This window comes from Cherax quadricarinatus, chromosome 95 (genome assembly GCF_038502225.1).
Source record: "Cherax quadricarinatus isolate ZL_2023a chromosome 95, ASM3850222v1, whole genome shotgun sequence".
Classification (NCBI taxonomy): domain Eukaryota; kingdom Metazoa; phylum Arthropoda; class Malacostraca; order Decapoda; family Parastacidae; genus Cherax; species Cherax quadricarinatus.
The window spans coordinates 232,746-376,924 of record NC_091386.1 but is presented as its reverse complement, the minus strand read 5'-3'; the positions used below and the strand labels follow the sequence as shown (position 1 = coordinate 376,924).

The window sequence follows — 144,179 nt, the reverse complement described above, 5'->3', positions numbered from 1 at the left end:
GTAGGTATCCTGCTATACCGGAGCTCAGGTGAGGATGTAGGTATCCTGCTATACCGGAGCTCAGGGGAGGATGTAGGTATCCTGCTATACCGGAGCTCAGGTGAGGATGTAGGTATCCTGCTATACCGGAGCTCAGGGGAGGATGTAGGTATCCTGCTATACCGGAGCTCAGGGGAGGATGTAGGTATCCTGCTATACCGGAACTCAGGTGAGGATGTAGGTATCCTGCTATACCGGAACTCAAGTGAGGATGTAGGTATCCTGCTATACAGGAGCTCAGGTGAGGATGTAGGTATCCTGTTATACCGGAGCTCAAGGGAGGATGTAGGTATCCTGCTATACCGGAGCTCAGGTGAGGATGTAGGTATCCTGCTATACCGGAGCTCAGGTGAGGATGTAGGTATCCTGCTATACCGGAGCTCAGGGGAGGATGTAGGTATCCTGCTATACCGGAGCTCAGGTGAGGATGTAGGTATCCTGCTATACCGGAGCTCAGGGGAGGATGTAGGTATCCTGCTATACCGGAGCTCAGGGGAGGATGTAGGTATCCTGCTATACCGGAGCTCAGGGGAGGATGTAGGTATCCTGCTATACCGGAGCTCAGGGGAGGATGTAGGTATCCTGCTATACCGGAGCTCAGGGGAGGATGTAGGTATCCTGCTATACCGGAGCTCAGGGGAGGATGTAGGTATCCTGCTATACCGGAGCTCAGGGGAGGATGTAGGTATCCTGCTATACCGGAGCTCAGGGGAGGATGTAGGTATCCTGCTATACCGGAGCTCAGGGGAGGATGTAAGTATCCTGCTATACCGGAGCTCAGGTGAGGATGTAGGTATCCTGCTATACCAGAGCTCAGGTGAGGATGTAGGTATCCTGCTATACCAGAGCTCAGGTGAGGATGTAGGTATCCTGCTATACCAGAGCTCAGGTGAGGATGTAGGTATCCTGCTATACCAGAGCTCAGGTGAGGATGTAGGTATCCTGCTATACCGGAACTCAAGTGAGGATGTAGGTATCCTGCTATACCGGAGCTCAGGTGAGGATGTACATAAAGTACACTAGCCAGGCGGCACAATCAAAACTTTAAATTTGCTAAGGTAACTCCTGTTCCTTCTGCTTTCTTCTTCTCGTTGGGGTTTTTCTTGGTCACTCACAACTTACTTTGTTTCCAAAGTTGCTTCCCAATGTGCGGGAAAAATATTGCCCAAAGCTGTGTGATGAAAAGAAAGAGAACACGAGTTTCCTTTGCAAATAGAAACAGGAACATAAAGTTACGAGTTAGATCAGGTGGACCACTTACTTAAGCTCCAGGAAAGCGAAATACCTTACCTAGGATAACCCTTACCCGAGTTTAGTAACCGGTCTCCTTTTAAAGCCGTTAAAATAACAACGATAATATGAAACTATGATTCTCCTCCGTTGAATTGCTCAGCAGGCGGAATAAGATGAGGACAAGCGTCCCATTAAAAACTAGGAAAATATATTATGATCATCCAGGGAAAATGAAACATCAGCACACCTCCAGGGCTGGTGTAAGTTGTCAGTGGCCCTTAAAACTCCCAACAAGTCATCACCGGTGGTGTTCGTGGACTTGCGAGGTGCTTACTCATGGAGGGAGGTGTCTCTGTGCCATTGCTTAATCTTATGATCCACCTGATCGAACTTGGGAATTTTATGTTCTCTTTTCCCTTTCCAGAAAAAAACTTTCCTTTCCCTTGAATTCCCGCCCATATTTGTACAACATATATTTCCCGGACTCCCCTGACTTGCACCTGCGCCTTCTTGCTGGCTTTAAAGCACATTGGCGACATTTCATTTCACAGTTATTAGCCAACTACCTTCTACTTTGATCGAAGTTTGTTTTCCGGACACTGGAAGGTGGAGCCCGATACGGCGTACGCTACCAGTGGCCCTATAAACCCAAACAAAATCGACGGTAATTTATCCGGCGTAAGCTGTCAATGGTCCTTATAAACCACAACAAAGAAGACTAATTTGCTTTGGGTCGTTTTTAATATTTGTGTAAATGACAAGATAAATAAAAGCTGTTATTCCCACATAATAAAGCTGGACCTCAATATTGTATGCTGGAGCCAAGTAAAATATCTACCCAACTATCTGGACCCAGATGTCTTCCCGAGCTCTAAATATTGTCTATTGTGTGTAGATATCTATTGTATTGTATTATTATTATTATAATCAAGGGGGAAGCGCTAAACCCGGAGGGTTATACAGCGCCTGGGGGGGGATGTGGAAGGCATTCAGGCTTAATTCAGGGAACTGGAGCACAGATCCAATTCCCTAAATCAAGAGCCCCTGACCAACATCAAGGAACCTTCCTTGAGGGGTATTGTATTGTAAATATTGTCTATTGTGGCTACTAGGTAAATACTGAATTATTAAAACTGAATTTAATACAATATTTCTCTTTCCAGACATCAGTGAACAATAGGATCTACCTTCCATAGAGGTTCTGTGATGCTGGTGAGGGGCTCTTGATCTTGGGAATTGGATCTGTGTTCCAGTTCCCTGAATTGGTCCTGAATGCCTTCCACCCCCCCCATGTGCTGTATAATCCTATGGGTTTAGCGCTCCTCATGTTTATAATAATGATAATACCCTTGAGTCTTCCCATGGCTGGCTTGATGATGCATAAATTATAATTTTAATTTTCAGAACCAAAAATACATTACATTGAGAGTATTATGAAATAAATCAAAATATAATTGGATGAAAATATTGATCATCATCTTCAAAAATGGAATATTTATTTGACAACTGATATTATCTGGTTGAATTCATGGACAATTATTATTATTATAATCAAGGGGGAAGCGCTAAACCCGGAGGATTATACAGCGCCTGGGGGGGGATGTGGAAGGCATTCAGGCTTAATTTGGGGAACCGGAGCACAGATCCAATTCCCTAAATCAAGAGCCCCTCACCAACAATGAGACTTTTGGGAAAAATTTCTTATATCATCTATAATATTTACTCTTAATCATCAATCACTGAATTACTGTATATTAATTATGTGATGTTCAGAGACTTTAATTATATTTGCGTTATTTATATAATATAAAAACCATACTTAGTTTACATATGGTTTATGTTATATTTTATTCCATTAAAAAAAGTTTTGCAAAAAATATAATTTATTATAGGGTGCCAATGAGCTTTTCTTCATATTTTATAGATTTATATAATTATTCCCCTCAAGGAAGGTTCCTTGATGTTATTGAGGGGCTCTTGATTTAGGGAATTGGATCTGTGCTCCAGTTCCCCGAATTAAGCCTGAATGCCTTCCACATCCCCCCCCCAGGCGCTGTATAATCCTCCGGGTTTAGCGCTTCCCCCTTGATTATAATAATAATAATATATAATTATTATCTTACTGTTTCAGAACTGTAAGAACTTCTGAGTGAAACAACTAAAATGGTGTCTGTGAGTACATGTTTATATCTTGAATTTTTGTTCAAGTGTATAAGGTAATACATTCTTTATTGAGGAAAATCTACAATCACAGTAGACAGTAATAAATATAAATTTGTTTTAAGTCATACAACAGTGCTGTATTAAAGTATTTATATTTATCATAGAATAGCTCATTATTCAGTGTAATTTATTTAAATTTATCATAGAATAACTCATTATTCAGTCAAGGTCTTTTGTGTACTATACATAGTAGAATTTGTGTAACTAACTATTGATTAGCTTTAACTAAACACTGATTATAATTATTTAGTAGCCAGTTGTGTTTTTAGTAAGGCTGGTGATTGCATTATATGGGATTAATGTTTATAATATTAATACAGTATATACTGTTTATCTTGCTACTTTTACTTAAACTTAGGTCTCACTACACATGCATGTACATGCATATATATATATATATATATATATATATATATATATATATATATATATATATATATATATATATATATATATATATATATATATATATATATATATACACTCATCTGGGTTTTCTTCTATTTTCTTAATAGTTCTTGTTCTTCTTTACTGCCTTTCATCTCCATGGGGAAGTGGAAAAGAATTCTTCCCCCACAAGTCATGCGTGTCATAAAGGGTGACTAAAATGCTGGGCACAAGGGCTGGAGTATACCTGGAGAGAGTTTCGGAGGTCAACGCCCCCGCGGCTAGGTCTATGATCAGGCCTTATGGTGGATCAGGGCCTGATCAACCAGGCTGTTACTGCTGGCCGCATGTAATCCAACATACGAACAACAGCCCGGCTAGTAACCCCTTCTGTAAAAATTACTAAATTTAAAAAGAAAAACTTTTGTTTTTCTTTTAAGGTCACCCTGCCAAGGTGGGATGCAGCCGGTGTGTTGAAGGAAAGAAGTACGTATACACAATACCTTAAGCTTAGCCTAGCAGATGACCAACCAGTAACTGATTTCATTAATAGTATGAAGAACTCTCTACTCATACCCACTATAACTCGACCAACAAGACTGAGACGAGTGCAACCATAATTGACCACATATGGACAAATATACTAGCTCCTTTCAAATCAGGGATAATCACAGACAACACTACTGACCACTACCCTGCCTTCCTCCTAACAAACATGGAATATAGGAAAGAATATAGAAAAGATCTCTTTTTGACTCCATGATAAGGCATCAATGATTAACTTTACTGCAGCTCTGAGCTCAATCGACTGGCCTTTGTAAAAATTCAATGCACATAAAAGGGCCCAAAATCTGGAACTCTCTGCCGGAAATCTCCAGAGCCACTGTCTCAGCCAGCATCTTCAAAATTGCCATTAAAAAACACCTTCTCTCCCTAACATATCCCAACATCAGTTAAATATGTGAAGACTATATATCTATATTCTTACTGTCACAAACATATGGAAAACAATGTTGTAATCGTATTCTAAGTGCATCTGTAGTCCTAACAACCATTACAACAGTGAATATGTTCATATTATATTAATATGCTAGAATCCTTGTTACCTGTAATTATTATCAAACCTGTAATTCTCAGAGCAGTTAAACTCGAGAAAAGTCATATATATCATGTACTAATAAGATGTTCAGTTCTCTTGTATTCATTGTAACTCTAAATTTATTTTCACAATCATGTAAGAGACTGTATATAAAAACACTCGAGTTAGTCATTACCTTATTAATCTTCAGATGGTCTTAAGTTTACCAGAAATGCTGTGCATATTAAGGGGCTTTCTGCATGCACACCTAATTGTTATTCACCTTTGTACAAACACTGTATCATGCGGGCTCCGATAGTAGTAAAACTCTCAAAACTCTTCAAAGGTATATCAAGGGATGCTGAAATAAAGAATATTAATCTTATGAGTCAGGTTTAACCCTTAAACGGTCCAAACAGATCGACGTTCAAATTCGTAGTGCTCCAACAGTAGATCTACTTTTTTTACATATTTTCAAATTTAACAAAAAAAAAAAGTAGATAAAAGTTTTTTACACGTTTTCAAATGTAAAACAAAAAAGAAGATCTACATTTTTTTACATACTTTCAGATGTTGAAAAAACGTATATATACGTTTGGACCATTTAAGGGTTAATATTCTTATATTTATTTTTTTATAAAATATTCAACATTGTTAATTACTCTTTAACAGTTTATACCAAGTTTAAGTTGCGGTCCATGCTTGTATTGCAATGGAATGTCACAGGACGCCCCTGAGAAGTTCCTTCGTTGTGATATATGCAGACGGTGTGCACACATATCATGTCTTAAGTCTGGCTCACCAGAGGGAGCTCTCCTAGGAGACAACTTCTTCAATTTTACATGTTGTGTGTGTCAACAAAGCAGCCAGGATACCACCGTTCGAGCCAAATTAACTACGTAAGTTTTTCTTTAATGTTACTTTGTTTTAGTGCGCTGGCCACCTTCCTCCAAGGTACGGTGATCTACAGAAAAAACATGTTCAGCGTCACTCGTTCAATAATAGCCTTGTAAAGTAAAAGGACACAAGTGCAACTAATGTGACATTTTATTGTGGCAACGTTTTGCTCTCCAGGAGCTTTATCAAGCTTGATAAAGCTCCTGGAGAGCGAAACGTTGCCACAATAAAATGTCACATTAGTTGCACATGTGTCCTTTTACTTTACATATTGTCGGTAATTCTACCAACTTTATTACAATAATAGCCTTGCCAGAAGTATATAGATACAATTAAGTAAGTTTATTCAGGTACAAGTACACCTAAATAGTTACATAAATTATCATACATAGCATCATATGTGTAGATTACCTAGGATAACCCAGAAACGTCAAAGTGATTTATTTCCATTGGGGTCATCAAGTGGCTTTCTGAACTACGCTCCTACACATCCTTCAGAGTTCAGGTGCTGTGCTGACTGCCTACACAACTCTAGTGAACCTATTACCTTTAAGTAATGCCTTTGTAAATGATACTTATTTTAGAAATAAATTAGTTTGGCACTTTTATAAATTATGGACATTAACATGAGATCATGAACATAATATACAGTGGGCCCCCGGTTAACGATATTTTTTCATTTCAGAAGTATGTTCAGGTGCCAGTACTGACCGAATTTGTTCCCATAAGGAATATTGTGAAGTAGATTAGTCCATTTCAGACCCCCAAACATACACGTACAAACGCACTTACATAATTCGTTGCATTCGGAGGTGATCGTTATGCAGGGGTCCACTGTAATATAATATAGTAAATCCTTGACTTAACAGACTAATAGGGAAGTGCTGATAATGGCAGCAATTGTTGATAGAGTTCATTATTATTATTATACATACAAAAAGTTTATGGGTTATTGTTGTTTAAGAATCATTATGTTACCTGCAGGCCTCAGATGCTGCTGCTGGTGATGTATAACTTGCACAAGACAGAAGCTCACACCACTCGTCATGGATTTTTTCATTGGAAAATCCATGTTTACAATTTTATCAGCAATCACTGGAAGGACATATTTGGACCAGAAAGGTATGAGTTATATTTTTTTATAGATGGAATTCACATATTTTTATATAAATTTATTTATACACTACATGTACTGTATATACAGACTAATTTTTTACCTCATTAGCCATAGCCATTTATTGTAAAATTTATTTTATACATTGTGTGTGTGTGGGGGTGGGGGAAGGGAATGCATGAGGCAGTGGGGTAGAATGCAAGGAAATACAACACCTATTAAAATAAAAACTGTAAATCAAAGGTGTTTGGGGGATGTCTATCAGTAAAAACCTTGGCTGATCAAAGTATGAGAATTAAGAAGCCAGTGAATTTGGGTATTTGTTGCCACAAAAATGTGTAGTAAAAAATAAAAAAATTTTATTTACAAATTCACAGTTACTTGCAAACAAAAGGCACTGCATTAACTTTTTTATTATAGTCGTAAAAAGAGGAAAAAAGTGCTGCAAGCTTCACTGAGTTCGCAGTTGTCGCATCATGGCCAGTACTTCATTAGTGGTTATGAGACTCTTCGAGATGGAGGCTGGTACAAGCTAGAAAGTGTCCTTCCTCCTGCCCAGATCTTACAACAACAGATGACCCAGAAACGTGGAGGCAGAAAAAGATTGAAAGATGAGTCTTCTAAGGTGAGGAAATGTGGATTAAGACCATACTTATAACTTTAAAACTAATACTCAAAGTGAAGTGTGAGCGATGTAACTTTTATGAAACTGGTTTGATGGACTTTTACGAAACTGGTTTGATGGACTTTTGTGAAACTGGTTTGATGGACTTTTACGAAACTGGTTTGATGGACTTTTATGAAACTGGTTAGACGGACTTTTATGAAACTGGTTAGACGGACTTTTATGAAACCAGTTAGACAGACTTTTGTGAAACTGGTTAGACGGACTTTTATGAAACCAGTTAGACAGACTTTTGTGAAACTGGTTAGGTGGACTTTTATGAAACTGGTTTGACAGACTTGAGTCCTGGAGGTAGGAAGTAGGTACAGTGGCCTCGCTCTAAAGATGGGTTGAGGATCTTACAGTTTGGTGGGTCATGTGAACCATGATATTAACAAACTTCTGGCAAGAGTGATCAAATGAATAATAGTGAATGTATTTCTTTTTTTTTTTTTCATCCTACCTTGGTGGGAGGTGGCTGGTGCATTAAAAATCCACAATTAAACATAAATCTTTAAAATGTAGTTTCAATCTGTTGTGGACTTAAGTGTTGTTTCACGAAGAGAAATAGGGAAGCAGATTTTTTTTGTAGTTTAATATCCTTATATGCACCCCATACCCATCCTGTGGGTGGTAGTCAAAAGATTACAGTGGTACATAATGGGTCCAGGGACTGGGGCCACAAAGGTTTGATAGTTGAACAAGTTACAGTGGTAATGAAGTATTTACACATTTATATCTGGTCACAATCATAATGAGTTATTTATGGGGAGTCAGGGAGACGATTGTGCATGCTTGCTGTAACGTCTACAATTGTTTCTCTCTCTTGAGGTATGGATAAGTAGAGGTGTTAACAGTAAGGATTACTGAAGGCCAGAAATATTGTACCTTATTGGCCCTTCAAGGGAAGTGCCTTGATGCCATTGGAAGGCTCATGATTCAAGGAATTTGAGTTGTCCTCCTCTTTATGGAATTAAACCTTACATTCCATTCTCCTACAAATTTAGTGGTTCACTATGAGTAAAATAATAACGTACTTTGCTCTGACAAATGGTGAGGAAATTTTGTTATTTTTCTAGTTATAATACATACGTTCATGTCATTAAGATGAAATCGGTAAATTTCTCAATGTGTATATATTTTGGTTTCCTAATGAAATATAAAATTTTGAAGCACTTAAAAGATGACATTATTATTTTATCCCTTTATTTCTTCGTAAGTTACTCTGAATTAATGTCATATGGTAGAGATAACTACACTAGTTATTGAAGTTAAAATTTTTATTATATCCATACATTAACTAGTTTTTTTTTTTTTAACAAGTTGGCCGTCTCCCACCGAGGCAGGGTGACCCAAAAAGAAAATACTTTCATCATCATTCAACACTTTCACCTCACTCACACCTAATCACTGTTTTTGCAGAGGTGCTCAGAATACAACAGTTTAGAAGTATATACATATAAAAATACGCAACATATCCCTCCAAACTGCCAATATCCCAAACCCCTCCTTTAAAGTGCAGGCATTGTACTTCCCATTTCCAGGACTCAAGTCCAGTTATATAAAATAACCGGTTTCCTTGAATCCCTTCACTAAATATTACCCTGCTCACACTCCAACAGCTCGTCAGTCCCAAATACCATTCATCTCCATTCACTCCTATCGCCCACAAAACCTCCTTTACCCCCTCCCTACAACCTTTTTGAGGACGACCCCTACCCCGCCTTCCTTCCCCTACAAATTTATACGCTCACCATGTCATTCTACTTTGATCCATTCCCTCTAAATGACCAAACCACCTCAACAACGACTCTTCAGCCCTCTGATTAATACTTTTATTAACTCCACACCTTAACTACATTAACTAGTAGTACAGTAATAATATTCACAACTAATGCAAAATTTGGAGAGGAAATTTTAGATGGTGTTTTGGTTTGTTCTGGAGCAGTACCAAGTGACATGACCTGACAGTAGGTCAGGATGGATCAAAATGTCATCTAAAGGTGTTCCAGTAGACACTCAATGGATTACTAAAGGAAAGTGAGTGGCCAGTTATTGTGATCGTGGGGGATAGAGATGAGGTGGTGTGTGAAGGTAATAATGAACAATTGTGTAAACAACAGACTTATCCATTGTTTCCCAACCATATGACCCAGCATATAAGGTCCTTTTTTTCTTCTTTCAACAAACCGGCTGTATCCCACTGAGGCAAGGTGGCCCAAAAAGAAAAACAAAAGTTTCTCATTTTAACTTTAGTAATACAGGAGAAAGTGTTACTAGCCCCTTGCTCCCAGCATTTTAGTCGCCTCTTACGACACGCATGACTTACAGAGGAAGAATTCTGTTCTACTTCCATATGGAGTATATAAGGTTCTGTTTCCTAAATTCATTAAATTGAAGGTTTACTATAATTCTGAGACACTTTTAGCAGGAAAAGCTGTTATTGTATGATGTTATACACACACTGTCAGTTCCTGATCAGCCGGGCTGTGGCTCGTACGTTGGTTTGCGTGCAGCCAGCAGCAACAGCCTGGTTGATCAGGGGCTGATCCACCAGGAGGCCTGGTCACAGACCGGGCCGCGGGGGCGTTGACCCCCGAAACTCTCTCCAGGTAAACACCAGGTAAACTGCATCTTTATTATTGTTGACTAGTTTTTTTTTTTTTAACCCGTAAACAGTCCAAGCAGATCTACGTTCACATGTGTAGCGCTACAAAAGTAAATCTACGTTTTTTTACATATTTTCAAATATAACAAAAAAAAAAAAATAGATCAAATTTTTTTTACTAATTTTCAAATGTAAAAAAGCAAAAAGAAGATCTACTTTTTTTACATACTTTCAAATGTTGAAAAAACGTATATATACGTTTGGACCGTTTACGGGTTAACACTGTTCATCTCCCACCAAGGTAGGGTGACTTAGAAGTTCACTCCCAAATATCTGAACACACTTATTTCCATCATATTCTCTCCCTCTGATCTGATACTATCTGTACACAAATAACCTGCACATAGGAGAGAGAAGCTTAAAGTGATATTTTTGGTCCAACTCTCCCTATCTTCTACTACCATTATTACTTCTACTGCTACTTGCACTCCAGCCTTACCACTACTACTTTTCTTCCTCTCTTGGTCCCGTCCCTGTTCCCCTCACCTGTATATGCTGGCTCCCTCACTCTTGTGCGTTTGTTAGTGTGACTGTAAATGGTCCAAGTTGGACTGAAACGTCGTCGTAAGCTTTTCTCTCTTATCGGCGAGTTATTTATGTATTGTTCCAGTCATGGTATTGTGCCTTTTGTTTTTGATATTATCTACCTACATCATCTAAAAGTTTTCTCCCTAATTTGTGGATTAGTTGCAAATTGTGTCAGCTACAGTATTGTGACTTTTAGTCTTTATGTTACTAATGTATTTTAGGTCTTTCAGGATATACATCACATTAAGGAGGAACTAGTGGAAGAATCAATAAGTTCTGCTGATGTCTCATTTGACAGCCATGATGATTCTTCCCGAGGCTCGTGGTTCACCGAGAGAGAGCTTCTCAAGCCTCACACTTGCCCACCTCAAGCACTCTTTGATAGTGATGAAGAAGAGGAACTGGAAGAAACAAAGTACAGTTTTCCACAGGTAGGTCTTAGGTCTTTGTTTGTGCCACCCAAAGAACAGTATCTGTGATGTTACTGTGAGCAGGTGTGGTGCAACCTGATTACACTGTTTATTGTGTAACCCAAAATCCATGGTGCATCAGCAGTGAAAACTTTTCCCTGACATATTAAAAAATTACGCTGAATTTGGACTAGGCAGAGGTCAACCTCAAGGGTTACACTACTGCACTGTAAGTACCTTTAATGATAGGTTAGATAAATATTGGATTGGGAAAGGTTGGGTGTGAGCAGAACCACCATGGACCAGTTCTGTGTCAGTGCTCTATCCTTATGTTCTAATAGTTGGGTTACCTGGAGGTTATTCGGGGGATCAACGCCCCCGCGGCCTGGTCCATGACCAGGCCTCCCAATGGATCAGGGCCTGATCAACTAGGCTGTTACTGCTGGCTGCACGCAGTCCAACGTATGAGCCACAGCCCAGCTGATCCTGCACTGACTTTAGGTATCTGTCCAGCTCTCTCTTGAAGGCAGCCAGGGGTTTATTGGCTATTTCCCTAATGCTTGATGGGAGGCTGTTGAACAGTCTTGGGCCCCGGACACTTATGGTGTTTTCCCTTAGTGTACCAATGGCGCCCCTACTTTTAATTGGGGGCATTTTGCATCACCTGCCCAGTCTTTTACTTTCATAGGGAGTGATTTATGTGTGCAGGTTTGGGACCATTCCTTCCAGGATTTTCCAAGTGTAGATTATGATACATCTCTCCCTCCTGCATTCCAACGAGTACAAGTCAAGTGCTTCTAAGTGTTCCCAGTAGTTAAGGTGCTTAACAGAACTTATACGTGCAGCAAAGGATCTCTGTACACTCTCTAGATCTGCGATTTCACCTGCTTTGAATGGGGATGTTAATGTACAGCAGTATTCCAGCTTAGAGAGAACAAGTGATTTGAAAAGGATCATCATTGGCTTGGCATCTCTCGTTTTGAACGTTCTCATTATCCATCCTATCATTTTCTTTGCACGTGCGATCGTGGCACTGTTGTGATCCTTGAAAGTGAGATCCTCAGACATTACTACTCCCAGGTCCCTAACATTATTTTTCCGCTCTATTGTATGGCCAGAGTCTGTAGTATACTCTGTTCTAGTTATTATCTCCTCCAGTTTTCCATAACGGAGTAGTTGCAATTTGTCCTCATTGAACATCATATTGTTTACCGTTGCCCACTGGAAAACTTTGTTTATATCTTCTTGGAGGATAACCGCATCCTCAGCAGATGACAGCCTCATGCAGATCCTAGTATGAGTGTGAGTAGATTTTGCCTAGCACGAGCCAGTAGGCCTACTGCAGTGCTTTATTGTTGTGTTTTAACATTTGGGTGCAAGACCTACCTACCTAGCATTAGTCAACAGTTCCTCTTGTTGTTATGTTCACACATTCTAAACTACTGTTAGTAAGGCAGTCAAGTCCGGCAGGCTGGACTTGATTCCTGGAGATGGGAAGTACAGTGCCGGCACTCTGAAGGAGGGCTGTTAATGTTGCAGTTTTATAACTGTAGTGTAAGCACGCCTCTGGCAAGACAGTGATGGAGTGAATAATGAAAGTTTTTCTTTTTTGGCTACCCTGCCTTGGTGGGAAACGGCTGAATTGTTAATAAAAAAAAAATGATTTAAATACAAAACATGTACAGTTTACTTTCTGTAATCTTTTATCAGGTAAATATCAAGAAAGAAGTAACAATGCAAGAAGGTCATTTGGAATATGGAAATGAAGGGTGGCAAGAAATTGAAGTGAAAGAGGAAGAATGTGACACAGAGTTCATTGATGTGGATGGAGGTGAAGTTACAACAGAGGTGCATCTACTAGACGACTCACCAGCGTGTACTAAGGTTTCACTCTTCACTAAGACTAGTCCACCTCCTACCACACTAGTGGATCTTCCTCCTGTATTGAGACAGGAAACTAAAGAAAAGTAAGCAAAATACTTTTCACTTTTCTTCAAGTTATGTGTAAGCTTCTCTGTTCTTTTCTGCTTAATTTATTCCTCTTTATCATCTCATTTTTTGTGCCTTTCCCAACATTTCTCATTTTATATTATTGCTTTTAAGCCCAAGAGTGCATTCTGACTATTTAAATGGGCACAAAACATAAAATAATTTGTATGTTGTACATTCTAGTTACAACAAAAATTTTCTTTGGTTGTATATACAAAGAAAATTTAAAAATTTAGTATGGCTTTGCCAAGTGTTTATTTCAAATGTAAAAAAAAAAAAAATACAGTGGACCCCCAGTTTACGATATTATTTCAGTCCAGAAGTATGTTCAGGTGCCATTACTGAACGAATTTGTTCCCATAAGGAATATTGTGAATTAGATTAGTCCATTTCAGACCCCCAAACATACACGTACAAATGCACTTACATAAATACACTTACATAATTGGTCGCATTGGGAGCTGATCGTAAACCAGGGGTCCACTGTATAGTATAGTGAAGAAAATGACTTCCTAGCAATTGCTACACAATTTTTGGAAACAACTAACTATACTTTCATTACTGTCATTTTACATGTCCAGAGAATATATTTCATAGCTCTGTATGACCAACACAGGTTCAATGCTTTATACAGTGGAACCTCAAAAATCGAACTTAATCCGTTCCAGGAGTTAGTTCTAAATTCGAAAAGTCTGAAATTCGAAGCAATATTTCCCATAAGAAATAATGGAAATACAATTAATCTGTTCCAGAAACCCAAAAATATTCACACAAAAAATACATTTTATAGAGATTAATTACAGTTTTACATACAACAAATACTATAGTTTTTAATTATGTATGGTAATACATATAAAATAACATTTTTAGTTACCTCTATTGAAGATTGGTGATGGCATCTGGAAGATAGGGAGGAGGAGAGAGGGAGTTGGGGTTAGTGTTTGGAAGGAGAATCCCCCTGCATGAAGACTTGAGGTAAAGCTCTCTCTGGGGTTACTTCCCTTCTCTGTCTTTTAATGCCACTAGGACCAGCTTGAGAGTCACTGGACCCCTGTCTCACAAAATAACTGTCCACAGTCCTCTGTTTCTGGCACCTCTTTAACATTTCCCTAAAATGGGACATGGTTCTGTCACTGAACTTGTTGCAAAGATGGCTTGTTTCAACTTGCTCAGGGTGGTACTTCTGCACAAACATTTGGACATCATTCCACTTGGCACAAATCTCCTTAATCTTTGAAGAAGGCACCTCATCCACTCCCTATATTAACACCTTTCGCAACATCAGCTTCCTTGATTTGTTCTTTCTTTGACAGGATAGAACCGATGGTTGACTTGTTTTTCTCATACATCCTGGCAAGCTCAACAAGTCTCACACCACTCTCATACTTCTGTATTATTTCCTTCTTCACATCTATGGTGTTTCTCACTTTCTTTACCACAGGGATACCACTAGCAAGTTTCTTTGGGCCCATGGCAGCTTATTTCACAGTCCCACAAGCACTAAACACAATGAAATAATCGTAAAATGCGTGAATGAGATCGCAGGTTAGTGTTCACTCAAGCATAAACAAAGCTAGACTGCTCACGGCGCCTGCACGGGGACACAGACAGAGCGGGCCGGCAGACAGGTCCCATACCCAGCGGTCCAAAAATAGGGGCACGTTCGATAATAGGGACACAGTTTGTCTGAAAAAATGGCCCTATTTTCGAAATGATCGATATGTGATACATTCAATTTTTGAGGTTCCACTGTATATAGTACTAATTATTAATTTATTAATGTATACTGTCTGAGAGGTGTATTAAAACCTTGGTAGAGTAACTAATTAGCTCTCACATGCACAGTGTCCGTGCATTAAGTGGATATGAGGAACGACAGTTGTTGCGACAGTTGGATCGTCTTCAAGAATCTGGTTCTTTACCTCCCCATCTGCATCGTTTTCGTCGCAAACTGGCTGTCAGGTGAGGTGTTGCCTGTAGGATGGTTATGGAGTATAAAATATTATGAAACTGAGGTGAGGTGGGGAAAACCCAGTGCTACTTGCAAGTGACATCTTGGCAATGGCTCATAAAATTTTGGTTTCATTATAGTCCACGATTATGTATTGTTTGAGTGTAGTTTCATTCTTTGCATCTCTGAGTCTTGTGTTGCTTAATGTCTATATTTTCTGTATCCCTGGAAAGAGCATTTAGTGCACAAGTTACTGACATTTATTGAGGTCTCCAACAAGTATGGCTTCCTGCAAACAATGTAAGGTAAACCACGGAACAGGTGAGGATTGACCCCATGGCAATAGAGTTGTAAAACTCCAGGCCAGTGCATATCCACAGGGCCAGATGGCTACAATAAGATTCATCCAACTAGGTATATTTCTATACATCATAGGGAGGTAAGCATGGGTCAAGTGGCTTACACACTGGCCCGGAGTTTTAGGACTTGCTTACCATGGGTTCAATCCCCAGCTGTTTCGTGGTTTGTTTGTAATTGTGTTATTACGATTTCGTGAGTCAGTAACGTGAGTTAAGGAAACAACTTACTTTCTGTATTGTAATATGGTGATATACTTCTTTCTTCTTTCGACAAACTGGCCGTATCCCACCGAGGCAGGGTGGCTCAAAAGGAAAAACAAAAGTTTAATGGTGATACAAATAGCGAAAAATGTTGGTTGTAACTATCCAATTGGAATGAAGTAATAATCTATATCCATAGTAAAAAGAAAACCAGTTGCCACTGCTAGGTGACATTGGGCATATTGTTATAATATCAGACCTCTTATAGCCTGCATATTATTGCTTGCTTGTTCTAGTTGGGATTTTTGCAAGATTACTTCTATACTTGACACTTCGATTATGGTGAAGATGTCTCAAAATATTATAATATTACACTAATGGCGGACAAAATTGTAGGCATGGAGAATATATAGAGAACTTTCACTGCACGTACTGTATAAGTACCATAAATCACCTAAATTACTGGGAATGATTGAAGTCCCTTGACCTGTACTCCTTGGAATGCAGGCAAGTAAGACACTTGATAATATATATTTGGAAAATTCTAGAGGGACTAGTCCCAAATCTACATCAGTCCCTAAGAAAGCAAACAACTCTACAGGAGATGCAGTGTCCCTCCAATGAAAAACAGGGTCTCTATGAGTATGCTAAGAAACAACGTAATAAGTGTCAAGGGCCCAAGACTGTTCAACTGTCTCCCAGCATACATAAGGCAGATTACCAATAGGCCCCTGTCTGTCTTCAAGAGGGTGTTGGACAGGCACTTAAAGTCAGTACCTGACCAGCCGGGCTGTGATTTGTATGTCGGTTTGTGTGTGGCCAGCAGTAACAGCATGGTTGATCAGGCTCTCATCCAACACAAGGTCTGGTCATGGGCTGGGCCACAGGGACGTTGACCCTTGGAACACCCTCCAGGGATACTCCAGGTACAGCTATTGTAAGTTGACAAAAAATATACTGATAATAAATTTTTTCTCTGTCATTCATTTCCCTCCAGTCAGACCACAGTTATACTACTTCACAACTGATGTCTCAAGATCTGCACTGCAAATGGAGAAAAAAATATACTGGGCAAAGTTTGTACCTTATCACTTAATCATGTTATCCTGTTCTGTGCTTATATATGTACTGTATATGATATAGCATTTCTTGTACAGTACAGTTTGGAGGGATATGTTGTGTATCTTTATACGTACATATATGCTTCTAAGTTGTTGTATTCTGAGCACTTCTGCAAAAACAGTGATTATGTGTGAGTGAGGTGAAAGTGTTGAATGATGATGAAAGTGTTTTCTTTTTGGGGATTTTCTTTCTTTTTTTTGGGTCACTCTGCCTCGGTGGGAGACTGCCGACTTGTTAAAAAAAAAAAAAAAAAAAGCTCACTTATTAATTTAAGTCTGAATGATGTACCTCTTACTTATTCTACAGAAAATCGAAGTTGGAACATGGCCTTCCACTTTTTAATCTAGACTCGGAAATCAATTTTTGGCGTAGTTTTGGCAGACTTAGGAGCTATCGTGAACGTCTTCAGTGCAAAATGACGCAAAACATGAGTGACTCGACTGCCAGAGTTCTAGACAGATTTCAGGTTAGTATTTCTTGTAAGGTTACCAAACCATGGAACGAGTGGGGATTGAACCCATGGTGAGTGAATTCTTAAACTCTAGTCACTGTGTAAGCCACTCTGATTCCTGTATTTTTTGTTTATTACCCTTATATTTTTGTGGATTTCTTCAGTAGTAAGTTATGTATGAACTTGACTTTTTCAAATATCTGCTAAAGTCATCTTTGCAGTTTATGTAGTTCTTGTGTCTCTTAATGATGGCCTACAGTTCTTCTTGGATTTTTGTCATAAATACTGCAAATTCCTGGAAAGATGTAAAATAGGTGAAAAGTGATACTGGCATTGTGTAAACTTATTGGCAAACAGAGCTTAATTTGTGACTTAATTTTTGACACTGCAGTATGTCCCTGTAGATGTATGATGATGTCAAAGGCTGAACTTTGAGAGATGGGAGAACTTTTACACAAATAACCTGCACATAAGAGAAAGAAACTTATGTTTTGGTCTGACTTGAAGCATTAACTAGTCACAATCTGACACACAAGGCAAGGGAGCCAGTATATGTACGAGAGGATGACAGGGACGGAAGAAAGAGGAGGAAGTAAAAAATAAAATGAAGTGGAGATGGTAGTGGTAGAAGTAGTGCTGGTAGTAGAAGAAGTAGTAGTAGTAGTAGTAGTAGTAGTAGGTAGGGAAGTAGTGATAGTGGCACAACAGATTTGCACATGGCAGTGCCTATTGAAAAGTCTCTTATAATGATAGACTATGCTTGTTTTTTTTATAGCATTTTTGTTTGTTTGTTTGATTTTTCAGGTCATGTTAAATTTCCATGCAGAGTACCTTGCTACCATTGTTGCCATAAATATACTGTACTCAGTCACACATGGTTAAAGTTTAGTGCTGGGAAACTGTAGAATGTGTAAGATTTTCTTCTAGATAATCAAAAATATAAAGAAAGGTGAGGGGAGGTGTATGTTCATTCTTTGTATAGATGCTTCTTGATATACATACTAGGTGTGCACTGGTCAAGAGCATCGCAGACAAGAGGAGACATCCAGCTTCTTGATCAAGCTTGTCGGTGCTCCGGCTGGATCGCTGCCTCTTATTTACAGCCCCTACACTCTCAGGTCAGGTCAAGCTTCATATTTGTCACTAGTATAATCCTGTGTATGATGACACTCATGATCCAATCCCCAAGAAGTGTTTGTTTGGTTTACTTGGTTATGAGTCACTGTATGTACAGGAAGGTTACAGCTTACAAACATTCCTGCTGTTTTAATATGTTGACAAGTTGTTTTACTAAAGAATGTTTTCTTTGCAGGAATCTTAAGCCGTACATAATGCGAGATTATGAGTCTGTTCCACTCAAGCTCCAGCTTCTGCAAGAGATTATCTCACATCCCCACCGTGATGAAGCAGGATGGTGTCTGCCTCCCAGACATCCAATAGATTACTGCTATGTGACACCCAAGCATATTCCAGCCATGAACCAGCTAGCAAGGCATTTCTTCTGGCCAGGAATTGATTGTATGTGTTTCCAGTATAAATTAGTGCAAGTGCTACTGCACTGTCTTAATTCATTCTGTTATGAATTAGGTTAACATTTAAAGAACAAAGAGGCACAATAATGTGACTGGAAAAATACACAAATAACCCAACTTGGACCTTTAACTAGTCATACATACATAATAGCGACCATTGGTGCCCACAAACAGGTTTTGGCATGAGGCCAATTTGAAAGATCAGCTGTGAGAATAATAATTATATAGAGAGGCTGTAGAGAAGAGGTTTTCAAATTGTGTTCCACAGAACCTTAGGGTTTCGTGTAAGCACAAATTTTATATTTTATATTAATAAAATAATTGACTGAAATCTTTTATTTTTGCTGCACTGTTAGATTTTTATAATACAGTGGTTCATACTTTGTGCATGCATATATACATGCAGTTTTGTGGACACAAATACCCCCTCTAGTGGGTGCCCATGGAAGTGAGGTTCCTGAAGTTAGGTAAAAGTAATTGAGAAATATAAAATTCAACATCAAAATATTATGAGCATGACATATGTTGGTGTCCGATTAAGAGTTGACTGGGCTGGGAGATGAGAATTATCAACAGGCTTACACTACGCACTACAACTCAAAATACAGCAATAACAAATTTTTCGAGTTTACAATTTTTAAGGTCTCTCAGCATTACATTTCTCTTTTTTTTTTTTTATTTTGAGATGCTTCAAAAAGTTTAATTTTTCTGGCAGTTTGCCTGGAACTTCAATTCCAACCTTAATAGGGTCCCATGTATGTTGAGAATGTTTTAGGCATGAAGCAAGCTCAGTAGGTTGAGTGGGTTGCATCCTGGGAGAGCAGGAGGATTCCAACATAAATAAGCCACATTGCCTGGCTTCATCAGGTTATCTTGCATTAATAATCCTTAGAAAGTTTTCCAACTCATGAAAAATAAAATTGTTAACACTGTTGTTTATCTATTCCAGTGTCAGAAGTGCTACAATACCCAGATCATACATGCGTTGTCCTCTACCGAAACTTAGTAGTGGGATTTGGTGTGCTTGTTCCTGACACAGGTTTTAACATTGCATATCTCTCGTTCTTGTTGGTGCACCCAGAGTGGCGACGTGCTGGCATTGCTACATTTGTTCTCTACCACTTGATTCAAGTAAGTTGATCATTAAGATAAGATTTATCCATTGTTTTAACTGAGAGGATAATCCACCCAGAAAAACCCAAGAAGGTCAGTGCATCACAGAGGACTGTGTGTCTTATTTCCATTGTGGTCTTTAATCTTGTGCCCCAGACTGTGACCCACACCAGTCAACTAACACACTGATACCTACTTACTGCTAGGTGAACTGGGACAGGAGTAAGGAAACATGCCCAACATTTCCACCCAGGCTGGGGACTGAATAACGGGCACTCAGTGAGTGTGAGGCATAGTCACTAACCAGTATATAGTACATACATAGGTTTCCTCATTCATAAACTACTAGGAACGCCTGCAAGTCTTGAACATGTACTCATTGGAGCGGAGGAGAGAGAGGTACATGATAATATATACGTGGAAGGTACTCGAGGGCTTGGTCCCAAATCTGCACACTGCCATAACAACATACTGGAGTGAGAGATATGGGAGGAAGTGTATAATAAACCCAGTGAGGAGCAGGGGTGCGGTGGGGACAATAAGGGAACACTGTATCAACATCCGGAGTCCCAGACTTTTCAACATCTTACCAGAAGATATCAGAAACACTGCTGGAACAAGTGTTGAAGCCTTCAAGAGGAAACTAGACAAGTATCTTCACCAGGTGCCAGATCAACCAGGCTGTGATGGATATGTGGGGCAGCGGGCCTCCAGCAATAACAGCCTGGTTGACCAGGCAAGCACCAGATGAGCCTGGCCCATGGCCAGGCTCAGAGAGTAGATATACTCTCGAAATTCTTCAAAGGTATATAAAGGTATATCACTTGAACTCAGCATCCAATTTTTTTCTGCCACATGGCTCTTTCCTCACCAAGGTAAGTTGACTCAAAGAAGGAAACACGTTTAGTATCACCCACTGAACAGCTGTCTTACCAGAAGTGCACAGACATCGCACTTAATAAAAATAATAATAATCTTTATTTCTTCATGTACATGTACAGTATATACAGGCCTAGCTGACATCAATGACATACTATGTGGAAAGCCCTTGTTATACAGAGCATCATGGGCAAGTTAGGTCAGTTTTTGTCCCAGGATGTAACCAGCATGACCCTTCAAACCATAACCACCCCACCTACCTCTCAGAATTGTTACCAGAACCAGACACATCAATCATATGAGGCTGATCAGGAAGTCAATTCAAATAATCATGTATCACACGCCTGTATCCTGACCTTGTGCCGAGCAGTGGGACCACAAGGTAGCACATTGATTTCACCACTACTTTGATACTGTAAAGTAAAAGGACACAAGTGCAACTAATGTGACACTTATTGTGGCAACGTTTCGCTCTCCAGGAGCTTTATCAAGCCGTTACAAACAATACATGGACACAGAGGGTATATAAAGGCTCAGAGTGAGGTGCAATACTAGTGAGGTAACATTTCGATGTTCACTAGTGGTAGTAGTAGTAGTACTACTTTGTACTAGAATGAATACCATTTCTATCTGTGTTTTCTTCATACACTTCATCTGCATCATATCTTGTGCTGAAAGCTCCACATGGGTTTAGTGCTGAACATGAATTATTATTATTATGCACTGTATAAATTTTAGCATATCTTAATCATTTATTGATGCTCAGTACTTAGAGTAGTTTTTTCTCTTTGGACAGACATGCATGGGTAAAGACGTGACCCTTCATGTTTCAGCAACAAATCCAGCACTGATCTTGTACCAGCGCTTTGGCTTCAAAGTGGAAGAATTTCTCTTTGGCTTCTATGACAAGTACCTGCCAGAGGACAGCCCAGAGTGTAAACATGCCATGTTTCTCCGTCTTAGTAGATAACTTCCCCCGAAGATAATTATATTTACTGTACTTAAAAGCTAAATAAAGAACTTTTGCTGATAGTATATATATATATATTTTCAACAGTACTGTTTCTTCATAAAATATGTGTGTGTGTGAGATGAAGGTATGCATAAAAAACTTTGATATTTTCCCTAATTCATAAGTATGATAAAATTAAAAACAAGGAAAATTTAAACATTGAAAAAGCAGTTGCAAGTTGTATCCTGGTAATCTCTCTATACAGCTCAGCAGCACTGGGTCATCCTGCATGAAATGGTGTACTGTTGAGTAGTGTGAAGATAGACAAGTTACAGGCAATACAGTGGACCCCCGGATAACGATATTATTTCAATCCAGAAGTCTGTTTGGGTGCCATTATAGACCGAATTTGTTCCCATAAGAGATATTGTGAATTAGATTAGTCCGTTTCAGACCCCCAAAAATACACCTACAAAAGCACTTACGAAAATACACTTACATAACGATATTATTTCAATCCAGAAGTCTGTTTGGGTGCCATTATAGACCGAATTTGTTCCCATAAGAGATATTGTGAATTAGATTAGTCCGTTTCAGACCCCCAAAAATACACCTTCAAAAGCACTTACAAAAATACACTTACATAATTGGTCGAGTTGGGAGCTGATCGTTATGTGGGGGTCCACTGTATAACTAACCACTACTTTACATTCCTTATATATCAAAACCAACACTTGAAACTACAGTCAACTTGCTTATAAAGCTCCTCTATATGGTGCAGTTTTTTGTAAATAAAAGTGAAAAACTACATCCAAAGTTGAATACCACATGGAAAGGCCTTAAGTAAGTTTATTCAGGTATACACAGATACAGTTACATAGATTGTCATACGTAGCAGCATATGTGTAGAGAACCTGGGATAACACAAAAAAGTCAGACACAGTGACAGTATGTTACTCAATTTTCGATTCACTTTTTTACATTTACAAAAAATTGCACTGTAATACAGGAGATTTGTAAGTAGGCGGCTATAATGAAATGTCATTCAGGCTTCATGATGAGATTTGTGTGAATAACTTGATCACTGCACTCAGCAACATTGACTGGCAGAGAGATTGTAACTGTTGCCAAGATGAGAATATGATAATGGTATACAATACTGACAAGTCTTTACATCTCTGCTTCTGCTGCCACTGTATTCCACTGAGGAAGTCTGCTGTGTAGGCAAAATGTTTTGGAATAAAGATACCTAACTGTTGCACATATTAACTCTTGTCTCCGTGTGTTACTAGAAACAATCAAGGTCTCTACGGTAGGGGTTTATGAGGGACTCTTCACTAAAGAACTTGGATCGGTTTTTTATTTTCTTGGATTGAACCTGTTTGCTACATTCCCCAGGTGCTGTGTGCCCTCTGTGGCAGGGGTGGGCAAAATACAGCCCGTGTGCCATATTCGGCCTGCCAAGGAATTTTATCTAGCCCAGTCCTCTCAAGGGAGGTTTCTTGATTCCAATGAGAGGCTCTTCATCTAAGGGATTGGATCTGTGCTCCCCTTCCTTGGATCGAACCTGAATGCATTTCTCTCAGGCGCTGTATGACTCCTGTTGGTTTAGCGATCTACCCATGAATGTAGTGACTAATAATAATGTTTGATAATAATAATAATATTATTATATTATTATTATTTGGCCTGCCACTGTGTATAGGAATTTAGGAAGTCAATGATGTCTCCAATAAAAAAAAAATTGGATGATCCTATAATAACTGAGACCTGATTTTAGGACCAATACATTCCTTTGGTTGGCCCTCTGTTAATATTCATGTTCAAAGAGTATTAATAACCTTAATTTTTAAAAGGGCAGAGCAGTAAGCCAGTGGAAGGCATCAGCCAAGTGACCAAAAGCTCCAGTACAATACAGCTTATTTTTTTTCTGCAGTATACAAATTGTAAAGTAAAAGGACACAAGTGCAACTAATGTGACATTTTATTGTGGCAACGTTTCGCTCTCCAGGAGCTTTATCAAGCCATTACAAACAATGCATGGACACAGAGGGTATATAAAGGCTCAGAGTGAGGTGTAATACTAGTGAGGTACCATTTCGATGTTCATTAGTGGTAGTAGTAGTAGTAGTGACAAAAGTTGTAGTAGTAGTAGTAATACAATATGGTAGAGCAATTAATTCGTACATGAGTAAAAGGATATAAAAGCTATTACTTGGGTAACATAAAAATAGGTTGGACAAATATAGACTGGAAAGAGGCAGCTTGTTACAGTGTTCACTCTCTGTGCTTTGTGTAGTATAACAGGAGAGAGTATGTGATGGCAGGGTTTACTGTTTTCAGGAGGATTCTTGCTAAGACTTCGGAGATGGTGAAGCTGCCGTTGTTTTGTTTAATTGTATTTGATGGTATAAACCTTGGTAATAAATACCGACAAGTTGGTTTAGAAAGACACGTAAGCAAACACTATAACATATTTATTAGAAAACGTTTCGGTCCTGGGACCTTGATCACTTCAAGGTCCCAGGACCGAAACGTTTTCTAATAAATATGTTATAGTGTTTGCTTACGTGTCTTTCTAAACCAATTGTATTTGAAACAGCGATCAGTGCTGATTCGAGGCACTTGAGTCTGCGGAAATTAGTTTCTTTGATCACTAATTGGGCATCTCTGAATTTCATGAGATGATTGGTGGAATTTCGTTGTACACAGGCGTTGTTCAAGTTATTGTTCCTACATGCGTAAATGTGTTCATTGAGGCGGGTGTCGAGGTTTCTTGCTGTTTCACCTACATAAATCTTGTCACAGCCTCCACAGGGTATAGTGTAAACTCCTGCATTGACTGGTTCATGGTGCTTTGATTTTGTCCTGGTTAGATCCTTTATAGAAGTGCTAGAAGCGATGGCGACTCTGGTGTTAGCTTGTGAAAGTGCTTTAGAAACGTTCAGTGCAACCTGGCTGTTGGGAAGAATTATAACTTTGTTGGGCGTGGTGTTGGTGCGTGGAGAATTAATAATCTGAAGAGCTCTTTTCTTGCAGTCTTTGATGAAAAAGGAAGGAAAATGTAACTCAGTGAAGGTTTGGTGAATGTATGTACATTCCTCGTCAAGAAACTCAGGATTACAAATTCGGTATGCTCTTAGGAAAAACCCGATGATGATGCCTCTTTTGGTCTTGGTATCTTGACTGGAATAGGAGTGTGTGAGATCATTTTTATTGGTAGGTTTCCGATAAACTTGAAATCTTAGGTTGTTGTCTACTTTGTGAATGAGGACGTCGAGGAAAGGTAGCTTGTCATTGGACTCTTCTTCTAGTGTAAACTGGATCGCCGGTTCAACTGCGTTGAGCCTTGCTTGAAGATTCCGTACATCAAAACGTTTGGGAGTTATTACGAGGACGTCGTCCATGTAACGTAACCGAGTGACGCTTGAAGGGATGATGTTTGCGAAGTGTTCAGACTCTAGGTGTTCCATGTATAAGTTGGCTAGGACGGCACTGATGGGGGACCCCATTCCCATGCCGTAGGTTTGTTTGTAGAGTTTGTTATTGAAAGAAAAACAGTTGAAATTAACACAGAGTTCAATCAAGTCAACAAAATCTCCGGGAGGTAGAGGAAGATTAAAGTCCTGATTGACTTTACGTCGTATAACCTCGATGGCTTTTGTGGTAGTTACTCTGTGTCCATATATTGTTTGTATCGGCTTGACAAAGCTCCTGGAGAGCGAAACGTTGCCACAATAAAATGTCACATTAGTTGCACTTGTGTCCTTTTACTTTACATACTGTCGGTAATTCTACCAACATTATTACAGTATACAAATTGTAGTTTACATGTAATAAAATGCTGTTAAGCACAAAAGAAAGTCACTACCATAGTGTGCATTTCAAGCAGGTCATCATATGCTTAGGACCCACATCAGGAAACACTTGTCCTGTTTCCTGGCAAATATTACCTAATCTAACCTCTGTTAAATCTCAGGTAATGGGAGTACATGTCAGCACCACCTATGATCCAGAGGTTGTACCTCATGTGCCCACCTCATAGCTTGGCTCCTTGTGGGTTTAGCTCTTAGGTTTGACTGTAATAATAATAAAAACCTGGCTATTCATTTTATTTTATCTTTCTTGCTTTGGTGTCTTGTTTATTTGTGACCCAGAAGGTGAAGGGTCACCTGAGATTATTATTATAATAATCAAAACTAAGTTCTAAACCCACTAGGGTCAGCGGTTGGGTCACCCGAGAGGTGTATATAACATTGTGGTTATATACACCTCTTATTGTATATAACCTTGCAGTTTTATACACTGGATGTGTTTTTTACTGTGTATATACACTGAGAGTTTTACTTTAATCTCTGTCTTAGGGATGAAAGTATTCTTAACTAAGGTGAACAAGTTACGTACAGCTTTAATTAATAACCCTCGGATAGTTGACAGACTTCAAAAGTAATTAAGCAACAGACCTTCACCTACTGTCACCCACCTGACAACTGTAAGTATGTATGTAGTGTTTTGATCTTGAATAAGACGTGTAATGCCTAGATATCTTTATTGTGATCGACATTCAATACCGTTCTTAATTTAGCACAGAGATGAACCAGAGAGTGGAAGACAATGAAATCAGACCCTCAGTAAGTTTATTTAGGTACAATTGTCATAAATAGTGTAAATTACCCAGGATAACCCAAAAAATTCAAAGTAACTTATTACCATTGGGGTCCTTGATAGGTGTCAAGGACCCCTCAGTAGTCTGGATCAGGTTAATTCCTGCTACGAGAAGCAGAACAGCCAGTCACAGGAAGTGACTGGCTGTTCTTCTGGTTTTAAATAGTTTCCATCACTGCCAACTCTGGAATGATGTCTACTGCAGCTTCTGTGTCTACTGCTGCTGCTGTGGCTGCTGCTGCTGCTGCTGTGGCTGCTGCTGCTGTGGCTGCTGCTGTGGCTGCTGCTGCTGTGGCTGCTGCTGCTGTGGCTGCTGTGGCTGCTGCTGCTGCTGTGGCTGCTGCTGCTGTGGCTGCTGCTGCTGCTGCTGTGGCTGCTGCTGCTGTTGTGGCTGCTGCTGCTGCTGTGGCTGCTGCTGCTGCTGCTGTGGATGCTGCTGCTGATGTTATATCTGCTGTGGCTGCTGCTGCTGATGTTATATCTGCTGTGGCTGCTGCTGATGTTGTATCTGCTGTGGCTGCTGCTGCTGTGGCTGCTGCTGCTGTGGCTGCTGCTGCTGTGGATGCTGCTGCTGATGTTATATCTGCTGTGGCTGCTGCTGATGTTGTATCTGCTGTGGCTGCTGCTGCTTCTGTGGCTGCTGCTGCTGTGGCTGCTGCTGCTGTGGCTGCTGCTGCTGTGGCTCTGCTGCTGTGGCTGCTGTTGCTGTGGCTGCTGCTGCTGCTTCTGTGGCTGCTGCTGCTGCTGTGGCTGCTGCTGCTGTTGTGGCTGCTGTGGCTGCTGCTGCTGTTGTGGCTGCTGTGGCTGCTGCTGCTTCTGTGGCTGCTGCTGCTACTGTGGCTGCTGCTGTGGCTGCTGCTGCTTCTGTGGCTGCTGCTGCTACTGTGGCTGCTGCTGTGGCTGCTGCTGCTGTGGCTGCTGCTGCTGCTGTGGCTGCTGCTGATGTAGCTGCTGCTGTGGCTGCTGCTGCTGTAGCTGCTGCTGCTTCTGTGGCTGCTGCTGCTTCTGTGGCTGCTGCTGCTGCTGCTGTGGCTGCTGCTATGGCTGCTGTGTCTACTGCTGTGGCTGCTGCTGCTGCTGTGGCTGCTGCTGTGTCTACTACTGTGGCTGCTGCTGTGGCTGCTGATGCTGTGTCTACTGCTGCTGCTGTGTCTACTGCTGCTGCTGTGTCTACTGCTGTGGCTGCTGATGCTGTGTCTGCTGCTGCTGCGGCTGCTGATGCTGTGTCTACTGCTGCTGCTGTGGCTACTGATGCTGTGTCTACTGCTGTGGCTGCTGATGCTGTGTCTACTGCTGCTGCTGTGGCTGCTGATGCTGTGTCTACTGCTGCTGCTGTGGCTGCTGCTGTGTCTGCTGATGCTGTGTCTACTGCTGCTGCTGTGGCTGCTGCTGTGTCTGCTGCTGCTGTGTCCGCTGCTGCTGCTGCTGTGTCCGCTGCTGCTGCTGCTGCTGCTGTGTCCGCTGCTGCTGCTGTGTCCGCTGCTGCTGCTGTGTCTGCTGCTGTGTCTGCTGCTGTGTCCGCTGCTGCTGTGTCTGCTGTTGTGTCCGCTGCTGCTGTGACTGCTGCTGTGTCTGCTGCTGTGTCTGCTGCTGTGTCTGCTGCTGTGTCTGCTGCTGTCTGCTGCTGTGTCTGCTGCTGCTGCTGCTGCTGCTGCTGCTGCTGCTCCTGCTGCTGCTGCTGCTGCTGCTGCTGCTGCTGCTGCTGCTGCTCCTGCTGCTGCTGCTGCTGCTGCTGCTGCTGCTGCTGCTGCTGCACCTGCTGCTGCTGCTGCTCCTGCTGCTGCTGCTGCTGCTGCTGCTGCTGATGCTCCTGCTGCTGCTCCTGCTGCTGCTGCTGCTGCTGCTGCTGCTGCTGCTGCTGCTGCTGCTGCTGCTGCTGCTGCTGCTGCTGCTGCTGCAGCACTGGCCCATGCTAGTCAGGTCACACTCGTGTATCTACATATCTTACCTCCAAAACTACACAACGTTTTAGCTTCAATAACCTAACAACAATTATGAAAAACCTGTAAACTAAAACTAATGACCTAAAACATTGTTTTAAAGAATAATAAAACACGTATCCCACTTGCCGTGACCAGGATTCGAACCTGGGTTATTGCGGCCACAACGCAATGTACTAACCACTATACGATCACGGCCACTCTGGGCCTTCTGTATTACCTCCATAAGGCTTATTTTCAATGTATTCTGGTTGTAATTATTGTCAATATCGATGGACTAATTACATTAATTTTTTTTTACTGTTGTTATCAACCTTAGTAATAGATACCGATAAGTTATTTTGGGAAAACTCATAAGCCAAGACTAGGACGTTAAGGTTCTGGGACCAGGAGCTATGAATCAACCCCTGCAACCACAATTATGTGAGTACAGAAGTGGTGTGGCACAGCGCTCGTATAAAATATATTAAAACCCTGTCGATTATAACGTCCTTCTGTATTTATCAGATCTAAACCTCAGAAGACAAACAATTATGAAGGAGTGAACAAATTATTTCAAAATAACATTAAAAATCTGATGCGACGAGGATGGGATTCGAACCCACGCAGGGAGACCCTATTGGATTAGCAGTCCAACGCCTTAACCACTCGGCCACCTCGTCCCCCTCACCACTTGTCATAGTTACCCTTCCAACCTTGTCTTCTATCATGACCCTCAGGTCCCTTGATGCTGGTGAGGGGCTCTTGATCTAGGGACCCTCAGAGGTTGTTTGATGCTGGTGAGGGGCTCTTGATATAGGGACCCTCAGAGGTTGTTTGAAGCTGGTGAGGGGTTCTTGATCTAGGGACCCTAAGAGGTTGTTTGATGCTGGTGAGGGGCTCTTGATCTAGGGACCCTCAGAGGTTGTTTGATGCTGGTGAGGGGCTCTTGATCTAGGGATCCTCAGAGGTTGCTTGGTGCTGGTGAGGGGCTCTTGATCTAGGGACCCTCAAAGGTTGCTTGATGCTGGTGAGGGGTTCTTGATCTAGGGACCCTAAGAGGTTGTTTGATGCTGGTGAGGGGCTCTTGATCTAGGGACCCTCAGAGGTTGTTTGATGCTGGTGAGGGGCTCTTGATATAGGGACCCTCAGAGGTTGCTTGGTGCTGGTGAGGGGCTCTTGATCTAGGGACCCTCAAAGGTTGCTTGATGCTGGTGAGGGGTTCTTGATCTAGGGACCCTAAGAGGTTGTTTGATGCTGGTGAGGGGCTCTTGATCTAGGGACCCTCAGAGGTTGTTTGATGCTGGTGAGGGGCTCTTGATCTAGGGACCCTCAGAGGTTGTTTGAAGCTGGTGAGGGGCTCTTGATCTAGGGACCCTCAAAGGTTGCTTGATGCTGGTGAGGGGTTCTTGATCTAGGGACCCTCAGAGGTTGTTTGATGCTGGTGAGGGGCTCTTGATATAGGGACCCTCAGAGGTTGTTTGATGCTGGTGAGGGGCTCTTGATCTAGGGATCCTCAGAGGTTGCTTGATGCTGGTGAGAGGCTCTTGATCTAGGGACCCTCAGAGGTTTGATGCTGGTGAGGGGTTCTTGATCTATGGACCCTCAGAGGTTGACTGATGCTGGTGAGGGGCTCTTGATCTAGGGACCCTCAGAGGTTGCTTGGTGCTGGTGAGGGGCTCTTGATCTAGGGACCCTCAGAGGTTGCTTGATGCTGGTGAGGGGCCCTTGATCTAGACCCTCAGAGGTTGTTTGATGCTGGTGAGGGGCTCTTGATCTAGAGACCCTCAGAGGTTGCTTGATGCTGGTGAGGGGCCCTTGATCTAGAGACCCTCAGAGGTTGTTTGATGCTGGTGAGGGGCTCTTGATCTAGAGACCCTCAGGTTGCTTGATGCTGGTGAGGGGCCCTTGATCTAGACCCTCAGAGGTTGTTTGATGCTGGTGAGGGGCTCTTGATCTAGAGACCCTCAGAGGTTGCTTGATGCTGGTGAGGGGCCCTTGATCTAGAGACCCTCAGAGGTTGTTTGATGCTGGTGAGGGGCTCTTGATCTAGAGACCCTCAGAGATTGATGCTGGTGAGGGGCTCTTGCTCTAGGGACCCTCAGAGGTTGCTTGATGCTGGTGAGGGGTTCTTGATCTAGGGACCCTCAGAGGTTGTTTGATGCTGGTAAGGGGCTCTTGATATAGGGACCCTCAGAGGTTGCTTGATGCTGGTGAGGGGCTCTTGATCTAGGGACCCTGAGGTTGCTTGATGCTGGTGAGGGGCCCTTGATCTAGAGACCCTCAGAGGTTGTTTGATGCTGGTGAGGGGCTCTTGATCTAGAGACCCTCAGAGATTGATGCTGGTGAGGGGCTCTTGCTCTAGGGACCCTCAGAGGTTGCTTGATGCTGGTGAGGGGTTCTTGATCTAGGGACCCTCAGAGGTTGTTTGATGCTGGTAAGGGGCTCTTGATATAGGGACCCTCAGAGGTTGCTTGGTGCTGGTGAGGGGCTCTTGATCTAGGGACCCTCAAAGGTTGCTTGATGCTGGTGAGGGGTTCTTGATCTAGGGACCCTAAGAGGTTGTTTGATGCTGGTGAGGGGCTCTTGATCTAGGGACCCTCAGAGGTTGTTTGATGCTGGTGAGGGGCTCTTGATATAGGGACCCTCAGAGGTTGCTTGGTGCTGGTGAGGGGCTCTTGATCTAGGGACCCTCAAAGGTTGCTTGATGCTGGTGAGGGGTTCTTGATCTAGGGACCCTAAGAGGTTGTTTGATGCTGGTGAGGGGCTCTTGATCTAGGGACCCTCAGAGGTTGTTTGATGCTGGTGAGGGGCTCTTGATCTAGGGACCCTCAGAGGTTGTTTGAAGCTGGTGAGGGGCTCTTGATCTAGGGACCCTCAAAGGTTGCTTGATGCTGGTGAGGGGTTCTTGATCTAGGGACCCTCAGAGGTTGTTTGATGCTGGTGAGGGGCTCTTGATATAGGGACCCTCAGAGGTTGTTTGATGCTGGTGAGGGGCTCTTGATCTAGGGATCCTCAGAGGTTGCTTGATGCTGGTGAGAGGCTCTTGATCTAGGGACCCTCAGAGGTTTGATGCTGGTGAGGGGTTCTTGATCTATGGACCCTCAGAGGTTGACTGATGCTGGTGAGGGGCTCTTGATCTAGGGACCCTCAGAGGTTGCTTGGTGCTGGTGAGGGGCTCTTGATCTAGGGACCCTCAGAGGTTGCTTGATGCTGGTGAGGGGCCCTTGATCTAGACCCTCAGAGGTTGTTTGATGCTGGTGAGGGGCTCTTGATCTAGAGACCCTCAGAGGTTGCTTGATGCTGGTGAGGGGCCCTTGATCTAGAGACCCTCAGAGGTTGTTTGATGCTGGTGAGGGGCTCTTGATCTAGAGACCCTCAGGTTGCTTGATGCTGGTGAGGGGCCCTTGATCTAGACCCTCAGAGGTTGTTTGATGCTGGTGAGGGGCTCTTGATCTAGAGACCCTCAGAGGTTGCTTGATGCTGGTGAGGGGCCCTTGATCTAGAGACCCTCAGAGGTTGTTTGATGCTGGTGAGGGGCTCTTGATCTAGAGACCCTCAGAGATTGATGCTGGTGAGGGGCTCTTGCTCTAGGGACCCTCAGAGGTTGCTTGATGCTGGTGAGGGGTTCTTGATCTAGGGACCCTCAGAGGTTGTTTGATGCTGGTAAGGGGCTCTTGATATAGGGACCCTCAGAGGTTGCTTGATGCTGGTGAGGGGCTCTTGATCTAGGGACCCTGAGGTTGCTTGATGCTGGTGAGGGGCTCTTGATCTAGAGACCCTCAGAGGTTGTTTGATGCTGGTGAGGGGCTCTTGATCTAGGGACCCTCAGAGGTTGACTGATGCTGGTGAGGGGCTCTTGATCTAGGGACCCTCAGAGGTTGCTTGATGCTGTGAGGGGCTCTTGATCTAGGGACCCTCAGAGGTTGCTTGATGCTGGTGAGGGGCTCTTGATCTAGGGACCCTCAGAGGTTGATGCTGGTGAGGGGCTCTTGATCTAGGGACCCTCAGAGGTTGTTTGATGCTGGTGAGGGCCTCTTGATATAGAGACCCTCAGAGGTTGTTTGTTGCTGGTGAGGGGCTCTTGATCTAGAGACCCTCAGAGGTTGTTTGATGCTGATGAGGGGCTCTTGATCTAGGGACCCTCAGAGGTTGCTTGATTCTGGTGAGGGACTCTTGATCTAGGGACCCTCAGAGGTTGCTTGATGCTGGTGAGGGGCTCTTGATCTAGAGACCCTCAGAGGTGGTTTGATGCTGGTGAGGGGCTCTTGATCTAGGGACCCTCAGAGGTTGCTTGATGCTGGTGAGGGGCTCTTGATCTAGGGATCCTCAGAGGTTGCTTGGTGCTGGTGAGGGGCTCCTGATCTAGGGACCCTCAGAGGTTGCTTGATGCTGGTGAGGGGCTCTTGATCTAGGGACCCCCAGAGGTTGCTTGATGCTGGTGAGGGGATCTTGATCTAGGGACCCTCAGAGGTTGCTTGATGCTGGTGAGGGGCTCTTGATATAGGGACCCTCAGAGGTTGCTTGATGCTGGTGAGGGGCTCTTAATCTAGGGACCCTCAGAGGTGGCTTGATGCTGGTGAGGGGCTCTTGATCTAGGGACCCTCAGAGGTTGCTTACATGTTATAAGATACTAATTACAGAGGGGGCCACTAGGACACCTAGCATGGCTAGGTATTACAGAGGGGGCCACTAGGACACCTAGCATGGCTAGGTATTACAGAGGGTGACACTAGGACACCTAGCATGGCTAGGTATTACAGAGGGTGCCACTAGGACACCTAGCATGGCTAGGTATTACAGAGGGGGCCACTAGGACACCTAGCATGGCTAGGTATTACAGGGGAGGCCACTAGGACACCTAGCATGGCTAGGTATTACAGAGGGTGCCACTAGGACACCTAGCATGGCTAGGTATTACAGAGGGTGCCACTAGGACACCTAGCATGGCTAGGTATTACAGAGGGTGCCACTAGGACACCTAGCATGGCTAGGTATTACAGAGGGTGCCACTAGGACACCTAGCATGGCTAGGTATTAGAGGGTGCCACTAGGACACCTAGCATGGCTAGGTATTACAGAGGGTGCCACTAGGACACCTAGCATGGCTAGGTATTACAGAGGGTGCCACTAGGACACCTAGCATGGCTAGGCATTTCGGGCAGACTAAGATTAATTCTTAACATCAAGGAGTTAGACAAGTACCTAAAGTCAGTACCTGACCAGCTAGGTTGTGGCTCGTACATCGGTTTATGTGTAGCCAGCAGTAAGAGCCTGGTTGATCAGGCCCTGATCCACCACGAAGCCTGGTCACGGACCGCGCCGTGAGGGGCGTTGACCCCCCCCCCCCGGAACCCCCCCTTCTAGGTATTAACAGGATAGTCTTTAACCTTCAGAAGCTTAAACAGAAAAACATTTCTGAGAATAATAACTGAGGAAGCCTAGCTGAGACAGCCGAGTTACTGGGGAAGCCTAGCTGAGACAGTCGAGTTACTGGGGAAGCCTAGCTGAGACAGCCGAGTTACTGGGGAAGCCTAGCTGAGACAGTCGAGTTACTGTGGAAGCCTAGCTGAGACAGCCGAGTTACTGGGGAAGCCTAGCTGAGACAGCCGAGTTACTGGGGAAGCCTAGCTGAGACAGCCGAGTTACTGGGGAAGCCTAGCTGAGACAGCCGAGTTACTGGGGAAGCCTAGCTGAGACAGCCGAGTTACTGGGGAAGCCTAGCTGAGACAGCCGAGTTTCTCCTCTAGCTGAGGATAATCTCCAGCACCCACAAGTAATGGTGGTACCACGGCTGCTGTGATGGTACTACGGCTGCTGTGATGGTACCACGGCTGCTGTGGTGGTACCACGGCTGCTGTGGTGGTACTACGGCTGCTGAGATGGTACCACGGCTGCTGATATTCCGGTGGCGACAGCATAATTTATGATAAGTCAGCTATGTTATCACCGGAAGGAGTGACGTTATATATCCACGGGGAATTTTGTGAGATAAACAGACTACCTCCGGTTTCTCACCCAGGGTTCCATGGATCCCTTGGGTTTCTCACCCAGGGTTCCATGGATCCCTTGGGTTTCTCACCCTGGGTTCCATGGATCCCTTGGGTTTCTCACCCAGGGTTCCATGGATCCCTTGGGTTTCTCACCCTGGGTTCCATGGATCCCTTGGGTTTCTCACCCAGGGTTCCATGGATCCCTTGGGTTTCTCACCCTGGGTTCCATGGATCCCTTGGGTTTCTCACCCAGGGTTCCATGGATCCCTTGGGTTTCTCACCCAGGGTTCCATGGATCCCTTGGGTTTCTCACCCTGGGTTCCATGGATCCCTTGGGTTTCTCACCCAGGGTTCCATGGATCCCTTGGGTTTCTCACCCTGGGTTCCATGGATCCCTTGGGTTTCTCACCCTGGGTTCCATGGATCCCTTGGGTTTCTCACCCAGGGTTCCATGGATCCCTTGGGTTTCTCACCCTGGGTTCCATGGATCCCTTGGGTTTCTCACCCAGGGTTCCATGGATCCCTTGGGTTTCTCACCCAGGGTTCCATGGATCCCTTGGGTTTCTCACCCTGGGTTCCATGGATCCCTTGGGTTTCTCACCCAGGGTTCCATGGATCCCTTGGGTTTCTCACCCTGGGTTCCATGGATCCCTTGGGTTTCTCACCCAGGGTTCCATGGATCCCTTGGGTTTCTCACCCTGGGTTCCATGGATCCCTTGGGTTTCTCACCCAGGGTTCCATGGATCCCTTGGGTTTCTCACCCTGGGTTCCATGGATCCCTTGGGTTTCTCACCCAGGGTTCCATGGATCCCTTGGGTTTCTCACCCAGGGTTCCATGGATCCCTTGGGTTTCTCACCCTGGGTTCCATGGATCCCTTGGGTTTCTCACCCAGGGTTCCATGGATCCCTTGGGTTTCTCACCCTGGGTTCCATGGATCCCTTTGGTTTCTCACCCAGGGTTCCATGGATCCCTTGGGTTTCTCACCCAGGGTTCCATGGATCCCTTGGGTTTCTCACCCTGGGTTCCATGGATCCCTTGGGTTTCTCACCCAGGGTTCCATGGATCCCTTGGGTTTCTCACCCTGGGTTCCATGGATCCCTTGGGTTTCTCACCCTGGGTTCCATGGATCCCTTGGGTTTCTCACCCTGGGTTCCATGGATCCCTTGGGTTTCTCACCCTGGGTTCCATGGATCCCTTGGGTTTCTCACCCTGGGTTCCATGGATCCCTTGGGTTTCTCACCCAGGGTTCCATGGATCCCTTGGGTTTCTCACCCTGGGTTCCATGGATCCCTTGGATTTCTCACCCTGGGTTCCATGGATCCCTTGGGTTTCTCACCCAGGGTTCCATGGATCCCTTGCGTTTCTCACCCTGGGTTCCATGGATCCCTTGGGTTTCTCACCCAGGGTTCCATGGATTCCTTGGGTTTCTCACTCTGGGTTCCATGGATCCCTTGGGTTTCTCACCCAGGGTTCCATGGATCCCTTGGGTTTCTCACCCAGGGTTCCATGGATCCCTTGGGTTTCTCACCCTGGGTTCCATGGATCCCTTGGGTTTCTCACCCTGGGTTCCATGGATCCCTTGGGTTTCTCACCCAGGATTCCATGGATCCCTTGGGTTTCTCACCCTGGGTTCCATGGATCCCTTGGGTTTCTCACCCTGGGTTCCATGGATCCCTTGGGTTTCTCACCCAGGGCTCCATGGATCCCTTGGGTTTCTCACCCTGGGTTCCATGGATCCCTTGGGTTTCTCACCCTGGGTTCCATGGATCCCTTGGGTTTCTCACCCAGGATTCCATGGATCCCTTGGGTTTCTCACCCTGGGTTCCATGGATCCCTTGGGTTTCTCACCCTGGGTTCCATGGATCCCTTGGGTTTCTCACCCAGGGCTCCATGGATCCCTTGGGTTTCTCACCCTGGGTTCCATGGATCCCTTGGGTTTCTCACCCTGGGTTTACCTGGAGAGAGTTCCGGGGGTCAACGCCCCCGCGGCCCGGTCTGTGACCAGGCCTCCTGGTGGATCAGAGCCTGATCAACCAGGCTGTTGCTGCTGGCTGCACGCAAACCAACGTACGAGCCACAGCCCGGCTGATCAGGAACTGACTTTAGGTGCTTGTCCAGTGCCAGCTTGAAGACTGCCAGGGGTCTGTTGGTAATCCCCCTTATATATGCTGGGAGGCAGTTGAACAGTCTCGGGCCCCTGACACTTATTGTATGGTCTCTTAACGTGCTAGTGACACCCCTGCTTTTCATTGGGGGGATGGTGCATCGTCTGCCAAGTCTTTTGCTTTCGTAGTGAGTGATTTTCGTGTGCAAGTTCGGTACTAGTCCCTCTAGGATTTTCCAGGTGTATATAATCATGTATCTCTCCCGCCTGCATTCCAGGGAATACAGGTTTAGGAACTTCAATCGCTCCCAGTAATTGAGGTGTTTTATTTCCGTTATGCGCGCCATGAAGGTTCTCTGTACATTTTCTAGGTCGGCAATTTCACCTGCCTTGAAAGGTGCTGTTAGAGTGCAGCAATATTCCAGCCTAGATAGAACAAGTGACCTAAAGAGTGTCATCATGGGCTTGGCCTCCCTAGTTTTGAAGGTTCTCATTATCCATCCTGTCATTTTTCTAGCAGATGCGATTGATACAATGTTATGGTCCTTGAAGGTGAGATCCTCCGACATGATCACTCCCAGGTCTTTGACGTTGGTGTTTCGCTCTATTTTGTGGCCAGAATTTGTTTTGTACCCTGATGAAGATTTAATTTCCTCATGTTTACCATATCTGAGTAATTGAAATTAAGCCTGAATGCCTTCCACATCCCCCCCAGGCGCTGTATAATCCTCCGGGTTTAGCGCTTCCCCCTTGATTATAATAATAATTCTGGGGCCCCTCTGGGTTTAGGGGTCCTAAAGCTTGGACTGTTATGGGGGCCCCTCTGGGATTAAGGGCCCTCAAGCTTAAGCTTCATTACTTTCATAGTAGATCCGGAGGGTCTGTATACTGCAGTTTAATAAAAATATATGCATATATAAATAAAAAGGAAAATTTAACCAGAGTACTCACCATTTAATTAATGGATCACAATTAAAACACCCTAACGGCTAGGATTTACGACGGCCAACGCAAAACTACTGCACATTATGGGTAAACGTCACTTAACTGTGCTGCTGGGAAGAATTGGAGAACTTTATTTTACCATCATTGTTGCCGAATTGTAAGGGTTTTCCACGCTATTTACCGCAGTTCTTCAGCGGGGAACGTATCAGCAACTTCTAGATTATGGACTAAGGTTAATATACAACAATTTGACCTCGATGGCGCCTGATTACATAACACAAAATGTCACATCCAATCCTTGATTAATTCACAATGGCGTCTTCACTGTGTCAGTCTGTACATCTTCACTAAATTTCTTGACGGGTCAAATCAGCATCACATTTTAATATTAATTATTATATTAGTCATATTTACACATGCTGAACTTGGGAAAATTATCAAAAATGTCCATATAACTGAAGCAATAAAAAAATGGGTATAACATCTTTATTTCAAGTATCATTAATAATGTAGTGATTTTGATATTTTTAATATTTTTGATATTTTAATATTTTTATATTTTAATATTTTTGATATTTTTGATATTTTTGATATTTTTGATATTTTAATATTTTTGATATTTTAATATTTTTGATATTTTTGATATTTTTGATATTTTTGATATTTTTGATATTTTTGATATTTTTGATATTTTTGATATTTTTGATATTTTTGATATTTTTGATATTTTAATATTTTTGATATTTTTGATATTTTTGATATTTTTGATATTTTTGATATTTTTGATATTTTTTATATTTTTTATATTTTTTTTATATTTTTGATATTTTTGATATTTTTGATATTTTTGATATTTTTTGTCAGGACTGTTTGCAGGCCTCTCAAAATGGTTAATAATAATATCAATTTATCTCCCTGAGCTATATAAGGAGTATATTAGGTGACAGATATACATGAATTAGCATAAAAATGTGTCCAGCCTTCAATAATTTGTCCAATAATTTGTTCTCTACACATATGCTGCTATGTATGATAATTTATGTAATTATTTATGTACACCTGAATAAACTTACATATTTTTAACAATTATTCCACTAATCTACCAATGTGAGAGTAAGTAAGTAAGTAAATTTATTCAGGTATACACAATACAGTTACATAGAATTATCATACATAGCAGCATATGTGTAGAGAACCTGGGATAACCCAAAAAAGTCAGACAGAGTGACTTATTTCCATTGGGGTCCTTTTACCTTATTATTATAATATAAAGGTTATAATATTTTCTTATTATTCTATAATGAAGATAACATCTTATTATCATACTAAAAAGACTATCTACTACACGAGGGTCATTAAGACTATCTACAATACGAGGGTCATTAAGACTATCTACTACACGAGGGTCATTAAGACTATCTACAATACGAGGGTCATTACTAGGGATAAGGTAAAATTTACACGTATTTTAGCTAAAAAATAGAAAATCATTCCCCTCCCTTTCTGTTGCTTCATTCATCAGACACTTTTTGGCAGTCTTCTTGAACTGGTTCAAGCTATGACTGGCCTTGACATTTGTGGGTAGTCTGTTCCATTCCTTTATTGCTGTACAATAAAAGGTGTTTGAAGCCTGGCCACTGACTGTGGCTACTACAAAGTTGTGCTCTCTCCCCCTAGTACTATGATTGCTTTGGTTCCCAACCTTGACAAAATTGACAGCAAGATATTCTGGACACTGTTCGTGAGCAATTTTATAAACATGATTTAGCTTCAGTTGTTTTACTCTGTCTTCAACATTCAGCATATCCAACTGCTGTAATTCATCCTGGCCTACATGTTCTCTTGGTCCCAGCCCCAGGATGAATCTTACGATTTTGTTCTGGGTGATTTGCAGTCTATCTTTCAGTTTTTTTGTCAAGGCAGAGTACCAAGAAGAGCAAGCGTAATCCATATGGCATTGTATAAGGGCTAGACATAGGGTCCTGCGAGCCTCAGTAGGTAGACACTGTGCTTGTCTATACAGGAATTTCAGCCTGGCATTCGCTTTCTTTACTACACTGTTCCCTATCAATTCTCCTGACATGCATGGGTCAAAGGGGATTCCCAGATATTTAACTGATGAAACCAAAGTGATGGACTCCCCATTACACTGAACATTAAAATTATTTACCCTTCTCAGTTTATGTTTCGTTCCAAAGAGAATGGCTTCAGTTTTCCCTAGGTGTAATGATAGTTTGTTGTCTACTAACCATTTGCTGCAGGACTCCAGTTCCAGTGTTAAAACATTAGCAATATCTTGTGGGTCTTTACCTGTCACTAACAGAGCACTGTCATCTGCATACAGTAGGAGTTTGCACTTGACACTGATAGGCATATCATTGACATAACATAAGAATAGTAAGGGACCCAGAATACTACCTTGGGGAACTCCACATGTTATCGGCAGGGGTTCTGATTCCGTTTTGTTGATTTTGACTATTTGTCTCCTGTTGCTAAGGTAGGACTTAAACCAGTCTACAGAACCTATACCGATAGCTTTCCTGTTGTATCTTCTTCATGTTGCAGATATAAAAATTCCTCTGTATCTAATATATCTTGTTTCATTGTTTTCTGTGGTTATCTTATTTTATCTTATTTTATCTTATCTTATCTTATTTCAACTTATTTTATCTTATCTTTCTCCCAGCAGTCCACGTCTGGAATTATTATATTTACATAATTATTTTATATTGTTAGGTTATGAGATCTTAATTTTATTTATAATGGAAATAAGTCACTATGATATATATCGACACCATGCCCAGCCCTTCTAGGGTAGGGTAGGTGCCTGAGCCCGAGCCTTTAGCTCATAAGACTGTTATTCCCATTAGCTCCCTTGGGGCGGGAATGGCAGACCAGAGAGGCCTAGCTTGTGGCTAGGCCTGGGGACAGTTGGTCCCAAAGATGAGGAGGTACTTGTGCCTCCTCCCATGGGAGACTTAGGTCTCAGACACTCCCTAAAGAGGGAGCCAAGGCCGGGCCACCACTTGGACAAGGCCCGGGCCGGGAGAATACCGGCTAATCTTTAACTAACTAACTGTATGATATGATCGACACCATGCCCAGCCCTTCTAGGGTAGGGTAGGTGCCTGAGCCCGAGCCTTTAGCTCATAAGACTGTCATTCCCATTAGCCCCCTTGGGGCGGGGATGGCAGACCAGAGAGGCCTAGCTTGTGGCTAGGCCTGGGGACAGTTGGTCCCAAAGATGAGGAGGTACTTGTGCCTCCTCCCATGGGAGACTTAGGTCTCAGACACTCCCTAAAGAGGGAGCCAAGGCCGGGCCACCACTTGGAAAAGGCCCGGGCCGGGAGAATACCGGCGAATATTTAATAATAATAATAAGTCACTGTCTGATATGGTTATAATTATTACATTAATTTTTAAAGTGGTGGAGGAGTAAGCCAGTGGAAGGTCTCAGTCAGATGACCAAAAACTCCAGCTGTGGGTCATCATATAACTAAACCTTCCGTCAGGAAACACTTGTCCTGTTTCCTGACAAACTGTACCTAACTTAACCTAACTTGGTCTGATCTTGGTTATTCTTGGTAATTTACAAGTTACTGTATATTAAAATCCTACATCTGTGTACCTGTTCCTATATAAACTTACCTAACTGGAGTTTACCTGGAGTTACCTGGAGAGAGTTCCGGGGATCAACGCCCCCGCGGCCCGGTCTGTGACCAGGCCTCCTGGAGGATCAGAGCCTGATCAACCAGGCTGTTGCTGCTGGCTGCACACAAACCAACATACGAGCCACAGCCCGGCTGATCCGGAACTGACTTTAGGTGCTTGTCCAGTGCCAGCTTGAAGACTGCCAGGGGTCTGTTGGTAATCCCCCTTATGTATGCTGGGAGGCAGTTGAACAGTCTCGGGCCCCTGACACTTATTGTATGGTCTCTTAACGTGCTAGTGACACCCCTGCTGTTCATTGGGGGGATGGAGCATCGTCTGCCAAGTCTTTTGCTTTCGTAGTGAGTGATTTTCGTGTGCAAGTTCGGTACTAGTGAGCTAGTCCCTAGCTCACTGAAAAAAAATCAGCCTTTCCTTATAACTCACAAGCAGAATAAAGGTACCTGGGTGTTAGCAGACTGGTGTGGGTTGCATCCTGGGACATAATTAACCTTAATTTTCCTGAAATACTCTGCCTAACAAGGGGCTCTCTATGCCCCGGCTTAGTAGTGATTTTCTCTGTACTTAATTAAAACTGCAAATATACATTGTAATCTTACAAATAAAATATTTATCTTTTATCTGTATAGTATGTCATTGATGTCAGCTATGGTCTGTATAAGTTATATAGTATGTCATTGATGTCAGCTATGGTCTGTATAAGTTATATAGTATGTCATTGATGTCAGCTATGGTCTGTATAAGTTATATAGTATGTCATTGATGTCAGCTATGGTCTGTATAAGTTATATAGTATGTCATTGATGTCAGCTATGGTCTGTATAAGTTATATCGTCTACTAGTAGAAATAAATATTATATATTTAAACTCTGGTAACTTGTAACTTTCATGAAGGTTTTCTTACATAATTAAGTGTAATGTGTTGTTATGCTAAATAAGTTAGTTTATTCAGGTAGACATAATTAGTTACATAAATGATCATATATAGCAGTATGGAAGGTTGAGTAGTGATGGTACAACTACAGCAGCAGACAGTGACAGCAGACAGTGACAGCAGCAGACAGTGACAGCAGACAGTGACAGCAGTGACAGCAGCAGACAGTGACAGCAGACAGTGACAGCAGACAGTGACAGCAGCAGACAGTGACAGCAGACAGTGACAGCAGACAGTGACAGCAGCAGCAGCAACAGCAGCAGCAGCCAGTGACAGCAGACATTGACAGCAGACAGTGACAGCAGACAGTGACAGCAGAGTGACAGCAGACAGTGACAACAGACAGTGACAGCAGACAGTGACAGCAGTGACAGCAGCAGACAGTGACAGCAGACAGTGACAGCAGATAGTGAGAGCAGACAGCAGCAGCAGCAGCAATAGCAGCAGCAGCAGCAGCAGCAGCAGCAGCAATAGCAGCAGCAGCAGCAGCAATAGCAATAGCAGCAGCAGCAGCAGCAGCAATAGCAGCAGCAGCAGCAGCAGCAAGCAGCAGCAGCAGCAGCCAGCAGCAGCAGCAGCAGCAGCAGCAACCAGCAGTCAGCAGCCAGCAGCAGCAGCAGCAGCAGCAACCAGCAGCAGCAGCAGCAACCAGCAGCAACAGCAGCAGCAGCAACCAGCAGCAGCAGCAGCAACCAGCAGCAGCAGCAGCAGCCAGCAGACAGCAACAGCAGCAGCAGCAGCCAGCAGACAGCAGCAACAACCAGCAGCAGCAGCAGCAGCCAGCAGCAGCAACCAGCAGCAGCAGCAGCAGCAGCAGCAGCAGCAGCAGCAGCAGCAGCAGTAACCAGCAGCAGCAGCAGCAGCAGCAGCAGACAGTGAGAGCAGACAGTAGCAGCAGCAGCAGCAGCAGCAGCAGCAGCAACCAGCAGTCAGCAGCCAGCAGCAGCAGCAGCTTCAGCAGCTTCAGCAGCTTCAGCAGCAGCAGCAGCAGCAGACAGCAGCAGCAGCAGCAGCAGCAGCAACAGCAGCAGCAGCAGCTTCAGCAGCTTCAGCAGCAGCAGCAGCAGCAGCAGCCAGCAGACAGCAGCAGCAGCAGCAGCAGCAGCTTCAGCAGCTTCAGCAGCAGCAGCAGCAGCAGCAGCAGCAGCAGCAGCAGCAACAGTGAGAATGACGTACATAGCCTATGTTAGGTCCTTAATTGATTATGTTGCTCCCATGTTGATATTAGCTAGAGAAAGTTCTCTCCGACCCTTGGAGTTAATGTAAAATGAAGCTCTCAGAATTATTCTTGGTTGTTCCAGATCTACAAAAGTTCTTAACATGAGGAAGGAGCTTGGTATTTCTAGTATCAGTGATAGGATTGTTGAAATTAACACTGTACTCGGTATTAGAATGTTGAGAAACGAACCAGACACTGTCACAGTGAATCTTACCAAGTGTCTAGAGGTAAATACACACAGATCTAAATGGATTGTGAAAACGTGCAGTTGCATTAAGTTTTATAACCTGCATGAACTGTATCACTGTAGGCAACAAGAGCATTTCACCCCTCCATGGAAGATGTGTTCATTTAATATCACATACCTACAAGTTCCTCCCAAGAAGCTCATTGCTAGTAATCCCTTCCTTAAATCTCTTGTTAGAGCAACTGCTCAAGAAGAAATTTCTCACCTAGCTGGTAGTAATAAGTTATCACAAGTTATATACACTGATGGATCTAAACAGGAGTCTTCTGGCAGGGCTGCATCTGCTCTTGTTGCCACCTCCCTAGTTAAGAACCATAATAAACTTGCTGAACTAGGCATAAGAATTAACAACTGGGTGTCTACACTGCAAACTGAACTGTTTGCAATCCCAATGGCGCTAAAGCTAACTTATGACACTGAGCTTGACTCTATCATTACTGATTCTATGTCATCATTGAAGGCTCTTGACTCATATAATGACTCCAACAACATGCTCATTGGGGAAGCCAGGTATAGATACTCAAAAATTAGGGACAAAGGAATTAATGTATAATTGCTATGGATCCCATCACACATTGGATTACTCCTTCATGATAAAGTTGATATGTTAGCCAAGAAGAGTATCGAGAAGGAGAATGTAGAATATAACTTTGGTATAACTGTGTCTAGCATTAGGAATAATATTAGGAGAGAAGTAAATAATGAAGATGATTGTTATAGGAATGCAGTTAGAAGCCTGAGTAGATCTATAACCCACTATGATAACATGAACGTAGATAAGTATGTTTATGGAGCAACTTGCAATGTGAACACTGACTGATGTTGTAGTGGCCAGACTTAGGCTTGGTTACAAGTACTGACTGATGTTGTAGTGGCCAGACTTAGGCTTGGTTACAAGTACTGACTGGTGTTGTAGTGGCCAGACTTAGTCTTGGTTACAAGTACTGACTGGTGTTGTAGTGGCCAGACTTAGGCTTGGTTACAAGTACTGACTGATGTTGTAGTGGCCTGGCTTAGGCTTGGTTACAAGTACTGACTGATGTTGTAGTGGCCTGACTTAGTCTTGGTTACAAGTACTGACTGATGTTGTAGTGGCCAGACTTAGTCTTGGTTACAAGTACTGACTGATGTTGTAGTGGCCTGACTTATTCTTGGTTACAAGTACTGACTGATGTTGTAGTGGCCAGACTTAGTCTTGGTTACAAGTACTGACTGATGTTGTAGTGGCCAGACTTAGTCTTGGTTACAAGTACTGACTGATGTTGTAGTGGTCAGACTTAGGCTTGGTTACAAGTACTGACTGATGTTGTAGTGGTCAGACTTAGGCTTGGTTACAAGTACTGACTGATGTTGTAGTGGTCAGACTTAGTCTTGGTTACAAGTACTGACTGATGTTGTAGTGGCCTGGCTTAGGCTTGGTTACAAGTACTGACTGATGTTGTAGTGGCCTGACTTAGTCTTGGTTACAAGTACTGACTGATGTTGTAGTGGCCAGACTTAGTCTTGGTTACAAGTACTGACTGATGTTGTAGTGGCCAGACTTAGTCTTGGTTACAAGTACTGACTGATGTTGTAGTGGCCAGACTTAGTCTTGGTTACAAGTACTGACTGATGTTGTAGTGGTCAGACTTAGGCTTGGTTACAAGTACTGACTGATGTTGTAGTGGTCAGACTTAGGCTTGGTTACAAGTACTGACTGATGTTGTAGTGGCCAGACTTAGGCTTGGTTACAAGTACTGACTGATGTTGTAGTGGCCAGACTTAGGCTTGGTTACAAGTACTTCTGGCAGTTTGGGAGACACACAGATGATGATCAAACTAAATGTAAATTATGTGATCAGGCATATGGTCACTCTCTTGAACACTATGTGCTTAATTGTCCACTTATTGAGGAATACAGAGACAGACAGTATAATAACCTATGTGACATGTCAAGATATCTTATTAATGAAAATAAGATACCAGATATACTAAGCAAATTTCCTAAATTTGCTTGTAACAGATAAGTGAACTATAGATATGTAGATATAAATCCATATGTATTCCTGTTAACCCTTTGGGGCCTAGTTCCTAGGCCCCCGGGCCGCGGGGGCGTTGACCCCCGGAACTCTCTCCAGGTAAACTCCAGGTAGGCCTTTTGTGTATCCATATGCTCTTGCGCTACTGTCCACAGGATGGATATGGGGTGCACAATAAACTAGCCACTTCGGTGGCAAAATCTAAATCCAGCAGCAGCAGCAGCACCACCACCATCAGCAGCAGCAACAGCAACAGCACCAGCAACAGCAGCAGCAGCAGCAGCAGCAGCAGCAGCAACACCAGCAGCAGCAGCAGCAGCAGCAGCAACACCAGCAGCAGCCGCAGCAGCAGCAGCAACACCACCACCACCACCATCAGCAGCAGCAGCAGCAACAGCACCAGCAGCAGCAGCACCACCACCACCACCACCACCATCAGCAGCAGCAGCAGCAGCAGCAGCAGCTCCACCACCACCACCACCACCACCACCATCAGCAGCAGCAGCAGCAACAGCACCAGCAGCAGCAGCACCACCACCACCACCACCACCATCAGCAGCAGCAGCAGCAGCAGCAGCAGCTCCACCACCACCACCACCACCACCACCACCAGCAGCAGCAGCAGCAGCAGCAGCAACAGCAGCAGCAGCAGCAGCAGCAGCAGCAGCAACAACAGCAGCAGCAGCAGCAGCAGCAGCAGCAGCAGCAACAGCAGCAGCAGCAGCAGCAGCAGCAGCCAGCAGACAGTGAGAGCAGACAGTAGCAGTGTGACTGCTGAACAGTCAAGTTGTTGCGGTTGGTGCGTGGAAGTTTATCATCAGTGATGACCAGAGTGAAGGTTCACGTTGTCTACTGGTTAGTTATACTTAATAACTAGTGATCCTCACTAGTGATCCACCATAACTCACTAGTGATCCTCACTAGTGATCCACCATAACTCACTAGTGATCTAGCACCTCTGGTAGTGATCCAGCACTTCTAGAACACGTCTAGTTACTAACTCACTATTGATCCAGCACTTCTAGTATTGATCCAGCACTTCTAGAACACGTCTAGTTACTAACTCACTATTGATCCAGCACTTCTAGTATTGATCCAGCACTTCCAGAACACGTCTAGTTACTAACTCACTAGTGATCCAGCACTTCTAGTATTGATCCAGCACTTCTAGAACACGTCTAGTTACTAACTCACTATTGATCCAGCACTTCCAGAACACGTCTAGTTACTAACTCACTAGTGATCCAGCACTTCTAGTATTGATCCAGCACTTCTAGAACACGTCTAGTTACTAACTCACTATTGATCCAGCACTTCTAGTATTGATCCAGCACTTCTAGAACACGTCTAGTTACTAACTCACTATTGATCCAGCACTTCTAGTATTGATCCAGCACTTCTAGAACACGTCTAGTTACTAACTCACTAGTGATCCAGCACTTCTAGTATTGATCCAGCACTTCTAGAACACGTCTAGTTACTAACTCACTATTGATCCAGCACTTCCAGAACACGTCTAGTTACTAACTCACTAGTGATCCAGCACTTCTAGTATTGATCCAGCACTTCTAGAACACGTCTAGTTACTAACTCACTATTGATCCAGCACTTCTAGTATTGATCCATCACTTCTAGAACACGTCTAGTTACTAACTCACTATTGATCCAGCACTTCTAGAACACGTCTAGTTACTAACTCACTATTGATCCAGCACTTCTAGTATTGATCCAGCACTTCTAGTATTGATCCAACACTTCTAGAACACGTCTAGTTACTAACTCACTATTGATCCAGCACTTCTAGAACACGTCTAGTTACTAACTCACTATTGATCCATAGCTTCAACTCCCACAATTTTCCACCTTAAAGAAATTCCTCTTGAGGGGGAGGCTTTCTGTACACTTGTGTGCTCTTGATCCAAGGAATTGGACAAAGAAATTCCATTCATTGGGGAGGGGGGGTCCTTTATGCTGGTTATGGGCTCTTGATCCAAGGAATTGGACAAAGAAATTCCATTCATTGGGGAGGGGGGGTCCTTTATGCTGGTTATGGGCTCTTGATCCAAGGAATTGGACAAAGAAATTCCATTCATTGGGGAGGGGGGGTCCTTTATGCTGGTTATGGGCTCTTGATCCAAGGAATTGGACAAAGAAATTCCAATCTTTTGGGAGGGGGGTCCTTTATGCTGGTTATGGGCTCTTGATCCAAGGAATTGGACAAAGAAATTCCAATCATTGGGGGGGGGGTCCTTTATGCTGGTTATGGGCTCTTGATCCAAGGAATTGGACTTATCTTCTCCTTTCTTGGATCAAACATAATTTGCTTCCCAGACTGACAGACTTAAAACAGCTCCAAAATATGTGGATATTTTAGCTAAAAATTGACATTTCTCAAAAAAATACTGGAAATTGCACAGTTAATAATCATGACTAATTTTTATTGTATCTAATAATTAATACTACAAGGACCCCAATGGAAATAAGTCGCTGTTTGATTTTTGGTCCATCCTAGGTAATTTACACATTATTTTTATTAAGCAAGACAATCGTAATCACTCAGATTGTGTAATTGTACCTTACCAAACGTAAAGAATTTTCTAACTGAAAGGGCTATATGACCCATATGGGTTTAGTGCTTTCCCCTGTTAAAATAAAAGATTTTGTAATCATTCGACTAATGCCCCCAGGATGGCCATGTGGGCATATAATATATATATATATATATATATATATATAAGTAAGTAAGTTTATTCAGGTACTGTATACACAAATACAGTTACATAGAATTATCATACATAGCAGCATATGTGTAGAGAACCTAGGATAACACAAAAAAGTCAGACAGAGTGACTTATTTCCATTGGGGTCCTTTTACCTTATTATTATAATATAAAGGTTATAATATTTTCTTATTATTCTACAATGAAGATAACATCTTATTATCATACTAAAAAGACTATCTACTACACCAAGGTCATTAAGACTACAACCGAGTTTTTTTTTTTTTGTTTCCAGCGGAGCCTGAGGCTACGCCCCCAAGTTCAAGAAGCTGCAAGAGCAACTTGAAGGGGACTTTCCTGATCAACTTGATGTTGTAAGTGGTGGTGGTGGGTTTTCCTTCCAGTTGCAGATCTTAAATTTACTATTTCCGATTCTTAATTTTGTATGTTAAATTTAATTTGGGGACTGCACATTGGTTTCATATTGTTCCACTTTGGATCAACTTGACCTAAGGTAATTTCAAGGTTTGGTATAAACTTGATCAACAAGTACAACCAGTGGTCGCTCCGAGAAAAAAAATAATTTTCCACGTCAAGATAAGCATGACACACGTGCAACAGTTTAATGTCTGTATTGCTAAAAGTTTTGCGTGCTTAGCAAGCTTTTTCAGTCAGATTCAAAGGTGGCTTAAATACCAGAGAAAGCAGAAGTGTCGAAGGAATACGCTAACTGAGATTGTGATGGTGGCTTCCCTCGGGTTAAGGCAGAGTTAGAAGCTAACACTCGTGTATTTTAATCCTGTAATTCACTTTAGTTTTGTGTCTGTGGATAAAAAGGTTTTACATCTATTCCTTGCTCTCTCTGATCAACATGGCTGAAAGCAGATGTACTGTACAAGGTGATTAGTCCTTTGAGGTGGTCAGTCCCTCGTCCAAGATAAGTGTTCCACTCCACAGCCTCACTCAGTGCGACTCCTCACAAAATTTTTTCCACCTGAGAGATAGGTCACCTTGTATCTACCTTTCCATTGCTTCCACTGTCCCCCATATTTAAGCCTCTGTAATAGGGTGACGGAGTCTGCCAAGCAGATGAATATTTTAACAATAAAGATGCCACACTGTTGCACATGTCTTGTTCATCTACTTGTCATTACTGTTTACCATTATTCTGATGAATGCCATGTCAATTTTGTAAGTTATATAGGCTTATGAACTTTAAAGTTCAGAAGCCTATACAGTATAACTTGGTATAAACCTTGGTAATAAATACCGACAAGTTGGTTTAGAAAGACATGTAAGCAAACACTATAACATATTTATTAGAAAACGTTTTGGTCCTGGGACCTTGATCACTTCTAACATACAGAGGTAGACTTAAAATATTGTGCTAATTCTTTTCGAACCCAGGGTATTCTGTTTTGGATAAGCTATTCCACTACTGTGTAACTTAATATTCATATAACTTTATAGAAAAATGATTACTGGGGTTAATAGAATGATACTTATTGACAGTATTTACTAGAAATATTAATTAAGTTACTTCAACTTGAAATAATTTAGAATACTTTTTACTGTCAAAGACTAAAGTCAACTTTAGATCTTAAAGTGCTCCTTTTTGTATTATAATATTATAAATTATTTGGATTTCTGTTAGTATTTACAGTAAAAAAAATGTTCCTAACCTGCTTAACTTTTTGTTATATCTATGAAGGTTTGTAGTCTAGATTAATGTACAATTTTCACACAAAATATTTGATTTGGTTTCCAGAAAAATTACTACTGTACTCAAGCAAATGATTCAAGTTTAAAGGCTAAACTGTACATATTAAGTATGTACTCTAAGACATTAAAACCATAAGTTCAATTTATATGGTGAAAAACTTAAGTGTTTTTGTACATTACAGACAGGCGAAGGGACACCCGAGGTGACTGGATTCTTTGAGGTCACTGTTGGAGATGAACTTGTTCACTCCAAGAAGGTACAGGATATATTATTATTATTATTATAATCAAGGGTGAAGCGCTAAACCCGGAGGATTATACAGCGCCTGGGGGGGGGATGTGGAAGGCATTCAGGCTTAATTTGGGGAACTGGAGCACAGATCCAATTCCCTAAATCAAGAGCCCCTCACCAACTTCAAGGAACCTTCCTTGAGGGGGGTACAGGATATAGCATTCATGTACTCTGACTCTTGTACAGTAAAAGGACACAAGTGCAACTAATGTGACATTTTATTGTGGCAACGTTTCGCTCTCCAGGAGCTTTATCAAGCGAAACGTTGCCACAATAAAATGTCACATTAGTTGCACTTGTGTCCTTTTACTTTACATATTGTCAGTAATTCTACCAACTTTATTACACTCTGACTCTTCTATAAGAAGTTAGTGCTTTGTAAAGCTTTAAAATTTTTCTTAAATTGAAGTTAGCCATGCATGTGCTCGTTGCCAATTTTGAGCTGAAACTGTTGGTTTGAGGCCCCCTTTTCCTTTATTTTTGCAAGTTATGAAATATGGGAGAACATTCCCCATAACCTGTTTTGAATATATTTTCACATACCAAATAATATACTATGTAATGTATATATATACAGTGGACCTCCGCTTTACGATCACCTTCCAATGCGACCAATTATGTAAGTGTATTTATGTAAGTGCGTTTATACGTGTATGTTTGGGGGTCTGAAATGGACTAATCTAATTCACAATATTCCTTATGGGAACAAATTCGTTCAGTACTGGCACCTGAACATACTTCTGGAATGAAATAATATCGTAAACCGGGGGTCCACTGTATACAGTACATGTGCATGCTCCATTGATTATTCTCCCACAGTATTAATAGAATACTGTACATGTAATTAAAAATTGACTAAAGCATCACAGTCAGTCAATAAAAGTTGTAGAGCACTACTGCAATTTACTGTATTGCATGTAGTTAATTTTATTAATTTCAGAATGGTGATGGGTATGTTGACAGTGAGAAGAAATATAACAAGATAGCAGATGCAGTTCATGATGCCTTGGGTGACTAGATAGCATCTGACCTGGTGCTCCTTCATTGATGGTATGCTCAACAGTTTTTAAAGGTTATTAATTATAATGTTCATGCACATGGACATTGTCCCTTCCACTTGGCTCTACCTATGCTCTGCTGGGACTACCACTCCAGTTTGTAATGGGGTGTGTAGTGGAGCTGATATAGACAATCCACCTTGTCCATTCTTATAGGGTTGATTGGTGTGGTAACTGGGGAGGGACTGCAGGATACTGTAAAGTCATGGCTGACTAGATAGAGGTTTGACAGTGGGTATACTAGGCAGTGTTGGAATGTGCCAGAATCACTTCTGATGGATAGGGTATATGATTAGCCCAACCACTGGCATGCAAGTGAAAGTGGAGCAGAGCTCTGCAGCCTGTCTCTGGGCACAGGGCTTCCATACCCAGATACACGAAAATCTTGCTTAGGCAGGCATTAAAACTAGTTATGTAAAGAGGAGGCATTTGATAGTGTGTAATGTTAACATAATCACAAATATGGGGAGGAAAGAGGCAAAATGAATGGAGGCAACAATAATTTAGCCTTGCTAAGATGTGTAACTGTTCTATATGTGATAGGATCATGGTCATGGAAGTGGACCAAATAATGGAGAGAATGGGTACAATGTTGACCTTGAAAAGATGGGACATTTGCCTCTGTATACATTCTCTTGACCAGGGTAATGGTATGGAGTTAAGGCTCCCTTCAAATATATTCTTTTCCTAAGAGTTGTGAATATAGTGTTCAAATTCCCATGGCATGTTATATATGTATTTTTTTTTATACTGCAGACATTATTATTATTATAATCAAGGGGGAAGCGCTAAACCCGGAGGATTATACAGCGCCTGGGGGGGGGGGATGTGGAAGGCATTCAGGCTTAATTCGGGGAACTGGAGCACAGATCCAATTCCCTAAATCAAGAGCCCCTCACCAACATCAAGGAACCTTCCTTGAGGGGTATACTGCAGACAGTCTCTGCTGTTTTTAGTGTCAATAACTGGTGAAATCAGTTACATATTATTATTTTTAAAGGCTTCTTTTTTTTTTTTTTGTATTCTTATAGTGGAAACTGTTTAGTATAATGGCATACATTATAGCTCTGAATGTTGGTGAGGGGCTCTTGATTTAGGGAATTGGATCTGTGCTCCAGCTCCCCGAATTAAGCCTGAATGCCTTCCACATCCCCCCCCCCAGGCGCTGTATAATCCTCTGGGTTTAGCGCTTCCCCCTTGATTATAATAATAATAATAATAATATAGCTCTGAAATACTATACCAGGTACCTATAATTATGTACAAAGCATTTTGAAATACTGTACTACTGTATCAGCATGTTGGCTTTGCTTATCCTTTAATAAAGCAAATAGCTTTGATGCATATTTTTTGTTGCATAGATTAGCTAAATACAGCAATGCTGACTAGATAAGTATGAATATTTTAATGCCACATGCTTTATACATCTTATAACATTTGTCATGTTCATATACAGGTATGATGGAGATGGTCCTCGTGGCATGACTACGACAGATGAAGCAGTGGGTTGAAAGCCTATCAAGGACTAACTTGCAGTGGAAGGAAAATCAGGCTTACCACATGGGGATCATTTCAAACATATCAGAGATGGAGGAGACCATTTATGTTTTATGTTTGTTTAATATAATCAGTGGTTAATGTTTCAAGTTAAAATTCTGTAAGAAGTATCTTTAGTTATTTATTGAATTGTATGGAAATTCTTATTCTTAAAAATTAATGGACGAAATTTCAGTTGTAAGAAAGGCAATAAACTACTTCACAGTTTAATAAAATATTATTTAATTTTCTTTAAACATTTTTTATACCATATTTGAACTCTTAAATCAATTTGGTATCATCAATCTGAATACTAAATCTTGGTTTTAGTTACTGCCTGCACTCTAAAGGAGAGGTAGGGATATTTGCTCTTTGGAGGGACTTCTGAACTGTCATATCTGCATGCCTCTGGCAAGACAGTGATTGTCACCATTATTCACACACTTTTCTTTTTGAGCTACCCTCACTCCGTGGGAGACGGCCAGTTAAAAAAAAAAAAAAATCACCATCACTGTTAGCTTTCGTGTCATTCTACTAAGTGTGTGTGTACTGGTATGGTTGCATAATTTACTTACATTCAACTTGACTGAGCTGTATGACTCTTGTAGGTTTAGCACTTCTTTTTGATTATAATAAAGTTTACTGATAGGATAAATAAATAAATAAATAAATAAAATGTTTGGTATTTATTTTTTAAATTTATGCTATACTAATTAGATATTCTATACATAAAGCACCTAAAATATGAAGGTACTGATTGCCCTCTGGATATCCCAGGTCACTTGTGTAATAGTAATTAGTAGAAGATATGCATTACTATACTAACATGTTAATACAAATGACAAAGAATCCTAGTGAGGCAAAGATTTGGTTCAATCTGCTTTACATGGATATAATTATTTTAGTTATCACTTATTTTTCTGAGTCGGTAAGGAGCAAGAGGTTGGTTGAATGTTGAGAACAGTTACCCATTTTGCTTTATTGTGCTGCAGTTGAACCTGAATACTTACATCTGACATCCTTGTGATGCCATATTTATATTATATGCTTGTATAAAATTCTCATCCAGATTAAAGTTACAATACTAAAAGAATATCACATTAAAGTTGGTTACAAGCAAATCAAAGCAATTTATAACTTGAACTATAAGCTTTCAATTTACTAAGGCACCCATAAGCTGTGCCATCACTAGCAAAGAATTATGCTCCATTATCATGCAGTAAAAAAGTTGCAAAAAGTACAACTGATAAAGAGCATCTGTAGTATGCAATTTTTACAATAACATAATTGATAAATAAGTAGGAAGACAACATCTAAATGGGTCAATGACATGACGCAGTTTTAACCCGTAAACGGTCCAAATGTATATATACGTTTTTACCGCTAGTGCCCCAAACGTATATATACGTTTTATGTGTCCTACATTTAACATTGCCACGATAAGCCTGAGTCGCCTAGACATGTGAGAATGGGTGTGAGCACTCACTGTGCACCATATTAAAATAATTGGGGATGCCTGGGTACCATATGCTCTTTTTTCCTATTAAAAAACATTTTTTTTTCTCAAAAAGTTGGGGCAGTACGGTAGTGAACGTATATATACGTTTGGACCATTTACGGGTTAAGATTAGTACACTGGCAAGAAAGAAAAAGTACTCTCATAAGTATATGTAAATTCTCCCTTACAGCCTAAGATCAAGTCTTGTTGGATACAGTATATCCTGTAATGCAACTAAAGATCATACTATTATTGTAGCCTTGTTCAATTACCAAACTGAAAATAAAATCATACAATCTTGCTACCTTACAATTGCCATGATATGCATAGAACTTTATATACAATCTTTGATAGTATAAAAAAATCTTGAATATAAAAAATGCAATGCATACCTAGTTTACAAGATCTAAATTAACTGAGAATAAACAATTACATATTACCTACCAGTAAGCCAACCCTTTTCTCTAATGGAATTGAAGGTAAAAAAATATTCATCCATATCTGTTATGCTTATCTTGAAACTAACCTTAATGTATGTATTTTCCATTAGTTTAAAACTTACTGCATATATAATGGTGGATTAAACATTCACAGAAACATGAGATTAGTCACCCCTTTGTAATATTTTGGGCGAGTACAACCCATTATTAACAAAAGCAGTACTTTGAAATATTACACTGTACAATTAATCACCAATTGTGTGTCAGTCTCATCCAGCACTTTAACAAAGGAATGTGCAAATCAAAGGAACCATAAAAGCATGTGAATATCCAGTCCACACGTCCTGAAGTACTCAAATAATCTATCTCGTGCAGGTGTGGGTAAGCTGTCTTGCAAACCACCTACTAATTGTTTACTCCTCCAAAGTGGCTTAATGAGAAAAGAATAAAAAGGCACAATACTGTGAGTGGAACAATATACAAATAACCTGCACTTAGGAGACAAACTCATGACTATGTTTCAGTCTGACTTGGACCATTAACTATGTGACCAGTTAATGGTTCAAGTTGGACCTAAATGTCATAAACTTGTCTCCTAAGTGTAGATTATTTGTGCATGGCTTAATGAGATATCTATATCAGGAAGTAAACCTGAATATTGTCGAAAAAGTCTCAATGAATGAGCAAACAAGCTGCAGTGAGCCATGTTTGATCTGTATATTTTTTCAGTGTAGAGCTGGCAGCAGTGCCGATCTCAAGTGATCACGAATCTGCATGTCTCTTTGTCCCTGATGATGGTACTGATTGGGGGTTCAGCATTGTGCTAGCCAATACGTAATTCAGGGACTGAAATAAATGTTTTGGAAACCTTCCTATGGTGGGCCTTACAGGAACTTCAGTATTTGAGATATTTTCTACCAGAGTCAATCTTACTTCAACAACTCTGTTAATTTTTGGCCTCTTTATATTCACACTAATAACCTCAGTGAAGGACTCTTGATCCAAGGAATTGGAGCTACTCTACCTATATCAAACCTGATTGGTTCTCAGGCAATGTATGATACTAACATACAGGTTAAGTACTCACTAATGGTTATAATAATATACTAACAGCTAAACCTTTTCTAATGCTTTTACCTCAACTGTTTCAACAAATTATAATCCCAGATTATTTACTCAATAAATATAACTTGACCTAGAAAATTTAGAATTTAGTTTTGATAATAATAATTAACAAGTTGAATCCTCAAAATATTTTAAAATAGTTACCAATTAAAATTTCACAAAGCATTCTTGAAATTACCAATGTACTTCTTTCTTATAATGTTTTAAAAATCTGAGTGATCCACTTGGCTTCAGTGTTTTTTTTACTTGTCACTACAGTATCTGCCAATTCTCCATGGGGAAGTAAAAGAGAATTAATTCTTCTTCTGTTAGCCAGGCATTTCATAAGTGACTAAAATGCCAGGAGCAAGGGGCTAGTTACCCCTTCTGTATAAATTACTGAATGTAAAAGAAGGAAAACTTTCATTTCTTCTTTTTTGGGTCACGCTGCCTCCATGGGACACAGCTGGTGTGCTAAGAAAAAATAATAATACAGTGCATATTTAACCCGTAAACGGTCCAAACATATACATGTATATACGTTTTTTTCAATATTTGAAAGTATGTAAAACAAGTAGATCTTCTTTTTTTTTTACATTTGAAAATGTGTAAAACAACTTTGATCTACTTTTTTTTTGTTATACATGTATTTGAAAATATGTAAAAAAAATGTATTATTATTATTATGATTAAAAAGAAGCGCTAAGCCACAAGGGCTATACAGCGCTGCAGGGTAGGGAAGGAAGCGAGGGTATTGGGTGGCAGAAGGGGGAAGGGATGATCAGTAGGTTACAGAAAACAGCGGGGCAGGGGATAGTGTGGGGGTAGAGGGTAGCAAGAGATTGAAGTAGAAAGGGCTGAAGGTATCAGAATTTGTGAAGTCAGTCAGTTGTTGTCAAAAAGTCAATGAAAGAGTCCGGATGAAAGGTGGGTCCATCAGCGAGAAGGGAAGGCAAAGAGAGAGCAGCGGAGCGAAGACGACGACGGAGGTAAATTCTGGGTGCTCGTTGATAAAGTGAGCAGTCCAACAGAATGTGGCTGACTGATAATGGAGCCTGGCAATTCTCAGAGAGGAGCAGGGCGCCTCTCCATGAGATATCCATGAGTAAGACGAGTATGGCCAATGCGAAGACGGAAGAGAGTAGTCTCCCAACCTTGACACTGGTGATAAGAAGACGGCCAGTAACCTATACTTGGTTTAATGGATTGAAGTTTGTTACCGAGCATAGTAGACCAACGTTGTTGCCAACGGGTGTGAAGGTGGGAAGATATTGCAGCAAAATAGTCCGTATATGGAATACCTCTATATGAAACTGGTAGGTCATGTACTGCTGACCGCGCAGCAGTGTCTGCCTGTTCATTGCCCTGTACGTCAACATGACCATGGACCCAACAAAAAACAATATCTTTATGCTTGGTAAAAATGCGGCGTAGCCAAAGTTGGACGGAGGACTAAGGGGTGAGGTGTATCAAATTTCTGTATAGCCTGTAAAGCACTAAGGGAGTCTGAGACAACCACAAATGATGACACAGGCATAGATGCATTACGGATAAGTGCTGCAAGGATGGCATACAATTCAGAAGTAAAAATACTAGCCGAAGATAGTAAATGCCCTTGTATGACGCTGTCCGGAAACACTGCTGCGAATCCTACACCGTCAGAAGACTTAGAGCCATCTGTGTACACAGCAATGGCATGAGAATGAGAGTGGAAGTGGTCAAGAAAAAGAGAGCGGGAAGCGACTGTAGACAGTTGGGCTTTTGAGCAAGGGAGAGAGAAAGAACAGACTCGAACAGCTGGAACTTCCCAGGGGGGTAGGGAAAAGTGAGATGCTACATGAACATAGAAAGGTGGTAATTGAAGAGAAGACAAGAGCGAATGTAGGCGAAGAGAGAAGGGACGGAGTAAACAGGGGCGGTGAACAAATAAAGAATGTCTACTAATATCAGTGACCATTCTATAAATGGAAGGATTGCGGAGATCATGAGAGCGTACATAGTAGCGAAGGCAATGGGCATCATGGCGATCGGATAAGGATGGAACGTTCGCTTCTGCATAGAGGCTCTCAACAGGGAAAGAGCGAAAAGCACTGAGGCATAAAAGTAATCCTTGGTGATGAATGGGGTTAAGGCTAGAGAGAGTAGCAGGAGATGCCGCTGAATAGATCTGGTCACCATAATCAAGTTTCGATAAAATGAGGGTGGAATGTAGGCGAAGGAGGGTTCGACGATCAGCTCCCCATGAAAGATGAGCAAGGGTTTTAAGAAGGTTCAGCCGGCTGTGAAAGTTGCCTTCAGAGAGGTAATGTGAGGTTTCCAGGATAACCTACGGTCAAAGAGGAGGCCCAGAAACTTGACTGTATCACGTTCAGGGATACGGGAGCCATAGAGGTACAAAGGATGATCGGAGATGACAGAGCATCTAGTGAAAGTAATTTGGTGGGTTTTAGTGCTGGAAAATTTAAACCCATGTGTGGTGGCCCAATTGGAAACACGGTCGACCGCATGCTGGAGAGAAACTGTAATGAGGTGACAGTCAGTGCCTGCACAGGCAATAGCGAAGTCATCAACATAGAGTGATGACCAAATATTTGATGGAAGACTAGAGGCCAAATCATTAATAGCAAGGAGAAAAAGTGTTGTGCTCAGAACACATCCCTGGGGGACACCTTCAGCTTGGATAAAGTCCGGGGAAAGCACATTATTAACCCGAACACGGAAATGTCTATCAGTTAAAAAGTTCTTAAGGAAGGATGGTAGATTGCCTTGGAGGCCTAAGGAGTGGGCTTGGGCCAAAATATTATACCTCCAAGTTGTGTCATAAGCCTTCTCAAGGTCAAAAAATATGGCAATAACTGAGTGGTTATTTGCAAAGGCATTACGAACATAGTATCCAAGCGTAGTAAGGGGTCTATGGTAGAACATCCCTTACGAAAGCCATATTGACAAGTGGAGAGACTGTTGTGTGTCTCTAAATACCACACTAAACGTCTATTTACCAGGCGTTCCATCACTTTGCAAACTGCACTGGTAAGAGCAATGGGACGATAGTGGGAGGCTTCATGTCCCGTAGTGCCTGGTTTGCGGAAAGGGAGAACAACGGCAGATTTCCACAGCTGTGGAAGAACTACTTGTTACCAAATAAGATTGAAAAGGCGTAATAGGACTGCAAGGGCTGACTGATGTAAATGTTGTAGCATACGAATATGAATGTCGTCGGGCCCAGCTGCCGATGATCGGCAAGCTGAGAGTGTTGCCTCCAGTTCTTGAAGTGTAAAAGGCACATTATACTGTTCTTCTCTGAGAGAAGAAAAGTCCAAGGGTGCTAACTCTCTGGCAGACTTTGAGGAAAGAAACGAGGGGCATAGATGGAGCCCCTGAGAAATACGGACCAGATGATTGCCAATTTCATTGGCAACATCTAGTGGGTTTGCTATATCAACACCGGCAACCCGCAGAACAGGAGCCGGGTCAGGAGAATATTTACCACTCAGTTTTCGTACTTTTTTCCAGACTGCACTCATAGAGGAAGCAGAGGTGATGGTGGAGACAATCTCGCCAGCAAGTGCGTTTAGCGTCACGGATGACACGGCGAGCGATTGCACGCTTCTGCTTAAAATCAAGAAGTCTCTCCGTGGCTCTATTGTACCGGAACCTGCCCCACGCAGCGCGTTTCAAATGTACTACACGAGCACAAGCAGGAGACCACCAAGGCACGCATTTCTGAGAATGCCTGCCCAAAGTTTGGGGTATAGAATGAGAAGCTGCGGTTAAAACGGAGGACGAGAAGAGGTGTAAAAGCTCATCAATGGAGGACGAAGAAGGAGCCTCACTAAAAACGACGAAGAAGGAGCCTCACTAAAAACAGTTAGTTGTGAGTAAAGGTTCCAATTTGCCTGATCAAATTGCCAGCGTGGGGTGCGAAGAGGTGGTGAATATGAAGGGGAAGTAAGAATGATTGGGAAATGATCGCTGTCATGTAAATCCGGGAGAACAGACCAGGTGAAGTCTAATGCGGCGGAGGAAGAGCAGACTGAGAGATCGGTGCAAGAGAGAGTGTGAGTCCGAGGATCAAAATGGGTGTGAGTACCTGTATTTAAAACATGGAGGGGGTGGGTGGCAAGAAAAGCCTCTAACTGAATGCCACGGGAATCACAGTGAGACCCCTCCCAGAGGAAATGATGGGCATTAAAATCGCCAAGTAACAGAATCGGTAGTGGTAATGACGAAACAAGAAAGGCAATATCCGGAATAGATAATGCCCGAGAAGGAGAGAGATATAAAGAACAGAGCGTATACCACCTATGCAAGTGGATACGGGCTGCTGTGTAATGCAGCGAAGTACGAACAAATAGCTGATGGTACGGAATATCAGTGCGTAGAAGAAGGGCACTTTCATTAAAGGTCCCATCAGGAAAAGGATCTGAAGAATACAATAAATTATAGCCTGAGATGGGAGAGATAACAGCAGAGTGTAATTTTGGTTTCTGTAAGCAAACACCAACAGGGGAAAACTGGGAGAGCAACATCTGAAGCTCACCCCGATTATCCCTGAGGCTGCGTATATTCCACTGTAAATAGGCCATGATAAAGATACTTGAAATCCGCAGGTAAGGGTTCCTATGGACTCGAGGGGTTAGAAAAATCCACATGCGGAGGCAGCGGAAAACATTCAAGCAGCAAAGGAACGGTGCGCTGTGAAGAAAGGAGTTGCGCAGATGGAGGAGAGGAGAGAGAAGGAACAGAGAGTGGATCAGTGTCCATTGATGGTTTGGTCTCTGAAATATATTCAGAGATTGCTTCAAGTGTTTCGGAATTCAGAGACGTCGTATGGGAGACAATATTGGAGATGGCAGGGGGAGGATGAGTAAAGATTGGAACTGTAATGGACTGTACCAAGGTAGGGGGGGGGGGCAAAAGGGTGGAGGGAACTGGAGAAGAAGAGTGGAAGGGGACAGAAGAGGCAGAAACCTGCGAGGTGGCAGAAGAGGAAGAAACTTGGGAGGGAAAAGGGGAGGTAGGTATAGTACGAGGAGGAGGGTGAACCTCTACACTTGTAACAGCCAGTGAGAGGGGAAGAACCCAGTACAGAGACAGGGGAGGTAAAATGAGGAGGTGGAAGAAGGGAAGGAGGGGTTAAAGGACCTTTTTTGACTTCTGAGAAGTAGAGGGACGATTGGGAGGAGGTGTCGTACGAGGTCTCGTCGATACTGAGGCTTGTGAGGGAGAACACGAAGAAGCGAGAACAGACTGAGGCGTTGAAGTGGGACGTCTGAGCCTAGGACAGCAAAAGAATTAGATACAGGAGTGACTATGGGAGAGGTAACCACAGAGGAGGTTGCAGAAGATGGGACCCCAGAAGTGGGGGGACGTTTTGAAACACGGGAATAAGAACCACGAGGTAGTCTCCCTTGGAGGCGGAGATGAGAAACTGCCATGGCATAAGGGAGACCTTCTGCCTCTTTGAGGTAATGGATTTCCCGCTCATTTAAGTAGACTTGGCAACGGCGAGAGTATGAAGGGTGAGCCTCATGACAATTAAGGCAAGAGGGAGGTCGATTGCAAGACGTATTAGAATGGTCATCGGCACCACAGACTGGGCATTCGGCTATGGATCTGCAATATTTCGCTGGATGGCCAAATCACCAGCAATTTCTACACTGTTGCGGTGTAGGGATCACCTTTCGAACTTGTAACCGATGTCCTGCTACATAAACTGAGGATGGGAGTTCACGGCTGTCAAAAGTTAAACGAGCCACATTGCTAGGGTATCGTCTCCGCCCGCGGGCAGGAAGAACATAAGTGTCTACCTTGAGGATTGGGAGATCTTGGAGTTCCAGCTGTTCAAGAATGTCATTGCCACATGTCTGGAAATTTTATTGAACTATAGTATGGGGCAGAATGACGGTACTACTACAAGAATTGAGGGAATGATGTTTTTCAATAGTGACAGGAACAGTATCTATATGTGAAAGAAGAGAAAGATCATGAGCTTGGGTAGCATTCTGTACAGTGATGATGCGCGTACCGCTCTTAAGAGCATGAAAAGAAATATCTTTACCAACATGGCGTAGGAGTGCCTTGCCAATACTGTGGTCGGAAAGATAGGCGGTAGAGGAAGTTGGTTGTAAAGTGAAGAATTTAGTCCATTGTGCATTCTGAAACTGAGCGTGGAAAGGTAGTGAAGGACGTGTCGATCTTTTCTGAGAAGAACAAGAAGGTGGAGAAGTATCATCAGCAGGTAATTGTCGTTGGCGTTTAGGCGTGAGACCAGAGTTGGTCCGATGTGGAATGGGCCAGTGATTCGAAAATTGCCGCACTGTAGAGGGAAAGGCCGGAAGCATAGTCAAAGGAGAGCGGAGGTCAGATAAATCAAAGGAGTCAGTCGAGACCTCAATACCTGAAGCGGGTGAGGAAACAGCACCGGCAAGAGGTACAGAGGCATGAGGAGTGTCCGAAGAGTGGTCCAAAGACGAGGTGGGGTCAGAACGGGGTGTGGTATCAAGAAGGGGCCCGGGGGTACCAGGTTCATGGATTAGTTTCTCCTTGGTTAGGTTACTTCTTTCTTTTTGTTTTTAAGAAAAAAAAAAGAAAGAAGAAAAGAAAATAAAAATAAAAAAAAGAATAAAAAAAAGGGGAGACCGGGGAGGGATAGTTCCTAGGAGTAATGAAGGGGCCAGAAATCTCCCTCCGCACCCAAGAGGACCTCAGCACTGCAAGTAGCGTAGATGCAGCATGGAACCCGTGCCATACCCTACCCATCATGCCAGTAAACCAGCAATCCGGGATAGCAACCTCACATCTGCCGAGCTACCTTGGTGGACAAAAGAGAGGGCGGCCGGATATCCGCCACAAAGCATACCTCCTTCGGCCACCACCCCCGGAATCCGAAAGGTGGCTTCCAGAGATACACCCGTCACCCAAAAGACACCCAAAACCACTCTCCAGGATACAGGAGAGGGATTGGGACATCCCCAGGCGATCCAGATTCCACGGCAAACTACGCCACCGCCAAGAACCTCAACGGAATGGGATGGACCCCGGTACCCTTTCCCCTACCTAGGAACTAGCGCGCCTGTGGGAAAAATCCCAAAGGCCAAAAAGAGGAAGGGCAAAAGGGAGGGGTGGGGAGGGGGAGGAGGAGAGGGAAAAGGGGAGGATGGGATAGGGAAGGGGGGATTGGGGGGTAATTAGGTTCGGTTTGAGGAAGGAGACTGACAGGTCTAATTCCTCAGACCAAGAGCCTCTTCACCACACCAAGGAGCCCCCCTTGAAGAGGAAAAAAAAAAAAAAGATCTACTTTTGGAGCACTACACATGTGAACGTAGATCTGCCTGGACCGTTTACGGGTTAAAATAAATCAACAAGAAATCTTAAGATATACCAATTACAACACCTAGAACTGAAATACTATCGCTACACTGCCAGTATCTCGAGTATACTCTCACCATATCCTTGTTACATAGTAAATAGGGGAGGGGAAAAATTTGGAGAACAACGATCCGAGCATTATATGTGGTTTAAAGGGCAAGAATATTTCCTTGGTTAAAATTTCCGTGCTATATAACCCTTACAAATGAAACATTTCATGAAAATACAAGTCTGAAAAATGGCAACAAGCAAATTACAAGTCAAGACGCATACAAAAAGCTGTGGCAGAATAATCTACAACCTTCAGTTGCATCACACAATACTGACCTTGAAAATCCCATCTCCTGGTCAGTGCCGCCTTCATACATATCTGAGGGGCTTTACTTTTAGCTTCATTATTATTAAATTCATGAGGAAATGCTAAACCCACAGGGAACACACATCACATGAGGAAATGGGAGGCAATCAGGTTCATACCAAAGAAAGAGAGGATAGATTCAATTCCCTCACTGGCATCAAGGCACCTACTTCCCTTGAGAGGTTACACCTTCTAGTTCCTCCTACGACGTGAACAATTTTTTACAAATATTTAAAAAAATACACCGACTAGTATGTTTTTTGTGCAAATTTGCTAAGCCTGAGGCTGTTATTAATACATAACAGGTTTACTGGGCAGTTTAGGAATGGTAAGTATTATACTCATAATTATATAGCATAAACCCTCTACAGGTAACGAAAGTTAATAATTTTATAATGGTATTACAGGAACAAATCATTATTATTATTACAAGCAAATCCCACAAGGGTCATATAGGGACAAAAAATTCAACAAAGTACATTTTTATGAAGAGTTTGATCACAGAGATAAAATGCATATCTAAAAAATTATAATGGATGAGCATACTACTATATTACTAAGTAATTATTTGTGCAATAATAGCATACTAAATTATGGCATGTATATTATTTACACTGTAACTTTATGTCACAGGATTCTTCAATGGGGGTATTGTGAAGGCAACAAAGGGTTCTTGATTCAGGGAACCAGAGCTATCCTCCCCCTCTTCATATCAAACCAGGTTACTACCACCCAAACTTTCCTAATTTTCCAAGGGCTGTGTGACTCCTATGCTATACTTCATCTACATACATAATAATGACACAGTGAATCATACATCATGCAGCAACAATAAGTACTAAGCAGTGTTTCCTACAATTAGTGTCATATAATCACTAAGGAATTAATTCATCATGACTATACAGCAAAATAACCATAAATATCCTCGTTACTCTTCACATACCGATGTACAGTAACAGACATATTCTTTCAAGCACCAAAATAACTGTGCTGCCTAAGGCAATTACAACATTATAAGAATAGAAGTATTAGGGGTGTGAAGCGTGGGTGATGAATGTTGCAGCGAGGAGAAGGCTGGAGGCAGTGGAGATGTCATGTCTGAGGGCAATGTGTGGTGTAAATATAATGCAGAGAATTCGTAGTTTGGAAGTTAGGAGGAGGTGTGGGATTACCAAAACTGTTGTCCAGAGGGCTGAGGAAGGGTTGTTGAGGTGGTTCGGACATGTAGAGAGAATGGAGCGAAACAGAATGACTTCAAGAGTGTATCAGTCTGTAGTGGAAGGAAGGCGGGGTAGGGGTCGGCCTAGGAAGGGTTGGAGGGAGGGGGTAAAGGAGGTTTTGTGTGCGAGGGGCTTGGACTTCCAGCAGGCATGCGTGAGCGTGTTTGATAGGAGTGAATGGAGACAAATGGTTTTTAATACTTGACGTGCTGTTGGAGTGTGAGCAAAGTAACATTTATGAAGGGATTCAGGGAAACCGGCAGGCCGGACTTGAGTCCTGGAGATGGGAAGTACAGTGCCTGCACTCTGAAGGAGGGGTGTTAATGTTGCAGTTTAAAAACTGTAGTGTAAAGCACCCTTCTGGCAAGACAGTGATGGAGTGAATGATGGTGAAAGTTTTTCTTTTTCGGGCCACCCTGCCTTGGTGGGAATCGGCCGGTGTGATAATAAAAAAAAAAAAAAAAAAAAAAAGTATTAGGGGCCAAGTGCTGAATAACTTGTAGTATAGATTTAGCATTTTTATAAACAATAATAATGATAATAATACTTGACGTGCTGTTGGAGTGTGAGCAAAGTAACATTTATGAAGGGGTTCAGGGAAACTGGCAGGCCGGACTTGAGTCCTGGAGATGGGAAGTACAGTGTCTGCACTCTGAAGGAGGGGTGTTAATGTTGCAGTTTAAAAACTGTAGTGTAAAGCACCCTTCTGGCAAGACAGTGATGGAGTGAATGATGGTGAAAGTTTTTCTTTTTTGGGCCACCCTGCCTTGGTGGGAATCGGCCAGTGTGATAATAAATAAATAATAAAAACTTTAGTATATAAATATTAGATGATATCCTTTAACAGAAGGAAACAGCTTACTCTCTAGATGCATGGGAAAACTAGTATGGTATAATACAGTAGTGTCATAGTGGCTTTATTTTTTCTGTAATAGATGCTGCAACTACTATAGGTCATTAGCACTGGTGGCTCTTAGAGGAAGCTGGAGAATGATCAATAAAGTCTAAGTTATAAGTTGTGTATTTGTAACTTGCCTTCGAATATACCTTATGTTCCAACTGATGCCAAGACTATAGCACTAAAACACAAAACTGAGGTACTATTGCAAGTAATAATGGTAGAATTACAGACAAAATGTTATTTAAATGGACCCAGATGAAACTAATGTGGCATTTTATTGAAGCAATGTTTGGTTTCCAGGATAATGAAATGTTGCCACAATAAAATGTCACATTAAGTTGCATCTGGGTCCATTTACCTAACACTACTGCAAGTGATACACAAGTGTGAGCACACTAACAACTTTTCCCATGGCTGCTAGTGAGACTACTGACCGCTGCATATTATCCGGCATGTTATATTCACCAACCATTCGTATCACTAGAATTATCACTGACATTTGCTTCTTAGAGAACTCATTTATGAGGACTTGCATAAGTACCATAAATACAAGTGATTAATAACTAGGAATGTTTAAGTATCCTAAAACTAAATACTTTGGCTTTGAAATATTCAACTCTAGTACCAATATCAGAGTTAGGCAACACATTATCAGTAATATAAAAATATATAGTTTTTAATATGTCTTGCCTGATTATCCTTATCCTAATACAGTTCAGTACTCACTTATCCGACCTTTGCTTCCCTATCAAATGCATCCTTTACTTAACACTGATGTATATTAAAACAATAAGTAAAATATTTTAGAATGGTTAAAGGAAGTGATTACACAATATAGAATGACCATACGATTCTGTCAATTCTATTCTTTAATACACCACTCAGTATGGCTTTATTAACTCATACAATGAAGCATGGAAAGTGGGACTGATTGAGTGGATGGATTCAGTGGTCTTTGTACAGAGGGAAAATATAATATTAAAAATAATAAGTTACAAATAAAGCACTGGCTTTCTCTGAAAACATACAAAATGGTCCTTTACAGACTTAAAAATGAAAAAAGGTAATATTTATCTTTACCTATTTATCAATACTGTAAATCTGCAGTGAAGGCCACAGCAGACCTTACCAAAAATTTAAATATATTGACACTGGTGTGAACATGTGGTTTAGCAGTCCTAGAATTACTAACTGGGTGCCCACCAAACTCTTGTAGTTGGAAAATTCTTAGCAGTCTGTGTGATGTTGGTAGCTAAGAAGCCTGGACTAGTAATTCTAGGACTACTATGCAAAAAATTCGAGCTGTATCACTCCATTTGAATTGTTACATTTATGACAAATTTTCAGCATATTTGCTAGAATATCTGAGTTACCAAGCAATACAGTAAGACTAAGGCTATACCAAAAGTCACTATGTAATATTAAGCATCAGGCAATGCTAGTGTTCAAAATGTATAATAAATTACAACATGCTGTGTCCAGTTCAAATTACCTTATCTCACATTCCTTGGCACAAAAACCTTAAATGTTTACAGAACAGGAAACATTTGCTCTTATTTGCTTCATACCAATTACAGTAAATGAGCAACATATGTTGGCCAATTTTACTAAATTTAAAAAGAGAAGCTTTCGTTTTTCTTTTTGGGCTACCCTGCCTTGGTGGGATACGGCCGGTTTGTTGAAAAAAAAAAAAAAAAATGTTGGCCAATTAATAAATAGGATGATGGTGTAAAAACATGACAGGAGAATGCTGCAATGTTTAAAACCCATGCTTCACATCCATACAACAGTGTTGGTACCACTATACTGTAATACATTTTCCTTTTTGCTTCCATGGATAAAGGTATGTCTCCACAAATGTCTCAACACATCACAGACCTGGTTTTTTTCCCTTTGTCAATTCTGGGGCTCACCTCATCTTCCTACCAATGAAATACAGTATCTATTTTCTGTAAAAAAACAAGAAAGGTGTGCTCACTTACGTACAGGTACTGCATTATATGCTAAATGTTTCTGTCTCTGTGTCTATACATATATCTGTCACTACTTTTACTCCGACTAGTCTTAAACCTCGTGTCAAAATTCTTATTTAATGACCACACATGTCACCTATTAAAAATTTTAAGCCCTGCTCTCTCATAATACTGAAATAATTTGTATCTAACTCTAAACGCTCAATTTTACATCGTTATTAACTTCAGACAATATACAGTATGATAATACTGTGTAAATATAGATCTGTCATTGATCAACAAATAACTATGGAAATTATTACATTTTTTAACCTCTATATACTGTACATATGAAATTAAGTTAACCTGTTTTACAGGTGTACACCACTATAGTGCTATTATCCAAGGTGTACATCACTACAGTGCTATTATCCAAGGTGTACATCACCACAGTGCTATCATCCAAGGTGTACATCACCACAGTGCTATCATCCAAGGTGTACATCACCACAGTGCTATCATCCAAGGTGTACATCACCACAGTGCTATCATCCAAGGTGTACATCACCACAGTGCTATTATCCAAGGTGTACATCACCACAGTGCTATTATCCAAGGTGTACATCACTACAGTGCTATTATCCAAGGTGTACATCACTACAGTGCTATTATCCAAGGTGTACATCACTACAGTGCTATTATCCAAGGTGTACATCACCACAGTGCTATTATCCAAGGTGTACATCACCACAGTGCTATCATCCAAGGTGTACATCACTACAGTGCTATTATCCAAGGTGTACATCACCACAGTGCTATTATCCAAGGTGTACATCACCACAGTGCTATTATCCAAGGTGTACATCACCACAGTGCTATCATCCAAGGTGTACATCACCACAGTGCTATTATCCAAGGTGTACATCACCACAGTGCTATTATCCAAGGTGTACATCACTACAGTGCTATTATCCAAGGTGTACATCACCACAGTGCTATTATCCAAGGTGTACATCACTACAGTGCTATCATCCAAGGTGTACATCACCACAGTGCTATTATCCAAGGTGTACATCACTACAGTGCTATTATCCAAGGTGTACATCACTACAGTGCTATTATCCAAGGTGTACATCACCACAGTGCTATTATCCAAGGTGTACATCACTACAGTGCTATTATCCAAGGTGTACATCACTACAGTGCTATTATCCAAGGTGTACATCACTACAGTGCTATTATCCAAGGTGTACATCACTACAGTGCTATTATCCAAGGTGTACATCACTACAGTGCTATTATCCAAGGTGTACATCACTACAGTGCTATTATCCAAGGTGTACATCACTACAGTGCTATTATCCAAGGTGTACATCACTACAGTGCTATTATCCAAGGTGTACATCACTACAGTGTTATTATCCAAGGTGTACATCACTACAGTGCTATTATCCAAGGTGTACATCACTACAGTGCTATTATCCAAGGTGTACATCACCACAGTGCTATCATCCAAGGTGTACATCACCACAGTGCTATCATCCAAGGTGTACATCACCACAGTGCTATCATCCAAGGTGTACATCACCACAGTGCTATTATCCAAGGTGTACATCACCACAGTGCTATCATCCAAGGTGTACATCACCACAGTGCTATCATCCAAGGTGTACATCACTACAGTGCTATTATCCAAGGTGTACATCACCACAGTGCTATCATCCAAGGTGTACATCACCACAGTGCTATTATCCAAGGTGTACATCACCACAGTGCTATCATCCAAGGTGTACATCACCACAGTGCTATCATCCAAGGTGTACATCACCACAGTGCTATTATCCAAGGTGTACATCACCACAGTGCTATCATCCAAGGTGTACATCACCACAGTGCTATTATCCAAGGTGTACATCACCACAGTGCTATCATCCAAGGTGTACATCACCACAGTGCTATTATCCAAGGTGTACATCACTACAGTGCTATCATCCAAGGTGTACATCACCACAGTGCTATTATCCAAGGTGTACATCACTACAGTGCTATTATCCAAGGTGTACATCACTACAGTGCTATTATCCAAGGTGTACATCACCACAGTGCTATTATCCAAGGTGTACATCACCACAGTGCTATTATCCAAGGTGTACATCACCACAGTGCTATTATCCAAGGTGTACATCACCACAGTGCTATTATCCAAGGTGTACATCACCACAGTGCTATTATCCAAGGTGTACATCACTACAGTGCTATCATCCAAGGTGTACACCACCACAGTGCTATTATCCAAGGTGTACATCACCACAGTGCTATCATCCAAGGTGTACATCACCACAGTGCTATCATCCAAGGTGTACACCACCACAGTACTCTCATCCAAGGAAGAATAAATATAATAGAAATGAATGTAAGTCTCATCCAGGCTATGAACAAACTGTGTTGGGGCATTTCAATATGAAGGATGTACCAATAAAGAACTGTAGCCTCATAATTCAGTTGTAGAGTCCCACCTGAAGTACACAGAACAACAACAAGTAATTTATGAAATTTTAATATATTGATAAAACATGTGCACATAAGTTTACCAGGACAGGTCCTGGCCCAAGTCTTCTCCATAAGTTGACCTGGAAACTGATAAACAAATGACAATAGCAGTCGAGTCAACAGCTAATTCTTTATTTAAATTATGCAATAATCAATCACAAAAGTATAATAAACATTAATTAATGATACTAATGAACCCACATGGAGAAAACAAAACAGTAACTAAAATGAGTGCTGTACAGGAGGGCCCTGTGTATACAGCACCTTATTTCTGTATTCCACATTTTGTTGGCTTTCAACTGAGCCATTGTTCATTATGTTCTGTGTTTTTACCGCTGAGCCACTGTTATTGCCATTTTCGTACAACAGTTGCGTAAGGGAAGGACGAGTGGCATCACACTGAGAGCTGTATGAACAAGGGCCTCCTATATATATCAACTCACATGAAGGCTCTTTCTTACATTTTAAACTAATGAAGAGGACTTGAATATGAAGCCAAAAAAATTCTTATTTCAATTACTGCGTAAGTCTCCATAAACATTTGTTTATATACAGTACATTCTTTTTTATTATAATAATAATAATAATAATAATATATACAGTACATACAGGAATTAGCATTGCTATTACATAAGCTGGAATATTGACTGGCCTATGTATTAGCTACTCCCAACTCAGATATCTTCAATACTGTAATTCTAAATGCATGCAACAATAAGCAAATCATTGGAATGTTTAAGAGACCGCAAAGTCTAGATATACAGTGTCTGTATCCACTGTAAAGTGTACATGAATGTACACTCTGCTTGCCAAATATCAGTGTAAAAATGTGCAAAATTTATTCGAACAGTGTTTGAAAATAAGCAAAACAAATTAAGCTCACTGGTAGACATCTCATTATAATTTTTGGACTCACAATATAGTACATGTATAAAAGTCATAGAAGAGAGAACGATGAACTTTTCCACATAATGTATCACATTGTATCTTTTTGTCACACTGAGTGTTGTATGTAGGATGCAGGTGTAGGAAGGCAGTAAGGGGATACAGGATTGTATTTACTGTAACGAGTCCAGCTCCTGTAAAAGACTGTTTCCTTTCTCTCCCATTAGACGGCAGAAATAGGTCACAGCTGGTCGATTTCCCAGGCTAAACAGATGAAGGACGTACTTCCTGCAAGAAACAGTGATTATATGGTAAACTGTCCAGTATATTAATTGATGGCTTCCCCTCCCCATGTAGAAGAAAACTGGGTAACAATGACGATATGCAATATTCATGACAAACAACAAATATATAACTGACCAAAAATATTTTACTTTTAACAGGAAACAAATGATGTAAAAAAAAAAAATCCTATACCATGCTAAGTTGTAGCAGCTATAGTGATATTCAGACAATTTAAATTTTTCATTACACATTTCTCTTGTAAAGTAAAAGGACACAAGTGCAACTAATGTGACATTTTATTGTGGCAACGTTTCACTCTCCAGGAGCTTTGTCAAGCCGATACGACTTGACAAAGCTCCTGGAGAGCGAAACGTTGCCACAATAAAATGTCACATTAGTTGCACTTGTGTCCTTTTACTTTACATATTGTCGGTAATTCTACCAACATTATTACATTTCTCTTGGCTTTTCTCTTATTTCTATTTTCACATTATCAGTAAAGATTACAGAAAAGTACAATAGTCTAGACTCTAGAACAATATCTCTGAGATAAATCCAGATCATATTTACACATACATCAATCTGTTCAGCCAATATGGTACAGATCTGATTTTTTTTTACTCAGTATCCAGATAATTGCTCAATCAAAAATCTTTCTGATAAGTGCTAGTTAATTTAATCTCACGAAAAACTTTCCACTGCTATATAAAATAATAATGAAGAATAAGAGACAATATTGTGGCTAGAATAATTCACAAGTATCCCACAAACTGGAGATCAGTCTTGAGACAGACATTTGTTTTATCAAGCATCATTATCAAGTGATAATGATGCATGATGATAATGATTCAGAACTTGTTATAAGATTAATTGTCATTAGGATTTATTTCCAATTTGTGGGCTACTTATAAAAATACTAATGTTTAACTTTACCTGTGAATGTTTTCAGCAAAGGAAGCCAGAGAAGCAGCAGCAGAGAGAACAGGAGAGAAACCTGATTGTGAACCTAAGGATGTAGAGGCTGTTAGTTGCTGCTGCTGATGCTGCTGTGTGTTGGGCACCACTTGAAGCTGTTGAGCTGCTGCAAGCAGTAATGCTGCTCTCTGGTGGTAATGCTGCTGTACCAACTGCTCCAATGCAGCAGTTATGCTACCCACAGATAACAAGGCACACACACCTTGGTCCTGCAATATAAAATTACTGAGATGACACTACATTCAACACAGCTTGTAGTTAGGAAAAATTAACTCATCAAATATGCTAACTAATTCACAAGGAGTAAAGTGATATGTGTCTGTGGTTGGGTTGCTAGTGCACTCAGCTCACACACTGAGGTCCATGGTTCAATCCCCAGTATGGCTAGAAACATTAGGATGTATTTCCTTAAGACACCACTGTTCCTGTTCACATAGCAGTAAAATAGGTACTTGAGTGTTAGTTCACTGGTGTGGGTCACATCCTGGGGACAAAATTGACCTAATTTGTCTGAAATACTCTGCATAACAAGGGGCTAACTATGTAGTAGTATGTCAGTGGTGTCAGGTAGGTCTGTCTACATTGTACATGTACTTGCAGAAATGAAGATTATTATTATTAATCCTTGCATGATCAACACTCAAACTCATTTGTGTAAGTGGCATCTCTATTGAGATCATTTTTATTTTTCTTTTGCAAGCAAATTCACACATTTCATGTTACTGTACATTACTCATGTGCAAGCATGCTAGATTGAAATGAGAGGAGACAAGTGGCTTTTTGGGATTTAACATGCTGTTGGAGTGTGGGCACTGTAACATTTATGAAACGACTTAAGGAAGCTGATTAGCCAGACCTGAGTTCTGGAGATGACCAGTGCCTGCACTCTGAAGGATGAGAGAGGATGTTGCAGTCATCTGAACTGTGATGTCTGCACATTTCTAGCAAGACAGATATTGAATGAGTGATGGTAAATGCATTTCCTTCTTTGGGTCATCTTACTTTAGTAAGAAACTAGTAGTTAATGGTCCAAGCCAGACCAAAACATTATTATAAGTGTCAGTCTTCTATATGCAGGTTATATGTGTACTGTTCCAGTCACAGTATTGTGCCTTTTTATTCTTTCTGTACATGTAAAGAAAGTTTGATTTGATCTTCATTATGGCCCAATCTAAGACCAGACCATGGTCAGGATAATACCCTGAACTAATAACATAAATACTGTACTTTATTGCCAGAAGTAATGAGGTGCTGAGCCCATCGTTTAAGGATATCAACAGATTCATGGATAGGAAGAGCACACTTGGCCAGCCACACTGAATGCTCCCAGTTGCCATAGGACTGCAGGTAACGGCAAGCATCACCAGCCTTACCGATCAAGCACAACAACTCAACACCTGCAAAAAATATAGTGTGTCTGTTCTGCAGAAATCATTGACTCTTAGAACATAAAAAAGGAGGAACACTACAGCAGGCCTACTGGCCCATAATAGGCAGGTCCTTCTCAAACCCAAACCTACTAACAAAAATGTTTTCCCAACATATTTTCAATGTTGCCCAAGTTCTGCAAGTCCTATTCAAATCTAACTCCTTGCACTAATATATTTATTTAACCTTTTATTTAAAGCTAAAGGTTTTACCTTCAATGACCCTACTAGGCAGACTGTTCTGCTCATTGACTACTCTATTTCCAAACCAGTACTTTCCTACACACTTTCTAAATCTAAACTTATCCAATTTGAATACATTATTTCGAGGGATATCCTCAGAACCTTATCTGTATCTCCTTTATTTATGCTCATCTTCCACTTAGAATCTTTAATCACATCTCTCCTCAATCTAAGTCTTACAAGAGAATGTAGGTTAAGGGCCTATATGTAAAAAGAAAAACTTTCATTTTTCTTTTTAGTTCACCCTGTCTTGGTGGAAGATGGCTGGTGAATTGACAAAAAATACAACTGCAATACTCTCTAACAATACAGCAGTATACAGTTTTGGGCCTTGGCAGAATTATTACTGTATATAGACTGACAAAATAATATAGGCCACATTTCATGGGAAAATGAATCTTATGTACCTGAAATTGATAGATGCAGACAGTTGTAAAACACAGACTTTGTCCTCAATTACGTCATCTCTCAGAAAGGAACAGGAATCTGTGAAACTTCAGTTCAACCAAATTTTTGCATTATTACAACTGCCCACATCTAGTATTTTGTTGCTATACCCTGCCTAACCTAACTATTTAGCCTTTAATATCCCTTATGTAAAAAAAAACTTTCTCATATGCATCTTTAATCATTATTAGCAACTGAAAATTATTGTAACTCAAGGGACCATTGTATTCTACATTCTACTTCCTTCTGAGACCTACTCACCTTCCCATATATTGCCAGCAGCAATCAAGTTGGTAGCTACAAGTTTAATTGTAGACTGAGCTTGGGTAGAGTGATGGGTGGCAGCGAGCAGACATGCTCGTAAGCAGTCTGTGTAGAAGTGTTGGTTCGAGGCATCAGCATCCAGCAGAAGTCTGACAGCACGATCTCTTTCACCGATCACTGCCAGACAACGACCAAGTGTTGCTCGCTGTGCACCTTCTAAGTTCTTGCTCTCGTGTATGGCTAAACGCTCTAGTTCATGATGCTGATAAAAAGAAATAACTAAAAATGTAAATTGTAAAACGAGCAAGGTACAAGAGTTATGTGAACTATAAAAGGGAATATAAATAAGGCAGTGACAATGTCTAACCAAGAAAGAACTTGAAATAATGGATGCTACATTTGTTATTAAGCAATCTAAAGTTACTAGTACTTAAATTCTGTATGCAAATGTGTATGCAAGTATTTTTGTAATGTGATATGAGGCAGGAAAGACTATTGCACCACGCAAACATGGGGAACTAATACCCCCGGCATAAAGACCTGCCTACATTTCCTGAATTCATGCTTATCCCGCTGAAGCCTTAGGAATAATGATGATGATCATAACAAGATCTTATACAAAGAAAATATACAAATAATAAAATTCTAATAGTACATACTTTATAAGTAGCAGCATCACACAGATGATGATAAGTGGTTTCAAGTGGGTGGGAAGGTGGGAGGGTTGTTGGAGGACAGAGATCTTCACTCCCACCACTCTTCTCTGAAGCAGAGTCACCCAGGGTGATTAATTCTGCACTACCAACACTGCTGTTGCTACTGCTGCTCTCATCCTATAAGAAGAGAAAAAAATTCAACAATAAAATAGTTCAGTCTTTAAACTCAATCCTCACAAAGTGAAAGTAACATACAGGTTCCAATTTACAAATGAGGTAGCTGCATTCCTCGTTTTTTGACATACAAATGAGCTCTGGGTTTGACTGGTGTCATGGGGTACGGGAGTTATTTCTTGGGTAGCTTTAGGTAGAGGTCGTTTTGATAAGGACCTGCCTCGTATGGGCCAGTAGGCCTTCTGCAGTGTTCCTACATTCTTATGTTCTTTGTATAGTAAATAGTAATAAGGAGGTTGGTGATATTTCACATAAGTTTGTCTCTCACTTGAAAATGTGTGTAATTTGGGGCGTTTGCAGGTTGAAGACTTTCTGAATTGAACTATTTTTTTTCAACACGCTGGCTCTCCCACTGAGGTGACGTGACCCGAAAAAGAAACACTTTCACCAGTCTGTAATTTATCATTAATAAATACATTGTAATACAAAGTAAGGTTAGGCTCACTTAGGTAAGGTATAAATAAGGTAAACGTTTAAAGAGCAACATCCTGACCCATCCTCCGGAGTGCACCTCAGAACTCAAGTCAATACATACATAAATTTATATTTTTACTGGATGATGTAAAGAAAAACTTAAGATAGTACCGTACTCTCAGAAGTGTTTAAATTAAATGAGCCAGTACTAGGGATATAGATCATTAGTACTGCAATAGTCAGGTGTACGTACTACCTTGGAGTGAGTTAGTGGCGGTTGGGTGAGATAATGGCAGGCAACTGTCCAGAAATCTATTTCTCCTTGGTCACCAAACAGCTGTGCAGTCACCAGAGCTCGGTGAGCTGTGGACCCGCATGTCTCCAGAAATTCACGAAGTTCCGCAGGAATTCGTGACAGCCAAACCTCTATACCTGCAAATGCAAAATTTTATGCATAAATAGGGAAATAGGGTAGTTGATGAGTGGAACAGTCTACCTAGTTGGGTTATTGAGGCTAGGACTTTGGATAGTTTCAAATTTAGGTTGGATAAGTACATGAGTGGGAGGGGATGGATTTGAGTGGGACTTGCACATCAGAGCTTATTTCTTGGGTAGCACTGAAAATTGGGTTGGGCAAATGTTTTGTTAGTGGGATGAATTGTAAAGGACCTGCCTAGTATGGGCCAACAGGCCTCCTGCAGTGCTCCTCCTTTCTTATGTTCTTAAATGCATCTACAGAAAAAGAGCTCACATCTATAAAGGTGGTGTCCTGCATTATTTCAACATAACCTGTACAGGAGGGCCTCACTTTACAGCATTTTGTTTTACTGCATTTCACTAATGCAGAGGTTTTTAATTACGCTCGTTCTTCATTTATTCAGACTTCCTACAATAAATATATTCACCACTCACTATAAGATTTGGACAAAAATATTTTAAGGTAAGTAATATGTGTACTGTACATGCAATTTTAGGCCTGGCTCTAATGCTCACTAAATATATGATATTGTAAAAATGTTATTAGGTGTTTATATGCATTTGAAAGTGAAAAAGGCTACATCTCACTTTACTGTGATTTTCACTTTACAGCAGCAGTCCAGAACATAACCTGCTGCATAAATGGGGCCTGCCTATATATATTACAGATTCCTTAAACCTAAGTGTAATGAACCTGTGTGGTATAACTGTTTACTGTTTATTAATCTGTGGATGATGATAGCAAGATTATTATTACTAGTTTTTAATACAACGGCCATCTCCCACCAAGGCAGGGTGACCCAAAAAGAAGAAAATGTGAAGGTTTTTCCTTGCTCTCAGCATTTTAGTTGCCCCTTATGACATGCATGGCTTACAGAGGAGGAATTTTTCTTTACTTCCCCATGGAGTACTACAGTTTTATTACTATGTAATAATACTATGTAATAATACTATGTAATAATAGACCTGACGATCAGTTGGAGTGTGAGCAGGGTAATATTTAGTGAAGGGATTCAGGGAAACCGGTTATTTTCATATAGTCGGACTTGAGTCCTGGAAATGGGAAGTACAATGCCTGCACTTTAAAGGAGGGGTTTGGGATATTGGCAGTTTGGAGGGATATGTTGTGTATCTTTATACGTATATGCTTCTAAACTGTTGTATTCTGAGCACCTCTGCAAAAACAGTGATTATGTGTGAGTGTGGTGAAAGTGTTGAATGATGATGAAAGCATTTTCTTTTTGGGGATTTTCTTTCTTTTTTGGGTCACCCTGCCTCGTTGGGAGACGGCCAACTTGTTGAAAAAAAAAAAAATACCATATAGAGACTGAGATAATCAGAGCAGGTGGGGATATAGTTTTTTGCCTTATAATTTTTTATGTGCTGTTGGAGTGTGAGCAAAGTAACATTTATGAAGGGATTCTGAGAAACCAGTTAGTCAGACTTGAGTCCTGGAGGTGGGAAGTACAGTGCCTGCACTCTGAAGCTCGGGTGTTAATATGTTTCAGTTTTTTAACTGTAGCATAGGCATGCCTCTGGCAAGACAGTGATGGAGTGAATGATGATGATGATGAAAGCGTTTCTTCTTTTTCGGATCACCCGGCCTCAGTGGGAAACAGCCGGTGTATTAAAAAAAAAACTGAGATACTCAAAGCAAGTGGGAGTATAGTTCTTTGCCAAATATTTCTTACACTCACTCTCTTGGTGGAGGAGCACCACCAACAAATGATCAAGTCTTAAGGTAAGCCAGTGTTGGGGAGGCAGGATGTAGGGTACAAGCAACATAGGTATAAACAAACACTGCCAACTTACTGTGCAGTTGTTCTGGTGTGAAGCCATCTTCTCCTGTGAATGAGAGAGAGTAATGTGGTCGCCATGGCTGCTGGGTCATCAAAGTTCGCAGGTTGAGTGAAGCCTCACCAGCTAACAGGTAAGGAGATACTATTGGCTCTGCAAAAATATAATAAATAGAGAATAATTAATAAGTTATTTACTTGCTTTTTTATATAATTTATTTTTACAGGCCTTACATGGTTTAATGCACAAGTAGCTAAAACAAGCTCAGTAAAATTAATGGTAAAGGACTTTGTACAACAAACCTTTGGTACAATACTGGTATATTGGAGTACTGGAAGACTTAAGCGCCATGTCCATCACCCGAAGGCATCCGTCAATGGTAGCCAGAACAGGACGGTCTGATGCTCCCCAGTCCACATCCACCACTTTCACAATATCCCGTGGTGACTTTACCTGGCTCACTAGCACCACCTAACAAAATAAGATTGAGAAATCTAAGCAAATAAATAATCTACTGTGTACATAGAGCAAATGAGTCAGGTGAAAAGAAACAAAGTCACTACAGACATACCTCACTAATATGGTGGATCAGCTTCCTTGCCAAAGATGTACCAACATCACAACTCACATGACCCAAGCATTCCATTACATAAATTATGATGTCTATCAGGAATATTAATCTCTAAATAAATTCATAAGTTTATCAGGAATATTAATTTCTTGCTATTATGAGAGGGGGAAAAAATCACGACATTCATCACACTTACATCTCTCACATCCCAGATATCAATTCCATCAGCAAAAAGCACAACAAGTTTCATGTTATCTCGTCCTGGGGCAAAGCGCACTTTGCGAATCCAACCCCGATGAGTGGCTATATGTCTGGAGATGCGAGTTTTCAGGTCCCACACTATCAGGTTACCATCAGCATCACTCAGCACTATCTCGTGGCTCTTCCAAGCGATGGAGGTGATAGCACTCATCTGAGACTGTGGGTGTACAAGAAATAAAATCTTTGAAGTTCTGAAAATTTCTTAGCTAGAATAAAAACTTTAATTATTTAAATAAATGCGCACCCACAGCTGCATGACGACAAGGATACACAGAGTTAAAATGTACAGCTCAAGAAGATACGTGTGTATATATCAACAAGGGTAATACAAATATATAATAATCACAAAGTTGGAAGTGTATAAATTAATACAGAAATGTCTTTAGAAATATTTAAATAAGCTCTTTAATACTGCAGACTGCCTAGACATGAAAAGGATATACTGTGCTGTACTTAAAAGAGGAGCTTCTATGATGCAGTGAAAAGGCTCTTGGTGTGATCCAATTTATGAAGGGTTTCCCATAAACTGCTTTACAATTATTTAAAAAAGCGAAATGTACCAAGAATCCACTGCAGGTAAGACATACAATAAGGTCCTGACTCACCTCACTCGCCCACCAAGGCAGGGTGACGGAAACAGAGCGGCAAAAGATTTTCAATTTACATTTAGTAATTTGTATGGAAGGAGTTACTAGCCCTTTGCTCCCAGCAAGGAGCAGTAACTTCCAATATGCAAGACAGTATCATTATTCAATGTAAATACTGTACTATATACTGTATTCTACTTCTATTATATTTAGTTAATATTCATTCTTTCTTTCAACACACTGGCCGTATCCCACCAAGGCAGGGTGGCCCAAAAAGAAAAACCAAAGTTTCTCTTAAATTTAGTAATTTATACGGGAGAAGGGGTTACTAGCCCCTTGTTCCCGGCATTTTAGTCGCCTCTTACAACACACATGGCTTACGGAGGAAGAATTCTGTTCCACTTCCCCATGGAGGTAAGAGGAAATAAACAAGAACAAGAACTAGTATACCAGGAAAAGTGTACGGTAGGGTTATAATTGAAAGAATTAGAGGTAAGACAGAATGTAGGATTGCGGATGAGCAAGGAGGTTTCAGAGTGGGTAGGGGATGTGTAGATCAAGTGTTTACATTGAAGCATATTATCATGTGGGAGTTCGAACACGTGGATTGGGTAAAATAATACTCACGTAGGCTGGTAGTACGTATAATTACAGATAATGTGGAGAGAGCCCTTACAGCCGTGACCTAGTCTCCTTGCTCCTCTCGTAACACTGACTGACTGGCCGCCCACAGTACCCATATGTGAGGGGGTCTTTGAATAGTGCTAGGACAGCACAATATGAGTTCAGACAGTGACTCAGGCAGAGACGGTTGGTCGTGAGTCAACTGGTACAGTGGTTACTGGTAACTGGTTACTACTACTGAGAATATATGTGAGCAGTATTTAGATAAAGGTAGGGAAGTTTTTATTGCATTTATGGATTTAGAAAAGGCATATGATAGAGTGGATAGAGGAGCAATGTGGCAGATGTTGCAAGTATATGGAATAGGTGGTAAGTTACTAAATGCTGTAAAGAGCTTTTATGAGGATAGTGAGGCTCAGGTTAGGGTGTGTAGAAGAGAGGGAGAATACTTCCCGGTAAAAGGGAAGCTGTGATTTCGTGTATAGGGCAAGGAGGAATAACATCTTGTAGGAGTGAGGAAGAGCCAGTTGTGAGTGTGGGGGAAGTTCGTGAGGCAGTAGGTAAAATGAAAGGGGGTAAGGCAGCCGGGATTGATGGGATAAAGATAGAAATGTTAAAAGCAGGTGGGGATATAGTTTTGGAGTGGTTGGTGCAATTATTTAATAAATGTATGGAAGAAGGTAAGGTACCTAGGGATTGGCAGAGAGCATGCATAGTTCCTTTGTATAAAGGCAAAGGGGATAAAAGAGAGTGCAAAAATTATAGGGGGATAAGTCTGTTGAGTGTACCTGGTAAAGTGTATGGTAGAGTTATAATTGAAAGAATTAAGAGTAAGACGGAGAATAGGATAGCAGATGAACAAGGAGGCTTTAGGAAAGGTAGGGGGTGTGTGGACCAGGTGTTTACAGTGAAACATATAAGTGAACAGTATTTAGATAAGGCTAAAGAGGTCTTTGTGGCATTTATGGATTTGGAAAAGGCGTATGACAGGGTGGATAGGGGGGCAATGTGGCAGATGTTGCAAGTGTATGGTGTAGGAGGTAGGTTACTGAAAGCAGTGAAGAGTTTTTACGAGGATAGTGAGGCTCAAGTTAGAGTATGTAGGAAAGAGGGAAATTTTTTCCCAGTAAAAGTAGGCCTTAGACAAGGATGTGTGATGTCACCGTGGTTGTTTAATATATTTATAGATGGGGTTGTAAGAGAAGTAAATGCGAGGGTCTTGGCAAGAGGCGTGGAGTTAAAAGATAAAGAATCACACACAAAGTGGGAGTTGTCACAGCTGCTCTTTGCTGATGACACTGTGCTCTTGGGAGATTCTGAAGAGAAGTTGCAGAGATTGGTGGATGAATTTGGTAGGGTGTGCAAAAGAAGAAAATTAAAGGTGAATACAGGAAAGAGTAAGGTTATGAGGATAACAAAAAGATTAGGTGATGAAAGATTGAATATCAGATTGGAGGGAGAGAGTATGGAGGAGGTGAACGTATTCAGATATTTGGGAGTGGACGTGTCAGCAGATGGGTCTATGAAAGATGAGGTGAATCATAGAATTGATGAGGGAAAAAGAGTGAGTGGTGCACTTAGGAGTCTGTGGAGACAAAGAACTTTGTCCTTGGAGGCAAAGAGGGGAATGTATGAGAGTATAGTTTTACCAACGCTCTTATATGGGTGTGAAGCGTGGGTGATGAATGTTGCAGCGAGGAGAAGGCTGGAGGCAGTGGAGATGTCATGTCTGAGGGCAATGTGTGGTGTGAATATAATGCAGAGAATTCGTAGTTTGGAAGTTAGGAGGAGGTGCGGGATTACCAAAACTGTTGTCCAGAGGGCTGAGGAAGGGTTGTTGAGGTGGTTCGGACATGTAGAGAGAATGGAGCGAAACAGAATGACTTCAAGAGTGTATCAGTCTGTAGTGGAAGGAAGGCGGGGTAGGGGTCGGCCTAGGAAGGGTTGGAGGGAGGGGGTAAAGGAGGTTTTGTGTGCGAGGGGCTTGGACTTCCAGCAGGCATGCGTGAGCGTGTTTGATAGGAGTGAATGGAGACAAATGGTTTTTAATACTTGACGTGCTGTTGGAGTGTGAGCAAAGTAACATTTATGAAGGGATTCAGGGAAACCGGCAGGCCGGACTTGAGTCCTGGAGATGGGAAGTACAGTGCCTGCACTCTGAAGGAGGGGTGTTAATGTTGCAGTTTAAAAACTGTAGTGTAAAGCACCCTTCTGGCAAGACAGTGATGGAGTGAATGATGGTGAAAGTTTTTCTTTTTCGGGCCACCCTGCCTTGGTGGGAATCGGCCGGTGTGATAATAAAATAAATAAAGTGAGGCTCAGGTTAGGGTGTGTAGAAGAGAGGGAGAATACTTCCCGGTAAAAGTAGGTCTTAGACAGGGATGTGCAATGTCACCATGGTTGTTTAATATATTTATAGATGGGGTTGTAAAAGAAGTAAATGCTAGGGTGTTCGGGAGAGGGGTGGGATTAAATTTTGGGGAATCAAATTCAAAATGGGAATTGACACAGTTACTTTTTGCTGATGATACTGTGCTTATAGGAGATTCTAAAGAAAAATTGCAAAGGTTACTGGATGAGTTTGGGAATGTGTGTAAAGGTAGAAAGTTGAAAGTGAACATAGAAAAGAGTAAGGTGATGAGGGTGTCAAATGATTTAGATAAAGAAAAATTGGATATCAAATTGGGGAGGAAGAGTATGGAAGAAGTGAATGTTTTCAGATACTTGGGAGTTAACGTGTCGGCGGATGGATTTATGAAGGATGAGGTTAATCATAGAATTGATGAGGGAAAAAAGGTGAGTGGTGCGTTGAGGTATATGTGGAGTCAAAAAACGTTATCTATGGAGGCAAAGAAGGAAATGTATGAAAGTATAGTAGTACCAACATTCTTATATGGGTGTGAAGCTTGGGTGGTAAATGCAGCAGCGAGGAGACAGTTGGAGGCAGTGGAGATGTCCTGTTTAAGGGCAATGTGTGGTGTAAATATTATGCAGAAAATTTGGAGTGTGGAAATTAGGAAAAGGTGTGGAGTTAATAAAAGTATTAGTCAGAGGGCAGAAGAGGGGTTGTTGAGGTGGTTTGGTCATTTAGAGAGAATGGATCAAAGAAGAATGACATAGAAAGCATATAAATCTATAGGGGAAGGAAGGCGGGGTAGGGGTCGTCCTCGAAAGGGTTGGAGAGAGGGGGTAAAGGAGGTTTTGTGAGCAAGGGGCTTGGACTTCCAGCAAGCATGCGTGAGCGTGTTAGATAGGAGTGAATGGAGACGAATGGTACTTGGGACCTGACGATCTGTTGGAGTGTGAGCAGGGTAATATTTAGTGAAGGGATTCAGGCAGTTTGGAGGGATATGTTGTGTATCTTCATATGTGTATGCTTCTAAACTGTTGTATTCCGAGTACCTCTGCAAAAACAGTGATAATGTGCGAGTGTGGTGAAAGTGTTGAATGATGATGAAAGTATTTTCTTTTTGGGGATTTTCTTTCTTTTTTTGGGGTCACCCTGCCTCGGTGGGGGACGGCCGACTTGTTGAAAAAAAAAAAAAAAAAATTCAGGGAAACCGGTTATTTTCATATAGTCGGATTTGAGTCCTGGAAATGGGAAGTACAATGCCTGCACTTTAAAGGAGGGGTTTGGGATATTGGCAGTTTGGAGGGATATGTTGTGTATCTTTATATGTGTATGCTTCTAAACTGTTGTATTCTGAGCACCTCTGCAAAAACAGTGACAGTGTGCGAGTGTGGTGAAAGTGTTGAATGATGATGAAAGTATTTTCTTTTTGGGGATTTTCTTTCTTTTTTGGGTCACCCTGCCTCGGTGGGAGACGGCCGACTTGTTGAAAAAAAAAAAAAAAAAAAAAGAGCTAGTAAGAAAATAGAAGAAAACCCAGTGGGGTGTGTATATACATGCTTGTACATGTATGTGTAGTGTGACCTAAGTGTAAGTAGAAGTAGCAAGACATACCTGTAATCTTGCATATTTATGAGACAGACAAAAGACACCAGCAATCCTACCATCATGTAAAACAATTACAGGCTTTCGTTTAACACTCACTTGGCAGGACGGTAGTACCTCCCTGGGTGGTTGCTGTCTACCAACCTACTACCTATAATTTAGTTAACATCTTTCAGCACACTGGCCGTATCCCACCGAGGTGGAGTGGCCCAAAAGGAAAAATGAAAGTTTCTCCTTTTACATTTAGTAATATATACAGAAGAAGGGGTTACTAGCCCCTTGCTCCTGGTATTTTAGTCGCCTCTTACAACATGCATGGCTTACGGAGGAAGAATTCTGTTCCACTTCCCCATGGAGGTAAGAGGAAATAAACAAGAACAAGAACTTCTTTCTTTCTACTTTCAACAAACCGGCCGTATCCCACCAAGGCAGGGTGGCCCAAAAAGAAAAACGAAAGTTTCTCTTTTCAAATTTAGTAATTTATACAGGAGAAGGGGTTACTAGCCCCTTGCTCTTGTCATTTTAGTCGCCTCTTACAACACTCATGGCTTACGGAGGAAGAATTCTGTTCCACTTCCTCATGGAGATAAGAGGAAATAAACAAGAACAAGAACTAGAAAGAAAATGGCAGAAAACCCAGAGGGGTGTGTATATATATGCTTGTACATGTATGTGTAGTGTGACCTAAGTGTAAGTAGAAGTAGCAAGACGTACCTGAAACCTTGCATGTTTATGAGACAGAAAAAAAGACACCAGCAATCCTACCATCGTGTAAAACAATTACAGGCTTTCGTTTTACACTCACTTGGCAGGACGGTAGTACCTCCCTGGGCGGTTGCTGTCTACCAACCTACTACCTATAATTTAGTTAACATGTACACATTAAATAAATGTTGTTCGGCACTATTTGCAATTAAAAATGCATTGTATTAAATGTACAGTATCATGTAAAAATTATTAAAGTGTAAAAATTAAACTTAACATGAAATATTATGGTTCAGGAATGCATCGCCTATTATAACACAAGTGTCTATGGAATAACAAGTTCCGAGTTCTGACTGTCCAAGTAAGTTTTTTTTTATGAAAATATCAATGTCATATTCTTCCTCCGTAGGCAACTAAAATGCCAGAAGCAAGGGGCTAGTAACCCGTTCTCCGTATAAATTAATAAATGTAAAAAGAAAAACTTAAGTTTTTCTATTTAGGTCATCCTAAGCAATAGCCTGGTTGACCAGGCAAGCACCAGACATGCCTGGCCCAGGACCACCAACAGCAGCAACAGCCTGGTTGACCAGGGAGAACCAGACAAGCCTGGCCCATGGCCAGGTCCTGGGAGAAGAAAAACTCTCAGAACCCATCAAAGATACCTGCCAAGGTGGGGGATGGCAGGTGTGTTAAAAAAAAAATAATTACAGTGGACCCCCGCATAACGATCACCTCCGAATGCGACCAATTATGTAAGTGTATTTATGTAAGTGCGTTTGTACGTGTATGTTTGGGGGTCTGAAATGGACTAATCTACTTCACAATATTCCTTATGGGAACAAATTCGGTCAGTACTGGCACCTGAACATACTTCTGGAGTGAAAAAATATCGTTAACCAGGGGTCCACTGTATGCCATAAGTTGGATCCCTACTGTAGTGTACTTACATCTGGTGGAACTTTTGTCCCATCCTTGATCACATTGCCCTCGACTGAGAAGTGGTAGAGTTGACCTTCCGTGTCGGTAAAAACAAAGGATTCTTTAGCAATGCTTGATTTGTCTCCTCCTGATGGAAATAAATAAAATATTGACACTGTATGATTATTTGTGGGGAGAGCTAGCCATAAGGATAGGCTAGCTATGGATGAAATGTTGTGTAGTAGATCCTCAAATTCACAAATAAACTTGTGCTCCTAGTACTGCAACTTAAAATTATTTTGTTTTTGACTTACCAGCCATCCCCCACTGAGGTAAGGTGGCCTGAAAAACTGAAAAAGAAAAAACAAAACGACTTTCACAATCATTCATGCTGACATCACAGCTCAGATGACCCGACTGCCACAAACCCACCTCTCCTTCAGAGTTCAGGCACTGTACCTTTCCCTTCCTGGACTCAAGTCCTGCTAATGGGTTCTCTGAATCCCTTCATAAATGTTACTTTGCTCATACCCCAACAGCACATCAAATAAAAGATACCATTTGCCTCCACTCACTCCTATCTCACATAGGCAACATTTAGGCAACTTTATTCCGAAACGTTTCGCCTACACAGTAGGCTTCTTCAGTCGAGTACAGAAAGTAGGCGGGAGCAGTAAAGATGTGAAGACGATGTAATCAATCTTTACTGCTCCCTCCTACTTTCTGTACTCGACTGAAGAAGCCTACTGTGTAGGCGAAACGTTTCGGAATAAAGTTGCCTAAATGTTGCCTGTGTGTCTTATCTACCAACCTGTCGGTATTGTATACAATTTGATAATCACTCCTATCTCATACACTCACACAAGCTTGTTGGATGTCCAAGCCCCTTGGCACTCAAAATCTCCCTTACCCCTTCCCCCCAACCCTTCCTGATATGATTCTTACCCCTTCTCCTCTCTGCCCCAGATTTATATGCTTTTCTAGTAATCCTGTTTTACTCCATTCTCCTGAATAATACTTTTGGTAACCCCACACTGTCTTCTAATCTCCTAGTTATGAATTCTCTGCATAATGCTCACACAATGCACTGCCCTCAAATACAACACCTCACTGCTTTCAACCTCCTGGATGTAATATTTAAAACCCATGCTTCACACCTATACAAGTGTTGGTGCCACTATACTCTGGTACATTCCCCTTTTTTGCCTCCATGGATAAGGCTCTTTGTTCCACAGATGTTTCACTGCATTACCCACATTCTTTCTCCTTGTCAATTCTTTGGTTCACTTCATCTTTCACTGACCCATCTTCCGACTCCCAAGTGCAATGGTCCCTCGAGTTAATATATTAGTCCATTCCATAAGACGTATGTAACTCAAACCCCAAAATACATGGTTCTATGGTAATTCATTCCAAGACCCCGGAAGGACAACTTTTACTGTACCCTGAACTTGTATGCTCACATTATTATTATTAATATGATCCGAACTAAGTGCTAATCCTACAAGGTTCATAGAGTGCTGGCTCACAGGTGTAACTTACAGGCATTATATCTCCCTTCATATGCTTCTCTCTTATCCACAGTAACAAGTCTTTCCATCTCTCCGATAATTTCTCTGATTTTTTTTTGCTAGCTAAGATTTGTCACCCACTTTAATACCCTTTATATCTTTTCGCTTAATAATAGTAGAGATGGCTGATCGTGGAAAGTCATACTCACACACCAATGCACTAATTCTAGCTCCTGCATAATCTTTTTCATAATTTCCTGTTTGATATTCAGAGACGCTGCCTGTTTACTGTGCACTTTATGGGCCATGATGACTTGGTAACACGAAAGATGGCATAATTAAATCACAAATGCATGTCACATCTCAAATATTTCACTACAATTTAAAACTAAATTCCTTTATGAGGTCAAATCTTAACTCAAAATTATTATAACTAAACTGACCACCTTATTTAAACACATTTATTTCGTCCATACTTATAATGCTGATCTTTCAACTAATAAAACAAAATGTTTTCCTGGTCTTTCAACTTGCAACCAAGTTTTTTTTTTTTTTCCAACGAGTCGGCCGTCTCCCACCGAGGCAGGGTGAACCAAAAAAGAAAGAAAATCCCCAAAAAGAAAATACTTTCATCATCATTCAACACTTTCACCTCACTCACACATTATCACTGTTTTTGCAGAGATGCTCAGAATACAACAGTTTAGAAGCATAAATGTATAAAGATACACAACATATCCCTCCAAACTGCCAATATCCCGAACCCCTCCTTTAAAGTGCAGGCGCTGTACTTCCCATTTCCAGGACTCAAGTCCGACTATATGAAAATAACCAAGTTATTTGTATATAAAAAAAAGAAAACAAAGGATGGATATTTCTCACATGTTTATACTATGGCTGGACAGTTGGAAAGTGTTAACCGAGTCTTCAGTGCTACACTTGTAAGTGTGGACGTGTGTAACTTAGTGCATTTACAAGATGGTGGACCTCCTGTGGTTCCAGTCTCATTTACTGTATTTTCTGGCAAATAAGGCATGCTTTCTTTTCCCACAAAAAGTCTTGGAAAATCAGACTGTGCCTTATATGCTCAAGATCAGGATTAAGGGTTACATTTTACAGTTGTTAACTAACGATACATTACAAATGCTTGGAAACATTGTCTTATGTCCTATATGCTCATGCATAACTAGCAAAAAAGGCACAATACCGTGACTGGAACGGTCCAAGTCGGACCGAAATGTCGTCGTAAGATTCTCTCTTTTATGTGCGGGTTATTTGTGTAATGCTCATGCATTTTATATGCCAGAAAATATGGTAGGTATTTTCCAGCATACTCTAGTTTACAAGAGTATCACTAGACTGATTTATACTGTACTAAACTGCAAATAATTCCACCTAACAACATAAATACATATATTGAAAAAATGTTGGCACATCAAAATGTAATGCGTATATACTTGTCAGTGGAAGAATATGATCCATATAGGAGACAAAAAGTAGAAGAAAACTTAGTTGCACACAGTACTTTGACCCCCAACTGGGTTTCTCTTCAGCCAATATATATCTGCCGAAGAGGACCTCAATAGGAGTTAAAATACATAAATTTTCTTCCTTGTGGGTTATAAGCTTCCATTCTGAAACATTTCTGAATTTCTTGACATTTAAAATGTAAAGAGACAAGTGACACTAGCACAAAGCATCTTACCTACATCAGCCAGGGATAACATGGACTCTGTCATTGATGCTTCGGTATGTGGTGCTTCTTTGGGAACAAGTGACTCATTTTTCCCAGGCTCAGTCTCTGTTGCTCTGTGACTCTCAGAGTCCCGCCGTGTCTTGACATGACTGGTTGGGGACCACTCCAGAGCTGACACCCGAGGAAACCGACGTGGCATCGTCCTCAGCGGTACTAGCTTCCTGGCATCCCACAGTTCAAATGGATCTTCTTTGAAGACTACTATGAAATATTGCCTGAGAAGTTAGTAGGGGAGTGTAAAATTAACAAAAACTGTGATCCAAAATGTTGCAACTTAGGAATAGTATATTTATTTTAACACACTGGCCATCTCCCACCGAGGCAAGGTGACCCGAAAAAGAAACACTTTCCACATATAGTGGACCCCCAGTTCGCGATATTAATCCATTCCTGAGAGCTCATCGTAAACCAAAATTATCGGAAAGCGAATCAATTTTCCCCATAAGAAATAATGGAAATCAAATTCATCCGTGCAAGACACCCAAAAGTATGAAAAAAAAAACTTTTACCACATGAAATATTAAGTTTAATGCAATAGAATAATTACAATAACAATAGAATAATAACAATAGAATAATTGACACTTACCTTTAACGAAGATCTGGTGATGATTGATGGGATGGGAGGAGGGGAGTGTGTTGAACCTATTGTTTAGAAGGGGAATCCCCTTCCATTAGGACTTGAGGTAGCAAGTCCTTTTCCGGGGTTACTTCCCTTCTTCTTTTAATGTCACTAGGACCAGCTTGAGAATCACTGGACTTCTGTCGCACAACATATCTGTCCATAGAGCTCTGTACCTCCCGTTCCTTTAAGATTTGTCTAAAATGGGCCACAACATCGTCATTGTAATAGTCATCAGCACGGCTTGCAATAGCTGTGTTAGGGTGATTTTCATCCATAAAGGTTTGCAGTTCAACCCACTGTGCACACATTTCCTTAATCTTTGAAGTAGGCACAATGGAGTCCACAACCGGCATAGGCTTCTCAGGGTTAGCCCCAAACCCTTCAAAATCTTTCTTAATTTCCATACTAATTCTCACCCTTTTTACCACAGGGTTGGCACTAGAAGCTTTCTTGGGGCCCATGGTGACTTATTTTGCAGAAACAAGCACCAAAAACAGTGATAATATGGATAATATGGAATGTACCGAATGTATCCTTAGATGCGCGCACACTGGCTGGCTTGTAAACACTGGCACACACGGGGCAGTTCAGGCCACACATGGACACGTCTCGTACGAATCGCATTGCATACCGGGTTTTGTAATGGGAACCGAGGCAAATTTTTGACAATATAATGCATCGGCTACCAGATTTATCGGATACCGATAGCATCGCGAACTGGGGGTCCACTGTACATGTATATTCGTTTAACACACCAGCCATCTCCCATCAAGGTAGGGTGACCTGTAAATGAGGAAATATTTTTATTGTTACTCATTCAATCACTGTCTTGCCTGATGCAAGCTGATATCAGTTCAGATGACTCTTCCAACTGCAACATCCCCACCCTCCTTCAGAGTGAAGGCACTGTATGCCCCACCTCCAGGACTCAAGCCCAGCTAACCAGTTTCCCTGAATCCCTTCATAAATGTTACCTTACTCACACTCCAACAGCACATCAAGTCTTCAAAAATACTTGACTCCACTCATATATTTTACCCATGTTTATTTTTCAGACCAAGCAGTTTCTGACTTTTCAGTAATCAGTGTTTATGAAACTTCACCCTGAGCATTACTGAACATGGAAAAATAGACACAAATGCAGTATAATGTAATCCTTTATTGACAACATTTCACCCACACAGTGGGCTTTACCAAGTCACAAACAGTTCTCTTTTTGACATGATAAAGCCCACTGTGTGGGCAAAACATGGTCAACAAAGAATTGCACTGTACTGCACCTGTGTCTTTTTTTCCGTTGTGTTGGTATTTTATACCACTACCGAACATGTTGAAGGAACATTCACGTTACTCTTGAAGAAGTTCACTACTACCCGTGTTCTATACAAGATAAAAGATACTTACTTTAGGTAAGAGACTCTGACCATGTCAATGCTTGTTTCATCACTCTTGTTTGGTCTTAAGGTAATAGTTCGTCCTGTGAGGATGTCAGTGTACATGAGTTCATTACGTACGAGGCCCTGACTGTTGCTGAGAGGTTGGTGACCAAAGGACAAGATGGAAGTTAAGCTTGTCCACTCAACACCTCTGCAAAGGGCAAACACAAACAATAAAATAAAGAATAAAAAGGTACAATACCACGACTGGAACAATACACAAATAATCTGCACAAAGAAGAAACTTATGACGTTTCAGTCCATCCTGAACCATGAACTAGTCACACACTAATACACAAAGGAAAGGGAGCCAGTACACGAGAGAAGGACAGAGACAGGAGAAAGACAGGAGGTAGAGAAATATAATAATTAGCCCTTAAACGGTCCAAATAGATCGACGTTCAAATCTGTAGTGCTCCAAAAGTAGATCTATGTTTTTTTACATATTTTCAAATATATAGAAAAAAGTATTATTATTATTATTATAATCAAGGGGGAAGCGCTAAACCCGGAGGATTATACAGCGCCTGGGGGGGGGGGGATGTGGAAGGCATTCAGGCTTAATTCGGGGAACTGGAGCACAGATCCAATTCCCTAAATCAAGAGCCCCTCACCAACATCAAGGAACCTTCCTTGAGGGGTAGAAAAAAGTAGATAAAAGTTTTTTTACACATTTTCAAATGTAAAAAAAAAAAAAACGATGTACATTTTTTTACATACTTTCAAATGTTGAAAAAACGTATATATACGTTTGAACCGTTTAAGGGTTAAGTAACAATAAAAATTAATTTTGAATTAAGAAAATCATTCGCAAGGTATTATAAGTAAAAAATTATGATAAGACAATAACTGAAGGCAGATATGAGACAACTGGAACATAAATAAAATATGAGTAGTCATAATTTATTGTCATGTATTATGTTTTATGAAGGAATGTAAGAAAACTGTCAGCCGGACTTGAGTCCTGGAGGAGGGAAGTACAGTGACCATACTCTGGAGGAGGGAAGTACAGTGACCATACTCTGGAGGAGGGAAGTACAGTGACCATACTCTGGAGGAGGGAAGTACAGTGACCATACTCTGGAGGAGCAAACTCCAGTGACCATACTCTGGAGGAGGGAAGTACAGTGACCATACTCTGGAGGAGGGAAGTACAGTGACCATACTCTGGAGGAGGAAAGTACAGTGACCATACTCTGGAGGAGGGAAGTACAGTGACCATACTCTGGAGGAGCAAACTCCAGTGACCATACTCTGGAGGAGCAAACTCCAGTGACCATACCCTGGAGGAGGAAACTCCAGTGACCATACTCTGGAGGAGCAAACTCCAGTGACCATACCCTGGAGGAGGAAACTCCAGTGACCATACTCTGGAGGAGCAAACTCCAGTGACCATACTCTGGAGGAGGAAACTCCAGTGACCATACTCTGGAGGAGCAAACTCCAGTGACCATACTCTGGAGGAGAGAAGTACAGTGACCATACTCTGGAGGAGGGAAGTACAGTGACCATACTCTGGAGGAGAGAAGTACAGTGACCATACTCTGGAGGAGGAAACTCCAGTGACCATACTCTGGAGGAGAGAAGTACAGTGACCATACTCTGGAGGAGAGAAGTACAGTGACCATACTCTGGAGGAGAGAAGTACAGTGACCATACTCTGGAGGAGGGAAGTACAGTGACCATACTCTGGAGGAGGGAAGTACAGTGACCATACTCTGGAGGAGGGAAGTACAGTGACCATACTCTGGAGGAGGGAAGTACAGTGACCATACTCTGGAGGAGGAAACTCCAGTGACCATACTCTGGAGGAGGGAAGTACAGTGACCATACTCTGGAGGAGGGAAGTACAGTGACCATACTCTGGAGGAGGAAACTCCAGTGACCATACTCTGGAGGAGGAAACTCCAGTGACCATACTCTGGAGGAGGGAAGTACAGTGACCATACTCTGGAGGAGGGAAGTACAGTGACCATACTCTGGAGGAGCAAACTCCAGTGACCATACTCTGGAGGAGGAAACTCCAGTGACCATACTCTGGAGGAGGGAAGTACAGTGACCATACTCTGGAGGAGGGAAGTACAGTGACCATACTCTGGAGGAGGGAAGTACAGTGACCATACTCTGGAGGAGGGAAGTACAGTGACCATACTCTGGAGGAGGAAACTCCAGTGACCATACTCTGGAGGACGAAACTCCAGTGACCATACTCTGGAGGAGCAAACTCCAGTGACCATACTCTGGAGGAGCAAACTCCAGTGACCATACTCTGGAGGAGCAAACTCCAGTGACCATACTCTGGAGGAGGAAACTCCAGTGACCATACTCTGGAGGAGCAAACTCCAGTGACCATACTCTGGAGGAGCAAACTCCAGTGACCATACTCTGGAGGAGCAAACTCCAGTGACCATACTCTGGAGGAGGAAACTCCAGTGACCATACTCTGGAGGAGGAAACTCCAGTGACCATACTCTGGAGGAGCAAACTCCAGTGACCATACTCTGGAGGAGGGAAGTACAGTGACCATACTCTGGAGGAGGAAACTCCAGTGACCATACTCTGGAGGAGGAAACTCCAGTGACCATACTCTGGAGGAGGAAACTCCAGTGACCATACTCTGGAGGAGCAAACTCCAGTGACCATACTCTGGAGGAGGGAAGTACAGTGACCATACTCTGGAGGAGGGAAGTACAGTGACCATACTCTGGAGGAGGGAAGTACAGTGACCATACTCTGGAGGAGGAAACTCCAGTGACCATACTCTGGAGGAGGAAACTCCAGTGACCATACTCTGGAGGAGCAAACTCCAGTGACCATACTCTGGAGGAGCAAACTCCAGTGACCATACTCTGGAGGAGCAAACTCCAGTGACCATACTCTGGAGGAGGAAACTCCAGTGACCATACTCTGGAGGAGCAAACTCCAGTGACCATACTCTGGAGGAGCAAACTCCAGTGACCATACTCTGGAGGAGCAAACTCCAGTGACCATACTCTGGAGGAGGAAACTCCAGTGACCATACTCTGGAGGAGGAAACTCCAGTGACCATACTCTGGAGGAGCAAACTCCAGTGACCATACTCTGGAGGAGGGAAGTACAGTGACCATACTCTGGAGGAGGAAACTCCAGTGACCATACTCTGGAGGAGGAAACTCCAGTGACCATACTCTGGAGGAGGAAACTCCAGTGACCATACTCTGGAGGAGCAAACTCCAGTGACCATACTCTGGAGGAGGGAAGTACAGTGACCATACTCTGGAGGAGGAAACTCCAGTGACCATACTCTGGAGGAGGAAACTCCAGTGACCATACTCTGGAGGAGGGAAGTACAGTGACCATACTCTGGAGGAGGGAAGTACAGTGACCATACTCTGGAGGAGCAAACTCCAGTGACCATACTCTGGAGGAGGAAACTCCAGTGACCATACTCTGGAGGAGGGAAGTACAGTGACCATACTCTGGAGGAGGGAAGTACAGTGACCATACTCTGGAGGAGGGAAGAAGTGACCATACTCTGGAGGAGGAAAGTACAGTGACCATACTCTGGAGGAGGAAAGTACAGTGACCATACTCTGGAGGAGGGAAGTACAGTGACCATACTCTGGAGGAGGGAAGTACAGTGACCATACTCTGGAGGAGGAAAGTAGAGTGACCATACTCTGGAGGAGGGAAGTACAGTGACCATACTCTGGAGGAGGAAAGTACAGTGACCATACTCTGGAGGAGGGAAGTACAGTGACCATACTCTGGAGGAGGGAAGTACAGTGACCATACTCTGGAGGAGGGAAGTACAGTGACCATACTCTGGAGGAGGGAAGTACAGTGACCATACTCTGGAGGAGGAAAGTAGAGTGACCATACTCTGGAGGAGGGAAGTACAGTGACCATACTCTGGAGGTGGGAAGTAGTGACCATACTCTGGAGGAGGAAAGTAGAGTGACCATACTCTGGAGGAGGGAAGTACAGTGACCATACTCTGGAGGAGGAAAGTAGAGTGACCATACTCTGGAGGAGGGAAGTACAGTGACCATACTCTGGAGGAGGGAAGTACAGTGACCATACTCTGGAGGTGGGAAGTACAGTGACCATACTCTGGAGGAGGAAAGTAGAGTGACCATACTCTGGAGGAGGAAAGTAGAGTGGCCATACTCTGGAGGAGGGAAGTACAGTGACCATACTCTGGAGGAGGAAAGTAGAGTGACCATACTCTGGAGGAGGGAAGTACAGTGACCATACTCTGGAGGAGGGAAGTACAGTGACCATACTCTGGAGGAGGGAAGTACAGTGACCATACTCTGGAGGAGGAAAGTAGAGTGGCCATACTCTGGAGGAGGAAAGTAGAGTGACCATACTCTGGAGGAGGAAAGTACAGTGACCATACTCTGGAGGAGGGAAGTACACTGACCATACTCTGGAGGAGGGAAGTACAGTGACCATACTCTGGAGGTGGGAAGTACAGTGACCATACTCTGGAGGTGGGAAGTACAGTGACCATACTCTGGAGGTGGGAAGTACAGTGACCATACTCTGGAGGTGGGAAGTACAGTGACCATACTCTGGAGGAGGGAAGTACAGTGACCATACTCTGGAGGAGGGAAGTACAGTGACCATACTCTGGAGGAGGGAAGTACAGTGACCATACTCTGGAGGAGGGAAGTACAGTGACCATACTCTGGAGGAGGGAAGGACAGTGACCATACTCTGGAGGGAAGTACAGTGACCATACTCTGAAGGTGGGAAGTACAGTGACCATACTCTGGAGGAGGGAAGTACAGTGACCATACTCTGGAGGAGGGAAGTACAGTGACCATACTCTGGAGGAGGGAAGTACAGCGACCATACTCTGGAGGTGGGAAGTACAGTGACCATACTCTGGAGTGAAGTACAGTGACCATACTCTGGAGGGAAGTACAGTGACCATACTCTGGAGGGAAGTACAGTGACCATGCTCTGGAGGTGGGAAGTACAGTGACCATGCTCTGGAGGTGGGAAGTACAGTGATCATACTCTGGAGGTGGGAAGTACAGTGACCATACTCTGGAAGTGGGAAGTACAGTGACCATACTCTGGAGGTGGGAAGTACAGTGACCATACTCTGGAGGTGGGAAGTACAGTGACCATACTCTGGAAGAGGGAAGTACAGTGACCATACTCTGGAGGAGAGAAGTACAGTGATCATACTCTGGAGGAGGGAAGTACAGTGACCATACTCTGGAAGAGGGAAGTACAGTGACCATACTCTGGAAGAGGGAAGTACAGTGACCATACTCTGGAGGACAGAAGTACAGTGATCATACTCTGGAGGAGGGAAGTACAGTGACCATACTCTGGAGGAGGGAAGTACAGTGACCATACTCTGGAGGAGGAAAGTAGAGTGACCATACTCTGGAGGAGGGAAGTACAGTGACCATACTCTGGAGGAGGGAAGTACAGTGACCATACTCTGGAGGTGGGAAGTACAGTGACCATACTCTGGAGGAGGAAAGTAGAGTGACCATACTCTGGAGGAGGAAAGTAGAGTGGCCATACTCTGGAGGAGGGAAGTACAGTGACCATACTCTGGAGGAGGAAAGTAGAGTGACCATACTCTGGAGGAGGGAAGTACAGTGACCATACTCTGGAGGAGGGAAGTACAGTGACCATACTCTGGAGGAGGGAAGTACAGTGACCATACTCTGGAGGAGGAAAGTAGAGTGGCCATACTCTGGAGGAGGAAAGTAGAGTGACCATACTCTGGAGGAGGAAAGTACAGTGACCATACTCTGGAGGAGGGAAGTACACTGACCATACTCTGGAGGAGGGAAGTACAGTGACCATACTCTGGAGGTGGGAAGTACAGTGACCATACTCTGGAGGTGGGAAGTACAGTGACCATACTCTGGAGGTGGGAAGTACAGTGACCATACTCTGGAGGTGGGAAGTACAGTGACCATACTCTGGAGGAGGGAAGTACAGTGACCATACTCTGGAGGAGGGAAGTACAGTGACCATACTCTGGAGGAGGGAAGTACAGTGACCATACTCTGGAGGAGGGAAGTACAGTGACCATACTCTGGAGGAGGGAAGGACAGTGATTATACTCTGGAGGGAAGTACAGTGACCATACTCTGAAGGTGGGAAGTACAGTGACCATACTCTGGAGGAGGGAAGTACAGTGACCATACTCTGGAGGAGGGAAGTACAGTGACCATACTCTGGAGGAGGGAAGTACAGCGACCATACTCTGGAGGTGGGAAGTACAGTGACCATACTCTGGAGTGAAGTACAGTGACCATACTCTGGAGGGAAGTACAGTGACCATACTCTGGAGGGAAGTACAGTGACCATGCTCTGGAGGTGGGAAGTACAGTGACCATGCTCTGGAGGTGGGAAGTACAGTGATCATACTCTGGAGGTGGGAAGTACAGTGACCATACTCTGGAAGTGGGAAGTACAGTGACCATACTCTGGAGGTGGGAAGTACAGTGACCATACTCTGGAGGTGGGAAGTACAGTGACCATACTCTGGAAGAGGGAAGTACAGTGACCATACTCTGGAGGAGAGAAGTACAGTGATCATACTCTGGAGGAGGGAAGTACAGTGACCATACTCTGGAAGAGGGAAGTACAGTGACCATACTCTGGAAGAGGGAAGTACAGTGACCATACTCTGGAGGACAGAAGTACAGTGATCATACTCTGGAGGAGGGAAGTACAGTGACCATACTCTGGAGGAGGAAAGTACAGTGACCATACTCTGGAGGAGGGAAGTACAGTGACCATACTCTGGAGGAGGGAAGTACAGTGACCATACTCTGGAGGAGGGAAGTACAGTGACCATACTCTGGAGGAGGGAAGTACAGTGACCATACTCTGGAGGAGGAAAGTAGAGTGACCATACTCTGGAGGAGGGAAGTACAGTGACCATACTCTGGAGGTGGGAAGTAGTGACCATACTCTGGAGGAGGAAAGTAGAGTGACCATACTCTGGAGGAGGGAAGTACAGTGACCATACTCTGGAGGAGGAAAGTAGAGTGACCATACTCTGGAGGAGGGAAGTACAGTGACCATACTCTGGAGGAGGGAAGTACAGTGACCATACTCTGGAGGTGGGAAGTACAGTGACCATACTCTGGAGGAGGAAAGTAGAGTGACCATACTCTGGAGGAGGAAAGTAGAGTGGCCATACTCTGGAGGAGGGAAGTACAGTGACCATACTCTGGAGGAGGAAAGTAGAGTGACCATACTCTGGAGGAGGGAAGTACAGTGACCATACTCTGGAGGAGGGAAGTACAGTGACCATACTCTGGAGGAGGGAAGTACAGTGACCATACTCTGGAGGAGGAAAGTAGAGTGGCCATACTCTGGAGGAGGAAAGTAGAGTGACCATACTCTGGAGGAGGAAAGTACAGTGACCATACTCTGGAGGAGGGAAGTACACTGACCATACTCTGGAGGAGGGAAGTACAGTGACCATACTCTGGAGGTGGGAAGTACAGTGACCATACTCTGGAGGTGGGAAGTACAGTGACCATACTCTGGAGGTGGGAAGTACAGTGACCATACTCTGGAGGTGGGAAGTACAGTGACCATACTCTGGAGGAGGGAAGTACAGTGACCATACTCTGGAGGAGGGAAGTACAGTGACCATACTCTGGAGGAGGGAAGTACAGTGACCATACTCTGGAGGAGGGAAGTACAGTGACCATACTCTGGAGGAGGGAAGGACAGTGACCATACTCTGGAGGGAAGTACAGTGACCATACTCTGAAGGTGGGAAGTACAGTGACCATACTCTGGAGGAGGGAAGTACAGTGACCATACTCTGGAGGAGGGAAGTACAGTGACCATACTCTGGAGGAGGGAAGTACAGCGACCATACTCTGGAGGTGGGAAGTACAGTGACCATACTCTGGAGTGAAGTACAGTGACCATACTCTGGAGGGAAGTACAGTGACCATACTCTGGAGGGAAGTACAGTGACCATGCTCTGGAGGTGGGAAGTACAGTGACCATGCTCTGGAGGTGGGAAGTACAGTGATCATACTCTGGAGGTGGGAAGTACAGTGACCATACTCTGGAAGTGGGAAGTACAGTGACCATACTCTGGAGGTGGGAAGTACAGTGACCATACTCTGGAGGTGGGAAGTACAGTGACCATACTCTGGAAGAGGGAAGTACAGTGACCATACTCTGGAGGAGAGAAGTACAGTGATCATACTCTGGAGGAGGGAAGTACAGTGACCATACTCTGGAAGAGGGAAGTACAGTGACCATACTCTGGAAGAGGGAAGTACAGTGACCATACTCTGGAGGACAGAAGTACAGTGATCATACTCTGGAGGAGGGAAGTACAGTGACCATACTCTAGAGGGAAGTACAGTGACCATACTCTGGAGGTGGGAAGTACAGTGACCATACTCTGGAAGTGGGAAGTACAGTGACCATACTCTGGAGGTGGGAAGTACAGTGACCATACTCTGGAGGAGGGAAGTACAGTGACCATACTCTGGAGGTGGGAAGTAGTGACCATACTCTGGAGGTGGGAAGTACAGTGACCATACTCTGGAGGAGGGAAGTACAGTGACCATACTCTGGAGGAGAGAAGTACAGTGACCATACTCTGGAGGTGGGAAGTACAGTGACCATACTCTGGAGGGAAGTACAGTGACCATACTCTGGAGGGAAGTACAGTGACCATACTCTGGAGGAGGGAAGTACAGTGACCATACTCTGGAGGAGGGAAGTACAGTGACCATACTCTGGAGGAGAGAAGTACAGTGACCATACTCTGGAGGAGAGAAGTACAGTGACCATACTCTGGAGGAGAGAAGTACAGTGACCATACTCTGGAGGAGAGAAGTACAGTGACCATACTCTGGAGGAGAGAAGTACAGTGACCATACTCTGGAGGAGAGATGGGGATGTTATAGTTTGAAGACTCATTTGAATGTGGTGTGTACGCACTTCTGACAAGACAGCTGTTGAATGAATAATGGTGACTGTTTCCTTTAGTGGGTCATCCTACCCTGGTGGGAGACAGTAGATATAGAAAAAAATATGAAGCAAAGTGTAGGAACATTTTTTTTTAATCATCATTAAAAGAGGATCCCAGAAGGGGGTTGAAATATACAAATCAATTAAAGTCGTGAGTTTCTGCCTCCATGTGGGTTATCAAGCATTATAAGATACTCTGTACTTTACAGGTACAGTGGACCCCCAGTTTACGATCAGCTCCCAATGCGACCAATTATGTAAGTGCATTTGTATGTGTATGTTTGGGGGTCTGAAATGGACTAATCTAATTCACAATATTCCTTATGGGAACAAATTCGGTCAGTACTGGCACCTGAACATACTTCTGGAATGAAATAATACCGTAAACCAGGGTTCCACTGTACAGTTTACCTATTGCTTGAACACTTCTTGTGGGACTAGTTTCTAATAATCATGGTGTTCAATTTAGTAAAAATAAAATGTTTTTAAAAACTAAGGCACAATACCATGGCTGGAACAAATCACTATTAACCCATAATTTGGGGAGACTTGAGAAAACATTTTGATCTGTCATTGACTATTATCAAGTCTTGAGTTTCAAGTTATTATTGTCATGCATTAATACTGGTCCAGCATAGACCAAAACACTGTCCTAAAGTTCCATCTCCAATTAAGAGTTAACAATAAATTATTCTTGGAAGGATCAATTACACCACAGTATTAATAAAGGTGTTTCTTGCAATATCCTTGTCCAACTGTACTGAATGTACAGCAACACAGTAGTGCGCATATTACTCCTACTGTTCCTCTTGTTATCACTAGTACCTATATGAAGTAAGCATATATAAGAATGTATGTAAAGTAAAAGGACACAAGTGCAACTTATGTTACCCAAGTAATAACTTTTATATCCTTTTTCTCATGTACGAATTAATTGCTCTACCATATTGTTACTACTACTACTACTACTACTACTACTACTATTACCACTAGTGAACATCAAAATGGTACCTCACTAGTATTGCACCTCACTCTGAGCCTTTATATACCCTCTGTGTCCATATACTGCTTGTATCGGCTTGACAAAGCTCCTGGAGAGTGAAACGTTGCCACAATAAAATGTCACATTAGTTGCACTTGTGTCCTTTTACTTTACATATTGTCGGTAATTCTACCAACATTATTACATATATAAGAATGTTAGCTGTTTATATCTTTTTATTGCTACCAAACACCTGGCTCAAGCAGTTAGTACTGTGAGGGAGGTTTGGTGTCCTGGACACACAACTGCAGGATTTTACTTCACATTACTCTACCTTGGTGTTTCCCACGCAAATAGAGTGATGCAAGGAAGCAAACATATTCACCCACACTCGTTCAACATTTGTCTTGCAAGAACCACATAAATATTAAAATTCAAATGACTTTCTGAACCGAAACATCTTCAGGTATCCTACAGAAGGCAGTTGCTATACTTCCCACTCCAGTATAACTCAAGTGGTTAATGTATAGTATTAAAAAAAGAGAAAAAGAGGAACTGGCCATAAAGAACAAAAAGGCCCAATACCATGACTGGACCAATACACAAATAACTTGCACATAGGAGAGAGAAGCTTATGATGACATTTTGGTCCAACTTGGACCACTTACAAAGTGACTTTGAAAATGAACCAAGTATGACCGAAATGTAGTTATGAGCTCCTCTCTCCTATACGCGAGTTATTTGCGTATGAACTGGCCATAACTAACCTGACAGGGTATGTGTGAAGGGCAAACTCTCTCTCCAATACTCCTGTAGCAACATTAAACACTTGAACCACTCCTGACTGTGTCCCTGCAGCGAGGCGAGGAACATACTGGAGAATATTTCTGGTGGTGAGAGGTGGACACATTCTTATCACCAGAGGAGGAGGGGACATAGCAGGCATCAGACCCGTCATCAAAATGCGAAGGTTAACACGGTGCCCAAGTTCCTATGAGAGTAATAATAAAGATGATGATTTTTAATCATTGTAATAATGTTGGTAGAATTACCGACAATATGCAAAGTAAAAGGACACAATTGCAACTAATGTGACATTTTATTGTGGCAACGTTTCGCTCTCCAGGAGCTTTGTCAAGCTTGACTAAGCTCCTGGAGAGCGAAACGTTGCCACAATAAAATGCCACATTAGTTGCAGTTGTGTCCTTTTACTTTACATTTTTAATCATGTGTTTTTTTTTACACACTAGCCATCTCTGAGGTAGGGGATGGATCTATAATGAAAGTAATGAAGCTTAAGCTGCAGGGCCCCTTATCCCTGAGGGGCCCCAGAAGCAACTTTAGTCTACACTGTTTAAATATTCTGGGTCTACTGTATGAGAAGGTTTTGTTTAAAAATATTAATATTGCTGGTTGCAAAGGTAGCTTCATAACAGTTCAAGATTTAGGGCCCCAAAAATGTTGGTTCACCACTGCATTTAATCAATGTCTTATCAGAAGCATGCAGACATCACAGTTCAGATGTCCCTCCACACTGTACTATGCTTCTACTCCCTTCCTCCTCCAGAGTGCAGATACTTCCCACCTCCAGGACTCAAGTTTTGCAGGTGGACAATACTTCCAATAAAAATCTTATTATAAAAAAAATAAATAATCATAAATTAATTTTTCTTCCCTTCTACTCCCTTCCCCTTTCTTTACTCTCCCTCTTGTGATGAAAATTTATTTTTTTTCAGTATGATGGCTATGTTCCACCAAGGCAACCCCCCCCCCCAAAAAAAAAAGAGAATCAGTTTCACCATCATTCACACCATCACAGTCTTCGCAGAGGCACGCAGATATGACAGTTTGGCTGTCACTCTAAACAGCAAATATCCCATATCTTCATAAATACCATTTCTTATGTGTGTGTACTCACCTAATTGTGGTTGCAGGGGTCGAGACTCAGCTCTTGGCCCTGCCTCTTCACTGATCACTACTAGGTCCTCTCTCTCTCTGCTCCCTGAGCTTTGTCATACCTCGTTTTAAAGCTATGTATGGTTCCTGCCTCCACCACATCACTTGCTAGACTATTCCACTTCCTAACAACTCTATGACTGAAGAAATACTTCCTAACACCCCTGTGACTCGTCTGAGTCTTCAGGTTCCAATTGTTATCCCTTGTTTCTGTGTCCCCTCTCTGGAACATCCTGTCTCTGTCCACCTTATGTGTGTGTGTGTGTGAGATATAGGTCATCCTGAGAGATGGCAATTCTTAAGCAATACAGTGGACCCCCGCATAACGATCACCTCCAAATGCGACCAATTATGTAAGTGTATTTATGTAAGTGCGTTTGTACGTGTATGTTTGGGGGTCTGAAATGGACTAGTCTAATTCACAATATTCCTTATGGGAACAAATTCGGTCAGTACTGGCACCTGAACATACTTCTGGAGTGAAATAATATCGTTAACCGGGGGTCCACTGTATTAGTGTCAGCTCTGTTGGAATGAAACCTTTAAGCTGATATAGTTATTGAACTCTCAGTGGAATGTTTGACAACATCCCAATCTTCCAACTGCAGTTTCCCAGCTTAGTTTGACAACATCCCAATCTTCCAACTGCAGTTTCCCAGCTTAGTTTGACAACATCCCAATCTTCCAACTGCAGTTTCCCAGCTTAGTCTGGTACTATTGTCTTTCAGTCCTTAACTATTGTAAGACACTAGTGAGTTTCATCGAGTACTTGAAAAAACCCACTCATGGGTGAAAACTTGTACCAAAAAAGGAGTTCACTGCTATTAAAGTCTTTCTCATCAACTGTCAGTATTACATCTCCAGTTGTACACCTGAAAGATTTCATCACTTGATATTTGAAACCCATTCTGTGTAATGGAATATGATAGGAAAACATAGCTAGCTTTTGCTCCCATTATGTAATATTCAAACAGAGATGGTAGCAGCACACAGCCGATGTATTCTATTTTATTTAATAACAAAATATTCTCTCCTCTCGTTTAAATATTCTCTCCTCTCTCGGCCTCCTCACCCCTCGCACCTATGTCTACAAAAATCTCTCCCTCTTCAAAAAATTACAGTTTAAGTACAGTGCAATACTGTACTGTGAAATTTCGGTTTGCAAAACTAATACAGTACTCTCTTGGTAAGAATTATTTTTTGAAGCACTCTACCTTCACATTATCTGCTAGAGCCCAAGCTGGCTTCACCATGTCTGCCAGCGAGGTTTTGGGCATGTTGATGTGAACCCCAGCTGGTGAGGTGGCCAGACCAAAGTGATTGTCTGCAATGCTGAGGCCAGAGTGAGGTGCTTGAGATGGACCAGATATCGAGGAGGGAGCCCCTGGGGTGAAGAGCGGGGTGCTGACCACCTGACGTCCAGGGGTCGGGGAGGAAGTTACCTGCTTGAACACCACTCGGCCATCACCCAAGACCATAGCTGGTGATATAGTTTGGCATTAAAATTTTGCAATACAGGTGAACCTTGACTTATGATGGGGTTATGTTCCGTTAAACCCATCACAAGTTGAAAATATCATGTGTCGAATATGAATATGACTTTTTTTTCAAACACACCAGCTGTATCCTACGGAGGCAGGGTCACGTAAAAATTTAGTAAATGAATATATATATATGATAAATAAATAAATAAATAACTGTCAATAAGTAAATAAACAAATAATTACTGTAACTAACTACATACCAGTATTGAAAAGTAAATAAACAAATGAAAGTTTATCATATCAATAAATGTACAGGAGTGAATGTGCATAGCTATCGCATGACCGTAAACTCAAAATATCGTAAATCAAACCATCGTAAAGTGAGGAACATCTTTACAGAAATGAGTTACTGGTACAATAAATAATATTTTTTAATATTTACTTGGAAGATGTGTACATTTCTAGGTCACTACATGTGGGGAGAATGCACTGGTACTGGTAAAGAACTCCTGATCCAAGGAACTGAAGAAACCCTCCTCTTCCCTGGATAAAATCTCATTACCTAAGTTCCTCAAAGGTCAGCAAACTCTAAGTTAATATGAGGAGGTTAATTTAAAATAGAAAGCAAAAGCCCATGGTGCATATACCATCAGAAATAATGGATTTACGTTAGATAAATTCAGACTTAGAAAGGACATAGGTAAGTACTGGTTTTCAAACAGAGTTGTCTGTGTGTGGAACAATCTTCTGTGTAGGGTAATAGAGGCTAAGACCTTTGGTAGCTTTAATTAGAGATTGAACAAATATATGAATGAGAAGGGCTGGGTTTGATTAGTATCTGAGGTATTGAAGATAATTCTTGGGAAGCTTTGGAAAAAGGTTGGACAAGCAGGTGGGTGGGAATGGTTGGTTTAAAGAAGGACCTACCTAGCATTCCTCCATACTAATGTTTTTATTTTATAATCCTTCATGCAATTATTTTACTCACCCATGTGTTTCTCGGACACTGGGTCGAGAGTGAGTCCGATAGGGCGGCTTTGCTTGTTGAGACGGAGAGGCTCAGAATGGCACTTACGGTCGTACATAACCTCATAATAATGCTCTCCAGCACTTCCACCATCTGAAAAATATAATATCCTGTAATTTTAAAAGTATATTAATTTTTTGCACAATTTTTGGTCATGATCTAAACTATTTGGAACTTTTTCTTATCTGGACCTTTGGTAATATGCAACAATGATACTTGACATCCTTAAGGAAGTCCGAGTTAAAACAAAAACAACATATATGTACAGAGTAATGAAGGTTTTACCTGCATGCCAAGTATTGTCCTTATCAGTGTCTGGGGACGATGGCATTGGCAAGAGTCGACGACGAAAGTGCGCAGAAACAGATCCTGATTCATGTAAACAAAAAAGAACATCTCGTTGCCAGCATGACAACACCTGTAATTCATATTATTTAATCAATATCCTACACCGATATGAGATAAACTTACAGAAATTAATATTTTTTTAACACAGACTATTTCCCCACCAAGGCAGGGTGATCCAAAGAAGGAAAAACACTTTCATCATCACTCACACCATCAGTGTCTTACCAGAGGTGTGCTGATACTACAGTTCAAAAACTGCAACATATCTTCCCCCTACTTCAGAGTGTGGGCATTGTGCATTCCACTTCCACTCCTCCTTCAGAGTGTGGGCATTGTACATCCCACCTCCACCCCTTCTTCAGAGTGTGGGCATTGTACATCCCACCTCCACCCTTTCTTCAGAGTGTGGGCATTGTACATCCCACCTCCACCCCTTCTTCAGAGTGTGGGCATTGTACATCCCACCTCCACCCCTTCTTCAGAGTGTGGGCATTGTACATCCCACCTCCACCCCTTCTTCAGAGTGCAGGCACTGTACATCCCACCTCCACCCCTCCTTCAGAGTGTGGGCATTGTACATCCCACCTCCACCCCTTCTTCAGAGTGCAGGCACTGTACATCCCACCTCCACCCCTCCTTCAGAGTGCAGGCACTGTACATCCCACCTCCACCCCTCCTTCAGCATGCAGGCACTGTACATCCCACCTCCACCCCTCCTTCAGAGTGCAGGCACTGTACATCCCACCTCCATCCCTCCTTCAGAGTGCAGGCACTGTACATCCTACTTCCACCCCTCCTTCAGAGTGCAGGCACTGTACATCCCACCTCCACCCCTCCTTCAGAGTGCAGGCACTGTACATCCCACCCCCACCCCTCCTTCAGAGTGCAGGCACTGTACATCCCACCTCCACCCCTCCTTCAGAGTGCAGGCACTGTACATCACACCTCCACCCCTCCTTCAGAGTGCAGGCACTGTACATCCCACCTCCACCCCTCCTTCAGAGTGCAGGCACTGTACATCCCACCTCCACCCCTCCTTCCGAGTGCAGGCACTGTACATCACACCTCCACCCCTCCTTCAGAGTGCAGGCACTGTACATCCCACCTCCACCCCTCCTCCAGAGTGCAGGCACTGTACATCCCACCTCCACCCCTCCTCCAGAGTGCAGGCACTGTACATCCCACCTCCACCCCTCCTCCAGAGTGCAGGCACTGTACATCCCACCTCCACCCCTCCTCCAGAGTGCAGGCACTGTACATCCCACCTCCACCCCTCCTCCAGAGTGCAGGCACTGTACATCCCACCTCCACCCCTCCTCCAGAGTGCAGGCACTGTACATCCCACCTCCACCCCTCCTCCAGAGTGCAGGCACTGTACATCACACCTCCACCCCTCCTTCAGAGTGCAGGCACTGTACATCCCACCTCCACCCCTCCTTCAGAGTGCAGGCACTGTACATCCCACCTCCACCCCTCCTTCCGAGTGCAGGCACTGTACATCACACCTCCACCCCTCCTTCAGAGTGCAGGCACTGTACATCCCACCTCCACCCCTCCTTCAGAGTGCAGGCACTGTACATCCCACCTCCACCCCTCCTTCAGAGTGCAGGCACTGTACATCCCACCTCCACCCCTCCTTCAAAGTGCAGACACTGTACATCCCACCTCCACCCCTCCTTCAGAGTGCAGGCACTGTACACCCCACTTCCACCCCTCCTTCAGAGTGCAGGCACTGTACATCCCACCTCCAGGACTCAAGTTGCAAGGATAAAAGAGTCTGCCATGCAGAAAGACATTTCAAAATTAAATAAACCATTGGCATGTAACTTCAAAATGATGTTCAATCTTTGGTTCCGACCATTAATATGAAGGATGACGCATGCCACTGCCACTTCCTTACCTACAAAAACACTTGTTAAACCATAGACTTTCTTTTTCTCAAAAAGTTCATAGGCTACTTGTCATGCCTAGCTGTATTGAGTACTTAATATATGATAGTGTAAACACATTTATCGCACGAGGTCAGGATCCTAAAAGTTGTACAAACGAGGCTCTCCTATACTTAACTGCCCTTGTGGGAATGCTGCTATGGTAAAAAAAGATAAGCATTTACCATTACAAAATTAAGCAATATAGCAGTGAGGCCGTGACTGGAGGTAGTGAGGATGTCAGGTTTGAGGGAGATGTGTTGTGTAAATATTATGCAGAGAATTTGAAGTGAGGAGATTTACACAATAACTCACCTGGCTGAAGGGTGACATTGCCCGGTCAATGACTATAATACCAACAGTTTGATTGATGGTAAGATCCAGTACCAGGATCTCTCGTGAGTAGAGCAGCAGCAGCTGATCGCGCACTGTACGATGATACATCAGCTGTAAACACTCCACCAGCTGACTCACCTCCTCACTTCTAAGGAACCAGAAAAATCTCCAGTACAGTAAATTCCTCTAATGTTCATGTAATACCACAAGAAACAGGTGATGTAAAAATCAGACAAAAACAAACACTTTTTATTATACTGTACCAGACCACTTTTGTTGATTTTTTTGCAAGGAAAACTACGGTATATTTCCATTTCATTCATAGCTCTTTTACACTGCTATTTATGAATCATATTTAGGAGAAGGTGTGGAGTTAATAAAAGTATTAGTCAGAGGGCTGAAGAGGGGTTGCTGAGGTGGTTTGGTCATTTAGAGAGAATGGATCAAAGTGGAATGACATGGAGTGTGTATAAATCTGTATGGGAAGGAAGGCGGGGTAGGGGTCATCCTCGAAAAGGTTGGAGGGAGGGAGTAAAGGAGGTTTTGTGGGCGAGGGGCTTGGACTTCCAGCAAGCGTGCATGAGCGTGTTAGATAGGAGTGAATGGAGACGAATGGTATTTGGGACCTGACGATCTGTTGGAGTGTGAGCAGAGTAATATTTAGTGAAGGGATTCAGGGAAACCAGTTATTTTTATATAGCCGGACTTGAGTCCTGGAAATGGGAAGTACAATGCCTGCACTCTAAAGGAGGGGTTCTGGATATTAGCAGTTTGGAGGGATATGTTGTGTATCTTTATAGGTATATGCTTCTAAACTGTTGTGTTATGAGCACCTCTGCAAAAACAGTGATTATGTGTGAGTGAGGTGAAAGTGTTGAATGATGATGAAAGTATTTTCTTTTTGGGGAATTTCTTTCTTTTTTTGGGTCACCCTGCCTCGGTGGGAGACGGCCGACTTGTTAAAAAAAAAAAAATTATGTAAAGCACTAAACCAGTATGGGCCATTCAGCACATGGAGTGATGGAGGCTTAGTCCTCCATCTACTAAGAGTGAGATGGATGCACTATCAGCTGATACATATAATAGGGCTCAATCATGTCAGTCAAAGAAAAGTTAAGAAACAATTTCAAGAGCTCAAACTCACCGCCAACTTCAAACAGGTAATTTACAAATGGAGAATAACAAATAGGCAATTATTGGTATTATATACTGATCAGAGGAAAGAGCAAGGTGATGAGGGTAATAAAAAAATTAAGTAATTAAAGACAGGATATCAGATTGGAAGGAGAGAGAATGAAGAAAGTGAATGTGTTCAGATATTTGGGGGTGAGCTTCTTGTTGGATGGGTCTATGAAAGATGTGGTGAACCATAGAACTGATGAAGCAAAAAGGTGGGTGGTGCACTGAGGCATCTGTGGAGACAAAGAATGTAATACAAGGAGGCAAAATAGGAAAATGTATGAGAGTACAGTTGTAACCACTTTTATATAGGTGTGAAGCATTGGTAGTGAATGTTGTAGTGACAAGGAGGCTGGAGGCAGTGTGGATCTCATATCTGAGAGCAAAGTATGGTGTAAATATTATGCAGAGAATTCAGAATTTTAAGATTAGGTGTGTGGTTTGTAAAAGTATTATCCAGAGGGCTAAGAGGGATCAAAATAGGATGATTTAAAGGGTGTATAACTCGAGTAGGGGTAAGGGAGTGCAGGGGTCATCCTAGGAAAGGTTGGAGGGAGGGGATTATTATTATTATTATTATAATCAAGGGGGAAGCGCTAAACCCGGAAGATTATACAGCGCCTGGGGGGGGGGGATGTGGAAGGTATTCAGGCTTAATTTGGGGAACTGGAGCACAGATCCAATTCCCTAAATCAAGAGCCCCTCACCAACATCAAGGAACCTTCCTTGAGGGGATGGAGGGAGGGGAAAAAGGAGGTTTTGTATGTGAGGGGCCTAAAAATATAGGAGGCTGTGTGTGTTAGATAGGAGTGGAAGAAATTGGTTTTTATGACTTGACATGCAGTTGCAGTGTCAGAAAGGACACAGTTATGAACGGATTCAGGAAAACCTGTTAGCTGGACTTCAAGTCCTGGAGGTGGGAAGTACAGTGCCTAAACTCTATGGCTGATATGTGGCAGTAGAGATCACTGATACAGGCATGAAATTATTCGTAAAGAAATATATGCACAGCTTACTTCGGCTTAGCCTCCCCTACGACCAGTTCTCGCATTTTGCGGCGAATTCTACTGCTCGTTCGTTCGTCATTAATGGAATTGGAGCTGGTTGATGAGGGGATTGAGTTTGCAACCTTCCCAGGACTTGTCCTTGGAGTAGAAACATAGAATTTTCGACCATTGGAAGAGGGGCACTTTGTGAGGCTGAAGTCTTCAACAAACAGTACACATCCCCCACACAGAACTGCAGAGATCAGCAACATTATTATTAATATCTGCACATAAAAAAAAGCAATAGATGTATTATCCAATATAAAATATGGGAAAATATTTCAGTCAAGGTACAGTACAGTATGGAAATGTATGGTGAACTAAATTATATTTTGTACGTACATGTTGTGTTAGATAAATAATTTAATATTATGATAAGTACACCTACCATCCGACTTGCGACCATGTTCGGTTCCGAGAAACCGGTCGTAAGTCGAAATGGACATAAGTCGAACTTTACTACTGAATATCAACATAAAATTTTTGTAATGACTTTATTTTATTGTTTTATTTTGGTATTTCATGTTTTACTTTACTTTTTATGTTGTTAGTACTGTATTTTATACTGTAAGGTTTACGATAAACACTGTGTACAACACAAACACTTGTTTATTTCCCAGAAATTTGGCATAAAAAACACGGTCGTAAGTCCAGTGGTCGTATGTCGAGCAGGTCGTAAGTCGGATGGTAGGTGTAGTAAATTGGTAGACAGTAACCATCCCTGCTTTGGTAGGACGGTAGTACCTCCCATCCAGGGAGGTATATAGTACCAACCTACCAAGTGAGTGTGAAACGGAAACCTGCAATTCTTTTATACAATGGAAGGATTGCTGGTGTCTTTTCTTTCTGTCTCATAAATACACAAGATAAGAGGTACATCTTACTACTTCTATTTACACTCAGGTCAACTACACAGGCATGTACTCATATATGTATATGTACTCATATATGTATATGTACTCATATATGTATATGTACTCATATATGTATATGTACTCATATGTATATGTACTCATATGTATATGTACTTATATATGTATATGGACTCATATATGTATATGTACTCATATATGTATATGTACTCATATATGTATATGTATATGTACTCATATATGTATATGTACTCATATATGTATATGTACTCATATATGAATATGTACTCATATACGTATATACACCCATCCAAGTTGTCTTCTATTTTCTTATTAGTTCTTGTTCTTATTAATTTCATTTTCATCTCCATGGGGAAGTGGAGAAGAATCCCTCCTCTGTAAGCCACGTGTGTCACAAGTGGCAACTAAAATACCAGGAGCAAGTGGCTGTATAAATTACTAACTGTAAAAAGGAGAAAATCTTTACGTTTCTTCTTTTCCGGGTCAACCTGAAGGAAGACAGTCACTGTGTTAAAAAGAAATTAACACAACAAAAAATTTCTAGAAGCATCATAAGTGTGATAAGTTAATGCTGTATGTACTTTATAATTCTAAAAACTAAAAGATGATATTAAATAGAAGTTTAATACTGTACAAGGTTTAGAGGGGCAACCAAGTAACTTAAATATGTAGTTTCAATTAACTGCTACACAAGTTATATTCTTACATGCCATCTTGTTGAAGTGGAATGGATCAAAATGGAATGCAGTTAAGGTTTCTGTGTAGGACTTCTTCCAGAGCTTATTGTTGTGTCGTGTGTCCCAGATGACGAGGGAATAAGGTGGGTGTAAAGCAGCCAAGAGATGCTCACTGCCATCCATGCCGCCCAGCCATTCCAACTCTGATGATGAAATCACGTGCTATTTAAATAAAGAAGAAAAAGGCACAATACCGTGACTGGAACAATACACAAATAACCTTCACATGGGAGAAAGACACTCATGACAAGATTTTGGTATGACCTGGACCATTAATTAGTGCAGGTTATTTGTGTATGGTATTTAAACATTAGTACATAAGAAAGAAGGAACACTGCAACAGGCCTACTGACCCATGTGGAGCAGGTCCATGTCTCCCCCCCCCCGGATTAGCCCAATGACCCACCCAGTCTGGTCACCACCACTCAAGGAAGGAGCACAGCACCAGACCCAGCAGCACAAGCTAGTCAGGTTCAACTCACACCCACCCACACCTGCTCATGTATTTATCTAACCTATTTTTAAAACTACACAACGTTTTAGCCTCAATAACTGTACTTGGCAGTTTGTTCCACTCATCCACAACTCTATTACCAAACCAGTGTTTTCCTATATCCTTCCTGAATCTGAAATTTTCCAACTTGAAACCATTGCTGCGAGTCCTGTCTTGGCTGGAAATTTTTAGCACTCTATTTACATCCCCTTTATTTATTCCTGCTTTCCATTTATACACCTCGATCATATCCACCCTAATTCTACGCCTTTCTAGAGAGTGCAGATTAAGGGCCTCAGTCTATCCTCATAGTACAGAGTCAGGGCCTCAGTCATAGGGTAATTTGATCCTGTTAGCAAATCAATAAAAAATAATTTCTTGTGATTATATGAATAGCTTCTAGATCGTTACTAGGAAACTGTTTTACAACAATAAATTTTAGCATAAGAATTGTTATTCTACTTTAACCCGTAAACGGTCCAAGCAGATCTACGTTCACATGTGTAGTGCTACAAAAGTAGATCTACGTTTTTTTACATATTTTCAAATATATAGAAAAAAAAAAGTAAATCAAAGATTTTTTACACATTTTCAAATGTAAAAAAAAAAAAAAAAAAAAAATCTACTTTTTTTACATACTTTCAAATGTTGAAAAAAAACGTATATATACGTTTGGACTGTTTACGGGTTAAAAATAGTCCAAAATACAAAATCTAGACATTTCTGGCTTAGACTAAAACATTTCCTCTGTTCCTTGGCCATGTCTCCAGGCCTCCCCTATATTATATTTACCTTCCATTCTGAATTCTTAATCACACAAAAATAGAAGATGTACTCAATTTCTTGGATAATAAAATATAAAAACCCATAAAACAGTTTGAAGGGGTGTACGAGGGCCTTTATCTGTCCTCAGGAAAATTGAAGAAATTTAATATTCCCATTACTTTGAGTTCAATTTCAAGCTACTTATGGCCCTGAAGGCAACCAAAATCATCTCAGTTTCAGTAATGTGTCTTCCAATTTCTTAAATGATATCAAGAAACAGCCAATAAAACCATAAAAACCATCCTAGAAAACACCCCAAACACAGGGTTAGTTTTGTTTTTCCTGTTTGCACCGTGTATACCTGGAGGGTGGAGGGTGTTCAAGGGGGGGGGGGTCAACATCTCCACGACTCGGTCCATGACCAGGCCTTGTGGTGGATCAGGCTGTTACTGCTGGCCACAAGCAAACCTACATACAAACCACAGCCTGGGTGGTTGGGAATTGACTTTGTGTGTCCAGCTTCCTTTTGAAGACAGTCAGGGGTCTATTGGTAATCCCCCTTATGTATACTGGGAGGCAGATGAACAATTTTGGATCCAACACTTATTGTGATGTCTCTTAGTGTACTTATGATGCCCCTGAATTTTATCTGAGGGATGTTGCACTTCCTGCTGAGTCATTTGCTTTTCTAGATTTGTGTGCAGATTTGTGTGCAGATTTGGGACTAGTCCCTCTAAGACTTTCCAAGTGTATATTATCGTGCATCTTTCTTGACTGCATTCAGAGGAGTACAAATCAAGAGACTTCAACTGTTCCTAGTAATTTAGGTGCTTTATTGTATTTATATGTGCAGGGAAAGATCTCTGTATATTCTCCGGGTCTGCAATTCTGCCTGCCTTGAAAGGGGCCATTAGTGTACAGCAATATTCCAGACTAGAGAGAATAATTGATTTGAAGAGAATCATCAATGGCATGGCATCTCTATTTTTGAAGGTTCTCATTACCCATCCTATCATTTTCTAGCAGATGTGGTAAAAACATTGTTGTGATCTTTGAAAGCGAGTCTCTCTGACATTATCACTCCTAGGTCCTTCACATTAGTTTTTTGCTCTAGTGTGTGGATGGAATTCGTTTTGTACTCCGATCCAGTTCTTATTTCCTCGAGTTTTCAATGGCAGAGTAATTGAAATTTGTCTTCATTTAACTTTATACTGTTTTCTGAAGCCCATTTAAAGATTTGGTTAATGTCTGCTTGGAGATTTGCAGTGTCCTCAATGGATGACACTGTCATGGGCCAGGATTATTTTTTATACTGTGCACACAAACTGCACAGACCCACTCTCTCATATCTAGGCCAAAACTTACTGCTCACAGCTTATCTGAGTGAGCTGAGTTCATGATGTAGAATTACATGAGGGACTCTGGCCTAAATGACACAGTTCAGTGTGATGGCCACTGAAAGGGTTAAGTAGTAGGGGTTGGAGAATCCAGGAGTGTGTTAGACTGGGTAAGAGAGCAAACATATGGTTTTGAGATACAGCATATGATGTGCTGTTGGAGTTTGAGCAAGGTAACATTTGTGATGGGATTCCAAGAAACTAATTAGCTGGACTTGATTCCTGGGGGTGGGAAGTACAAAGAGTGCTGAACTCTTAAGGACAGGTCGGGACGTTACAGTTTGGTGAATCATTTGAACTGTGATATCTGCACATTTCTGGGAAGACAGCAACTAAATGTTTGATCATGAATGTTTTCTTGTTTGAGATACCTACCTTGGTGGAAATGATTGATGTGGTAAAACAAAAATCAAGTCATACTACAGCCATAATTTTGGGGTACTATATATCCAGTATGTTTCTTACAGATATTTTAGATTACCAACTTATACATTATACAACCATGTGCAAAAAAAAAAAATTAAAAGTAAGTCTGCAACAACTTTTATCATAATGTTGCAATTTACAGATGCTACAATATTCTAAAGTAAAAATTAAGTGATAACCTACCTTGTATAGGTCTAGTACCATCCTGGAGTGTGGCAGTCACTTCTCCCCGAGCAACATCCCAGACATGAATTGTACCAGTGTTGTCTGCTGAGGCCAAGATAAGACTGTACGGTGCACTCAGCTGGTGATAGTGTCGTGTTTTTCTCCACCGCACCTACAATAAAGATGATATTGTTTACAGTATATACAAAATATTTAGTCTTAAAATATCTTATGTATGCATGCTGGGAAATTAAGTACAAGATAAAAAGGGTGTTACTGTAATACTGCAACAGGGTATAATATAGGAAAACCACAATATATGTTACCCTATGCCCAGTACCCTGTTGTGCTTAGGAGGATAACTTTCCTTGACGCCTCATAGTACCTCGTTGTCCGCTGATTAATTTTGCTATTTCTCCAGTCCAACACAGTTAAGTCAGGTTTTGTTTTCATGTGAATTAAGAAAGATTTTTGTGTACAGAGACTCTACAAAAAAGCAAGTTTAAGAGTGGTAATCAAGGACTTTTACTGAAAACAAGAAAACCTCAGAAAGCCTTTTTATTTCTTAATTTTTTAGGTTTCCAGACCTGAAAAACAAAGAAAAAATTGTTGACCTACTGTACACAGGCTGTTAATATTTAAATACCACTTTATAAATGAGGGTCTAACTTAGAAGAAACACTTTGACTATCACACTCTATCACCATCTTGCCTGAGGCACGCCGATACAACAGTTCAGATGCCCCTTCAAACTGCAAATATTTCCACCCGTCCTTCAGAGTGCAGGCGCTATACTTCCCACCTCCAAGACTCAAGTTCAACTAACCAGTTTCCCTGAGTCCCTTTATAAATGTTACCTTGCTCACACTGGTTGTCAATAGACATGTTGAGACAGATAACATGAATGGATTTGGGAGACCAGTTAGCATGTCAACACACTTCTTAGCAAAACAGCAATTAACCCGTAAACGGTCCAAACGTATATATGCGTTTTTACCGCTAGTGCCCCAAACGTATATATACGTTTTATGTGTCATACATTTAACATTGCCACAATAAGCCTGAGTCGCCTAGACATGAGAGAATGAGTGTGAGCGCTCACTGTGCGCTATATTAAAATAATTGGGGATGCCTGGGTACCATATGCTCTGTAGGTTGGTAGACAGCAACCACCCAGGGAAGTACTACCGTCCTGCCAGATGACTGTGAAACAAAAACCTGTAACTGTTTTGCATGATGGTAGGATTGCTGGTTTCTTTTTCTGTCTCATAAACACGCTAAGATAACAGGGATATCTTGCTACTCCTACTTACACTTTGGTCACACTTCACAGACACGCACATGCATATATATATATACATACATCTAGGTTTTTCTCCTTTTTCTAAATAGCTCTTGTTCTTTTTTATTTCTTCTATTGTCCATGGGGAAGTGGAAAAGAATCTTTCCTCCGTAAGCCATGCGTGTCGTATGAGGCGACTAAAATGCCGGGAGCAATGGGCTAGTAACCCCTTCTCCTGTATACAATTACTAAAAAAGAGAAGAAGAAAAACTTTATAAAACTGGGTTGCTTAAATGTGCGTGGATGTAGTGCGGATGACAAGAAACAGATGATTGCTGATGTTATGAATGAAAAGAAGTTGGATGTCCTGGCCCTAAGCGAAACAAAGCTGAAGGGGGTAGGAGAGTTTCAGTGGGGGGAAATAAATGGGATTAAATCTGGAGTATCTGAGAGAGTTAGAGCAAAGGAAGGGGTAGCAGTAATGTTAAATGATCAGTTATGGAAGGAGAAAAGAGAATATGAATGTGTAAATTCAAGAATTATGTGGATTAAAGTAAAGGTTGGATGCGAGAAGTGGGTCATAATAAGCGTGTATGCACCTGGAGAAGAGAGGAATGCAGAGGAGAGAGAGAGATTTTGGGAGATGTTAAGTGAATGTATAGGAGCCTTTGAACCAAGTGAGAGAGTAATTGTGGTAGGGGACTTGAATGCTAAAGTAGGAGAAACTTTTAGAGAGGGTGTGGTAGGTAAGTTTGGGGTGCCAGGTGTAAATGATAATGGGAGCCCTTTGATTGAACTTTGTATAGAAAGGGGTTTAGTTATAGGTAATACATATTTTAAGAAAAAGAGGATAAATAAGTATACACGATATGATGTAGGGCGAAATGACAGTAGTTTGTTGGATTATGTATTGGTAGATAAAAGACTGTTGAGTAGACTTCAGGATGTACATGTTTATAGAGGGGCCACAGATATATCAGATCACTTTCTAGTTGTAGCTACACTGAGAGTAAAAGGTAGATGGGATACAAGGAGAATAGAAGCATCAGGGAAGAGAGAGGTGAAGGTTTATAAACTAAAAGAGGAGGCAGTTAGGGTAAGATATAAACAGCTATTGGAGGATAGATGGGCTAATGAGAGCATAGGCAATGGGGTCGAAGAGGTATGGGGTAGGTTTAAAAATGTAGTGTTAGAGTGTTCAGCAGAAGTTTGTGGTTACAGGAAAGTGGGTGCAGGAGGGAAGAGGAGCGATTGGTGGAATGATGATGTAAAGAGAGTAGTAAGGGAGAAAAAGTTAGCATATGAGAAGTTTTTACAAAGTAGAAGTGATGCAAGGAGGGATGAGTATATGGAGAAAAAGAGAGAAGTTAAGAGAGTGGTGAAGCAATGTAAAAAGAGAGCAAATGAGAGAGTGGGTGAGATGTTATCAACAAATTTTGTTGAAAATAAGAAAAAGTTTTGGAGTGAGATTAACAAGTTAAGAAAGCCTAGAGAACAAATGGATTTGTCAGTTAAAAATAGGAGAGGAGAGTTATTAAATGGAGAGGTAGAGGTATTGGGAAGATGGAAGGAATATTTTGAGGAATTGTTAAATGTTGATGAAGATAGGGAAGCTGTGATTTCGTGTATAGGGCAAGGAGGAATAACATCTTGTAGGAGTGAGGAAGAGCCAGTTGTGAGTGTGGGGGAAGTTCGTGAGGCAGTAGGTAAAATGAAAGGGGGTAAGGCAGCCGGGATTGATGGGATAAAGATAGAAATGTTAAAAGCAGGTGGGGATATAGTTTTGGAGTGGTTGGTGCAATTATTTAATAAATGTATGGAAGAGGGTAAGGTACCTAGGGATTGGCAGAGAGCATGCATAGTTCCTTTGTATAAAGGCAAAGGGGATAAAAGAGAGTGCAAAAATTATAGGGGGATAAGTCTGTTGAGTGTACCTGGTAAAGTGTATGGTAGAGTTATAATTGAAAGAATTAAGAGTAAGACGGAGAATAGGATAGCAGATGAACAAGGAGGCTTTAGGAAAGGTAGGGGGTGTGTGGACCAGGTGTTTACAGTGAAACATATAAGTGAACAGTATTTAGATAAGGCTAAAGAGGTCTTTGTGGCATTTATGGATTTGGAAAAGGCGTATGACAGGGTGGATAGGGGGGCAATGTGGCAGATGTTGCAAGTGTATGGTGTAGGAGGTAGGTTACTGAAAGCAGTGAAGAGTTTTTACGAGGATAGTGAGGCTCAAGTTAGAGTATGTAGGAAAGAGGGAAATTTTTTCCCAGTAAAAGTAGGCCTTAGACAAGGATGTGTGATGTCACCGTGGTTGTTTAATATATTTATAGATGGGGTTGTAAGAGAAGTAAATGCGAGGGTCTTGGCAAGAGGCGTGGAGTTAAAAGATAAAGAATCACACACAAAGTGGGAGTTGTCACAGCTGCTCTTTGCCGATGACACTGTGCTCTTGGGAGATTCTGAAGAGAAGTTGCAGAGATTGGTGGATGAATTTGGTAGGGTGTGCAAAAGAAGAAAATTAAAGGTGAATACAGGAAAGAGTAAGGTTATGAGGATAACAAAAAGATTAGGTGATGAAAGATTGAATATCAGATTGGAGGGAGAGAGTATGGAGGAGGTGAACGTATTCAGATATTTGGGAGTGGACGTGTCAGCGGATGGGTCTATGAAAGATGAGGTGAATCATAGAATTGATGAGGGAAAAAGAGTGAGTGGTGCACTTAGGAGTCTGTGGAGACAAAGAACTTTGTCCTTGGAGGCAAAGAGGGGAATGTATGAGAGTATAGTTTTACCAACGCTCTTATATGGGTGTGAAGCGTGGGTGATGAATGTTGCAGCGAGGAGAAGGCTGGAGGCAGTGGAGATGTCATGTCTGAGGGCAATGTGTGGTGTGAATATAATGCAGAGAATTCGTAGTTTGGAAGTTAGGAGGAGGTGCGGGATTACCAAAACTGTTGTCCAGAGGGCTGAGGAAGGGTTGTTGAGGTGGTTCGGACATGTAGAGAGAATGGAGCGAAACAGAATGACTTCAAGAGTGTATCAGTCTGTAGTGGAAGGAAGGCGGGGTAGGGGTCGGCCTAGGAAGGGTTGGAGGGAGGGGGTAAAGGAGGTTTTGTGTGCGAGGGGCTTGGACTTCCAGCAGGCATGCGTGAGCGTGTTTGATAGGAGTGAATGGAGACAAATGGTTTTTAATACTTGACGTGCTGTTGGAGTGTGAGCAAAGTAACATTTATGAAGGGATTCAGGGAAACCGGCAGGCCGGACTTGAGTCCTGGAGATGGGAAGTACAGTGCCTGCACTCTGAAGGAGGGGTGTTAATGTTGCAGTTTAAAAACTGTAGTGTAAAGCACCCTTCTGGCAAGACAGTGATGGAGTGAATGATGGTGAAAGTTTTTCTTTTTCGGGCCACCCTGCCTTGGTGGGAATCGGCCGGTGTGATAATAAATAAATAAAAAAAATTTTTTTTTTCTCAAAAAAGTTGGGGCAGTACGGTAGTGAACGTATATATACGTTTGGACCGTTTATGGGTTAAATGAATGATGATGAATGTTTTTCTTCTTTGATTCACTGTCTCAGTGGGAGATGGCTATCGACAAAAAAAAAAAAAATTAATCTTACCTTAACCACATGGCTGCGGTGTTTGGAGAGCGTTTGGACACACTGCAGAGTCACTGGGTCAACCACCACTACAGTTGTCTGTGCACCATAGGCCAGGAATCCTTGCCAGCCCCTGGAGAAATATATATGTTCTTAACCCTTAAACGGTCCAAACAGATCGACGTTCAAATTCGTAGCTACAAAAGTAGATCTACTTTTTTTTACATATTTTCAAATATAACCCAAAAAAATGTAGATAAGTTTTTTTTACACGTTTTCACATGTAAAACAAAAAAAAAAAGATTACATTTTTTTACATACAGATGTTGAAAAAACGTATACAGTGGACCCCCGCATAACGATATTATTTCAATCCAGAAGTCTGTTTGGGTGCCGTTATAGACCGAATTTGTTCCCATAAGAAATATTGTGAATTAGATTAGTCCTTTTCAGACCCCTAAAAATACACCTACAAAAGCACTTACAAAAATAAACTTACATAATTGGTCGAGTTGGGAGCTGATCGTTATCCGGGGGTCCACTGTATATACGTTTGGACCATTTAAGGGTTAAAGCACCGACTAGTCATCATACATAGTGAACACAGAATAACAACTTTATATATACTCATTTACTTAGACAACAAACAAAATTCTTCATGCAAGTGACTACAACAATTAAATATATGTACACATGTTTTAATGAATGCCGAAACTTAAGTACAGTATAAAGGAGCCACAATATTTCTGGAGTTCTCACCATTAAAATCTTTATGGCACAACTGGGCTGCTATTAAATCCTTGCATTAATATAAAACTTAATATAATATCTAGTGTAAAGTAATGTACTCAAAGTTCACAATGAAAAAGTACTAACATTTAAAATACCATTTGAGTCTTACTTAAACTCAAAACTGTACATGTAATAAAATGAATTCAGTCAAGCAGCAATAATATGAGGTACATTAAAAAAAGTTTTTCTTCTTCTCTTTTTTAGTAAATGTCTGAAGGAGGGGTGTTAATGTTGCAGTTTAAAAACTGTAGTGTAAAGCACCCTTCTGGCAAGACAGTGATGGAGTGAATGATGGTGAAAGTTTTTCTTTATCAGGCCATCGTACCTTCATGGGAATCAGCCAGTGTGTTAATAATAATAAAAAAAAAAACATTAAAAAAATATACCTATATGTTTTAATATATGGAATTGGTCTGCCTCTAGTTGCAAATCTGAGGATCCACAGAATCAGACAAGTAAATATAAAAGTCTTCACGGAAAAAATACAGAGTTCTCCCTGAGGCTGTTCAAACATTCTGTTTCTCCTACCACCTCATTTTTTATAAATAAATATAAATATAAAAATTATTGGCAGTTTGGAGGGATATGTTGTGTATCTTTATATGTATATGCTTCTAAACTGTTGTATTCTGAGCACCTCTGCAAAAACAGTGATAATGTGTGAGTGTGGTGAAAGTGTTGAATGATGATGAAAGTATTTTCTTTTTGGGGATTTTCTTTCTTTTTTGGGTCACCCTGCCTCGGTGGGAGATGGCCGACTTGTTGAAAAAAAAGAAAAAAAAAAATTGCCTGTTTGCGAATTGTTAAGCATATGTGTCTTCTTCTGTCAACAAACCGGCTGTATCCCACCGAGGCGGGGTGGCCCAAAAAGAAAAACAAAAGTTTCTCTTTTTAAATTTAGTACAGTAATTTATACAGGAGAAGGGGTTACTAGCCCCTTGCTCCCGGCATTTTAGTCGTCTCTTACAACACGCATGGCTTACGGAGGAAGAATTCTGTTCCACTTCCCCATGGAGATAGGAGGAAATAAACAAGAACAAGAACTAGAAAGAAAATAACAGAAAATCCAAAGGGGTGTGTATATATATGCTTGTACATGTATGTGTAGTGTGACCTAAGTGTAAGTAGAAGTAGCAAGACGTACCTGAAATCTTGCATGTTTATGAGACAGAAAAAAGGACACCAGCAATCCTACCATCATGTAAAACAATTACAGGCTTTCGTTTTACACTCACTTGGCAGGACGGTAGTACCTCCCTGGGTGGTTGCTGTCTACCAACCTACTACCTAGGAAGCATATGTGTATATACATATATATATATAAATATATATGCAGGGATGCTGCAGTTGAAAGGTAATCTGATCTGAATTATGGTGTCAGCACATTTCTGGAAAGATAGCAACTGCATGAATAATGATGAATGTGTTTTCTTACATTCACTATTACATACAATGGTACACAAGTTCAAAGGATACATTGAGAGTATAAGACTGTGATTCCTGTACAAAATGAAAAACATTAAAAGTTTAAGAGGAGCATAATATACAGATGTGTTTATCAAAAATTTATATCAATATCCACCATAAGACTGAAGTAAGCTTAAGCTTACTGAAGCTTATGAATGTTTCATGACATTAAGTGAATCCTGGAGGTGTGAAGTACAGTGCCTACACACTGAAGAATGTGTGGTGTGTAGTACAGTGCCTACACACTGAAGAATGTGTGGTGTGTAGTACAGTGCCTGCACACTGAAGAATGTGTGGTGTGAAGTACAGTGCCTACACACTGAAGAATGTGTGGTGTGTAGTACAGTGCCTGCACACTGAAGAATGTGTGGTGTGAAGTACAGTGCCTACACACTGAAGAATGTGTGGTGTGTAGTACAGTGCCTACACACTGAAGAATGTGTGGTGTGAAGTACAGTGCCTACACACTGAAGAATGTGTGGTGTGAAGTACAGTGCCTACACACTGAAGAATGTGTGGTGTGAAGTACAGTGCCTGCACACTGAAGAATGTGTGGTGTGAAGTACAGTGCCTGCACACTGAAGAATGTGTGGTGTGTAGTACAGTGCCTGCACACTGAAGAATGTGTGGTGTGTAGTACAGTGCCTGCACACTGAAGAATGTGTGGTGTGAAGTACAGTGCCTGCACACTGAAGAATGTGTGGTGTGAAGTACAGTGCCTGCACACTGAAGAATGTGTGGTGTGTAGTACAGTGCCTGCACACTGAAGAATGTGTGGTGTGTAGTACAGTGCCTGCACACTGAAGAATGTGTGATGTGTAGTACAGTGCCTACACACTGAAGAATGTGTGGTGTGTAGTACAGTGCCTACACACTGAAGAATGTGTGGTGTGTAGTACAGTGCCTGCACACTGAAGAATGTGTGGTGTGTAGTACAGTGCCTACACACTGAAGAATGTGTGGTGTGAAGTACAGTGCCTACACACTGAAGAATGTGTGGTGTGAAGTACAGTGCCTGCACACTGATGTATGTGTGGTGTGAAGTACAGTGCCTGCACACTGAAGAATGTGTGGTGTGAAGTACAGTGCCTGCACACTGAAGAATGTGTGGTGTGAAGTACAGTGCCTGCACACTGAAGAATGTGTGGTGTGTAGTACAGTGCCTGCACACTGAAGAATGTGTGGTGTGTAGTACAGTGCCTGCACACTGAAGAATGTGTGGTGTGAAGTACAGTGCCTGCACACTGAAGAATGTGTGGTGTGAAGTACAGTGCCTGCACACTGAAGAATGTGTGGTGTGAAGTACAGTGCCTGCACACTGAAGAATGTGTGGTGTGAAGTACAGTGCCTGCACACTGAAGAATGTGTGGTGTGAAGTACAGTGCCTGCACACTGAAGAATGTGTGGTGTGTAGTACAGTGCCTGCACACTGAAGAATGTGTGGTGTGTAGTACAGTGCCTGCACACTGAAGAATGTGTGGTGTGAAGTACAGTGCCTGCACACTGAAGAATGTGTGGTGTGAAGTACAGTGCCTGCACACTGAAGAATGTGTGGTGTGAAGTACAGTGCCTGCACACTGAAGAATGTGTGGTGTGTAGTACAGTGCCTGCACACTGAAGAATGTGTGGTGTGAAGTACAGTGCCTGCACACTGAAGAATGTGTGGTGTGAAGTACAGTGCCTGCACACTGAAGAATGTGTGGTGTGAAGTACAGTGCCTGCACACTGAAGAATGTGTGGTGTGTAGTACAGTGCCTACACACTGAAGAATGTGTGGTGTGTAGTACAGTGCCTGCACACTGAAGAATGTGTGGTGTGAAGTACAGTGCCTGCACACTGAAGAATGTGTGGTGTGTAGTACAGTGCCTACACACTGAAGAATGTGTGGTGTGAAGTACAGTGCCTGCACACTGAAGAATGTGTGGTGTGAAGTACAGTGCCTACACACTGAAGAATGTGTGGTGTGAAGTACAGTGCCTGCACACTGAAGAATGTGTGGTGTGTAGTACAGTGCCTGCACACTGAAGAATGTGTGGTGTGTAGTACAGTGCCTGCACACTGAAGAATGTGTGGTATGAAGTACAGTGCCTGCACACTGAAGAATGTGTGGTGTGTAGTACAGTGCCTGCACACTGAAGAATGTGTGGTGTGTAGTACAGTGCCTGCACACTGAAGAATGAGTGGTATGTAGTACAGTGCCTACACACTGAAGAATGTGTGGTGTGTAGTACAGTGCCTGCACACTGAAGAATGTGTGGTGTGTAGTACAGTGCCTACACACTGAAGAATGAGTGGTATGTAGTACAGTGCCTACACACTGAAGAATGTGTGGTGTGTAGTACAGTGCCTGCACACTGAAGAATGAGTGGTATGTAGTACAGTGCCTACACACTGAAGAATGTGTGGTGTGTAGTACAGTGCCTGCACACTGAAGAATGTGTGGTGTGTAGTACAGTGCCTACACACTGAAGAATGTGTGGTGTGTAGTACAGTGCCTACACACTGAAGAATGTGTGGTGTGTAGTACAGTGCCTGCACACTGAAGAATGTGTGGTGTGTAGTACAGTGCCTACACACTGAAGAATGTGTGGTATGTAGTACAGTGCCTGCACACTGAAGAATGTGTGGTATGTAGTACAGTGCCTGCACACTGAAGAATGTGTGGTATGTAGTACAGTGCCTACACACTGAAGAATGTGTGGTATGTAGTACAGTGCCTGCACACTGAAGAATGTGTGGTATGTAGTACAGTGCCTACACACTGAAGAATGTGTGGTATGTAGTACAGTGCCTGCACACTGAAGAATGTGTGGTATGTAGTACAGTGCCTGCACACTGAAGAATGTGTGGTGTGAAGTACAGTGCCTGCACAGTGAAGAATGTGTGGTGTGAAGTACAGTGCCTGCACACTGAAGAATGTGTGGTGTGAAGTACAGTGCCTGCACTGTGAAGAATGAGTGGTATGTAGTACAGTGCCTGCACACTGAAGAATGTGTGGTGTGAAGTACAGTGCCTGCACACTGAAGAATGTGTGGTGTGAAGTACAGTGCCTACACACTGAAGAATGTGTGGTGTGAAGTACAGTGCCTGCACTGTGAAGAATGAGTGGTATGTAGTACAGTGCCTGCACACTGAAGAATGTGTGGTATGTAGTACAGTGCCTGCACACTGAAGAATGTGTGGTGTGAAGTACAGTGCCTGCACTGTGAAGAATGAGTGGTATGTAGTACAGTGCCTGCACACTGAAGAATGTGTGGTGTGAAGTACAGTGCCTGCACACTGAAGAATGAGTGGTATGTAGTACAGTGCCTGCACACTGAAGAATGTGTGGTGTGAAGTACAGTGCCTACACTGTGAAGAATGTGTGGTGTGAAGTACAGTGCCTGCACTGTGAAGAATGAGTGGGGACATGGTACTTCATAAGGTCATTTGACATAAGATATATGCACACTCCTGGCAAGAAAGTTGCTGGATCAATAATAGTGAATGTCAGTGTCACTCGTCCTCGACACAGACGACAACTGTGTTAAAAAATTATCTGAAGATTGTCATATACTACTAATAATAATATCTTTATTTACTACAAGTACATGTACAAGGTATATAGACCATAGCTGACATCACTGACTTACTACTACATAGAAAAACCCCTCGTTATGCTGAGCATTTCGGGTAAATTAGGCGCTTGTCCCAGGATGCGACCCACACCAGTCCACTAACACCCAGGATGTGACCCACACCAGTCCACTAACTCCCAGGATGCGACCCACACCAGTCCACTAACTCCCAGGATGCGACCCACACCAGTCCACTAACACCCAGGATGCGACCCACACCAGTCCAATAACACCCAGGATGCAACCCACACCAGTCCACTAACACCCAGGATGCAACCCACACCAGTCCACTAACACCCAGGATGCGACCCACACCAGTCCACTAACACCCAGGATGCGACCCACACCAGTCCACTAACACCCAGGATGCGACCCACACCAGTCCACTAACACCCAGGATGCAACCCACACCAGTCCACTAACACCCAGGATGCGACCCACACCAGTCCACTAACACCCAGGATGCGACCCACACCAGTCCACTAACACCCAGGATGCAACCCACACCAGTCCACTAACACCCAGGATGCAACCCACACCAGTCCACTAACACCCAGGATGCGACCCACACCAGTCCACTAACACCCAGGATGCAACCCACACCAGTCCACTAACACCCAGGATGTGACCCACACCAGTCCACTAACACCCAGGATGCACCCCACACCAGTCCACTAACACCCAGGATGCGACCCACACCAGTCCACTAACACCCAGGATGCGACCCACACCAGTCCACTAACACCCAGGATGCGACCCACACCAGTCCACTAACACCCAGGATGCGACCCACACCAGTCCACTAACACCCAGGATGCAACCCACACCAGTCCACTAACACCCAGGATGCAACCCACACCAGTCCACTAACACCCAGGATGCAACCCACACCAGTCCACTAACACCCAGGATGCAACCCACACCAGTCCACTAACACCCAGGATGCGACCCACACCAGTCCACTAACACCCAGGATGCGACCCACACCAGTCCACTAACACCCAGGATGCCACCCACACCAGTCCACTAACACCCAGGATGCGACCCACACCAGTCCACTAACACCCAGGATGCGACCCACACAGTCCACTAACACCCAGGATGCGACCCACACCAGTCCACTAACACCCAGGATGCGACCCACACCAGTCCACTAGCACCCAGGATGCGACCCACACCAGTCCACTAACACCCAGGATGCGACCCACACCAGTCCACTAACACCCAGGATGCGACCCACACCAGTCCACTAACACCCAGGATGCGACCCACACCAGTCCACTAACACCCAGGATGCGACTCACACCAGTCCACTAACACCCAGGATGCGACCCACACCAGTCCACTAACACCCAGGATGCGACCCACACCAGTCCACTAACACCCAGGATGCGACCCACACCAGTCCACTAACACCCAGGATGCGACCCACACCAGTCCGCTAACACCCAGGATGCGACCCACACCAGTCCACTAACACCCAGGATACAACCCACACCAGTCCACTAACACCCAGGATGCGACCCACACCAGTCCACTAACACCCAGGATGCGACCCACACCAGTCCACTAACACCCAGGATGCGACCCACACCAGTCCACTAACACCCAGGATGCGACCCACACCAGTCCACTAACACCCAGGATGCGACCCACACCAGTCCACTAACACCCAGGATGCAACCCACACCAGTCCACTAACACCCAGGATGCGACCCACACCAGTCCACTAACACCCAGGATGCGACCCACACCAGTCCACTAACACCCAGGTACCCATTTTACTGATGGGTGAACATAGACAACCAGTGTAAAGAAACATGCCCAATGTTTCTTCCCTCGGCGGGAATCACAAAACTGGGTTATACAAAACTATATAAACCTGAATAGAGATGATAATATGTTATAATTTTCAATATTTGTATTATTATTACATTTATGGATAGCAGTAAATGACACTAGGGCTCATACAGTGTCTGGGGGGCATTCAGGTTCAATCCAAGGGAGAGGAGGTCCAGTTTCCTGGATCAAGAGCCCCTTAACAGCATCAAGGCACCAGCCTTAAGAGTTATTAGGGTTTAAAGCCTATCTCTACACCTCTATACCTGGTGAAGTCTTTGGGGGTCAACGCCCCCGCAGCCCGGTCTGTGACCAGGCCTCACAGTGGATCAGGGCCTGGAGTTTACCTGGAGTTTACCTGGAGAGAGTTTCGGGGGTCAACGCCCCCGCGGCCCGGTCTGTGACCAGGCCTCCTGGTGGATCAGCCCCTGATCAACCAGGCTGTTGCTGCTGGCTGCACGCAAACCAACGTACGAGCCACAGCCCGGCTGATCAGGAACTGACTTTAGGTGCTTGTCCAGTGCCAGCTTGAAGACTGCCAGGGGTCTGTTGGTAATCCCCCTTATGTGTGCTGGGAGGCAGTTGAACAGTCTCGGGCCCCTGACACTTATTGTATGGTCTCTTAACGTGCTAGTGACATCCCTGCTTTTCATTGGGGGGATGGTGCATCGTCTGCCAAGTCTTTTGCTTTCGTAGTGAGTGATTTTCGTGTGCAAGTTCGGTACTAGTCCCTCTAGGATTTTCCAGGTGTATATAATCATGTATCTCTCCCTCCTGCATTCCAGGGAATACAGGTTTAGAAACCTCAAGCGCTCCCAGTAATTGAGGTGTTTTATCTCCGTTATGCGCGCCGTGAAAGTTCTCTGTACATTTTCTAGGTCGGCAATTTCACCTGCCTTGAAAGGTGCTGTTAGAGTGCAGCAATATTCCAGCCTAGATAGAACAAGTGACCTGAAGAGTGTCATCATGGGCTTGGCCTTCCTAGTTTTGAAGGTTCTCATTATCCATCCTGTCATTTTTCTAGCAGATGCGATTGATACAATGTTATGGTCCTTGAAGGTGAGATCCTCCGACATAATCACTCCCAGGTCTTTGACGTTGGTGTTTCGCTCTATTTTGTGGCCAGAATTTGTTTTGTACTCTGATGAAGATTTAATTTCCTCATGTTTACCATATCTGAGTAATTGAAATTTCTCATCGTTGAACTTCATATTGTTTTCCGCAGCCCACTGAAAGATTTGGTTGATGTCCGCCTGGAGCCTTGCAGTGTCTGCAATGGAAGACACTGTCATGCAGATTCGGGTGTCATCTGCAAAGGAAGACACAGTGCTGTGGCTGACATCCTTGTCTATGTCGGATATGAGGATGAGGAACAAGATGGGAGCTAGTACTGTGCCTTGTGGAACAGAGCTTTTCACCGTAGCTGCCTCGGACTTTACTCTGTTGACGACTACTCTCTGTGTTCTGTTAGTGAGGAAATTATAGATCCATCGACCGACTTTTCCTGTTATTCCTTTAGCACGCATTTTGTGCGCTATTACGCCATGGTCACACTTGTCGAAGGCTTTTGCAAAGTCTGTATATATTACATCTGCATTCTTTTTGTCTTCTAGTGCATTTAGGACCTTGTCGTAGTGATCCAATAGTTGAGACAGACAGGAGCGACCTGTTCTAAACCCATGTTGCCCTGGGTTGTGTAACTGATGGGTTTCTAGATGGGTGGTGATCTTGCTTCTTAGGACCCTTTCAAAGATTTTTATGATATGGGATGTTAGTGCTATTGGTCTGTAGTTCTTTGCTATTGCTTTACTGCCCCCTTTGTGGAGTGGGGCTATGTCTGTTGTTTTTAGTAACTGAGGGACGACCCCCGTGTCCATGCTCCCTCTCCATAGGATGGAAAAGGCTCGTGATAGGGGCTTCTTGCAGTTCTTGATGAACACAGAGTTCCATGAGTCTGGCCCTGGGGCAGAGTGCATGGGCATGTCATTTATCGCCTGTTCGAAGTCATTTGGCGTCAGGATAACATCGGATAGGCTTGTGTTAATCAAATTTTGTGGCTCTCTCATAAAAAATTAATTTTGATCTTCAACTCTCAGTCTGGTTAGCGGCTTGCTAAAAACCGAGTCATATTGGGACTTGAGTAGCTCACTCATTTTCTTGCTGTCATCTGTGTAGGACCCATCTTGTTTAAGTAGGGGCCCAATACTGGACGTTGTTCTCGATTTTGATTTGGCATAGGAGAAGAAATACTTTGGGTTTCTTTCGATTTCATTTATGGCTTTTAGTTCTTCCCGCGATTCCTGACTCCTAAAGGATTCTTTTAGCTTAAGTTCGATGCTTGCTATTTCTCTGACCAGTGTCTCCCTACGCATTTCAGATATATTGACCTCTTTTAGCCGCTCTGTTATTCTTTTCCGTCGCCTGTAAAGGGAGCGCCTGTCTCTTTCTATTTTACATCTACTCCTCCTTTTTCTTAGAGGAATAAGCCTTGTGCATACATCGAGTGCCACCGAGTTAATCTGTTCTAGGCATAAGTTGGGGTCTGTGTTGCTTACCTGGAGAGTTTACCTGGAGAGAGTTTCGGGGGTCAACGCCCCCGCGGCCCGGTCTGTGACCAGGCCTCCTGGTGGATCAGCGCCTGATCAACCAGGCTGTTGCTGCTGGCTGCACGCAAACCAACGTACGAGCCACAGCCCGGCTGATCAGGAACTGACTTTAGGTGCTTGTCCAGTGCCAGCTTGAAGACTGCCAGGGGTCTGTTGGTAATCCCCCTTATGTGTGCTGGGAGGCAGTTGAACAGTCTCGGGCCCCTGACACTTATTGTATGGTCTCTTAACGTGCTAGTGACACCCCTGCTTTTCATTGGGGGGATGGTGCATCGTCTGCCAAGTCTTTTGCTTTCGTAGTGAGTATCTTCCCAGCTTATATCGGTTAGGACTTGGTTTACTTGGTCCCACTTTATGTTTTTGTTATTGAAGTTGAATTTGGTGAATGCTCCCTCGTGACTAGTCTCATTTTGTCGGTCTGGGGCTCCACGCATACATGTCTGAACCTCAATTATGTTGTGATCTGAGTATATTGTTTTTGATATGGTGACATTTCTTATCAGATCATCATTGTTAGTGAAGATGAGGTCTAGTGTATTCTCCAGTCTAGTAGGCTCTATTATTTGCTGGTTTAAATTGAATTTTGTGCAGAGATTTAAAAGCTCGTGTGAGTGTGAGTTTTCATCAGAGCTGCCTCCTGGTGTTATTACTGCAACAATATTATTTGCTATATTCCTCCATTTTAGGTGCCTTAAGTTGAAATCCCCCAGGAGCAAGATGTTGGGTGCAGGAGCTGGAAGATTTTCCAGACAGTGGTCAATTTTTAACAGCTGTTCCTGGAATTGCTGGGATGTTGCATCCGGAGGCTTGTAGACTACCACAATGACTAGGTTTTGGTTCTCGACCTTTACTGCTAAAACTTCCACTACATCATTTGAGGCATTAAGCAGTTCTGTGCAAACAAGTGACTCTGCAATGTACAGGCCAACCCCCCCCTTTTGCCTGTTCACTCTGTCACATCTGTATAGGTTGTAACCTGGGATCCATATTTCGTTGTCCAAGTGATCCTTTATGTGGGTCTCAGTGAAAGCCGCGAACATTGCCTTTGCCTCTGCAAGCAGTCCACGGATGAAAGGTATTTTGTTGTTTGTTGCTGGCTTTAGACCCTGTATATTTGCAAAGAAGAATGTTATCGGACTGGTGGTATTGTTATCGCTGTTATCGCTGGCTGCACGTAACCTTTGGGAATGTTTATTGTGGGAATGTTTTGCCAGCCAGTGGCTTCTTCAGTCCAATACAGAGAAGAACGGTGAAAGCTTGAGGTAATCAGTCCCTCAGCCTGGAGTTGGTGTTCACTCCATCAATCTGGAGACTGAGGGACTGATTATCTCAAACTCCTCCACATCTCCCCCACTGTTCACTGGACTGAAGAAGTCACACTGGCTGGTGAAATATTCCCACAATAAAGCTGCCCAAATGTCTCATTATCAGTGAACATGAACAAGTGATACCAGATGCAAAACCATGGTGTTGAGTTGAAAGACAGCTCTAGGCCTTTCGTGTTGCAATGAGCACATCATCAGCTTGCAATGTTGCAGAAATAAGTTGGAAAATCCAGATAGATGTGTTGAAGGGAACAACTCTATCTTAAACACATCTGGAGTTTACCTGGAGTTCCGGGGGTCAACGCCCCCGCGGCCCGGTCTGTGACCAGGCCTCCTGGTGGATCAGAGCCTAATCAACCAGGCTGTTGCTGCTGGCTGCACGCAAACCAACGTACGAGCCACAGCCCGGCTGATCAGGAACTGACTTTAGGTGCTTGTCCTGGCCTTCCTGCTCATTTCTGCAGCATTGCGAGCTCTTGATGATGTGTTTATGGTAACATGAAGGGCCTAGAGCTATCATTCAACTCCCCTTCCCCCCTCCCAGTGGTCGTCCTGTATATCAGTGTATATATATGACCGTGATGGACAGCCAGACAAAAATGGCGACCTTTGTCCCGCTGTGACTAACCAGTCAATAGCGGCCTTGTTGTGGGCACTGACTGGCCCTGGCACTGTCCTGGGCACCACACGTTGCAAGTTGACGGGTAAATGTGGCACTGGTGAGGTTTTTCCCTCGTCTGACCTCTCCACAGCCTCGCCACCTCCAGCCATCCTCTCTCCTGCTTCTTGTTGGGTTTATAAGGGCTACTGACACCTTACTGTCACATTGTTATTATTATGATCAAGGGGGAAGCGCTAAACCCAGAGGATTATACAGCGCCTGGGGGGGATGTGGAAGGCATTCAGGCTTAATTCGGGGAACTGGAGCACAGATCTAATTCCCTAAATCAAGAGCCCCTCACCAAAATCAAGGAACCTTCCTTGAGGGGACTTAGTGTCACAGCTTCCTTATTTATTGCAACATTATTGTAACCAACAACAAGTGGTATTTAATCAATAACAATACTGCGACTAGCCGAGGATTCGAACCCGTGTTGTTTTAGCTCGCCTCATGGTGAACACAAATTCATGACACACCCAGCAGAGCTAGGTGTTGTACCGTGATCCGAGGACATACGATGGTGTGGGTGCTTCAGAGCTAATTTCATCCTCCTCCCTGTTTAGTGTACTAGCCTCCACGAGCATTATATATATTATTGTAACCACGAACAAGTAGTATTTAATTGTGGAAATTTATTTGGTCCCTAAAGTTCCACAGGACAGATACGGCGTACAAAGGTCCCAGCATGACCGTTATGGAACGGCTGAGTTGGGTGGCCCTTACACCCAACCAAAACACACACACACACACACACACCCAGGTTGGTGAAGGTGGTTGGAAGGTACTTCTTAATTGATAGATTTACCCTTCAGGGAAGAAGTAGGTAGTTTATACTGTTAGTACACTAATATTAGGATTATTGAGGCAACTGTAGATAATAATAATGTAGACCTAAGACCTTAACATAGGTAGTAATAGGCCGAATGTAGGCAAACACTAGTTTATGTTAGGTAGGGAGAACTGGCAGCCCAAGTTTGAACGACGAGGCGCGGGTCTCGAAGACGCCAGAGCTTCCTTCTAAGACTAGACATCATCGTAGCAACAAGTGCCATGACCAGCAGGCGGCGCCCCTATGTGTCTTCACATACTAGACCTGGGGAAATCTTGTGGAGGCACGTCGATGTACCGTAGATGTCCTTCTCCATCACTCCCATACAGTAAGACAAGACCTCCACTTTTTCTTAGGAACCTGGCCAGTGTCTGGGGAAAGTTGCGAGTGAGTTGAGCTGTGGCCTTTGTGCAGCTGGCAGTTCATGGCCAGTACGTACCAGCGTCTCTTGTCAACCTAGAAGCTAGTGTCACTTTCTGCATAGTATTCTAGGGGATTCATCCCCCTTGGAAATAAGAATTTCTGAGGTGCAGGCAGGTCACTAATAATGATTGAATATTGCAGGAATTAAGGCTCCCGGTTGCACGTGGTTCTGAGGGCAAGTCCAGAGGGACTAAAGCTTAAGGAGGTTGAAGACCAGAATATATCCTACATCACCAAGTAAGTTAGTCCTTTAAACATGCATGCAGGTGAGATTTCTTGCAACATCAGTCATTTATGAAAATCTGTCCTATAAGCCACTGGTGAGGCTGAGGTACCGACCTCAGAGCTCGGTGTCAACAGAGCTTACCAGGGTAGGCGACTCACTTGGAGACAGTCCAGACAAATTTTCACATTAATCAATAACAACACTGCGACTAGCCGAGGATTCGAACCCATGTTGTTTTAGCCTGCTTCATGGTGAACGAAAATTCATGATGCTTTAACTCACGGGTCCATACAATCCTACAAGAATCACACACCCAGCAGAGCTAGGTGTTGTACCGTGAACCGAGAACATACGATGGTGTGGATACTTCAGAGCTAATTTCATCCTCCTCCCCATTTGGTGTACTTCGCCTTCTGCACTTTTTCCATTCTCTATTGCACTTGGTTTTTGCCTCATTACACCGTCGGGAAAACCAGGAGCTCATTCTGGTCTTCCCATTATTTCTGTTACCCTTGGGAACAAACCTTTCCTCTGCCTCCTTGCATTTTGTTGTTACATATTCCATCATTTCATTTACCGACTTTCCTACCAGTTCTCTGTCCCACTGAACCTCCTGCAGGAAGTTCCTCAAACCTGTGTAATCCCCCCGTTTATAGTCTGGCTTTTCCCATTCAACTCCTGTTACTCTCTCCACTTGTAACTCTACTACGTATTCAAAGTGCAGAACCACGTGGTCACTAGCTCCTAGGGGCCTCTCATATGTGATGAGGTGGGCTTAAACAACACGGGTTCGAATCCTTGGTTAGTCACAGTGTTGTTATTGAATAATATTGAATAATGCAGCAGCGAGGAGGCGGCTGGAGACAGTGGAGATGTCCTGTCTATGGGCAATGTGTAGTGTAAATATTATGCAGAAAATTCGGAGTGTGGAAATTAGGAGGTGTGGAGTAATAAAAGTATTAGTCAGAGGGCTGAAGAGGGGTTGTTGAGGTGGTTTGGTCATTTAGAGAGGATGGATCAAAGTAAAATGACATGGAGAGCGTATAAATCTGTAGGGGAAGGAAGGTGGGGTAGGGGTCGTCCTCGAAAAGGTTGGAAGGAAGGGGTAAGGGAGGTTTTGTGGGCGAAGGGCTTGGACTTCCAGCAGGCGTGCATGAGTGTGTTCGATAGGAGTGAATGGAGATGAATGGTATTTGGGGCCTGACGATCTGTTGGAGTGTGAGCAGGGTAATATTTAGTGAAGGGATTCAGGGAAACCGGTTATTTTTATATAGCCAGACTTGAGTCCTGGAAATGGGAAGTACAATGCCTGCACTTTAAAGGAGGGGTTTGGGATATTAGCAGTTTGGAGGGATGCCAAGCCCATGATGACACTCTTCAGGTCACTTGTTCTATCTAGGCTGGAATATTGCTACACACTAACAGCACCTTTCAAGGCAAGTGAAATTGCTGACCTAGAAAATGTACAGAGAACCTTCACGGTGCGCATAACGGAGATAAAACACCTCAATTACTGGGAGCGCTTGAGGTTCCTGAAACTGTATTCCCTGGAATGCAGGCGGGAGAGATACATGATTATATACACCTGGAAAATCCTAGAGGGACTAGTACCGAACTTGCACACGAAAATCACACACTGCGAAAGCAAAAGACTTGGCAGACGATGCAACATCCCCCCAATGAAAAGCAGGGGTGTCACTAGCACGTTAAGAGATCACACAATAAGTGTCAGGGGCCCGAGACTGTTCAACTGCCTCCCAGCATACATAAGGGGGATTACCAACAGACCCGCCAGGCCCGGTGGCCTGGTGGCTAAAGCTCCCGCTTCACGCACGGAGGGCCTGGGTTCGATTCCCGGCGGGTGGAAACATTCGACACGTTTCCTTACACCTGTTGTCCTGTTCACCTAGCAGCAAATAGGTACCTGGGTGTTAGTCGACTGGTGTGGGTCGCATCCTGGGGGACAAGATTAAGGACCCCAATGGAAATAAGTTAGACAGTCCTCGATGACGCACTGACTTTCTTGGGTTATCCTGGGTGGCTAACCCTCTGGGGTTAAAAATCCGAACGAAATCTTATCTTATCTTATCTTACCCCTGGCAGTCTTCAAGCTGGCACTGGACAAGCACCTAAAGTCGGTTCCTGACCAGCCAGGCTGTGGCTCGTACGTTGATTTGCGTGCAGCCAGCAGTAACAGCCTGGTTGATCAAGCTCTGATCCACCAGGAGGCCTGGTCACAGACCGGGCCGCGGGGGCGTTGACCCCCGGAACTCTCTCCAGGTAAACTCCAGGTATATGCTTCTAAACTGTTGTGTTATGAGCACCTCTGCAAAAACAGTGATTATGTGTGGTAAAAGTGGTAAAAGTGTTGAATGATGATGAAAGTATTTTCTTTTTGGGGATTTTCTTTCTTTTTGGGTCACCCTGCCTCGGTGGGAGACGGCCAACTTGTTAAATAATAATAATAATAATAATAATAATAATAATAATAATAATAATAATAATAATAATAATAATAATAATAATAATAATACTGGCAACATATATTACCCACATCTGAGCCAGGAAAGATATATGAGCAAGAGTTCCTTTGTAAATAGAAATAGAAACTAGAAATTCCAATTAGATCAGGTGGACCATGATGGTCCGACCATCTTGCCGAGCACCAGCAGAGAGAAATACCACCACCCCCACCTGAGTTTAGTAACCGGCTTCCCAGTAAAACCGTCAAAGAACTCTCTCTCTCTCTCTCTCTCTCTCTCTCTCTCTCTCTCTCTCTCTCTCTCTCTCTCTCTCTCTCTCTCTCTCTCTCTCTCTCTCTCTCTCTCTCTCTCTCTCTCTGTTTATATCCGTTTTTTGTTGCCAATATGGCGGCTGGTTGTACTTGCCTGTTTGTGGTTGCTGGGGTCGAGGCGGTTGACAGTGTCTCTCACACCTCACATAATAATAATAATAATAATAATAATAATAATAATAATAATAATAATAATAATAATAATACAAAAATGATACAATACAATATAAAATATAACAGTACAATATGCAAAATAACACAATACAGTACTAGAACAATACAATACACCAGTCTATAAGGTATAACACAACAGATAATACAACATAACACACTACAACACATTACATGTTACAATACAACACAATACAAGAGAACAAAAGGGGAATAAGAGGGAAAGTAGTGTATATGTGGGAACTAGAGAGAGAAAAGGTCACTGCTACAAGATATCCAGTGACTGACTCCCTAAGGGAGCACCGACCCCCCTACCCTGACTCTCTCTCTCTGTCTGTCTCTCTCTCTCTCTCTCATTCTCTCACTCTCTCCTTGGTGCATATCCTTGTCCTATACACTGTTGACCTACTGACCTCCGGCTGACCTCTTGTCAGCTGTACCACAGAAGTTCCAGGTAGATCAAGAATTTCCCAGGAAAAACTTCCTTAAGGTAACAGTCAATCTAGGAAAAAGTTCCTAACCTAACTTAACTAAACCTAACTCAGCCTAACCTACCTGGAGGTTATTCCGGGGATCAACGCCCCCGCGGCCCGGTCCATGACCAGGCCTCCCGATGGATCAGGGCCTGATCAACTAGGCTGTTACTGCTGGCCGCACGCAGTCCAACGTACGAGCCACAGCCCGGCTGATCCGGCACTGACTTTAGGTATCTGTCCAGCTCTCTCTTGAAGGCAGCCAGGGGTCTTGAAGGTAGCCAGGGGTCTTGAAGGCAGCCAGGGGTCTTGAAGGCAGCCAGGGGTCTTGAAGGCAGCCAGGGGTCTTGAAGGCAGCCAGGGGTCTTGAAGGCAGCGAGGGGTCTTGAAGGCAGCGAGGGGTCTTGAAGGCAGCCAGGGGTCTTGAAGGCAGCCAGGGGTCTTGAAGGCAGCCAGGGGTCTTGAAGGCAGCGAGGGGTCTTGAAGGCAGCGAGGGGTCTTGAAGGCAGCGAGGGGTCTTGAAGGCAGCGAAGGGTCTTGAAGGCAGCGAGGGGTCTTGAAGGCAGCGAGGGGTCTTGAAGGCAGCCAGGGGTCTTGAAGGCAGCCAGGGGTTTATTGGCAATTCCCCTAATGCTTGATGGGAGGCTGTTGAACAGTCTTGGGCCCCGGACACTTATGGTATTTTCCCTTAGTGTACCAATGGCGTCTCTACTTTTTATTGGGGGCATTTTGCATCGCCTGCCCAGTCTTTTACTTTCGTAGGGAGTGATTTCTGTGTGCAGATTTGGGATCATTCCTTCCAAGATTTTCCAAGTGTAGATTATGATATATCTCTCCCTCCTGCGTTCCAACGAGTACAAGTCAAGTGCTTCCAAGCGTTCCCAGTAGTTAAGGTGCTTGACAGAACTTATACGTGCAGTAAAGGATCTCTGTACACTCTCTAGATCTGCGATTTCACCTGCTTTGAATGGAGATGTTAATGTACAGCAGTATTCCAGCCTAGAGAGAACAAGTGATTTGAAAAGGATCATCATTGGCTTGGCATCTCTCGTTTTGAACGTTCTCATTATCCATCCTATCATTTTCTTTGCACGAGCGATCGTGGCACTGTTGTGATCCTTGAAAGTGAGATCCTCAGACATTACTACTCCCAGGTCCCTTACATTATTTTTCCGCTCTATTGTATGGCCAGAGTCTGTAGTATACTCTGTTCTAGTTATTATCTCCTCCAGTTTTCCATAACGGAGTAGTTGGAATTTGTCCTCATTGAACATCATATTGTTTACCGTTGTCCACTGGAAAACTTTGTTTATATCTTCTTGGAGGTTAACCGCATCCTCAGCAGATGACAGCCTCATGCAGATCCTAGTATCATCCGCAAAGGATGATACGGTGCTGTGGTGTATATCTCTGTCTATGTCTGATATGAGGATAAGGAATAAGATGGGGGCGAGTACTGTGCCTTGTGGAACAGAGCTCTTCACTATGGCAGCCTCCGATTTAACTCTGTTGACCACTACTCTTTGTGTTCGGTTGGTTAGGAAGTTGAAGATCCATCTCCCCACTTTCCCAGTTATTCCTTTAGCACGTATTTTATGGGCTATTACGCCATGGTCGCATTCGTCAAATGCTTTTGCAAAGTCTGTGTATATTACATCTGCATTCTGATTTTCTTCCAGTGCATCCAAGGCCATATCATAGTGATCCAGTAGTTGTGAGAGGCAGGAGCGACCTGCCCTGAACCCATGTTGCCCTGGATTGTGCAGATTTTGGGAATTCGGGTGATTTGCAATCCTGCTTCTTAGCACTCTTTCAAAGATTTTTATGATGTGGGACGTCAGAACTATTGGTCTATAGTTCTTAGCTAATTCTTTGCTGCCATCTTTATGGAGTGGGGCTATATCCGTTGTTTTAAGTGACTGTGGAATTTCACCCATGTCCAAGCTCCTCCTCCATAGTGTACTTAGGGCACGCGAGAGGGGTTTCTTGCAGTTCTTAATGAAAACAGAGTTCCACGAGTCTGGGCCCGGGGCTGAGTGCATAGGCATGTTGTCAATGGCTTTTTCGAAATCTATCGGAGTTAGGGTAATGTCGGAAATCTGGCATATATTTATGGAGTTTTGAGGCTCATTCATGAAGAAATCATTCGGGTCGTCGATCCTCAGACCGATTAGTGGTTCACTAAACACAGAGCCGTACTGGGATTTCATTATTTCACTCATTTCCTTGTTGTCATCTGTGTAAGTCCCATCCTGTCTGAGTAAGTCCCATCCTGTCTGAGTAAGTCCCATCCTGTCTGAGTAAGTCCCATCCTGTCTGAGTAAGTCCCATCCTGTCTGAGTAAGTCCCATCCTGTCTGAGTAAAGGCCCGATACCTAACTTAACCAAACCAAACCTAACCTAATCTAACCTAACCTAACCTAACCTAACCTAACTTAACCTAACTTAACCTAACCTAACCTAACCTAACCCAACTTAACCTAACTTAACCTAACCTAACCTAACCTAACCTAACTTAACCTAACCTAACCTAACCTAACTTAAACAAACCTAACTTAACCTAACCTAACCTAGCCTAACCTAACCTAACCTAACCTAACCTGTCTGTGGGTTCCATCACAGTCTTCACCACAGACCGTCTCCACCCCTCCTTGAGCTAAATGACCCATACGGGTTGAGTGCATGAAGCGATTAATAATAATCTGGAGTCATAAGAGGAGACAAGACTTGAGCAGCGGATGAGGGGGGAGGGGGGAGGGGAGGGGGAGGGGAGGGGAGGGGAGGGGAGGGGAGGGAAGGGAGGGGAGGGGAACAAGGAAGATGATATATTGAACGGGAGGGGGAAGGGGGCACCGTGAGGGGGGAGCCAGAAACCGGTCATCTTACTCCATGACTTCTGATTATTATTATTATAATCAAGGGAGAAGCGCTAAACCCGGTGGATTATACAGCGCCTGGGGAGGATGTGGAAGGCATTCAGGCTTAATTCGGGGAACTGGAGCACAGATTCAATTCCCTAAATCAAGAGCCCCTCACCAACATCAAGGAACCTTCCTTGAGGGGTCATGACTTCTGATACAATTTGCATTTGATGGAGGGGGGGGGGGGTAGGATGAAGGTCAGGGAGGGTTAAGTCCGTGGGTGACACCTGTGCTTCAAAGGTCACAGTCCGTGGGTGACACCTGTACTTCAAAGGTCACAGTCCGTGGGTGACACCTGTACTTCAAAGGTCACAGTCCGTGGGTGACACCTGTACTTCAAAGGTCACAGTCCGTGGGTGACACCTGTACTTCAAAGGTCACAGTCCGTGGGTGACACCTGTGCTTCAAAGGTCACAGTCCGTGGGTGACACCTGTACTTCAAAGGTCACAGTCCGTGGGTGACACCTGTACTTCAAAGGTCACAGTCCGTGGGTGACACCTGTACTTCAAAGGTCACAGTCCGTGGGTGACACCTGTACTTCAAAGGTCACAGTCCGTGGGTGACACCTGTGCTTCAAAGGTCACAGTCCGTGGGTGACACCTGTACTTCAAAGGTCACAGTCCGTGGGTGACACCTGTACTTCAAAGGTCACAGTCCGTGGGTGACACCTGTACTTCAAAGGTCACAGTCCGTGGGTGACACCTGTACTTCAAAGGTCACAGTCCGTGGGTGACACCTGTGCTTCAAAGGTCACAGTCCGTGGGTGACACCTGTACTTCAAAGGTCACAGTCCGTGGGTGACACCTGTACTTCAAAGGTCACAGTCCGTGGGTGACACCTGTACTTCAAAGGTCACAGTCCGTGGGTGACACCTGTACTTCAAAGGTCACAGTCCGTGGGTGACACCTGTACTTCAAAGGTCACAGTCCGTGGATAACAACTGATGTAAACAACTACAGGCAAATCTCTCTCTCTTAAGAAATTAATCCACAAACAACTGCACATGTGCGTGACCTAACACAATATAATTATTGAAGAATTAAACACGTGTAACATCTGCGTATCTTTGTAGACGTTTCCATCCACAAGGACACAATGTGAAGACTGTAAAACTTTCTACAAAATACCAGATAATCAGTCCCTCAGTCTTGGAGGTGGTGATGAGGTTTGAAGATTGTAGAGGCAGGTTAGGTAAGGTTCGTCAGGAAACAGGACAAGCGTCTCCTGACGCGGGTCTTAGTTTATGACCCGCCTTTGAAGCTTTTGGTTTACCAGTCCATTTCTTTAAAAAATATGGTCAGCTATAGCAATTTTTATACTGGCGTCCGGTGAGGGACGTGTAACAGACTAGGACAGTGTCACTGGTAGGCGGGAATCCCAGGTGGAAGTGGTGAGGGACGTGTAACAGACTAGGACAGTGTCATTGGTAGGCGGGACTCCCAGGTGGAAGTGTTGGGTCATACCCAAGGCATGGTGTCATCCCTTGGCTATGACCAGCCCTTGGCTATGACCAGCCCTTGGCTATGACCAGCCTTTGGCTATGACCAGCCCTTGGCTATGACCAGCCCTTGGCTATGACCAGCCCTTGGCTATGACCAGCCTTTGGCTATGACCAGCCTTTGGCTATGACCAGCCCTTGGCTATGACCAGCCTTTGGCTATGACCAGCCTTTGGCTATGACCAGCCCTTGGCCATGAACAGCCCTTGGCCATGACCAGCCCTTGGCTATTCAATTCAATTCAATTCAAATTCAAAGTTTATTCTCTATAAGGATTACAATGCTGAGTTTACAGAATTTGGTTATTGTGTGGTTTACATGTAGTAAAATAATGATTACAGAGTGTACCACTAGAACACCTAGCATGGCTAGGTATTACAGAGTGTACCACTAGAACACCTAGCATGGTTAGGCATTACAGAGTGTACCACTAGAACACCTAGCATGGCTAGGCATTTCGGGCAGACTTAGTTTAATTCTTAATTTTAAAATATTACAAATTATGAGGTAAGTTGGTATTATGGCTAAGTGACTAAATACTAGTTTGTGAGTTTAGCAATGTGAATGCTTTTGTTTTGGCACAGTACATAGTTTCAGTATTGGAGTATCACAGGATTCATTATTTTAAGATTGAGATTAATATTTCTGTTTATGGTCAAATGGGTGAGTGAGTGTAAGTGTGAACCACCAGGTGGTATTCGTGTAGTTAGTTGATGGGGTGTATCAGGGAGATAAGATGTTTTCTAACGGTAGTTTTGAAGGCGATGAATGTGTCTGCAGTTCTAGAGTTCTCAGGTAGGGTGTTCCAGATTTTAGGGCCTTTGACATACATTGAATTTTTGTAAAGGTTTAGTCGGACACGGGGAATGTCATAGAGATGTTTGTGTCTGGTGTTATGCCTATGGGTTCTGTCACAACTATCAAGAAAGCGTTTTAGGTCAAGGTTGATATTGGAGTTTAAGGTCTTGTAGATGTAGATTGCACAGTAGTAAGTGTGGATGTACTGAACAGGGAGTAAGTTTAGATCTATGAAGAGTGGGGGGGGGTGTTGCCAGGGATGGGATTTAGTGATTATTCTTACTGCGGCTTTTTGTTGGGTTATTATTGGCTTTAGGTGTGTTGCTGCAGTTGATCCCCAAGTACAAATAGCATAGGTGAGGTATGGATAAATAAGTGAGTGGTATAGTGTGAGAAGGGCATTTTGCGGCACGTAGTATCGTATCTTGGAGAGGATCCCAACTGTTTTGGATACTTTTTTGGTTATGTGTTGGATATGGGTGCTGAAATTCAGGTTGTTGTCAAGGTATAGGCCTAGGAATTTTCCCTCATTATGTCTGGTAATTAGAGTGTTGTCGATCTTAATGTTAATTTGTGCATCTCCTGCTCTGCTACCAAACATAATATAGTAGGTTTTGTCAGTGTTAAGCGTAAGTTTATTGGCTGTCATCCAAGTCGATATTTTGATCAGCTCCTCGTTAACAATGGTGTTGAGGGTGGCAAGATTAGGGTGAGAGATGACATAAGTCGTGTCGTCAGCAAAGAGAATGGGTTTCAGGTGTTGGGATACGTTTGGAAGATCATTGATGTATATGAGGAAGAGCAGGGGACCAAGGACACTTCCCTGCGGAACTCCAGTATCAAGTGGCCGTGTTGTTGATGCTGTGTCTTTAATGGTGACATACTGATACCTATTAGTAAGGTAAGATTTGAAAAGCAAGCGCATGGCCTCTTATACCGTAATGGTCAAGTTTGTGGAGTAGGATGCTGTGGTCTACTGTGTCAAAAGCTTTTCTTAGGTCAATAAAAATTCCTAGTGGATATTCCTTATTTTCCAATGCTGTGTAAAGCAGATCTAGCATTTTTATGATTGCATCATTAGTGCTTTTATTTTTCCTGAATCCAAATTGGCAGGGGTTGAGTATGTTTTGTGCCGTTATAAATGAATATAGTCTCCTGTGCACGAGTTTCTCAAAGATTTTGGATAGCAATGATAAGTTTGATATTGGCCTATAGTTGTTTAAGTCTGTAGGGTCACCACCTTTATGTATTGGTGTAACCCTTGCCATCTTGAGTAGTTTCGGGAAGGTGCTAGTTTCTAGTGAATTGTTAAAAAGTAATGAAATAGCATGCGAAAGGACATGGGCCGCTCGCTTGTACAGTAATGGCGGGACATGAGACAGATTCCCTGAGTTATTTTTAAGTGACTTTATAATCTCGGTGAATTCCGTGGGCTCAGTT

The 144,179-nt window shown here is 42.6% G+C and overlaps 2 protein-coding genes, 1 long non-coding RNA gene and 2 other non-coding genes across 15 annotated transcripts in view; 2 read left to right on the top strand and 3 right to left on the bottom strand.

Annotated features, from left to right (window-relative positions):
• Atac2 (Ada2a-containing complex component 2) overlaps positions 1–21,870 on the top strand; it is a 32,238-nt gene extending 10,368 nt beyond the window's left edge. For 2 of the 10 annotated variants that reach the window (XM_070104831.1, XM_070104832.1), the window contains exons 2-13: positions 3,404–3,444; positions 5,633–5,859; positions 6,842–6,979; positions 7,392–7,596; positions 11,053–11,262; positions 12,952–13,208; positions 15,076–15,192; positions 17,170–17,329; positions 18,320–18,432; positions 18,627–18,832; positions 19,796–19,977; positions 21,635–21,870. In XM_070104831.1, coding sequence (XP_069960932.1) covers positions 3,436–3,444; positions 5,633–5,859; positions 6,842–6,979; positions 7,392–7,596; positions 11,053–11,262; positions 12,952–13,208; positions 15,076–15,192; positions 17,170–17,329; positions 18,320–18,432; positions 18,627–18,832; positions 19,796–19,977; positions 21,635–21,808 — 1,998 coding nt within the window. In that variant the 5' untranslated portion in view covers positions 3,404–3,435 and the 3' untranslated portion in view covers positions 21,809–21,870. Of the gene's footprint in view, positions 1–1,958; positions 2,164–2,296; positions 2,385–2,436; positions 2,485–3,403; positions 3,445–5,632; positions 5,860–6,841; positions 6,980–7,391; positions 7,597–11,052; positions 11,263–12,951; positions 13,209–15,075; positions 15,193–17,169; positions 17,330–18,319; positions 18,433–18,626; positions 18,833–19,795; positions 19,978–21,634 lie in introns of those variants that run through there. The other 8 variants (XM_070104834.1, XM_070104824.1, XM_070104825.1 and 5 more) reach the window with 8 other exon arrangements.
• Positions 21,871–28,521: 6,651 nt separating this feature from the next.
• TRNAH-GUG (transfer RNA histidin (anticodon GUG)) lies at positions 28,522–28,593 on the bottom strand. The gene has a single exon. It is a non-coding gene; the product is annotated as a tRNA-His (tRNA).
• Positions 28,594–28,975: 382 nt separating this feature from the next.
• On the bottom strand, positions 28,976–29,057 carry TRNAS-GCU (transfer RNA serine (anticodon GCU)). The gene has a single exon. It is a non-coding gene; the product is annotated as a tRNA-Ser (tRNA).
• A 17,141-nt stretch (positions 29,058–46,198) lies between these two features.
• LOC138855448 (uncharacterized) lies at positions 46,199–53,083 on the top strand. The gene is made up of 5 exons (XR_011394676.1): positions 46,199–46,359; positions 48,520–48,598; positions 50,129–50,203; positions 51,179–51,288; positions 52,753–53,083. It is a non-coding gene; the product is annotated as an uncharacterized lncRNA (long non-coding RNA).
• A 16,835-nt stretch (positions 53,084–69,918) lies between these two features.
• On the bottom strand, positions 69,919–132,731 carry LOC128703913 (WD repeat-containing protein 11). 2 transcript variants are annotated; one of them, XM_053798785.2, is made up of 22 exons: positions 132,573–132,731; positions 120,320–120,431; positions 115,435–115,588; positions 112,140–112,313; positions 110,511–110,733; positions 108,295–108,463; positions 105,989–106,121; positions 105,665–105,796; positions 104,407–104,672; positions 102,004–102,227; positions 91,247–91,429; positions 89,168–89,433; positions 85,981–86,099; positions 79,098–79,319; positions 78,633–78,801; positions 78,346–78,483; positions 76,310–76,488; positions 75,412–75,585; positions 74,750–75,014; positions 73,599–73,768; positions 72,330–72,580; positions 69,919–71,399 (listed from the first exon to the last, which is right to left on the bottom strand). In XM_053798785.2, the coding sequence occupies exons 1-22, from the start codon at positions 132,713–132,715 to the stop codon at positions 71,285–71,287; spliced, it is 3,981 nt and encodes a 1,326-aa protein (XP_053654760.2). In that variant the 5' UTR covers positions 132,716–132,731; the 3' UTR covers positions 69,919–71,284. The 2 variants fall into 2 exon arrangements, with proteins under 2 accessions (XP_053654760.2, XP_053654761.2); XM_053798786.2 differs by having other exon boundaries at positions 69,920–71,399; positions 76,313–76,488.
• Positions 132,732–144,179: the final 11,448 nt, after the last annotated feature.

Coding starts and splice junctions, on each gene's coding strand:
- LOC128703913 (XM_053798785.2), bottom strand. CDS start 132,715: ATGGCTGGAGGTGGCGAGGCTGTGGAGAGGTCAGACGAGGGAAAAACC. Junction 104,673..105,664: donor AGTGTCCGAGAAACACATGG/GTGAGTAAAATA, acceptor CTATATCACCAG/CTATGGTCTTGGGTGATGGC. Junction 75,586..76,309: donor CACTAACTCACTCCAAGGTA/GTACGTACACCT, acceptor CTCTTCTTATAG/GATGAGAGCAGCAGTAGCAA.